This window comes from Sciurus vulgaris (genome assembly GCF_902686455.1).
Source record: "Sciurus vulgaris genome assembly, chromosome: 3".
NCBI classification, from domain to species: Eukaryota; Metazoa; Chordata; class Mammalia; order Rodentia; family Sciuridae; genus Sciurus; species Sciurus vulgaris.
Window position 1 is genome coordinate 159,342,093 of NC_136463.1, and position 112,892 is coordinate 159,454,984.

Below are 112,892 nucleotides of genomic sequence, written 5' to 3' on the forward strand. Positions count from 1 at the left end.
GCAAACTGCCATGGAGCATTTGTCTGGAGCACCAAATACCAAAGGTTCCAGGGTGAGGTGTGGCAGAATGCAGGGGGTCCATTTTGCTAGTGGGGATTGTGGTTGAGGTAATATGGTTCTGGAACCAGAGATGGGGCAGCATCTTCATGACTTCTCAGCCTCTGGACCATCAGCAGATAGCAGCTCTTTGGACAGCCAGTTCTGTGATGGTGTTCAGGAAGTCATTCCTGGAAGTCAGGTTAAATTGCACGTTTCTTCAGCTTTTCTAATCATGGAAGTTGAATGAGGCTTCTGTGAATGGCCTGTCCTCCAAATATATTGTACTAACCTCCAGCGTATTACCAGCAACTAAATGCTAATGAAGGTAACACAGATTTATGCTTGCATAGGTTATAGAATGAAAAAGATCAGAAACCTTTAACATTTTCTGCATTTTGCTTTAAAGAATTTTGTTCAGGATCAGAGAAACACAGGATATTACTAAGACCCACCAGGAATAACATGTACACTGTGGTTGGGTTTATATGTGACCTCACCCTCAGCAGGTTCTCCAGGGGCAGATAAAGCTCCCTGGCAGGTGAGAGGAGAAACCAACCCACCTGCCTTGGTTTTCTGCTTGTTCTTCTTGCACTCAATTTTCACCTTACATCCCCATATTTGCACTGTATCTCTTGCCAGTTCCCTCTCAGCAATCTCTGCACACGAGGAAGCACATCATCATGAAGAGGGAAAAGGGGTGGCATCAGAATTTTACCAGTGGTCTTAGGAAATCCACGCCTTGACCTCACTCAGAAAATGCGGAATAGGAGAAAGATATGGATTAAATTAGACAAAGAAACTGAAATGCGTGGATGTTACTTAAAATCACAGAATATTTCCCTATTTTACTAAAGACCAATCTTGAAGAATACCTAGTCTTAAAGAAAATCAATTATATGAAACTGAGGGGCAATGCCTTCTTCATCAGCTTGAGGTCATATAAGGTTACATCCCCTGCTGTTGCTCTTCCTGCTGTTGTGAACTCTTGTTGAGGCAGGGGGTCCCCTGTGGTCTAGTCCACAGGCTGTACCTCTGATGTGTGTACTCTTTACCCAACTGTCCCAGCATACAGCTGTACACAACTCACTGTGTTGCAGAGAGGAAGATACTGCTCCCTCCATTTGTTCCTAAAAGTGCCCCATAGATTGCAACCAATTTTCAAAATTTCCCCCCAGGCCAGGGTAGTTAAGGCAGAACAGGTTGTCCAGTCACAGCCTCCTTTTCACTCAGTATTTCTTGAGCATTGCTGAATAAACATGTAGCTTGAAAGAAAAACAGGCAACCAAGGCAGTGCTGGTCACATTGGAGAGTGTGGATGCAAAATTACTTGTGAATTTACTTGCTCATTTTTAAAATAAGCTGCACGCTCTCTTGTAAGCCACAGTATCTCATGGACATGGTACTGTTTGTTCTAGCCACACAAATCAACAAGATCCTTCTCAAACTTAAAATTACCTGTGATTTTTCATATTGGTTTTTTTAAAAATTGTAGTAAAATACACATAATGAAATTTACCATCTTAACTATCTTTAAGTGTCCAGTTAGTTCAGTGACATTAAGTACATTTACAGTATTGTGCAATAATCATCACCATCTGTAGAATCTTAAATTACAAGATGAAAACTCTGTACCCATTAAACACTAGCTCCCTGTTTCTTCCTACCCTTGGCCCTGACAACCATCATTTACTCTATCTCTATTTTTTTTTTTTTTTTTTTTTTTTTTTTTTGTGGTGCTGGGATGGAACCCAGGACCTTGTTCATACCAGGCAAGTACCCTGCCCCAGCCCTCTCTAAATGTGATGACTCTTAAGTACCTCATAAAAGTGGAATCATACAGTATTTGTCCTTTTCTGCCTGACTTATTTCACTTCACTTAATGTTTTCTTCCAGTTCATTCCTGTTGTAGGATACATCAATTTTTTTTTCTTTTTAAGGCCAAAAATTATCTTCTTATGTGTATATACCACATTTTGTTTATACATTCATCTGTTGATGGGTACTTGAGTTTCTTCTATATTTTGCTTCAGTGTGTTTGTGGGTTTCTGGAAGCTTGTTATTCTCCTTAGTGTCAAATTGTTTTAGTGTTGGTTTCTCATTTCTGGAATATTTTCTTATCCCAAAGATCATCTGATCATCCGTCTACCTATATTTATCTATTATCTCCTTTCCTAAGGGTCTTTATTGGTTCAGTTTTTGATAAAGTATGATATATATTTCTATAGTTCATTTTATGTATCCTCAATATCCTTTCACAGTGAATTTAATTTTTGGAAACATCAAAACACTGTGTGAGGCAAATTTGATGAGTGATTAGTTTAGTAACAATGGTAACTATTAAGTGCCTACTATATGCCACATATATGTCCTCATCACAACCCTGTTTGGTGATCATTAATGAATAGTAATCATTTTATAGACAGGTAAAGCTGATAATCCAGGACTTTTAAGTGATTTTTCTAGAAGTGAATAATTAGGAAAAAAGGCAGAGCTGGATCTGCAGTCCTTCTGACCCCAGTCTGTATCATTCTGCCTGTACTTCTCAAGCATTCCTGGTGATTTTAATCACTTGCCTATTGGACAAAAATACAAATTCCTGACCTGTTCTAGACATGTGGGACATGTCTGGAAATCCAGAGGAGTGGCCTGGAAGTTTACACAACTCAACATCGTGTATCTCCACCATGTTTTTCTTTAGCTCGTAACCTGCTTGTAAGGTAGTGAGATTATGCTGTGGCAGCTCACAGACAGCTCTGAAGGCACTTCCCACAGCAGAGACTTGGCTATGCTATGAGCATTAGTTATTGGAATGAAAGAATAGACTTCAAAGTGACTTCTTTGAAGGACAATATGTTTTTGAATATTCTGCTTCAGAGTCATTAAAATGAACAACCCCACTGCTATGTAGGCTCTACACAGTAGGGGACAGAGACAGCATTTTGCATTGAAAAGAGTAAGCTCGCCCTGGTTTGGGATCTTGGGAAAGTCTCCACCTCTCAGAGCCTTCATTTCTACATCTGTAAAACAGGGATGCTAATTCCCAGTTTAAAGTACTATTATGTATCTTAGAAATAAACACAACCACATCAATGTTTATAGCAGCTCAATTCTCAATAGCTAAACTATGGAACCAACATAGATGCCCTTCAACAGATGAATGGATAAAGAAAATGTGATATATATATCACATATATATATATATATGGTGGAATATTAGCTCTAAAGAAGAATGAAAAGAAGAATGAAATTCTGGCATTTCTTGGTAAATGGATGGAGTTAGAAAATATCATGCTAAGTGAAATAAGCCAGACCCAAAAAACCAAAGTCCTAATGTTTTCTCTGATATGTGGATGCTAATTCACAGTAAGGGGAGTGGGATAGGGAAGAATAGAGTTACTTTATATTAGGTAGAGGGGAGTGAAAGGAGGGAAAGGGGTATGGGGCATGGAATGATAGTCAAGTGAAACAGACATTATTACCTCATGTGCATGTATGACTGCATGATGATGTGATCCTACAATTTGTATAATCAGAAAAATGAGAGATTACACTTCATTTATGTATGATATATCAAAATGTATAAATTCATTCTACTGTCATGTACAACTAATTAGAACAAAAAATAAAAAAAAAATTTAAAAAGAAATAAATACATATATCTTTCCATGTTAACAATTGGTAGTTCTTACAACCATAAAGAAAACTCCTCATGGTGCATTGTATATGTGAATCACAACCCTCGAGGGTGATCACTGTGTGATAAGCTACTTTACCTGAATTTCCAGCTGAAATGGGCTGGAGCCAAATCTTGCAAAATACGTGCAGAGTATTGCTTTTTCATGTGCAGAGGAAGTTGCAATATTTAAAAAGCAGTTTAAAATGGAAATAGCAAGAAATGAATGCTAACGTCCCCTAGGTGGTGCTGAATCATCATGAAACTACAAGTGGGACACTTGGTATTTTCAGGGGTGACTTCCTTCTGGTTTGAATTTCAAATAAGAGCAAGACAGCTCCCTGGGATAGCTGGGGAAAATGACCAGAGAAAGAGTCTTTTTGGTAGGACTGAGTGCACAATATTCTTGCCTGAGAGGCCCCATCGGGTCTTGGGTTTGCTTTAGCAGGAAACAGGAAGCAGGGTCAGGCCAACTTTTATTCATTTGCTGAGAGCTGTTGGAGCTGTGACCGATTTTGACAGATCAAAAACCATTTATAACACCTTTGTGGGTGATAGTTTATCCTGGGTTGTTAGTGCTAGCCCCTCCAGAGACTCATTGTGGGGATGGAGGTATACAAACACTCCCGCAAAATACAAAAATGGCCGATAACGAATTTTAACAAGAACAGCCCATTGTTGTATTGTACCGAACACTGTGCATTTCTCAGCTCTAGCCATCCTTTCCAACCTCAATTGCTGGGCAACCTATTTTTCCTTCGGCATCAGAAGCGATAGCATCTGGGAAGTGAATCTGATGAATTCTGTCTGGCAACCAACATCTTTCTGACTGCCAGATCCTGGGGGAGGAAACTGAGATGCTCCAGAGTTGGTTCAGGGCCAGCTGTACCTGTCCTTGAGGTCTCAGTTATGGGAGAAGGAGGCTGGCCAAATACAGAACTTCTGAGACTCCACTTCCTGAGTTCATTTCCATTTTGGCAAAATGTGACTGGTTTCCAAGGGAAAGAATTCACATGTATTAAAATGTCTCTGTTGCTGAAGTTGCTTTGTGTCCTCCACTAAAGCCTTCTGCCATCAATCCCCATCTCCTAACACATTTTCAAACATGGTGTTTTTGGGGGGTAACCATAGCAACTAAGCTTATTCAAAATGACTGAACCTAGGCAGTAAAGGGGGGAAATAACCCCACTGTATTTTTTATTAGACCCACAGTACACTACTGAGTGCAACCATTGTGTCCGCTATCTTCTGCTATCTATGTAGTAGGCACTGAAGTACTTTAAGACATTTGATTCTTACCACCACCCCATGAAGTAGTCATCCTCATCTTCTTTAAGAGTTAAGGAAATCGTAGCACAGAGATTTTGATGACTGGTCCATGGTTGTACAGCTAGATAGAAATGCTGGATCAGGAAATCCAAGTTATTTCTTCTATATGGACTAGGAGAACTAGAGAGAATCTTCCTATGTCCTATTTGCCTGTATTAAAATTGAGGTCTAGAAACTGGCAACTGTTCAAGACAACAGGAGAGCTGCAGATCCTCCACTCCATCCCACGAACATCTTCCTACTGTAGGTAGGTTCAGAGCTCCCAGAATTATCCTTACTGCTCGTAGAAGGTCTTGTGACTATTATGTACATTTATAGATGAGGAAATTAAGACACTAAGGTTAAATGACATTTCCCAAGGTCACCATTATTTTAAAGAATAAGACATACATCCATCTCTAATTTCCTGCTTACTTCTTAGATGTGATGCTTTTAAGAATACATCATCCATTCATCCCTCCCTCCCTCCATCTGTCCATCCATCCACCCCTCCAATTATTCCTTCATTTCATAAGTAGAAATGTATAAAGTATTGTATATTGTATGTGGTTGACAAGATTTTCAAGATCAACTCTTATTCACCAGAGAGGAGTTTTATCATATAGATAATGAGATCATCTTTGGCTTGAATATTGTGGAAACACTGTTTATGGGTATAAACTTTTATATGTGAGAATTATGTATTCTAATGAATCTGAAACATCCATACTTTATGTAGCATAGATATGAAGTCATAAGTTTATCTCTGTAAATTGCCTAAGATGATGACAGAGAAGGGTGTTATGTTTAAATTTTTTTTTAGCTCAGTCAAAAGCTGAAATAGTCTCAAGAGAAAAATGATCTGTAAAACCCGGCAGAGCCATCTGCCATGAGAGAAGCCCACTTTATGGAGAAGGATGGGGGACAGGATCCAGTTGTGGAGGGCAAATCTGGTGGTTTGGATTTGCTCACTTACTCTAGTAGAGTCTAAAGTCATGAAATAACACTCAGAAGTGTGGACACAGAATTTGTTTTGAAACCTGGATGTGATCCTTTGAACATTGCTGGGGTGGGGTGGGAGAAGGTGGCTGGACATAGGAACTTGACTCTTGCCTGGTAAAGCCCAAAGGCAGAAAACTGCCTGGAGCCCTGTCAGATGGCAGAGGAAAAGCAGAGGTGACTATGAGAGGCCTTCAGCTTCCCAAGCTTTACTGGGGAACGGGGATGGCATGGAAGCTTGTTTCCTGTGGATTGTGTGGAAGCCGCAGAGACTAGCAGGTTTGAATCATCCTGAAAGGCATCTGCCCTAGAGGACTCCATGCCAGAGCTTGCAAAAAAAGTTGTAAAGGCTTTTCACAGCCAGCCTGAGAATGAGTCTCCAGAGTTAGGTCAGGCAGCACAATGGCGTGAGAGGGCTGCAGTCATGGAGCATGCAGTCAAGGGGGTGGGGTGGAGGGTGTCTCTTAAGAACCCACAAAAATCTCTTACACATAGACAAGCAGCATCTTACCCACAAAGGGCATCCCCACAGAATACAACGTCACCAGTTAACAGCCCTCACCCTTTTCTGTCCTCTCCATCCTGACCCTGGAGGAGCCGGAGGCAGCACAGTGACTGCAGCAGGAGTGGAAGAAAGAACAAGGTGGACAAACGGTAAAAGGAGAGATTCCACAGCCTCCTCCCTGGAGCTGCTCCTCCTAAAGCTGTGGGAAGGAGAGGAACCTTAAACTGAGTGAGAGACGGCACTTTTGAGACTAGATCAGTAGATGGGATTTTTAGATAACCTGAAAATGAGGTTCTTGTGATACCTAAACGTGATCAGGCATGCTCTGGCATGCACTGGGGTCATCCTTGCTGGGTGGGAAAGCTGGAGCTTTTTCCAGCCTAGCTATTGAGCTGCCCCATTTAATAAGCTGGTTTCCCCTAGTGAGAGACTTCCAAGTACATGATACATTTTCAAACAGATCTGTAGATTTCCACTCCTCTCCCACTTCAGTAGCTAGGCTCATTCTAGAGCTCACACTTTACCTGCTTTTCCTTTTAATACCTGGTAGGAAAAATAAGCCCCATTCCCTTCTGCTTGGTTTCACACACTCTCTTGAAGATTATTACCAAAGAGAAGGACCACTTTTTCCATGAACTGCAAGCAAGAGCCACAGAATCTGGGTGACTTTGCTGGGCCTTCAGGATGAGGTTGGAATCTGAAGGGAATGAACATTACAATTAGAAAAAATTATCTCAGACAATAAAACATCCTGTAATACCATTCGTAATAGCATATAACATTACACAGTGTAGGGCCCAAATGAGATGTATTCATCTGCAATTATTTATGCTCACCAGGGAAAGAATTTTCCCTTTGTTTATTGTTTTAATCATGATTAACCAGCAGTGTAATGATAGGGTTATAATGATAACAACATGAAGAATGAGATGTTTGAGGTGCAAGTTGCAGGCACAATGCTCACTCTGACTCTGGAAGTTTCTGGTAGAAGAGAGGCAGGGAATCTATTTTTTAATGGTGCATGCACGTGTGCATGCCTGCGTGTGTGTGCGCATGCATGCACATGCTCACATGCATTTGTGTCTCCTGGGGAAAAGGGCTGGGATAGGGAAAAAGTTTATTGTGAATAAGGGCAAGAGAGGAGTGGTCCAGGGCTCCTATTCCTTTCACAACCTGCCTTGCATTCAAGGTCAGGAGTACTTCTCCTTCCTTCTGTCCTTCCACAGAATGAGAATTAATTATTACCAGAGCTGCAGTGATCTTTTCTGCTTGTGAAAACCCACATGCAATTGTTCTGAAGAGGCAGTATTTCTCTCTCAAAAATTCCAGAGAATTCTAGCTTCCCCAGGGCTGACCTTGAATTATCAGCAACACATTTTCCCACCTTCTCAACTCTAGAGCAAGGTTTGATTCCATAGCTTATGACTTCCCCAAATTTTCTGGGCCTTATACAACAAATAGAAAATACATCCCTTCACTCAATGACACAAAGTTTTTTTGTATATCCTCATTTTTGGCAAATGTTCATCTTTTGTATCTAGCTTTAGGTTAAATACTTTAGACTACCTCAGCTAGCCTTGGTGAATGAAGTCAATAAAACTGAGTGACACTATTTGATTAAATGTAGGCATGTTAGTCAGCTTTCCATCACTATGACAAAATACCTGAGACAAACAACATAAAAGGAAGAAAGGTTTGTTTTCACTCATGGTTTCTGAAGTTTCCATTCACAGTCCCTTGACCCTGTTGCAGCACAAATCAATCAAATCAGAGCAGGAGTGTGTGGTGGAGGAGTCCTGTATACCTCATGGTAGCCAGTAAGCAAAGAGAAAAACAGAAAGGGGCTGGGGCTCCAATAACCCCTTCAAGGCTTGTCCCTAGTGACCTAGTTTCCTTTCACTGGGCCCCACCTCTTAAAAGGTACACCACCTCTCCAAAATGCCACAGGCTGGCAACCCAGCCTTTAACACATGGTCCTTCAGGGGATTCTTCCAAACATAGCAGTATAGGCATAAAGATATAATTTTCTCTTAAGACTCAAAAACTAACTCTAAGGCAGTTCCAAGAGAAAAATGCACGAAATATTTTGAACAACGACAGCATCATGGGAATGAGCGTTTGGTGAGTCTCCCAGGCAGGCTATTTGAAGTCCCAACCCACATACATAACATAAAATATAATAACAGTCACTCTCTTTTAAGCATTTTTCTCAAAGGTTAATTAAATAAAACAATCCAATTTTGAAGTGATTACTATCTTGCCCAGTTTACAACAGAAGAAACCCAAACTTGGAGTTACCAAAACCACATGACTTTGAGCAAATTACTTAAACCTTTAGATTTGATTCTATAGCTACATATTATGTATTACAAGACTTTGTAATAAACAGGAAGCAAGTTATTTTCAAACAAATATCTTGCTAATTTTTCTCTCATCTTTATACCAAAACATGAAGGTGTTTGTACATGTACATGGGTAACTTTTTCACTTTAAGAAGGAATTTCAACATGGATAAGAAAGCCTCTTTTTTTTCTTCTTCTGTTTTTACTTTGAACTTAAGAAGGCAAGGAAGAGAGAGGAAAAGTCACTGGATTGAGGACCAGAAGACCTGGGTTCCAATCACTGCCTCTGTCATTTAAATTATTTGGGTCTTGGTTTGCTTGGCTGTATAAAAATGAAGGTGGGAGATAGACCTTCTCTGAGACACGAGGCTCCCTCTTCTTTACAAATGCTTTGCATAAGCCCACATTTCCAATTCCAACCCCATTGCCCCAAACCATGATTTAAGTTCATAGAAGAATAGACTGTCATCCCAGGACTAAGAATACACAGTGCTTCGTAAATCAAACTCAACATTAAATTGCACTGCAAACAGAAAGTTTCACACAGTTAGAATGTTGCTGTATGGAATTTAATGAGCTCCATATGCTTGACCTCTGGAAAGAAATGATTTTGGGAACTGTAACTGAGGAAGAGTCTAAGGGCATCAGCATCTGGTATGAGTTACTTGGAGGGAAGGGAATCGACCACATTTTTGTATTGTTGCCAAGCTTGGAAAGGTAGAAATACTCTGCAATCTGTGCACTCACCTTCTGAGATAATGCTGACAGTTTTCCAAATTTTTCCTCACTCATCAGGAAGTTGTGGAGTATAGTGGAGCCTAACTTCCTTCCTGCAGCTCTCCTGGGGTTCTCATGCCCAGGAGGCATTAGGCCTTACATCTGCTCTGGAGGGTGCAGGCTCTTTTGGGAGACATGTAAGTGACTTTTGACTGACATTTGTACTTGTTTCGGTGGTCTCTGATACCCCTAAAGGGTCCTGCCTACAACCCAGATTTGACAATGTCATTCTTTCCCCTTAGGTAAAAAATTAAGGACTTCTCACTACTTATGCATGTTCTGTCATGTAGGACCCGAACCCCCTTTCTGAGATTCCTGGCTCCCCATCCTTGGCATCCCGTGCTCCAGCTATTCAGAAACTTTCACTGACATTCGGATCTCATGCTGAAGTCTTTCCACGTACTTTCTCCTCTGTGCAATCCCTACCAGCTCTTCTCTCCAGGGATGTTTCTGTATCAATGCAGATTGGGCAACACTTCCTTGAGATGTCTCTCTTCACTTTTTCCTGTCCCATTTGTGGTTAGTTGCTGCCACCTCTGCGTTCCCCAACCCTTAGACACAGCCAGGGCTGCAATGTAGGGCTGCACTAGGGAGCTCTTCATGGGTGAAAGTGTGTCTGACGCTTCCTTTCACTTATCAGACAAGAGGACAGTGACCTTTCAGTGAAGAGAAGGAAGGAATGGGTAGAAGGTCCTCAGAGGCCAAGAGGCCTGTCCTTTCAAGGTTCTCCATCCTATTCCTCATGTATCCACTACCTTGGATACCATGACTTATGTTCATTGGAGGTTCACAACATACTTATATCCTTTCTGAAGGCTAGTGTTTAAGAGCAGGAAACAACTAACTTGTTCCTCTGACCACAGGATGTTGCGATAGAATAGGGCAGAAAGGAAGAAACCAGTAGGCTTTCTTGTTTTCACAAAATACTGCTGCTCCTTGTGCCTGCTGAGCATACGATGGACACTTACCTTAGAAAAGTGCTTTGAATGCACTCATTTTCTGTGTTGCTGTTTTGTAAACAAACAGGTCTCCCAAGTGGAGACACAATAGTTTAGGTCTTCTTTTATGAAACAGGATTTAATACTTATCTTTTTGTTTTGAAGGCTTTATTTCTATTTATTTCACAAAATCCCAAACACCCAATTGATAAATCAGCACATTTCTTCTTGATACTAGATTCTGAAAACAAAGGGTGTTCATGTTTTGGAGATTCTTACTATTGATCATTTGAAATAAAAAATTCAGAACAATTGATAGTAATATTTTAATAGGACATGGCATTCTTCAAACATATTGTCATGTGATTCTTATAACAGACTTGTGAAATGGACTGGGCAAAACTTAAAATCTGTGTTTCACAGATGAGGAGGCAGATGCCCATGAGTGACTTAAAGTCACAGAACTAGAAAATGGTAATGGCAAGATCTGAATCAATTATGATTCTGTGGGTAACTCTTGTTCTCAGTTCCAAGTAGTTATAGATGAAGAGGTGTACACACACGTTCTAACGCTGGTGACTTTAGCAAGTGTCTAAACTCTCAAGACAAACAGTCGTTGTTAGATTGTTAGATGCTGTCTACCTCTCTGGTTACCCAAGGAGCTTGCTCTGGGTCATTTTCATGCTTGCTGTAGACTGTGAGAGAAGACAGAATTGAGAGTGGAAAACAAAGAAAACTGACCATTCACTTGATTATAGTTTTGATGCTGGATGCAACTGAAATTACTTGGAGAGACAGATTGTGAAATTATGAGTTTTTTTTTTTTTTTAAAACAGGACTATCCCTTTTCTCCAGTCTCAGATTCAAGAATCAATGATGGGGAAGAATCCAGTGATGTCATCCACTGACTACCTGCATCCTCTTCAGAAAAGGTGAGGGTGGTCCAGCATGTTAAGAACTCAGTTAAAACAATGGATGATTTAAAATTCAGTAAATCAGGTGTTCCCTGTTTAGCCTGTTCTTGTTAGAATAATGGAATTTGAGGGTTTAAAACATAGCTTATTACAAAGTGATGCATGAGTTCCCAAAAATCTTGTTTAACATATTGCTGGAATAATGCATATGAGATGGTTAAAAATGGAAGTAGGAAAAAAAAATCCCCGACACCCTTGGAGGAATTTGCAATTCATAAAGTTACTGCCAATTTTGCATTATAGTTGCCATGGTAACCATGCTAGGCTTCTGCTCAAATGTTTCTCAGAAGGGGAAGAAATAGTATATAATAAGCTCTTCAAGTGTAATTTTTTTTATTGTAGTTGAATTAGTGTGTAATTCTTCTGTGAGCATTTTAGCAATCCATGAATGTGCACTCCAGTTTCGATTCTGATTTCTTATCTCTGTATATTTAAGCAATGTTGCCTATTATCAGTACTTGGTAATTAATTGTAAAAATAATAACAAAAGATTATCAACAGTAATTAATTGTAAAAGCAAAAACAAAAAGCATTTTAAATCCGACTAGTAAATTTTCCATATGAAAACACTGACTTGCTTATTGATTCAAAGCACTTTCAGCCAAGCTTTTAGGCTGCATTTACGAGTCACCCCTTGCCCCTTCCATGTTTTTCCTCAAAAGAGCCACATACATTGAATAAATGAAGTATCAAACAGAGCCAGTTGGACCAATTAGACCAAAATAGTACTTTCATTTGGCCATTTAGATAGGGAGCTATTTAAAAATGGTACTGACTTTTTTTCTTTTTTCTTTATTTGGCTTCTAGGAGTCAGCCTAACAGCTGAGGTAGAGCAGTATATATCTGAACAGAACGTGGAGCAAAGGTTGTTTAGTGTTTGATAGCACGTGTGCTCATTTTTTAGTAGAAAAAAGAAATAGACTTTGGAATCAAACAGACTGGGATTTACCAGCTCCATATTTTACTGAGGCCTTGGACAAGTCTCTGGTATTAGGCTGTTTTCAATTGTTATAACAAAATAGCAGAAGCTGGGCACTTTATAAAGAGAAGAGTTTTATTTAGCTCACAGTTTGGAAGGGTGAAAATCTAAACAGCATGACACCAGCTCTGGAGAGTGTAGCCCTGGCGGCATCCCATCAATACAGGTGGCATTGTGGGGGAAGTGCTTGTGAGCGGAGATCTCACATGGTGAGACAGGAAGCCAGAGAGCAGGGAGGCAGCATGCTCGCTCTAACTAACCAGAATCCCACCAGAGAACTACGTTAATCCCCTCCAAGGTCAGAGATCCCAGCGACCTAATCACCTTCCCCACCTCTTATAGGTTCCACACCACCTCCCAACATTGCCACACTGAAGATCAACCTTAGAACACATTCAAACCATATCCAAACAACAGCATCACTTTACATCCGGGGCCAAGTGTCTTCGTTTGTAGAAACAGTCATGGCTTTGAGCCATGCTTGTAAGAATTAGAACTGCATATGAAACACTTGGGCCAAAGTTTAGCATTGTACGTTAGTTTCCTATTGTTGATGTAACAAAATACCACAAACTAAGTATCTCAAAACATGCATATTTATTACCTCTAAGTGTCAGAAGTCCAAAATGGGCAAAAGTGGGCTAAAGTTAAGGTGTGGGTAAGGCTCTCTTCTTTTCCAGGATCTCTAAGAGAATCTGTTTGTTGTTGTTGTTGTTGTTTTCTTTTCTAGCTACTGGAGTCTGACTGCATTCCTTGATTTCCTCCACCTTCAACACCAGCAGTAGCCAGTTAAGTCTTTTCTACATTGCGTCTCTTTGACACTGACTTTTCTACCTCTTTTACTGTTAAAGCTGCTTGTGATTAGACTATACCCTCTGTAATAATTCAGGATAATTTTCCATTGTAGGATCAGTTAATCAACAACCTTAATTCTACCTGCAAACTCATGTGTCTTTTGCTTCTCCATATAAATTTAGAATAAGGTTATTGACATCTCCAAAATAAATTGCTGTGAGTTTTTTTTTTTTTTTTTTTTTGGTGGGGGGGGCATGCCATATCTATAGATCAAAAGTTGGAAAAAATTGACATCTTGACAATATTGTCTTCCAATACCTGAATATAGAATATCTCATCATTTTTTAGTTCTGCTTTGATATACTTATCAATAATTTGTAATTTTCACATAAAGATGTACAAATTTTGTTAGATTAATGCCTCAGTATGTCATTTTTTGGGTGCTAATATAGATAGCAACATATTTTTAATTTCAAATGTCATTTGTTCATTATTGGTATATAGCTATTGCCTCTTCTACATTTTTTGTGCCCTGCAACCTGCTATAATTACATATTAGCTCCAATAATTTTGTTGTTGTTGTTGATTCAAATTTTCTGCATAGATGGTGTCATCTGCAAAGACAGCTTTATTTCTTCCTTTCCCTCAGTATACCTGTTAATTTCTTTTTCTTGCCTTAGCACATCGTCTAGGACTAGCATATGAGGCTGAAAAGCCTTATTCCTTATCATGGTAGAAAAGATTTCTAACAACCTAATTTCATTTGCAACCTTTGTACTCCTTTGCAATGCCAGCTACCATATTCATGGTTTCTGAGGATTAGGATATCTTTGGTATCAGGCAGAAGGCCATTTTTCTGCCACCACACAGAGTGAGCACAAATAAATAGTAACTGTAATTTTCTATGGTTATTATTATTATTTATAGTATTAGTAATAGTGTACTTGCCCCACCTAAAGGGGAAATCAAGTAGGAGTTGATAGAACCATTGAGAGCTATCAAAATCCTGAGCTGTCTTATGCCTCTGTTGGTCAGATTCAAGTTCTTGGCTGCCTCTCTGTGGTCTGACAGTCATCCTTCAGCAGATTTAGGCAACTCTACTGTTGGAACCCATATCTGGAAAGCCACCACTAAGCAGTTTCATTTCCCAAGTGCTCTGTTTAATATGTTTTTAATTATGAGAAGCTTTATTTCATTACTATTAATTTTTAAAAACTGTTTTCTCAAAGTGCACTAATTTCTAAAGCCTAAGAATTCCATTTCCAGAGGAAGATGGAGGATCAAATGAGTGAAGCCGGAGGTGACAATGGAGTTGATGACGTTATCTTCACACTATCAGGTAATGCCTTTGCCTGTTGGCTCTATAAGAAAATAAGGCAGTGGGAGGGACTTGCCTGCTTTCTGCCTCTACTGCAAACAGAAAGAAAGAGCGCAATCTTACGCATGGGTCTCGATTAGTAAGAAGGAAAACATTCTGACCAGTGTTCCATCCTGGAACACTGTGTCTAAGGGAGACCCTGGGAGCTACTCTCCTGAGGTCTCATCTGCTTGGGATGGTTTAGGTGTGGCTCTGGATAATGTCAGGCAGATGGTCGAAAGGCCACCCAATGCCTTCCTTGCCCTGTGAGTCAGTGAGTTTCCTTTCTCTTTCTCCATCTTTCTCCCTTACTTTATCCTGCTGGGTTGTGCACCATTGCTTCTGTGATTTTCTCCAGGCAGAGGAGCCACTGACAGCATCTGTTTTCCACTGCATTGCATGCCCTGGAATTTAGATGTGCCCTGGTTTCCCTCAGTTTGTTGAACACTGGGGGAGAAGCTTCCTAATGTCACTCCTGCACTTCCTTATTATTCGGCGAGGCGGCTTTATCTTTACTTCTCTTCGTTAACATCTCTGTGTGTTCACTCTAGTTACCTTTTTCCTTCCTTCTGAGTCTGCTTTGATTTCTGTTCTTATAATTTGGACTGACTTCTACTATTTCCATTTTTCTGGACTAGTTATTTCCCCTTCTCTGATTTAGTCAATATATTTTATCAAAAGAATTTAGTGGTGATTCTTTTATAAGAACAAGCAGCACTCTTCCAAGTTAATTTTTTTCCTTCTTGATTTGTATGAGAATTTGCTTGAATGGCTAGTCTATGCATTAGCAAAGATTAGTCAGTAGACCTGAAGAACTGGGAAAAAAAAAAAAATAGAATCTTTGACTTTTCAATATGCATATTCAATAAATGCAATAGCAGTTTCATGAATAAGTTGATATTTAAATATATATATATATATATATATATATATATATATATATCTTTTAGTTCTATATTAAAGACTAATGTCAGGGACTTTGATTTGTCTAACATCTAACCCTATTTCTTTTTCAGTTTTTTAGGTAATTCAGGTTTTCCCCCAGTCTTTTTTACACATACAACTTGTATTTTCTATATACGACTTGAATTTATTGAAATTCCACTTTGTAGTCTTAATACACTTGAGTATCTCCATAATCTCAGTTCCCAGACATAAGCTGTTAGAGTCTAGAGAAATGGTCTGTGTCAGTCATCATTTTGGTTGACTGTAAGACAAAGAGGTTTCAGTGTGGTGGAGTTGCTGGCTCTGGTACCAGACTGAACTAGATTCTAGTCCTGGTTCCTCCATTTAGTAACTATGTGGGCAAGTTTCTTTTTCACAGTGACCATAATTATCATCAAAATCAGCACTCTTTTGAGAGTGAAAGGTGACGTCATGAATTATTATGCCAGGATTATGAATCAGATTGGTCTTTTTTTTTATTGTAAACAAATGGGATACATGTTGTTTCTCTGTTTGTACATGGCATAAAGGCATACCATTTGTGTAATCATAAATTTACATAGAGTAATGTTGTTTGATTCATTCTGTTATTTTTCCCTTCCCCCCACCCCTCCCACCTCTCTTTTCCCTCTATACAGTCCTTCCTTCCTCCATTCTTGCCCCCCTCCCTAACCCTAATTCTAACCCTAACACTAACCCTTCCCTCCCCCTATTATGTGTCATCCTCCACTTATTAGCGATATCATTCGTCCTTTGGCTTTTTGAGATTGGCTTATCTCACTTAGCATGATATTCTCCAATTTCATCCATTTGCCTGCAAATGCCATAATTTTATCATTCTTTATGGCTGAGTAATATTCCATTGTGTATATATACCACAGTTTCTTTATCTATTCATCAACTGAAGGGCATCTAGGTTGGTTCCACAATCTGGCTATAGTGAACTGAGCAGCTATGAACATTGATGTGGCTGTATCTCTGTAGTATGCTGATTTTAAGTCCTTTGGGTATAGGCCAAGAAGTAGGATAGCTGGGTCAAATGGTGGTTCCATTCCAAGTTTTCTAAGGAATCTCCACACTGCTTTCCAGAGTGGCTGCACTAATTTGCAGCCCCACCAGCAATGTATGAGTGTACCTTTCTCCCCACATCCTCGCCAACACCTGTTGTTGCTTGTATTCTTGATAATTGCCATTCTAATTGGGGTGAGATGGAATCTTAGGGTGGTTTTGATTTGCATTTTTCTTATTACTAGAGATGTTGAACATTTTTCCATATGTTTGTTGATTGCTTGTAGATCTTCTTCTGTGAAGTGTCCATTTCCTTAGCCCATTTGTCGATTGGATTATTTGTATTCTTGGTGGAGAGTTTTTTGAGTTCTTTATAGATTCTGGAAATTAGTGCTCTATCTGAAGTATGATTGGCAAAGATTTTCTCCCACTCTGTAGGCTCTTTCTTTGCATTGCTGATAGTTTCCTTTGCTGAGAGAAAGCTTTTTAGTTTGAATCTATCCCAGTGGTTGATTCTTGCTTTTATTTCTTGTGCTATGGGAGTCCTGTTAAGGAAGTCTGGTCCTAAGCAGACATGTTGAAGATCTGGACCTACTTTTTCTTCTATAATCTGCAGGGTCTCTGGTCTGATTCCAAGGTCCTTAATCCATTTTGAGTTTAGTTTCGTGCATGATGAGAGATATGGGTTTAGTTTCATTCTGTTGCATATGGATTTCCAATTCTCCCAGCACCATTTGTTGAAGAGGCTATCTTTTCTCCATTGCATATTTTTGGCCCCTTTGTCTAGTATGAGAAAATTGTATTTATTTGGGTTTGTGTCCGTGTCCTCTATTCTGTACCACTGATCTACCTTTCTATTTTGGTACCTATACCACAGATTGGTCTTAGTCAAGTCAGGATCCATTGTTACCATACAATTATCAGAATAAACTATTTCCTCTGTAAAATGTGTAGGAAAAATATAAAGATTTGAAAAATACCCACCCATCTTACAACATGTAGTGTGGATTAAGTGAGATAATGAATAAAGAATACTTAGCACAGAGCCTGGCATATTCTATGAGTCAATGAATGTAAGACCATTTTTACACTGTTGGTGGGATTGTAGATTAGTACACCACTATGGAAATCAATATGAAGTTTGCTCAAAAGACTAGGAATAGAACCACCATCCCATTCCTTGGTATTTATCTTGAAGAATTAAAGTCACCATATGACAACAATATATGCATACTCATGTTTCTAGGAGTACAATTCATAATAGCCAAACTATGAAGCCAGCCCAGATGTCCACTGAAAGATGAATGGATAAAGAAAATGTTCTGCATATATACACAATTGAGTTTTATTAGGCCACAAGGAAGAATGAACTTATGTCATTTGCAGGAAAATGAATGGAACTTGAGAATATTATGTTAAGTGAAATAAGCCAAACTCAGAAAGTCAAAGGTAATATGTTTTCTCTCATATATGGAAACTAGAGAGGAAAAAGAAAAAATGAAGGTGGTGGGGGAGGGGGTCTCAAGAAAATCTAGGGGAGATCAGCAGAGTAGAGTAAAGGGAATGGGGACTGATACTGACCTAATTATATTGTTATTTTGTGTGCATGTGCAAATATGTAACGGCAAATCCCACCACTATTTTCAACTATGATGTGCCAATAAAAAATATGGGAAAAAAGAGTCAATGAATGTTAGTCCTCATTATGAATACATATCCAACATTTCATGTCCCTCAGAGCAATCTGGAATGTTTCATGGCATCAATAATTAATATCTGCCACTTGATTATCATACAGAGCTTGTCAAAAGATTTTGGATTTATTTCTTGGAACATGGATGCTGTTTTCCACCATTTCCTTGCAGTACAATATAGAAATCTCACTATTGCAACCCCTTGACCTTTTTATTAAAGCTATTTCACTAGAATGCTACCCATTCCTGGGTGTAGAGAAAAGAAATGCAGAGAAGGCTTCAATAGTTTTGAGTTTCAGTTTATCATTTTCTGTTGTAATTTAATCACCAGTGGAGAATTTTCTCCTCCACTGAAGTTTTCTGAGTAAAGTTTTGTCTAAAAACTCCAGAAAATTTTGCATGTTTTTGTCAGAGGTTAGTTATGGATCAGGAGAATTTTAATGTTGCAGCTCTTGCAATAAAGAGCTTGCATTTGAGATCCAAGATACATCTCTGATGCCCTCACTGTATTTAGTGAAGAAATAAGAATTGGAGATATTAGAATGTCCTTAATATGACTGTGATTCAAAGCTCAGTCATAGCGGAAGGTTTGTGATAACGAAAGAAGGGTGGACACCGTGGAAAGTACGTACTTCATGTTCATCAAAGAAGGTTTCTGAAGGACTCATCCTCTGAGCTACCTGATGGACTCAAGAAACTTGTGCTTGTTTCTATTCTATAAGATATTGCATTAGGTTTTGAAGAATCTGTGGACAAATATTTTCTTGCTGGCATCACCATGATAATCACTGAATTATTAATGACTTATCTCTGCTAGGAGCTCCATAAACTAGCTTCCTTAATTCCTCCAGTCTTCTGTTCATCCATTGATCTGTGCATGTGTTCAACAAATATTTATCAAGCCTACTATTATGTGTTAGGGGAAAAAGATTTAAGCAAGTAACACAGTCTTTATCCTGTGGTAAATTTGTAATAATAGCACCATTTCTCCATCTCTCCAAGTTCTTTGCTACATAGCTTTGTAGGGCTCTTCAAAGCCTCAGTCAGGACACTTGCTTAGGCCAGCCAGTTGTTGGTAAGCCTGACATAGGCAAAGGCTTGATGGCACCAGTTTTCATTCTTACCCCCTTCATCATAAGAATATCTGTGCTAATCTGTTGCATGATTAGAGACACTTGGACCAAAGATGAGTAGGTACAGTTATTTGAGCCAAAAACATGTTATATTGGCTGAAAACCAGCTCACCTGCCTACACAAAACATTTCCCATACATGTGAGTTTGTCTGAGATAATGATATATGATATGATAATGATAATGATATATATAATGATAATGAATAATGATATCATATTTTAGCACTTCTTTAAAGTGTTTCCATCGAAAGGAATCTCTCTCTAGATTAAAAAGAAGAAACTGTGTTCAATTCTCTATATTAGTAATGTCCGCATTGTACTCTTTTTTTCTTTTTTCTTGGTTTGTTTGTCTGTTTGCCCATTTGAAGTGTCCTCCAGGATAATATGAACCACCAAGTCAAGACCTTCAGTTGCCTGATCAACCACCCCGAGCCAAGAGTAAGGATCACTTATTGTTGAACGCCATTGGAGTGCTGTGGTCCGTTAGTAGTCAGCATTATTGTGGGAACAGTTAATGGCACAGCTTCCAAGACTTTTGTCCTCATATCTTTTCTTCTTGACAACCACACTCCCAGTTTTCTGAAGACATGTCGCATATCTGCCAGTTTGATGTTTCAACATATGCCACAATTATTTCTTTGGAAGAATGCGATGGCTGTTTTGAGATATTTGTCTCTGATGGGTTCTGAAAAGATTTAGTTTGAAATTGAAATAGTCTTATGAGTGCCTGGAGAAGAGGATTCTTTTACTTATTTGGCATTTATTTGGTGCTTGGGTGCTGGCTCTTTTGCAGTGCTGGGCAGGAGGGAATGGGAGCAAAGACTATTTATGGAGACCTCATATTATCCTGGAGGACACTTTAAATGGGCAAACAGACAAACAAACCAAGAAAAAAAGAGTACAATGCGGACATTACTAATATAGAGAATTGAACACAGTTTCTTCTTTTTAATCTAGAGAGAGATTCCTTTCGATGGAAACACTTTAAAGAAATGCTAAAATATGATATCATTATTCATTCAATAAATGCATATTAGACATCTACTATAGACAAAACTGTGAACTATATGCTTGGAGCCTATAAAAATAAATTTAACGGATTTATCATCTGGAAGACACCAGTATACAACAGTAATATTGAGCAGAAGAAATGAAGGGCTACAGCAGATATTCAAAGTATAATTTAAGCTAGGAGCAAAGAATAATCAATTCTTATTAGGAAAATCTTGGAATGACTGGAGAATGCAATGGGTGTTAAGTTGGATTTTGATTTAGGAGAGAGAGAGAAAGTTGAGGGGTGATGCAGAGGAAGAAAATCTAGAATTAACAAGAGCCCGAGGCCCATGTTCTCCCTTGGCGCTGGAACTCATTGGTGTGCCTCTGATCAGTTCACTGGAGTAACTAAAATGTTCTCACCTCAGAAATGATTAGAATGATTTTTAAAGATCTATACAGACCCTTCTAGCATTAAGATCCTGAGTTGCCTAATTAAATTACCCATCATGTGCTTAAGCTCAATATGGTGGCCAATCATCTCCTTTAAGCATAGGTCATCCTGGGTTCAGTCACTGAGTAACACAGTAGACATTCTATTCTTGGAGTGACAGAATAATTAGTTCATGTTGAGGGTGGGGTGGGTGGGCGTTGCAGAGAATTTCTAATGTAGAGAGAGCATTAGGCAGACCTGGGTTTGAATGTTGTTGCTGTCACCAGGGATGTGATTTTGTATATGTCACTGAATTTCACTCTGCCTCAGTTTTATCATCTACAAAATGGGGGAATAATTCTATGTCATAAGTTATAGAGCAAAAGAGGAGGTACACTCAGTGTTGCTCATTAATAGCTCAGTGTGGCTAATACATGAGGGAATGAGTAAGATCTTTGGATGAGAGCATCCCTCATTGTGCACAAGAGATGCATTCCCAAAAGATGTAACTGAATTTTTAGTACCTCATTCATTGTTAGGTGTGCTGTGTTTAAAGTCCCTCCTCATTGCTAAACAAGTTACTGTTTCCCAGATTACATGAAATTTGCATTTATGAGAGTGATTATTTTATAAAAAAATGGATTATAAAGCTAGGTTGAGTGTGGAATAAATTGCTAGTTGCCTGCCCAGTATTCACTATCCCCTTACTGAAGAGTAAGATGTTATGCAAGGTACCAGTGCACGCAAGTAAATGTGTGACAGTATTTTTTACATTTAAGAGTGACAAATGTACTCTTAAACTGAAGACACACGTGAGGCGTCAGGAAGAGTCTCCTTTTATCCCCTTTACTCTTTAACTTTTACTTTTTTGTAATGAAGATCTAGAGACCCAGAGACATTTTGTGGCTTTGTGAATTGAAGTCATATGCTAAAGATGATGGACCTGTTTTCCTGATGACTGTACACAGCACTATCAACACTGGACTGCTTATCTACAGACTTTTTTCTGTGAGAGAGCAATAAACTTCTATTTTGTGTAAGCCTCTGTTAGTTCTGGTCTCTGATAGGAGCACCTTATTGCAGTTCCTAACTAAGCCCCTAGCATATCAGTGACATCATCAAGTTCAATGGCGGGAGGTGAATGAATCAGAATTGGACATCAGAGAAATAATCATGCCTGAGCACAACCTCCCCCAGCCCCTGCTAATCAATTGTGCAAAATCCCACAGATTATTAACTAGTTAATATTGACAATGGTGTTGTTTGTTAGTAAAGTTTATCGAACATTCACTTAGATGGTGGGGAACCTACCAGAAGGTTATCATGTCTAACCTGGAAGGACTAAGAAGTCTTCACTGGAAAGCCACACATATTCTGAAAATAAAGGAAAGATTCAGATGGAAGACAGTGGGGAGGAGAGGGAAAAGGGCATTACAGGAATTGTGTTTGCCAAGGCACAGAGGCAAAGTGAACCTAATCTAGTTGGGGAGCTGCAAGTTCTGGAATAAATGGAGAATAGTGTCAGAGGTAAGCATAGGGAATGAATGGAGTAGCAAATGAAGTCAGAAAACAAGGCAAGGAAGTGGATCATGCAGGTTTTTTAAAAGCCACTTTTAGGCATTTCGCATGCTTCCATTTTCGAAAGACCATTGGATGAGCAAGGAGAAAGAAGGATGGGGTATGTGCAAATTGGTTGTTTCAAGGAAGCAAGTACAAGATGGCGATCACAAGATGGGTTTGGTATTGGAAATACAGAGAGTATACAGACTCAGGAGATAATACAAGTTAGAACTGGTAGGATTTATGATTTATTGACTAAGTATCAAGCAAGATGCCCAGGTATCTGTCTTGGGCTGCAAGGCAGAAGAAGGAGGAGGTATTAATAACTGGATCTGCATTCATGCAAATTTGAAACTCCCATAGATGACTTATACTGCTTCTTGTAAGATTTTGGGGGGGCACGGTAATGGGGATTGAACCCGGTTTCTTGTGCATGGTAGGCAAGTGCTCCATCAATGAGTTACATCCCCAGCCCATTCTTAAAAGATTCTTAAATGTCTGTTTCCTATTTAAAACTTAGCTTGATAGCAATTGACTTAGTGAAAATTAAATTTTATTGATAAGAACAGTGAGCCATCTGGCTGTTCTCTGACTGGTAGGTATCTATTTCTCTGGGTATAATAAAGATGTAACCTCTGCCACAGGAAGCTATTACCTGATATTATTTATTTCCTGATAAAAAGGAGCAAATCATGGCTGGACATCTGTGGAAAATGAGTTTCTAATAAAGCCAAGGTAGTTAATGTCTAAATGGGAGTTTCTCCTGTGATGACAAATGTCTACTCTGTTGAAATAGTTTCCATAAAACTCAGTAAGTAAGAGGGTAGAGAGACTGTGTAATTGTCAATGAGGCAATAAAGGGATGCTTGTTACTGTGTTTATAATCAGCAACAAACCTTATTTCTTATGAAAAATGAAAATGTTTTAATGAACCAGGTCAGCAATTTAGGAACTTCTGTTTCAGAAAAAAAATATATTTTCATATGTATATAGTATAGTAGGTAACAGGGAAAAATGAGAAAAATATCACTGAGAGAAATAACAGGCAGCTACCATGTGGGAGTCCAGTGCTAATAGCTCCAAGAACCAATTCTAGTACAATGCTGACCATTTCGTATGCACAAAACACTATTTTAAAAAATCATTGTAAGTTTTTCTTATAAAATTCTTCATTGGTTGATTACTACGTGTATTGGGGACTGCTAAAATGTGGCACTAAGAGGTGAAGTGTACCTTAATTTTTTAATTTTTTATTGGTTCTTTTTAGTTATACAAAACATTGGGATTTATTTGAACAAAATGATTAGCAGGGAATATAATTTGTTCTAATCAAGTCCAAGATCTTTCTTTCTCCTCTTCCCTCCCCGTTTCCTTCCCTCTGTTCAACTGATCTTTCTGCTACTTACTTATATATATTTTAAAAATTTGTCTTGTGAGGTTCACTGTGGTATATTCATATATGTACATTGGAAAGTTAGGTCAGATTCATTCCATGGTTTTTCTTTATTTCATCCCTCCTTCCTTCCTATCATTCCCCTTTGTCTACTCCTGTGATCTTTCTTCTATTTTTTATCCCCCTCCCACTTATTTTGAATTAACTTCCACATATAAGTGAGATTTGACCTTTGACTTTTTGGGACTGGATTATTTCACTTAGCATGATAGTCTCTAGTTTTATGCATTTACCGGCAAATACTATAAAGTCATTCTCTTTATGGCTGAGTAATACTCCATTGTGTATATATACCACATTTTCTTCATACATTCATCTGTTGAAGAACATCTCAGTTGGCTCCATAGCTTAGCTATTGTGAATTGAGCTGCTATAAACATTAATGAGACTATGTCACTGTAGTATTCTGGTTTTGAATCTTTTGCATATATACCGAGGAGTGGGATAGCTCGGTCATATGGTGGTTCCATATCTAGTTTTCAGAGTAATTTCCATACTGCTTTCTAGGGTGGTTACACCCATTTGCAGTCCCACCAACAATTTATGAGTGTACCTTTTCTCCCACATCCTCAGAAACATTTATTCTTACTTGTATTCTTGATAATTGCCATTCTGAATAGAGTGAGATGAAAATCTTGATGTAGTTTTAATTTGCATTTCTCTAATTGCTAGGGATGTTGAACATTTTTTCATGTATTTATAGACCATTTGTATTTCTTGTTTTGAGAAGTGTATGTTTAGTTCCTTTGCCCATTTATTGAGTGGGTTTTTTTTTTTTTTGGGCATTAAGTTTTTTGAGTTTGTCGTATATTCTGGATATTAATGTCCTTTCTGAGGAGCAGGTAGCAAAGATTTTCTCCCATTCTGTAGGCTCTTTCCTCACAATCTTGATTATTTCCTTTGCTATGAAAAAACTTAACTTGATGGATGCTATCTCATTTATTAATTTTTGATTTTACTTCTTGTTAAGGAAGTCAGTTCCTGAGCTAACATGTTTGAGTGTTGGGCCTACATTTTTTTCCTAGCAGTTTCAGAGTTTGTGGTCTAATTCCTAGGTCTTGAATCCACATTGAATGAGTTTTTTGCAGGGTGAGAGATAGGGTTAGATTTCATTCTGCTACATATGGATTTCCAGTTTTCCCAGCACCATTTGTTAAAAAGGCTATCTTTTTGGTGCCTTTGTCTAGTATGAGATAACTGTATTTATGTGGGTTTGTCTCTGTGTCTTCTATTCCATTTGTCTTCATGTCTGTTTTGGTACCAATATCATGTTAATTATTTTTGAATTTTATTTTTATTTATTTTTAAAATTATTATTTTTTTACAGACTGCATTTTGATTCATTGTACACAAATGGGGTACATCTTTTTATTTCTATGGTTGTGCACGATGTAGATTTAAACCATTCATGTAATCATACATGTACATAGGGCAATGATTGTTACTCTAGTTCTGTAGTATAATTTAAGGTCTGGTACTGTATTGCCTCAAGCTTCACTTTTCTTGACGAAGAAAATGTGGTGTATATACATGATGAAATACTACTCAACTTTAAAGATAATTGAAATTATGGCATTTGCTGATAAATGGATGGAATTGGAGAATATCATGCTAAGCGAAATAAGTCAAACCCAAAAATCCAAAGGCCAAATATTTTCTCTCTGATATGTGGAGGTTAATTCACAATAAGGGGGGGCAGGTGGCTAGGGAAGAATAGAGTTACTTTATATTGGGTAGAGGGGTGTGAAGGAAAGGGAAAGAGTATGGGGGTAGGAAGGATAGTAGAGTGAAACAGACATTATTACCTCATGTACATATATGACTGCATGACCAATGTGATCCTACAACATGTACAATCAGAAAAATGAGAAATTATACTCCATTTATGTATGATTTATAAAAATGTTATAAATGCATTCTTTCATGTACAACTAATTAGAACAAATAAAAAAATTAAAAAAGAAAGATTGCTTTGGCTATTCTGGGTCTCTTATTTTTCCAACTGAATTTCATAACTGCTTTCTTTTGTTCCATGAAGAACATAATTGGAATTTTGATGGGAATTGCATTGAATCCATATAGCACTTTTGGAAGTAAGACCATTTTGACAATATTAAATCTACCTATTCAAGAACATGGGCAATCTTTCCATCTTCTAAGGTCTTCTTCAATTTTCATTAGTGTTCTGTAGTTTTCATTGTGGAGATCCTTCACCTCTTTTGTTGATTCCCAAAACTTGAATTTTTAGGGGGACTATTGTGAATTGGATAATTTTTCTAATTTCTTTTTTTAGCAATTCATTATTGGAGTATAGAAATGCTATTGATTTATGAGTATTGATCATGTATCCTGCTACTTTGCTGAATTCATTTATGAGTTCTAGAAGTCTTCTGGGGAGTTTTTCAGGTAACCTAAATATAGGATTGTGTCATTACCCAACAGAAATAATCTGAGTTCCTCTTTTCCTATTCATATCTCTTTAATTTCCTTCTCTTGTCTGATTGCTCTGACTAGAGTGTCAAGGACTATGTTGAATAGGAGTGGTAAAAGTGGGCATCCTGTCTTGTTCCTGTTTTTAGAGGAAATGCTTTCAGGTTTTCTCCATTCAGAATAATGTTGGCCTTGGATTTGTCATGTATATTCTTTGCAATGTTGAGGTAAGTTCCTTCTATCCCTTGTTTTTCTAGTGTTTTAAACATGGATTGGTGCTGTATTTTGTCAAATGCTTTTTCTGCATCTATTGAGATAATCATGTGGTTCTTGTCTTTTAAATCTATTCATATGGTGAAATGTATTTACTGATTTCCATATGTTGAATCAAACTTGCATCCCTGGAATGAAACTCACTTGATCATGGTGCACTGTTTTTAATGTGTTTTTGTATGCCCATTGACAATATTTTATTAAGACTTTTTGCATCTACATTCATCAAGGATGTTGGTCTGAAGTTTTCTTTCTTTCATGTGTCTTTGTCTGGGTCTGGTATCAGGTTGATACTGGCTTTGTAGAATGATTTTGGCAGTGTTCCTTTCTTTTCTTTCTTTCTTTTTTTTTTTTTTTTTTTTTTGACACAGCCACATCAATGTTTATAGCAGCTCAATTCACAACAGCTAAACCTGGAACCAACCCAGGTGCCCTTCAACAGATGAATGAAGAAACTGGTACATATACAGAATGGAATATTACTCAGCCTTAAAGAAGAATGAAACGATGACATTCGCAGGTAAAGGGATGGAACCGGAGAATATCATGCTAAGTGAAATAAGCCAATCCCACAAAACCAAAGGCCTAGTGTTTTCTCTGTAAGTGGATGCTGATCTATAGTGGGGGATGGGTAGGGACAAAAGAAGAAAATCTGGATTATGTGGAGGTGATGGGAGGGGTGAGAGGGGTGGGAGGGGGAAGGATGGTGGATTGAGATGAACATTATCACCCTAGATACATGTACGATCACACTCCTGATGTGACTCAGCACCATGCACAGCCAAAGGAAAGCTCCATTTGTGTATGATGTATGAAAATGCATTCTGTCATGTCTAACAAATTAGAACAAATTTTTGAAAATAAAAACAAAAACCCAAAGTACCTCCCCTCATCATTTTATTATCAAGTCCTGAGAGTTGCTTCAATTTCACTACTTGAAATTGATATGTTGAAGTTTTCTGTGTCCTTTTGGTTCTATTTGGGTAGGTCATGTGTCTCTAGGAATTTGTCCATGCCTTCAAGATGTTCTAGCTTATTGGAGTATACATTTTCAAAATAATTTCTGATGATCCTCTCAATTTCAGTAGTGTCTGTGGTGATATTTCTTCTTTCATCTAGAATTTTGTTAGTTTTTTTCCCTCTTTTGGTTAGTTTGGCTAAAGGTTTTTTGACTTTGTTTATCCTTTCTGAAAAACAGCTATTTGTTTTGTTGAACTTCTGTTATTTTTTTGAATCTCAATTTCATTGATTTCAGCTCTGATTTCAATTATTTTCTGTATTCTACTGTATTTGGTGTTGGTTTGTTCTTTCTCTAGGGTCTTGAGCTATAATGTTAGAGTATTTGGTATCTTTCTATTTCTTTAATGTATGAGCTCAATAATATAAACTTTCCTCTTAGAACTGCATTCATATTGTCCCAGAGATTTTGATATTTTATATCATTATTCTCATTTATTTCTATGATTTTTAAAATTTCTTCCCTGATTTCTTTTGTCATCCATTCATCTTTCAAAGTGTATTATTTGTTTCCACATGGTTTCTGTTTTTTATTTTATCTTTGACTTCTAATTTCACTTCATTATGATCCATAGAATACAAAGTATTATCTGTGTTTTTTTTGTGTGTGTGTTTTCAAAGATTTAATTTGTCATCTAAAAGATGGTTGATTTTATAAAATGTATCATGTGCTGCTTAGAAGAAAGTAAATTCAGTCATTGATGGATGAAATATTTAGGTCCGTGTTATTAATTGTATTTTTAATTAATTAATTTTAATTAGTTAATTAATTAAATTAATTATATTATTTTTTGAATCTTTAATTATTTAATTTATGTTTGGATGACCTATCCAGTGGTGAGATAGGAGTGTTAAAGTTACCCAGTATTATTGTATGGTGATCTATTTGATTCTTAATATTGAGAAGGGTTTATTTGATGTATATAGATGCTCCATTGTTTGGGGCATAAATATAGAAGATCATTATATCTTGCTAATATATGATTCCCTTAAGCAGTATGAAGTGATCTTCTTTGTCTCTTCTGATTAATTTTGGCTTGAAGTCCACTTTATCTGACATGAAAATAGCTACCCCTGCTTGTTTTAGGAGTCCCATGTGAATGTTTTGTTTTCTCCCATCCTTTCACCTTCAGACTGTGGATGTCTTTGCCTTTAAGGTGAGTCTCTTGCAGACAGCATATTGTTGGGTCCTTTTGAAAAATACAATTTGACAACCTATGTCCTTTGATTGAAGAGTTTATATCATTTGCATTCAATGTTATTATTGAGAGATGATTTTTATTTCCTGCCATTTTGATCTATTTCTAATGATTAAATCAGACTTGATTCTCCTTTAATTGACTGTTCTTCTAGTGTAATTCCTTCCTATGCTGGTTTTCATTTTTATTTTCCACTTCTTATTCATGAAATATTTTATCGAGGATGTTTTGTAATGCAGACCTTCTAGTTATGAATTCTTTTAGCTTCTGCTTATCATTGAAGGCTTTTATTTCCTCTTCAATTCTGAAGCTTAATTTTGCTGGGTATAGTATTCTTGGTTGGCATCCATTTTCTTTCAGAGCTTGGTACATATTATTCCAAATCCTCCTTGCTTTTAGGTCTGGATTGAGAAACTAGTTGAAGTATGGATTGATTTACCTCTAAATATGACCTGTCTTTTTTCTCTTGCAGCTTTAAAAATGTCCTTATTCTTTTAGTCAGATACTTTCATTATAATGTGTCTTGGAGTGGATCTATTGTGATGTTGTGTATTTGGATTCCTATATGCCTCTTGTATTTGAATTTCCATTTTATTCTTAAAAATTTTCTTTGGAAAATTTTCTGGTATTATTTCATTGAAGAGTTTTTTATCCCTTTAGTTTGTATTTCAGAGTCTCATCTGTCCCAGTGAATTTTAATTTTGGCCTTTTAATGTTATCCCAGATTTCTTGAATATTCTGCTCATGGTTTCTTACCATCTTTTCTTTATGTTCACTTTTATTTTCAAGATTATATACTTTGTCTTTGAGGCCTTAAAATCAGGCTTCAAAGTGGTCTAATTTATTGGTGATGCTTTCCATCAAATTTTTAATTTGGTTTCTTGAAACTTTCATTTCCAGAATTTCTGTTTAGTTCTTTTTCAGAATCTCTATCTCTTTATTGAAGTGATTTTTCACTTCTTCTATTTTCTCTCTGATTTCACTCCTTATGTCTTCTTTTAGCTTATAGAATATTTTAACTATGAACTTTCTAAATTCCTTCTCTGACATTTCCTTCACTGTGGTGCCAATGAAATCAGTTGTTGAAGCATTATGGGCTGTTTGGGATGATTCCTTCCCTTGCTTTTTCAAATTGTATGTCTATCCATCTCTTGGTATAGTTCTCACTTCTTTTAAGTGAAGGGCTACTTCATGAGCTTCTTTTTCTTAAGAGCCCTGGGTTGTGTGACTATCCAGAAAATAATATTTTAATACAATGTGTGAACTCTGCTGATCCTAATATCAGTACCACTTTAAGAGATGCCACTGAGCCTTCTTTACTATGGTCACTTCAGAACCAAGCCTTATCCTATTCAACCTTATAAGAAACAACACCTTGTTGCTATTGTTTTACACATTTCTTCAAACTTAGATATATACTTGTAATACAGTTCTGATATAGGTAAAAACATTAGTTGTTAAATTTAACCAACTTACTCTAAACTTCAGTGAGGTTTAAAAGTGGGGAGGAAAAAAAGACTAGGCAAAAAGAAGAGGGAAAAAGAGAGACAGAAAGAGATGGGTAGATAGATAAATAGTTAGATGATATAGAAGAATGATTTACACCAAGGTAGAAAGGAGAAATAGATGAATGGTGGGCATATGAGGTAGTAGCCAGTAATGCAAGAGGATGAGTGGGGGGTAAGAGGAACAAATATAAACTAGAGCTATTGTGGCGGGCGAAACCCGGGGCCCAGGGTTACGCCACGTGCATCTAAAGATGGCGACTGGCAGAGAGCAAACGGCATCCTGATTATGCCTGGAGAGAGGCAGGAAGTGTTTGCAATTGGCTGTATGATAATCAGTTCAGCTGCCTAGCGTGTGGACAGATATACTTTACATGTATGCTTGAGCGAGTGATCGCTTGACCTTTAACAGGATTGGATGGACATATCTGGTTACAAATGCTTATGCATGAGACTGCTTATATATTGAGGGTATTATCTGAATAAATGGGGAAGCTGCTTCATGAACTTCTGAAGAGTACGTGTCTTTTGTCCCGCTGGTCGGGCCGTAAGAGCAAGAAGCGGCGCGAGCCGCTTGGAGCAACCCGGGCTAGAAGCGGCGGTTATCTGTACCTATGAAAGATTGATTCCAATAATTCTTTAAACCATTAGATAAAATATATTCAAATGGGTACAACATTGGCTATTGGGTTAATAATTATGGTTCAAGTTAAGGAGTTATTTATATGGTCAAAATTTACATTAGAGTAATTTATAGTAAACCATGTAAAGGTGAAAATTCTTTTTGAATCTTGGTTCAGATTTCATTTGGGTTTGGACATTTAGCAGATGTCCATCAGTCTTTGGTCATGGGTCTCTCCCTACTTGCAGTGGGCACAGGAGCCAATTCCCTAGTTGCTCTGAGCCTCCTACTAGCAACTTCTGGTTGTCAGCTCAGGGGCATGGTTGACTGCTCAGAGGGTGCAGTGTTGTAGCTTGGCTGTTTCTATTGTGTGAGGGACTTCAGGATGCTAGCTCAGGACTATCCCTGTGATTGCTGTGTGTCATGTGTACCTGCTCCCCTCTACAGTATCCTTTTTACAGTGGTGAAGATCCCGGTGACTGAGTGGGAGTGCAGGAACTCTGGTTGTGGGTTTTCTGTGAGTGTTCTGTGGTACCGAAGTATTTGTCCAGCTGATGCCACTCTCTGGGGTACTATAGTGAAGGGACTCAGGTGGTTCACCTGGACTCTAGTTTCCACTGTCTCAGGTTGCTAATCGTGGGTGTTGATTCCCTCTGTTTGCTAAATCTGATGCAAGGTCTCACAAGTATCCAAACAATGTCCTTGCACTCACCAGTTATGATCAGTGGTCACACTGTGTGGGCTGTGTGGGCTCTGCCACACTGATGCCATAACTGATGTCCCTCTGCCTGTCTTTTTGGGTGCCTTATGCTTAAGTTTTCTGGGGTGTTCAGGGAACTTATCCTAGCAGGCTTCTGTCTGTGGCTGCCTCTGTCTGGGAACCAGGTCTCTAGGTCACTGTATATTCAGTGAGCCTCCTTCTGGTATAGCCCTGGAATTCTGAGGACACTCCCTAGGCTTCCCATTTTCCCTCCCTCCCCCGTCCCCAGAGTCAGTGGTTGGGCACTGGTGAATTCACTTTCCTCTGTTTGGGAGCAAAGCTGCTTCTTTGCTGTCTCTGTATGAGTTAAGTGAGAGGATGCTGCACAGAGCTTTCTGCCCTTGTCTAGGTTTCAAAGACTGAGCAGGGTTAGCCCCACCTCCCATCATAGATGCCCACTCGCCCGATCAGTTCCCCTTGCCCCCAGTGAGTGGGAGGAGATGATGTTTCAGTGATTTTTGCCTCTTAGTGGCTCTTCTAGAAGTTCTTTGGCCAGAGGCTTAAGAGGTCCCACTGTAGGGAACTTCCCTCTGGTTTAATTTGCAGCTGTCTGGACACGGGAAGATGCCATGCTGATTTAAGGGGGTGACTGGTTGGCTGAGGGGTCCACAAGTTGGCTGCAGACCCCTGGCTCAGTTTTCCTTGCACAATTTTGTTTTAAGCTGTTTGCTCTGTTTTAAGGACCTTACTGTTACTGTCATGTTCTAAATTTGCCTCTTTCCAACTGTTTGTAAGTGGGTGAGCTGAGATTTTCTGCTCCCATGTCTTCTCTCTTTGCTGCCCCTCCCCCTTCTCATCCTCAGGTTTGAGTTTGGAGTTAGGGGACTCCTAGTTCATTTTCTACTCTGGTAACCTATCTTCCAGTCTCACCAGGTCCCAGACTTTGTAATATTGAGTCTTAGAACAATACTTTTGTTACCCACCTCTTAATTCTGCTTTTCCTTTGCTGCCTCTTTCCTGTGTCATGAGGAGGTCAGGACTCGCTGTCTAGCTCACTTCTTCCCTCTTCAACAAGCATCCTAATTCTGAAGTGTGCCTTTACTTTAACTGCCTGATTCCTTTTTCTCCTGTGAACACCTTGGTGAGATATAAGTAACTGCTACTATGACATTGAATGTAACAGAAACCCACAAGAACAGTATGCTATGAATGAGTATGTCATACCATATTACCATCTCTGTTTCAAGTGCTTTCTGTAGACTCAGGTTGGGGAGAGAATGTACACAGGAAAGCAAGGAGCTGTGGTCATTTCCAGGGTGCTGTGTTAGTGGTCACTGAACTCCAGTGGGAATGTGGTTATTTTCCACTGGCTGTGGGAGACACCAACAGGAGTTCCTCTTTCTGGGACCAGTTACCTGGAAGCAATTATCTATTGGCCAAAGTCAGACTCAGCTGTTATAATAAAGAGACCCAGACATTCAATGACTCAAATAAGCTGGACATTTTCTCCTCTTTCACATGTCAGTCAAGAGGCAGGGTGGAGAGATGGTTCTGCTCCAGTGGTCATTTTGGGCTCCAGTTTACTTCCAACTTCCTGTTTTGCCTTTCCTTAAACTGTTGTCCACAGCTGCATAGGCAAAGTCAGATTGTAAGTGTCACATCCTCTTTCTAACCTGAGGGCAAAAGGAATTGGGGGTAATTGTCTTCCTTTCAAAAGACAGAACCAAGAATTCGCTCATCCCACATCTTCCGCAAGTGAGCCTAGAGTCTCTAGTTGGATTGCTGAGTCCCCTGCTGAGACAGTTTCCTGAAAAGATGATGAGGAAGATGATGATGATGGGAGGTATTTAGCAGTGTCTGCCACATAGTTCTTTGGATCTGTTTTAGCAACTGCTCTCTTTCTTTGGGGTGGGTTTCCTTTCACCATGTTTGGGGAGGAATCCCAGTGTCTTACTGATGATGCCCAGATGGCGACTCTTCATTACTGAGAGAGTCATTGGAAAATACATATTTTAAATATCATGATTAAACTGATACAATTAGAATATTTCACACATTTCAGTTATTCATACATGAACATACTTCTGTCCATTTTAACAAATTCAACATTGTGATAATTACAATGTTCACCATACTCACCTCCCACCCTAATTCATATTTGAAGGAGATCTCAGTGCATGTTGATCATTTCAGAACCATGTACTTGGACAAGGCAATTAGGATCTACTATCGAGAAGCAGAATAATGGCAACACTTGAAATTCAGTGGGATACCTTGCATCTTTAACACTGAAAGAAAATGCCTAGAATGCATTTGTATTTAAAAACAGAAAACTTTGTTTCTGGTAAGTCAAATGTACTTTGGAGAATTAGGGTATTGTTTTCTTCTGTAATGTTAAAATGATCTTTTTCTAGGACTACCAGAATATTCTATGATGGATCAGGGCTGGTGAATTGAAAGTTAGGATTACCTCTCTCAGAGCCCAAAGAACCATTTGGGGTCACTCAGAACTTTCTTCACACTTTTAGGACAGCACTAACAATCTTTCATTTCAGCCATGCATTCTGTAGAATGGCTACCTCTTTTTCTCTACAGCAGACCTGACCTCCACAAGGGGAGGATGGGTGTCTTCTCCGCCTTTGTCTCCAGGGCCTGGTGCACGTGGCACAAAGTAGAGACTGTTTAAAAGAGGAAGAAGGTAATAGGGCAAGAACCCTAGGTGGGAGTCAGTAAACCTCCTTCAGTGCATTTGAATGAAGGGGGAGAAAAGGTGGACATGGCTACAGAAAGTCCAGGGAGCTCCTGTCTGAGGTTCCAATCTACTCTGTGAGGTATTACGAGTTATCTTCAGTTAATAGAGTGGGATGGAGAGGTCAAGAGTTTCAGAGAGTAGAATACTTTGAAATACTGTGAAAAATAAGAGAGTTGATGGGAAAATACAGAGGGTGGCTTGGTTACATTTAGGATCTCTTTCATGGTACTTTCTGACCCATCTTCTCTTCAATACCCTCTTTTTTCTATGGTGTCCATCCATTCACTTCTTAAAGATGGTGGGGTACCTCCATCTTGTTTTTCTTTTTGTGTATCAGGAATTGAACCCAGGAGCACTCAACCACTGAGCCACATACCTAGCTCTTTTTTTATTTTAAAATTTGAGACAGGATCTTGCTAAATTGCTTAAGACCTTGCTAAGTGCCTGAGGCTGGTTTGAACTTGCAATTCTCCTGCCTCAGCTTCCCATACTGCTGGGATTACAGGTGAGCACCACTGTGCCTGGCTGGATACTTCCATCTTAAACACATAAAACTCTTCCATAAGCCCAAATCTCTTCCAGATAGTTACCTCCCCACTCTTCCCCTTCAAAGTGAAACTCCTAAGACCAGCTGCAGCTCTCACTTCTCAAACTTCTTCCCTCCCTTTCACACCTCTACTTCCTTCCAGCACCTTCATTGAAATCATTCTCAAGTTCTAGCCATGTCCTTGTTGCAAAGGCAATGCAGACTTGAAGTCCATATCTCACTTGGTTTTAGAGCAGTTTTGATGACCCCTCCTCTGTGAAAATATTTTCTCTCTTGGCTTCCCAAAAATTTCTGTGTCTCCTATACTTCTCTCATTAGCTCCCATACCCATGTCTCCAGATACTTTCTAGACCTCTGCATCTGTATGTCTTAAACTTATCACATGCAGTACTCAACTCATTACCACTCCCTTGGCATCTTTCTCTTCCCCAAATATTCCCTAGTTTAGTTAATGGTATCACCACCCTTTTAATAGGCAAGCCAGACACCAGGATATCATCCCTACCTGTTAACTAACTCTCCATCACCATATTACTGCTTGAAATTCCCTCTCAGAATCCTGCTGCACATTACCTCTTCCCTAGGCTAACCATCAAGGTCTCTTGCCTGCATTACTTCAACAGACTCTGAACTGGTCTTGCTTATTTCTAGTCCTTCTCCCCTCCCAATCCGAATTTCCACAATGTGACCAGACTGTTCTTTCTGAATGTAAATTTTGTCCTTTTCTCCGCTGCTTAAAATTTTAATAAGACACTCTCCTTTTTTTTCTCCATGAAGTTCAAACTTTTGTTTGGATTATCTCTCCTGCCTTATCTTTAACCATCAAGCCCTACCCCCAACGCTCTAGGTCACCTCCACGCTGGCCTTCTTTTAGCTTCTTAAACATACCATATTATCCTGTATCTCAACAGGATACTTTTTCTGTTGAAATCCTCTTTCTTTCCTTCTTTGCCTGACTGATGTTCATTCACTCATTCATTTAACAAATATTTTATTAACTTACTGTAGTATCAGCAAGACATTATTTAGGTACTAAGGATATAGTGGTGATTACAATTTTTTAAAAAATGTCCCTAATTCACTTATACCAGGTGCTGTTGTAATAAAGGTTCTGTGTCATTTGTCAAGGAGGGCATCCAACTAGGGCTTATTTGTAGATTTAAGGAAAAATTTTCACTACACCCTGCCTTAGGGAGAGATACGAAATGGCTCACCAAATCAAAGGAAAAACTGAGTGACGAGTCTTGGAGAAACAGCACCCAAGGGAGTGATAGGATCAAGCTCTTATTAGCCGCTGGATATGAATCCAGGTCAGGAACCTTGGATTGAAAGCTTGTGGTCAAATGTTGTTATGACTCAGCTCCAACTAGCTTCCTCAAATGGAGATACGATGGAGAATGTGCCCCCTGAGTAATATTCAAGTTACTTTAGTCAAGGGTACAAACGAAAATTTGGTATTTCAGCTATGCAAGATGGATAATAAGTCCTAGAGATATATTGTACAGTATTTGGTGTATGCTTAACAATACTGTATTGTACTTTAAAAAATTTGCTGAGGATATATTTTATAAGTGTTCTTATTACAAAAGAAGAAAAGATTCAAATTCCTGGCAGAGAGATTCAGACTGAACTACCTGTTGTCTGGTATCTACACAGATAATTTGGATATTGTGTCTGGAAGCCAGAGGTACTATAACTGTTAAAAGTGGCCCAGATAGGAGACGATGATAATTTAGATCATGCTAGTAATAGAGATGGAGGAAAGTAGATGGAATCAAGAAATGCTGATGGACAGACACCGGCAGGATTTATCAAATGAAGTGGTTGTCAAGATGGAGGGAAAATGAGAGAATTGTAGTTGATGCCTAGATTTGGGGTCAAGTGACTAATGGAAGATGATGCCATTTGCTGAGAGCAAAAGACTGGGAAAGGAGGTAGATTCAGGTAGTGGAGCTTGAGGGTAAAGTGGAAATCACGAGTCCACTTTGGTAAGTTTGAGATGCTCAGTCATTCACTGATATGAATCTGAATTTGAGTGGAGCAGTCAGATCTAAAGGTAAATACAGCAGTCCTCAGTTACTTTTTCCTCCAGGCAGATATCTCTAAAGGACCAGAGGGCACTGGAAGACAGGCAGCTAGGCTGAGTGGCAAGCTTAGTTCAGGAGCAAGCCCAGGAATGTAGCAGAGCCATTATAAATCCTCTAGGAGACACAAAAATGTTAGCAACCCTAGTCAAGATGGATAGACAAAACACCATTAAATTAATAGAGGCAAAGAGCACATACTCTTGAGAGGAAGACAAATGTATTTTAGTTTGATTTTGTTTTCTCATTTTTCCTTAGGGGGCCAAGGGACCCAGGAGTTCCACAAGTGGAAATACTATTAATCATGATCATTTATCTTCCAAAAAGGAAAAACTGAAGTTCTATATCTACAAGATGTGTTTCCAAATTTCAGATACATTTGGAAACCGTAGCGTTATTCTTCCAATTACCAGAAGAAGAGAAAAAGCTTGTAACTGGGGACATAACGTCAGACTCTTTTGGCACTTTCATTTAGGACACTTATCCAGCCTGATGAAAACATTATTAGGTTTCCAGAGAAACTTGGTTCCAGAGAAAGCTTTTCACTTACCCTCTCATGACATTGAATCTTAATATAAAACACACAGGGCTACCTGGTAGAAAAAGGATAGAATTAAAGGAGAATCTGAGGAGCTACGATTATAATAAACATCACTCCACGGACAAGGTGAGAGGATCTCTAAGGATATGCCTTAGCCCTCTTCCCAACCCTCCCTTCCCTCACTGACTTTCTGTGTGCAGACCATGAGTTCTCTGGGACTGAAGAACCAACACCAGGCAGGGAGACCAGAAGTGCCTACAGACAAACAATGGAACTAGAACCTTCACCTGCGTCAACAGAGCTCTCAGATCAACCCTGGCCAAGTTCACCTGCCTACTCCTCACCTTTTCACCTTAGTATGTACCTTACAAATTTAACTGTCTAGTGTTTAAAAACATGATGTTCAGTATTGAGTTCTCATTCTAAGAACTCTCCAAGAGCAGCTCTTTATAGTCTGTATTCTGAATAATTCCAGTCCTACATATCCACTTCTGCCTCCACAAACACAATCCCTTCTCTTTCCTTTCCTTTCCCTTCTTCCTTTTCCATCATTTAATCGATTCTCGACTTGTTCACCATAATAACAAAAATATGGACTTGAGGTTGCCTACGGAAATATGTGATATATAAAATATAACAAGAAATAGATGAGAAAATTGAGGTGAAAGGGAAATTGGATTGCAAAAATGAGAGACAGCCAGGGGTGAGGTTAACATTTGGCAGAAGAAGTGATCAAGTTCCATTTGCAAGCCAGAAGTTGGCCACAAATCCTGTTTTGAGCTTCTCAAGAAAAAAGGAAATGGAATTAGTTGCCAATAGCCCAAAATATACTAGTTGCTTAGGAGAATGAGTTCTTTACATTTTATTTACCTGATACCAAGCTTTTGACCTTTTATTGCTTCTCCATTCTATAATAAGCCGAAATGGGAAGATGGAGCAAGATATAAATCATAGTCTGATTTGAGTCTTAGTTTTTGATGTAGGAGAGTTTCTACATCAAATTGCCCACCAGAATCATTGCAGGGGCTTTAAAAAGTTCACATCCCTGAGATTCATCCAGGAATTGGTGGTTTTGTAGGTATGGAGTGAATGTGAGGAACAGGCTTTTCTTCTCTTCCCTAGAAATTTCTGTCATAGCAAGTCAACAGCATATATTTAGAAACTGCTGACGTAAAATGTGGTGAGAGGGGGAGTGTTGCAGATTCCCCATGAAACAGAGATTTGCATGCAGAAAGTTTACTGGGGGTGCATCTCTTGAAAATGAAGGAGAAAGGATATGGCAGAGGAAGTCAGGCTGTGAAATAATTACAAAAAAGACCTTGGTTGTTTCCAAGGAATTCTTTGGATCTAGAATAGGTCTGCATATTTTTGTCTGAATTAAGGTAAGGGAAAGGGACCTTTATATTTCTTGAATGACCAATCACTCAATATTGGCTACTCCCAGGTGGAAAGCATGATCTTGGGTGAAGTGGCTGTCTTTGGTGGAGGACAATCTCTAGAGAGGGACTCAGTCATGAGCTGTCAGTTGCTAAAGCTCTTAGCAGCTGGGAAATGAGTGCTGCAGTACTGAGAAATAGGATCAGGATGGCACAGTCCAGCATCCACCTCTAATGCATTCAGATCTTCTTGCTTCCTATATGTCCTGGGAGTTGCTCATATGAGATTCTAGTGGCCTGTTTTCCTGGGAAGAACTTTAAAGTGGAAGTTTAATGGGATGAGCTACACCCTTGCTACTGTCTATCATCTCTAGAGATGCCTCATTCTTTAAAGCCTTTCTATAGCTTTCTAAGGATCAGCTCTTCCTGGCAGTTACTCTTTGCTGCTCATTGCAATAATTATACCCACTTTGCTTCTGATAGCTAAGTGCCACCCCTTCCTACCTTTCTTATTTGGGGATCCAGTGATCCACATTGCTACCAAATGAACTCAATTCTCTAATAACGTCTCCCACTATCAGGCATGATCTGCAGAGGTAGGTCCACACTAAGCTGCCCAGTGCTGCTGCTGGCCATGTACACTAGCACATTTCTTGTTGCTTTGTTTAACAGAAGCCTTTCCATGCCCTCTTGTGGATCAGAGTCATCAAGTGGGATTTTCAACGTTATCTGATTTACCTACGATTGCCTCCTTTTCTAATGCTTTTGATATTTCCTTTCAGCATATGTTAAGTAGAAATACTTTACTTAATGTGGACCACTGCTTTCTCTAACCTACCAAGAGAGCTCTTAGTAACATACACTGTCACTGACTAACCAACTTCTTGCTGAGCATTACATTCTACGTTACTCTCACTTCTATAAATTCTCCATATCCACCTTTATGTTCCATACAGCTCCTTCATACTGAGAATTCAGTCCTATATCTACTTGCCTGGCCTCTGTCAGTACCTGTTGTCTAGATCCTATAGATCCTTTGTCTTTCTTTCCTTTCATTCTTGTACATGCCTAGAACTTCCCAGACTAAATCTTATTATCACTGGGTGTGGTGGCACATGCCTGTAATCCCAGCAGCTCGGAAGACAGAGGCAGGAGGATCATGAGTTCAAAGCCAGCCTCAGCAACTTAGTAAGGCCCTAAGCAATTCAGTGAGACCTTGTCTCTAAATAAATACCAAAAAAAGGCTGGAGATGTGACTCAATGGTTAAACATCTCTGGGTTCAATCCCCAGTACCAAAAAAAAAAAAAAAATAAATAAAATATATATATATTATAATATTATATATAAATATAATATATATATATATTTTTTAACTTAAACCTAGTTATTGTTTTAGTAGACAGAAGGGGAGGTCAGGGAAAATTCTGAGTGGAGTCCATATTGTCTTTCAAGGACAGAGTCCCTCTGCCCTGCTCAAGGGGACATTAGCTTGTACCAAGGAAGAGTGGGTCACTCCTGCATAAGACTCGGGAACCTGAGACTCAAATTTGTTGAATGCATCAACTAATCAACTAGACATTCCTACTTTGTGCCTCAAGGTCCCATTCCTTCCTAATCAGGGACTTAATCTTAGCACAGTGGACTTGCCAGGATGTTGAATCATCAAGAGCTTTGCTACTCTTACTCTTATAAATCTTGACCTTTATTCTCAATTTTGTTTGTCTCATAGTGGCAGGAAATGAAACTCCCATGATACCCTGGAAAGCAGTCTTCATTTTTCAGACTTGATGTTTAGTTGGTGATCAAGTACCATTATTATCAATATTTTTCTCTATTCTCAAATATCTTACACTTCAGACCTGCTAATTCACTAGTATACTGTCCTTGTTTATGATCAGTGAAAAGATTTCCTCATTCTGGGATTTATCTTCCATCAGTATAAGGCCCATTGTTGTTCACTGGATCCAGTTCCAAAATCTTCTCTCTCTCTCTCTCTTTTCTGAAGCATTTTTTTTTTAACCATTCCTAATGTACCAACTGTCACAGACCAAGTTCCCTAGGAGGTAGTATCTCTGAATCAACTCTTGCAGGAAAGAGAAAGAAGCAAGAGTGCATAGAAAAAGAAATTGGTTTGTGAGACATTCACAATCAAGTACTCAGCCCTTGGCATTGTTTGTTCTGGAGCTGTGGTCACTCTGTATCTTCATCTCAAATTGGGGCAGAGGGCCCAGTCTTTACAGTTCTGACCAGTTATTGGATATGGACTGCTCTCAGGAAGGTGATGCGAAGTTAGGTTGGATGGTTCTTTTCAGCAGAGAACAATCTCTGCAGCAGGAATCAATTATGAGCTGTCAGGCACCAATATTCCCTGGAGCTGGGGGAGGGAGTGACTCAGTACTGAAGGGTGGAGGCATTCGAAGGACCTGATGCAGTGTCCACTTCAGAAAGAGAAGCAAGTGGGGCTTTAAACTTTAAGCCACTTACATGAAACATAAAGCCTGAAATGTCTGCAGTTATATGGACAAATAGAATATCATAGAATTGTCTGAGCTTAAAACTTAGAATACTAATATAAATGTGGAGAGAAGAAGAAATCATCATATGACACTCCAGTTATATAAATGCAAAATTCCTCCTGATGGTGGTCACCTCTTTAAAATTCTTCTCTTTTCTCAGTCTGAGAGAGCCTGAGGTTATTAATTTCAATCTCCCCAGGTCTCTATTCTGCAAGCACAATGATTTATCTTTTTAGAGAATGCAAGTATCAACAGATGTGCTACCTGTCTTCCAGGTAGGTGAATTGTAAGGCTATACCCAGCTTGATCAATTGTAAATTGCTCCACTGATTTAATGAGAGCTGATTTGAGCATGCAGGATGGAAAGAAGAAAGGAAAACAATACCACATTAACTACAGTTGTCCATTGTTATCTGTGGGGGATTCGTTCCAGGACCTCCTGTGGATACACAATCCAAGAACACTCAAATCCCTTGTACAAAGTGGTATATTTGCATATAATCTATGTATATTCTCCCATATACTTTGAATTGTCTCTAGATTACTCATAACACCAAATACAATGTGAGCACCATGTAAGTAGTTGTTATACCCTTTGTTTAGGAATAATGACAAGAAAAAAAGTCTGTCATGTTCAGTACAGATGCAATTAAAAAAAAAATTTCAGTTCAAGATTGGTTGAATCTGTGGATGTGAAACCCACAGATTTGGAAGGCTGACTGCATAACATATAGTTCATAAGATGTATCTTCACTTCAGAAATGTTAAAATGTGTGCAATTATCTGCCTCAAATAAGGGGACAATGCAGTATGAGATAGTGGATACTCTAATGTTTGGATACTATTAGAGTAGCGGACACTGTAATAGAAATACATTTTTTAAATATACATTTTTAAATTTTTAAAATACATTTAAAAATTTTTTTTGAAGCCAGGGATGGAGGGAACACATCAGAAATAACAAGAGAATCTTCATGGGAGATGTACAATTTGAATAGGGCCTTGAAAGGGAAAAAAAGTGACAAACTTAATATATGTTGATGATTCTATTGTTATTGACCTTTAAAACATCTATTCAGACTGGTCTAATCCAGTAGATAAAAATCACACTTTACTGTTTCATTCTTTATTTTAGCTGAGTCTCATAGTACATTAAGTGTGTAGGAATCTAATTATTGATCCACTTACATTATGTTGTTATTTAACTATTTAAGCAATATCTGCATATATTATGTTATGATGTCAGGGGACCTTACCTCAGAGGAAGCCTATTAAAATATCAGTAAAGCAAATGGTGTTTGCATTTGCTTTGCTACTTGTTTCCATTTGCCTCTTGAATGTTGTCTCCTAGTAATGGCAAAATAATACACTTGTAGTTAGTATGGCATAGTTACCTCAATTTTACAGCAAAGCAATGGAGATAAAGTAATTCCTACTTACCAACACATTGCATCTGTGAGTCGTAGACCCAGATAAGGAAGAAATAAAGTTATATGATGAAATCACAATATTTTGGCAAACCCCAAAGCATTTTTGAATTAAAGTGCTTTTTTTCCCTTCTGCTTATAGATTTAACATGAGTTCATTGTAAAAAAAAAAAAGTTAGAAAACTCAGACAAGTGAAAATTGGGCTGAATAAGTCACCCATAGTTTTTGGTAAGGTAGGAACAGCAATATGATAATTTGAAAGTGAGAATAATGCCACCATGAAGTGATTTTTGAATCTTATGGAAAGCCAAGTTTCAAATTCCAACCCCCATTTCCCCTCCCCCCACCCCACACACGCGCGCTCGCGGGCGCGTGCACACACACACACACACAAACACACACAGACAATGCATTTTATAGCTTAAATCTAGAAAATAATAAGATTACCTCCCTTTCTCCTCTCCCTCCTCGAAGTCTTGCTTTAAAAAAAATTTTTTTTAACCCTCGTGAATATGAAAATCTACTTTTGCAAAGAGTGGAACAAGGAGCCAGAAAGGCTGCTATGCTAGCATATGTGAGTCAGCTTTGAACATAACAAAAATTCAGGATGATTTCAAAGCTGGTGTTACTGCGATATCCTGAGAACTATTGCTCTTCCTGAAAAGAAATGCCAGATATTGGCTGTGATGCTTTGGAATTGTTTTAGAGTGGTGCTCTCAGGTGTCATATTTATGATGATGTATAATGTAAAATAAGATTTGTTGATTTAGAAAAACCACATCACATATAAAAACATCCATTTGTAACCATTTGGCCAGGCTATCTTTAAAGGGATTTGATCACATCTACTAAATCTCTCTAACGTGAAATCTCCCTTGTGTTACTGGTGGGTCTGCTCTGTAAATCTTACTGGAAAGAGTTAAGATACAGATGATCAGTGAGCAGAAGTGGAACTCTGAGCATCTATCTATGCAGTGAATATTGATGGTGTGACACAGAACAAGAGCCGTGTCTCAAAAGTGAACTGCATTCTAAAGGCAGATGGTCAACTGAATATATGTCATTCAACATAACTTGGTCTAAACTAATTACCTAATGCAAGAAACAGATGTCTAGAGAGCCTCGTAAACAGCAGTGATATATGGGTGACTTTACAGTGTAACCAAAATGATGGCAGCTATTAACATGCCATTGATGTCCAAAAATAGAAAGTATGTTCAATAGTATTTTATAATTTTTTTTTCCCCTTAGGAACTCAAAGCACCTTATTAGCAGTAACATGACCCATGCATATTATTAACCATAAAATAAGGCTATTTGTAAGATTGGTTACTCTTCATAGGCCATCAGATGCCTTTATTTAAATTATTACTCCTGTGGATTAAATTGTATCCTTGTGACCTGGGAACATAAATGAACCTCTGAAGGGTTCCAATGCCCAGGCAGGAGCTGTTCTTACCAACACCACAGTGTTTGCGTTGCCCTTAAAAGGAAGTTTTCTTAGTGAGAAAACTAAGATCTGGTGGAAGAAGAAGAAAGTCAGGCTTCTTAACTCCCAGTTTCATTTGGGAAATCCATCTTTGATAATTTGTGTTATCTAGGAATGTAATTTCTGTGCATTAGTTCTAATTTGGGAGCTCCAACTTGATCAAAAGAAGTTTATACATTTTAATAAATCAGATCTTCTATGGCTTTCTGTGTCCTTGATTATTAAAAATTATTTTTAACCTAAAGAAAAATATAGAGAACTATATAACAAACACAGTTACCAACTACTGAGGTTCAAAAAATGCTAATATTTTTGCTTCAGATCTTTGGTGTGTATGTGTGTGTGTGTGTGTGTGTGTGTGTGTGTGTGTGTGTGTTGTGGGAAGAGCAAATGCTGCAGGTAAAGCTGGGAAGGACTTCTCCAAGCCCATTTCTTTCCCTCCTCGAGGCAAAGTCCTCCCTGAAGTTGATGAATACCCTCCCTTTCCATGATTTTATATCTGACTTTGTGCATGTGTGTGCATAAGCAATATACACAAGGGTACATAAATTGCATCATTACTATCCATGTTCCATGACTTGCATTTATATCCAACATTATGTTTTCCAGCTCCTATCCACATTGATACAAGTGGATCTGTATTGTCATTTTAACTCTGGTTTAGAATTCCATTGTTTGAGATATATCACAGTGCAGTTTTCTTGAACATTTTAATTGTTCGTAATTTTTCTGTGCTACCAATAATGTCCCAGTAAATATCTTTGTATCTGGAAGCAGAATTGCCTCTTCATATAATCATCTTTTTGGTGTCCCTCCCACCATTTTTAAAAACTCATCCATTGAAGAAGTTATTTACATTTCCAAATACAATTCACTGTTATTGTTGATAATGCAAATATCTTTAAGTCTATTTGTTTTTAAACTGTGTTCTTTTGTTTTCCTTGAATTCATCAATCATTTTCTTTGTAATTGGTGCTGTTAATCTTGTTAAAGAAATATTTTCTTATTAGATTTAGTGAAGATAGTAACCTCTAACTTTTGCTAAAAAACTTTAGCTTTCTTTTTTTTTTTTAATGTTTAAATCTTACTCCATTGGAATGTTTGAGCACAATGTGAAGTAGTGATCTGATTTAATACTTTTTTCTAGGTGAAAATTAATTCACCCACTACCAGGTTTGAAAGATTTCATTTTTCTAAATGATCCATAATTTCACCTCTTTGATATCTCAAGTTCTCATCAAAGATAAATGTTGTCGGTGCTCACCTATGTCTGGTCTACCTGGATGCTACTAAGACTTCATTATCCAGCTCTTCTCCAGTTTGGCAGTATTGGCCTGTGAACAGAAATGATGTGTGTTGATTCTTGGATGAGGCTCTGAAAGACCCTTGCTCAGTCTTTCTGCTTCCATCTTCTCTTGTGTTGGAAGCTTGAGGAATGTGCGTTGGGATGCACAGCACAAGACAGAGCTGCTCCGCATGTCATATCAGGACTAACAATGAAATCCTGTGTGAGCAAGCAGCAAACTAAATGCTAATGCACCAAGATGTCAGGACGGACGTGTGCACCCATAGTTTGACTTGACCAGTCCTCCAAGGTTTGTACTCTGGGCTCTGTGTTCTCCCATTGGTTTATTTGTCTACTCAAACACCATCACCATTCCCACAAGATTTTGCCTTGGTGTGAGTCTTGTTTCTAATAGGGCAAGACCCCATGCCCCTTCTTTTTCTCATCTTTTTTGATGTTTTATCTTCCCAAATTAATTTGGGGATCATTATCAAGGTTAATGAAATTGCTGCTGAGCCTATGATTACAATTTTATTAACTTTGTGCTTTAGTTGGCAAGAAATGACATCTTCATTATCTGAGTGTCCTACCCAAGAGCTTGATAAATCTTCTCCATTTATTAGGTTTAACCATATTAAAATGCCATTTTTTTGTAGATCAAAAAAAAAATCTGTAGAGCCTGCCTGAGGTATCATCTAGAGACAGGAAAAGATCAAGTTCGTTTAGGGAGCTTGAAGAAACAGTAGAGAAAATATAAAATATCCTTGCCCTGTCAAGTCTAATTTAGTCAATGGACTAGTTATATGAGTTTGACCATAAAAGGTGTCAAATGTTTTAGTTATTAAAATATAAGTGATTTTTCCTACATTAAAAAGGAATAGGTACTGTATATATATATATATTTAGGGCAGAAGTTCTCCATTGTGGGTGACTTTTGTCTTCCAGGGAACACTTGGCAACGTCTGCAGACCATTTTGGACATCATAACCAGGAGGGTGGTGCTTCTGACTTCTAGTCAGTAAAGGCTGGGAGTTCTGCTAACCTTACAGTTGCACACTGCAGCCAACCCAAAGAATTACCTGAGGTTTAGAAACCTGGATGTAAAATGACAAAGAATAACAAACAAACACTATGTCTTACTATCTGACTTAAGAAATTGAATTAAAAACACACTGCAACACAGAAACCACCACTATAGTATTGAATTTTGAGTTTATCTTTCCTTTGTTTTTCTTTGTATTTTACTTCATAGACTTGCATTCCTAACAATATATTGGTGAGGTTTGCATATTTTAAACTTTAAAAAATGCACTATTATTTCATTTTGTTTTTTCATAATTATGTTTTTAGGATCCATCCACATTAGAGTATGAAGTTGTAGTTCATTTGGTTCATTCAATTGTATGGTATCCTATTGGGTCATCATAACAATTTATTTGGTGTCATGTTGATCATTTAGGTAGTTTCCAGTTTTCTTCTATTATAAAAAGATTTCCATGTACCTACTTGCATATGTCTTTGGTATATGTATGATAGCTCTCCTCTATAATATTTATGTAGAACTGAACTTCTGGGTCACAGGGTACATGCAATTTTTTATATTAATTTTTTTATTTGTTCTAATTAGTTGTACATGACATTAGAATGCATTTATACATTTTGATAAATCATACATAAATGGAGTATAATCTCTCATTTTTCTGATTGTACGTATTGTAGGATCACATCAGTCATGCAGTCATGTATGTACATGAGGTGATAATGTCTGTTTCACTCTACTATCCTTCCTACCCCCATACTCCTTCCTCTCCCTTCACTCCCCTCTACCTAAGTAACTATTCTTCCCTAGCACCGTCCCCCTGCCTTATTTTGAATTAGCATCTGCATATCAGAGAAAATATTTGGCCTTAGTTTTTTGGGTTTGGGTTATTTTGCTTAGTATGATATTCTCCAACTCCATCCATTTGCCAGCAAATGCCAGAATTTCATTTAATTTATTGAAAAATGTGGATGAGTCATTATATATTCTCGTGCAACCGTTAGAGGCATGCAGGTGTTCCTGATGCTCTGCATCCTAACTAATATATGGGAGTCTATGACTTCACAGTTTCTGTCAACCTGGGAGGTGTAAATGGTCTTATTGTGGTCTCAATTTTCAGTCCCTCAATGTCTAATGTGGTGGTAACATTTTATTCATTTATTGGCTGTTTGTGTTTCTTTTTCATTGAAATGCTTGTTTATATATCTTGCCCATTAAATTGCTTTTTTTTATTTTTAAGAACTTTCCAGTATTCTACATACTAATTTCTTTATTATATGAGTGGTAAAAATCAACTACCAATTTTCAGCTGGTGATTATTTAATTAATTATTTATCCTTTAAGTTCAAAAGTTTTAAATTTTATTATAGTTTAAAATATCAATATTTTTCTTAATTTTTAAAATTTATATTGAAGAAAATTATTTCCCAAGGTAAGTCTATAAAGAAACTTGCATTTGAAACTTTAATCTGAGTGAAATAGAGTTTTGGTTGTATTGTAAAAGATCTACTTCCATATTTTCAATATAACTATAATTGTCCAAGGACCATTTATTCAAAAATCTATTCTTTCTCATTGATATGCCAAGTTCCCTGTGCCATATTTTAATTTTCCATATATTGTATGGGTCAGTTTCCAAGTTCCATTTTGTTTTGTTGATTTAAGTGTTCATCTCACACCAACATCATGCTGTATTTGTAACTAGAGCTCGCTATCTGCCAGCACAAGAGATTTAATTGTTTTCTTTTTTCTTTTTTTTAAAGAGGAAGTTTTTGTTTCTTTTCTTGGAAACCTTAGTCTTCAATACAAATTCTATAATCAGTTTACCAAGTACCATGAAAAATCTCTCTTAAGATTTTGATGTGAATCATATTGACTCTACATATAGATTTAGAGAACATTGATATTTTTATGATATTTAGATTTCTCACCCAGGAATGTGGTTCATCTATTTATTGTTTTCTTATATTTCCTAGTGCACTAAAATTGCTTTCTTCCAGTGTGACTCTTTGCAGGGGGAGAGGGCCTTATTCAACAACAGTTCTACCTGCCTTGACTGGTAGTATTCTCAAGTTCTGATAGACCAAAAATCAGATCAATGTTTTAAATGGATTTCTTTCTTTTTTTTTTTTTTTTTACAAAATGCATTTTGATTCATAATCCAGTGATCAAAGCTGATAACAGGATTCTATTTAACAAATGTGCTAATTGTTTGTTTCTTTTGCTGCAAATATTAGTTCTGCTTTTAGTCACAATACACAGAAGATTAGAAATCAATTTACTGTACTCTGTACAATGAGCTATATTTATACAATACAATGGCATTGTTACATTACTCATACATACAGCTACACACACACAAGATTAAATAAACCAAATCTGCAAAGAAGTTTCTGTTTACTGGAATTAAAGTGGATTAAGATAATGTGTGTCCCTAACTTCAGACATTCTTGTTTGTACTGACCTCTAATCTTGCTTCTATAACAAATCTGAACATCGTTTTTCCCTTTGGAATCTTTTAGCATCAGAATCAAAATATTCACACAAACCCTACTTCCCCCACTCCCAGACTTTAAAATTACATTAATACTTTCTTGCCCAATACCCCAGATATTCAAAAACTGTAATCTTTTCTCTTCAGATATTTATTACAAAAATTTCAAACAGTAAAGAATTTTGCAGGAAGAGTAAATTAGAAGCCCCATACCCACCACCTAGTTTCTAGAGTTGTTAACATTTCCCCTGATTAACTTCATCTATCCTCTACCAACTATCTCTTTTGTTGAACCTTTCAATGTAAATTGCATCATTATCACTTTTCCTCCTTAAATAGTGTAGCAGACATCTCCATAGCACAATGTTATTATGTCATCCAAGAAAGTAAGGACAGTATCCTAAAGCCACCTGAGATAAGGTCTATGTTAAAATTTTCTCAGAGGCGTTTCCTGCTTCTACCCTTTCTTCTGTACATTTTAGATAGCATTTTCAATAAAGAAAGGTTTTAGCCTTCAATTTAGGATAAACTTTATTTGCCTCTAAATAGTCAAGTTAAATTAAAGCCCCAATTTTTTCAAAGTTTTAATAATAACATTATTAATAAAAGAAAATAATTATTTGAACCAAAGGAAAAACAATATGTAAATCCAAGAGATTTTTATGTAACCAGAAAGAAAGTAATACAAATTTAATTTGATTAAAATCTTAATGGACAACATAGAAGCTAGTCACTTTATAGGATTCTTAAGCTGCACTAGGCAGTGAAAATAGTACCCTTACAGGTGATCTAAACAAACAAACAAAAAAAAACTGACATTAAACTTTTCTTCTACATTATTAGATGCCATGTATTATTGTCCACGTTTAAAACCAAAAGAAAAGAATTTCAAAGTTCACAAACCCAAACAGTATTTCAAATCTATTGAAGGTATTATTGACTAAACTTTTAAAAAAATTATTCTTTTTAGATATATATGCATTTGAGTGTATTTTGACATGGTATAAATACGTGGAGTATAACTTATTCTAATTAGGATTCCATTCTTAATTCTTGCTGTACATGATGTGGAGTTACACTGGTCATGCATTCACATGTGAACATAGGAAAGTGATGTCTGATTCATTCCACTGTCTTTCCTGTTCCCATCCCTCCCCACTTCCCTTCATTTCCCTTTGTCTAATCCAATAAAAGTCTAATTTGATCCCCCCAACCCCCTTATTGTGTGTTAGCATCCACATATCAGAAAGAACATTTGACCTTTGGTTTTTTGGGACTGAAAACCCAAATTCTTAACCTGGAATTCTTACTGGTCAGAGAATATATTTTGGGAGTTTGGTGAGCCTGTTACTGTTATGTACATATATGTACATTTTCTTGGGAGGAGGTCCATGCTATGCTCAAACTCTTAAGGGTGTTGGGATTTCTCAAAAGATTAAGAACTATTCTTCTAAATGTTCCTGGTTACCCAACATCACACATGGAATTCTTTGTGATAATTTTGACATAAGAACTATACCACATCAGAGATACGTTCTATTTCAGAATGTATATTGCTGATTAAAGGCCAAAGAAAAGTGATAAAATTCGGGAAAGTGAAGGAAAATAAATGCAACCACTAATTAGAATTCAGCTTACGGTGCAATTGTGAAGGATAATAATTTTTTAGCTTAAATAATATCCAAATATCTTGATCCTATGTACCATTAAGGGAAAATAGTAACTAAGATGGGTTCTTTGTTAGTCTGTAAAATTAAAACATACCCTAAAAATTAAAGCATCATCATGTGCTGATGGGCACTAATGACTGCTGCTGGCGGGTTAACTTAGTTCAAGCATTTCATAGATGATTAAAGTTAATGAGTGAAGTGTAAGCAGGACTCTACTTAATGAATGTGCTAATTGTTTTTCTTGCTGCAAATATTAGTGCTGCTTTTAACCACAATATACAGAAGATTAGGAGCCAATTCATTATACTTTATTTAATGAGTTATATTTATACGATATAATGGCATTGTTAAATTCACACAGTACCCTTCTTAGTATTCACAGCACTTTACTAGAGCATACTATTTTGAGCTCAGAGCAGTCAGTCCAGGAAAGTAGAAATAGTGTGCCTCTTTTAGTACTGTGGTTTGAGCCCAGATTCTGAACCCAGGCTGCCTGGGTTTGAGTCTTGGCTCTGGCACCAGCTGTGAGGCCTCAGAAAAGTTACTGACCTCTCTGAGCCTCAGTTGTCTCACTCACAAAGTTGGGTGAGTGGTATATCTCCGTCATGGGGCGTTGCAGGATACGGTGAGTTAATACTTAGGGAGGGTTTGAGGGCATGCTGGGTACACTGCAAGCCTCATAGTGTCTAATCAACATTCCCAGTCCCGCCCTGACCCGCGGCCTATTCTCCATTGCTGTGCTCAGAGTCCTCTTCGAAAACGAAGAATCTCTTCACTGGAGAGTCTGATGGCGGCTCACAGTACTCTGGGTGTTGCCAGGGAATGAAATTCGCACTGTTCACCACTTCCTGTATAATCTGGCTCCTGCCTAATCCTGGACTTTCATCTTTCTGTAAACACAACGGTCTCCTTTCTGTTTCTTAAATAAACTCAACTCTTTTCTACTTCGAAGCCTTTGTCTTGATGTTGCTTTCCTCAAATCCTCAGGCACCGCTGATTCCCAAGTCAGCTCAAGGCAGATTCAGGAAGCAGGCCACATTCTCTGACTGTCCCATTTGGTGACACTGCTGTGTTAAATGGATAAAAGAATGCATTTTTGTGAGCTGCAAGGGCTCATGGCACACTCTAACCATCGGTCTTCATTTTATTCTTTTTCTTTATAGCACATATCACACAAACCATGCACAATAGGCAAATAGGCTATTTATTTATCTGAATAAATTTGTAGTGGTGCTTAAGTTTCTTAAAACTCAGAATCTCCCCAGCTTATCCTGTAATTCTTTCCATATGCTCCTTAAGACAGTGTTCTCCAAGTTCAGTGTGTGCTGGGCCTACCTCCAGAGTTTCTGATTCACTGAGTCAGGGAAAAGCTCTTGGGGACGCTGACATTGAAGTTGGGCCTCGAAGGATGGGAAAGAGTCCAGGTTCATGGGAGGTGAAGGAAGAGAGCTCCAGGGATGAGGAACAGCATGTGCAAATACTCTGAGCTGAGGGAAGAGCTATATGGAGGAGAGGCTGGTATGACTGAAGTGTGGTGGGTGAGTAGGAAAGCATTTCAGGTTGACACTGAAGAGAAGGGAGGGGTCTGATGAGGTGGCACCTGTTGGCCCTGGGAAGGAGGGTAGATTATCTTCTGAGAGCAGTGGAAAAGCTTTGGGGGGCTTTGCCTGGGAGGAAGATGACCTGATTCGTGTTGTTTTAGATCCCTTAGGTAAAGAAAGCCTCGGAAGAGGCAAAAATGTTGTGATAAGATTCATTCTACCCTCTTATTTGAGGTGTTCTCTGCTCCCTGTTATCTTCCTGTTGCCTTTTTTGGACTCTAGAGCTGCTGTAGACTTACTCTGAAGTATTCTATTTAAAGGGTTGTTATTGAAATGAGCTGATGAGTACAGTTCTTTCTGTGTCCTCTGGGGGTGGGCTCCCAACCCCCACAGGTACCAAAATCCACGTAGGCTCAAGTCCATTTTGTAAATTGGTGTATTCTTTGCACACACTCTCCTGCATACTTCAAATCATCTCTAGGTTATTTATAATACCTAATACAATGCAAATGCCATGTAAATAGTCATCGTATGGTTTAAGGAATGATAACAAGAATGAAGTCTGTATATGTTCACTACAGATTTAATATTTTTAAAAGAATTTTCAGTCTGTGGTTGGTTGAATCTGTGGATGTGGAACCCATGGATCCAAAAGGGCTGAATGTATCGTGTCTCCCTCCATTCCCAACTTGGAAAAGTTTCAAGCTCACAGCCCTTCTTAGAGAGCCGTGCCAATCATTCTTTGCATAGAGAAATTTCTATCTCTCCTGTACTGTTGCCTGGCCCAGTCAATTGGGCCAGGAGAGACCAGGGTGGGCCCGAATGCTGGCTGGCTAGCACTTTGTGAAACAGCCTAGTATAGGACTTAACACAGGGTCTGCTGTCTCACGCCATGGACCATTACCACGTGGCAACTCTGGGAAGACCCCCTCCACCTGCCATCTCCTCTAGCTTGAGTGAGCCCCTCATTTATCACACTGGGTCTTACTTCCTCTTTCATGTTATGATGGGTACCCTCGGACTACTCTGTTTATTGACTATTCTGGCCCAGGCTGTCAGCCCCCAGAAGGCAGGGACTGTGTCTTTATCTTTTTCCAATACTTGGCACTGTGCCAGGCACACAGATTGTGTGGCCCACAACAAATGTTCACTGAATTAATGAATGAATCTGCAAAGTCTCATGCTGCTGTCTCCAACAGAAGTGTGACTTGGGGTTGCCTCAGGAAGATAGATTTGACACTCTCACTATTTTTACTACAGGAAATGCAAAAGATTCTTCTTCACACGTGATTTCTAAATAATGTTATGCCTGGGTGTTATGGTTCATGAAATTCGAGGATTTCCAACACATCTCTCTGTCCCCTAGGTTCTACTTGGAAAGATCTAGTGTGTTGTGCAAACCCTTCTTCCTGCCGGGGGATCAAACACCTTTACAACTCCAGGAGGAGAATGTCTTTGTGGTCTCCCTGGAATCTAGCTTTGATTAATTTTTAATCATTCACTTGGAGTCCACCCACTTTCCACATCTGACACCTTCTCACCTAGCGGAAACTAAGCTAGCCTGTTACTTGTATGTTTTCTCAGGACCGCTAGCTCACTTCATAACACAGCACAATTTACTTCCATATTCATTTCTTTACAGTCTCAAAGTTGGGTCTGTGCTCCATAGAAGCAGGGAGGGTGCCTGTTCTCCTCCACATGGTGCAGGCTGGAATTGCATGGTACCCCATAAGCATTTTATGAGATGTGTTTGGAATGAATTACCCTTTGAATAAGTGTCTTACTACTAACTGGCAAGCTTGACTGTGAAGAATAATTGCATAATTTCATTCTCAATGAAACACACTGGGAGGTATGCATTTCTGTTACTATTTTACTTGTAAGAAAAGAACCCAAAGAGAGATTGATTTGACCAAAGTAACAATCTATGACAGGACAAAAGGCTGGGTCCCAGGCTCTCTGACAGGAAGTCAGTTGTTCAGTTCTGCAATCATCTTTAGAGAAGGTTTCGGGAATCCTGAATTACGGAGGGCCATTCCATAGTTCACCCCAGTGGAAATTCTATTGTCCCTGCTCAATGCACACTAGGAAAGAGAAACAAAATCAACAGGGTTGTGAGGAAATGATGGTAGAAATGATCCAAAAGGCCCATTGAACATGTGATTTATGTTTTCCTTCAAAGCGCTATAGTAATCTAATTTATTGTAAAACACCAAGACATAAATCTATAATTCACAACAACAAAAAAATGAATTCTCTGTAGTATCCCTTGCATGCTACAGCATCTTCAAGAAGGTTTTATTAGAAGAGTTGATAAATGTTGACACCAAGGTCTTATCAGTCCAACAAGAGTGTAAAGAATTTCAAATGCAGAATTCAAATTGGTAGAGACTTTATTATTGGATAGGAACCAATCAAAATGAGGCTCTGAGTTCATTATGCTAAAGACCTGTCAGAATAAACACTAGAAAATAATTTATTTTCAAGACGTAATGTTTTATATATATATATATATATATATATATATATATATATTAGTAGAAAGCACTATGACTCAGAAATCGTAGTTACAATATTTAAACATTTTGGCCAAAACTGCTATAAGAACACATGGAGATGGTACAAGCTTCTGTGAATTATGATGAGCAAATGGCATTGATTCATGTCTCTGTGAATTAAATGCTTGGGGGTTATCTATGGACTTTCCCCTTTTATGTAACAGTGTCTGATAATCTTTATAAATTATTTCTTGTCTATTTTATCATAAATTCAGGAGTTTTGATACAGTGCTCTTCAAAAGATTTTAACTATGACAGACATCATTGCCCTATGTATATGTATGATTACACGAATGGTATGAATCTACATCGTGTACAACCATAGAAACGAAATTATGTACCCCATTTGTGTACAATGAATCAAAATGCAGTCTGTAAAAAATTAAAAGCTAAATAAAAATAATTAAAAAAGATTTTAACTATGTATAGTGAAAAATATATTGGAATCCTGTAAATGTATACATACGTAGATGTAATTGAAAAAGTATCTTAAAACAATACGTTTTCTGTGTACTACATATTCTAAGATTTTTCTATTCTATTTTTACTATTTAATTGGTTAATGAAACAAATTCTAATTGTTACCCACTATATTGACTTCTTGTCCCACTCATGAGGTGAGTCCCTAAGCTTAAAAACACTCCTTTAGTGAGTGTTTTGAGCATCTATAGCTTTGTAACAAACAACTGCTGCTTTATGGCTTTAAACACCAGGCACTTTTATTTTATCTCATGACTTTATGGGTCAGGGACTTGGGCAGGTATGCATTTCTGTTACTATTTTACTTGTAAGAAAAGAACCCAAAGAGAGATTGATTTGACCAAAGTAATTCTTTGGGTAATTCTTATGTTACATCTGGCATTCATGAATTTACTCGGTGGCATTTGGCTGGAGAATGACTGATCTAAAGGGTTCAAGATGGCTTCACTCATGAGTCTAGTGTATTGTTAGGAATGGCCAGAAGGCTGGACTGGGTTGGGACTGTTGACTGAAAGCCTGAACATGCCTGCTCCTATCTTACGGTGGTTGAACTCACATGGTGTTCCAAGGTCTCACAAAGCAAGTTCTGTGACATTTTATGACTTACTTTCAGGAGTACCACTGAGTCATATCCACAGCATTCCATCAGCCAAAGCAGCCACAGAACTTCCCAAATTTAAGGAAAGGAGATGTAGGCCCTACCTCTCAATGGAAAAAATGACAAAGAATTTGCAGTTTTTAAAAATTTTATTATTTTTTTATAGCATTGATTCATATGTCTACAGATTAAAAGCTTGGTATACATCTATGGACCATCCTCTTTAGTCTAAATTCATAAACAATAATTTCTTGCCTTTCTTGTACTAAATTCTGATGTTTGAGTAGTGTTTCTCAAATGATTTCACCATCACCCACAGTGAGGAAAACATTTCACATTGTAATGCAGTGCACACATGCACTCCACACTCAAAGCCTAACCGAAAATGCTTCATGGAACAATACTTACACTGTGTATCTCACATTCTAATAATTCTCTTTTATTCTACTTTCTTTGTAAATAATGCTGTTTATAACCAATAAACAGATTTCATACACATTAATGAATTTGACCGTAAGTTTAAAAAACACTGTTTTAGTAGCTTGATTCCTTTTCTTCAATTTAGGCCCAAATTTGCCCTTCCTAGATCCTTAGGTACTAGAGAGCAAGGAAACAATTTTATTAGTCTTTGTTTCTGATATCATTATAGACATTTAGTAAATGATCTTTGAAGAATTGAAAGAAAAAAATAAACGAATTAAGTCTCATCTTGCTCCCCGTGTTCACAGTTTTACATTGATCTTCTGATCTCTTTGACCTCAGTGTCGGGGTTCAGTAAAACTTGTGCAGAAGTCATACATCATGACATACAACAAGGTTCTTGGTGGCTGAAGACTTGTTATTCAAGTGGATTTATTTATTTTTTTCCTTATATCTTTCCTCCCTTCCAGTATTGACCTGGGAAGATAGAAGCCCAGACAGGCAAGTGCAAGGTCATGACTGAGGTGTTTGGCATTCCCTCCAAAGCGCAGAGGGGAGTTGTGACTTCTGCCCATGGTCAGAAAGGGAGGCCACGCAAGGAGAGAGGCACTTGGGCCTGATGGTGGAGGAGGCTGTTTTGTGATGATGGGACAGCATGAACCAAGACTCAGAGGTGAGATGCATCTGCAGGGGTTCTGAGTGTTCAGAGTGGGCAAGAAAGGAGACAAGAAGAAGAATGGGGAGATAAGAAGGGGAAGGGAAGCTGAAGCCAGGTCAATAAGAGCCTTGGGACATATTTAGAATTTATCCTGAAAGCATTTCATCATATAAAATCATGCATAAGAAATTGCAGGCAAAGGTTAGCACATACAGGTATGAACCAAACTACTCTCCCACAGACCCTCTCAAAGTAAGTGTGTTCTATTGCTGGATTCATCAGACTAAATTAATAGTACAGACAGACGTCCTTCACAGTTAATGTGAAGAGATGGCTGTTGTAGTCTGTGTTCTATAGCTGTAAGGTAAGCTGCTATACTGCCTCCCTAAACATATGGGGTTGTGGTTTAGGAATTCAAGGTGGGAATCAGGACAGCTGGATTGCTTTTAACTACTCTTAGATTTGTAATCTGTAATCCAATGTGGCACTTCCCTGGGCCTTGGTTTTCTCAAGTGTAAAAGAAGAAGTGAGTTTAGATCAAGATTTATGTCAGTGGTTGGCAAATTTTTTTTTCTCTAAAGAGCCAGATCATAAACACTGAGAGTTTGAGAATCATGTGGTGTTTTAGTCAGTTTTTTGACTGACACAACTAAAGGATCTGACCAGAACAATTTTAGGGGAGGAAAAGTTTATTTGAGGGCTCACGGTTTCAGAGGTCTTAGTCCATAGAAGGCTGGCTCCATTCCTTGGGGCTCTAGGTGAGGCTGAACATCATGGCAGGAGAGAGTGGCAGAGGAAAGCAGAGAGAGATTCCACTCTCCAAATACAAATATGTACCCCAAAACCACACCCCCAATGCCCCACCTCCTCCAGTTACCACTCAGTTAATCCCATCTGGGGATTAATTCACTAATTGGGTTAAGACTCTTATGAACAAATCATTTCTCCTCTGAACTTTCTTGCATTCTCTCACACATGAGCTTTTGAGGGACACCTCACATCAAAACCATAACATGTGGTCTCTGTCACAGCTGCTCAACTCTGCCATTGTAGCTTGAAAGCCACCACAGACAATATAAAAGTACATGGGTATGGCTGTATTTCAATAAAACTTTATCTAGAGGTGCAGAAATTTAAGTTAAGAAATTACATATGAACATAGTTTTCATGTATCACGAAGTGCCTCTCTTCTGGTGATTTTTTTATAAGCTATTAAAAAAGTGTGCGATTCATCCTCATTTTTCAGATCATAAAAAGCCAGGTGGTGAGCTGGATTTTGCCTCATGGGCCGTCATTAACTGATCCCTGATCTTTCTGCTTGAAAGTAAAAGGTTTCCATATACCTTCTATCCTTATAGGAAAAATGTAATGCTTTTTTAAAAATTCCACAGTGGTATATTTTCCAATGTTTTTATATTTAATAAGTCACTTTTTAAAATAACCAAACTGTGTTGATTAAACTTGCTTTGGTAAAAATAAATAAATAAATAAATAAATAAACAAACAAACAAACTTGCTTTGGTGACAAGGGTACTTACTTTTTGATTATAGAGATTTATTGAAGAATACTCTACAACACAAAATAAAATAACTTTCCTTATAATCCCACCATGATCACAGAGTAGTTTAAGGGAAATTACTTCACCAATCCTTATGTGGTCACTCAGAGGGATAAGAAACTATTTTGAAAATATAATACCAATATATTTAAAACACTGTTTTAAAAATGTAGAGAATCAAACAGATATTTGGATACACATGTTCATATGGCATTATTCACAAGAGCCAAAAGGTAGAAATAACCTAAAGGTCCACTGATGGATGACTGGATTAACAAAATGTGACACATACTTACATGGAATATTATTCATTGAAGTCTTTGAAGGGATGAAATTTTGATACATGTACAAAAGGCATGAACCAGATACAAAAGAATAAATATTGAATAAATTCACTTACAGTACAGACTTATGCAGTCAACTTCATAGAGATAAAAAGCAGAATAGTGACAAGGGATTGGGAGAGGGATGAATGGAGAATTGTTGAATAGGTACAAAGTTTCAGCTTGGAAAGATGAAAAATTTTTGGAGATGGATGGAGGTGAGGGTTGTATAGCAATGTGAATGCACTTAATGCCACTAAACTGCACTTGCAAATGGTTGGAATGATAAGTCTCCCATTATGTGTAGTTTGGCATAATGATGAAACTATGAGGAAGAGCATGATGAGGTAGTTAACCTCACATTACTCCAGACAACAGCAAGAGTCAAGACTAGGCCGCAGGACAAGGGCCTGCGTTGTAGTATAGAACTCTTTGAACACAAAATGACTGTGGCAACTTTGTCTGTATTTTGAGCACTCAGTGCTAAGAATTTGATGAAATTATTTCAGAGAATCCTCTCAACCAACATGTACCATGAGGGGTAACAGGTTCTGAGAGAGTCATTTGTTAAGGAACCCACAGGCAGGGTCAAGAAGCAAATCTTCAACTGTGCTTCCAAAGCCTTAGTGCTGAACCACCACAGGACACCACCTTCCTGAATTTCTGAAGTCACCTGTTTTAGAGTGTTGAAATCTTTAGCCATTGAATGAAAGGTTTTCAGCATAATTCATACAGTCATTGCTACCTGTGAAGGCGAAATGACTCATTAACTGCGTTCCCCGAGTGTGGACCAGCCGCCCAGGGTCTGGTGCTCTTGGCTCATGGTAAGGCTGGTGAGCAGAGGCCGCGTGCTGGCTAAAAATGCTGTGGGCCAGGTGGATTTGTGTCTTCATCCTTAGTGGCATGACTAATATCGCCTTTTAGCCCTCAGATTCCCAACTCGAACCTTTACACGACACCACTAAATAATAAATATGTGCGTGTCGTATCTCCCCCACTTGACTGTAAGGTGGGCAGGAGCTGAGCCTCTTTAATATTCATACCCTCCATAAGATCACCCTGCGCTGGGCTTTGCATCCAGCAGGCACTCAGCAAATATTTGCTGAATGAATGCATACATGAATGTTAAATCGTCTCCTCCAGATTTTCCTTTGTTTCCGATTTTCCCCTCCATCTGATACATGAAGTGCCTTCCGTGTCCCTTCCACAGATATTACAGATGCCCTCAACTATTTTTTTGTGTTCTTCTGGCCTGTTTTTTTTTTTTTTTTTCTCATCGCTACTGAAACAGACTGGAGGCCAAAAATAGAAACCTCCTTGACGATTTTGCAGAGGACTCACGTTCCCCCTTCCTAAGGTGGCAGTGCCGACTGTTAGAAAGGAATGGGGATTTCATGACCTGCCACATGCTCGACTTCGCCTGATCTTTAAAAGGAATCAAAAATTTCCCCACATGGTGGTTGACACAACCTGCAATCACCCTCTGAAGTTGGGGTTTGGGACACATAAAGAAATGTCATCAGAAGAATGTCACAGCTTGTCTTAAGGATGCTTGAAGATGCTTGAAAAGGAGAAAGAATTTCTTCTCCATTTCCCCCCTGGCTCCCTCCTTTTCTCCTTCCTATCTTCCTGATCTCTTTCTTTTATTTTCTCCCTGGATATCTCTGGTTTGTGACAGGGTCAATGACTCATATGTGTTTCAAGCCAATGCATGTTATGAAGACACAGACAAGAATGTGTATAAACACACACTCTGCCATAATGCTGATTCCTTCGGATTAAATGAGGGGGAAAAACACAGCAGCAGACACTGCCTCCATCTAGAATTATCTATAATCCATATACATTGGCACATGTTTTCCAATACATGCAATGGGGAATTAGATGGGAGACCTGGCCTGACACATGTATGTTTATGTTAGACAGGAGACCTGACTGTTCTTGGGGATACTACAATATGGTAAGAAGATGGGACAGACACAAAGTCAATACTACATGTGACCATCTAAGTGGTAAATGGGTTAAAATCTAACAGCCCCCACCCCCGCACTTTTTTGTACCAGGGATTGAACCCAGGGGTGCTTAACCACTGAGCCACATCCCCAGCCCTTTTTAAAAAATATTTTATTTTGAGACAGGGTCTCACTGAATCGCTTAGTGCCTCACTAATTTGCTGAGGCTGGCCTCAGTCTTCTGAGCTGCTGGGATTACAGATGTGTCCCACCACACCTGGCTAAATAGGCCCTCTTTATTCATCTTAATAATAACTGATTTCATTTATGGAGCCCAGGCACCAAGCTAAGGATTTTACGTACTCATCTCTTTTGAGTAATTTATCTCTTACAACCCACAACCTCAGTACACAGGCCTTGGGAGGCAGCACAGTGCAATGGTTAGTGCTAGGCTCTGGAATCAGACCACGGGGTCTTGGTCCCAGGTGTCCTGGTCTTACTCTACTGCAGAGAAAGAGTACCCCTTCTCAGGTATTTAGTCAGTGTACTAGCCTCTGCTACCAGCCATGTGGTACTTTGAACATGGAGGTCCCTTTCTTTGCTTCTCTTTCTCCTCTATAAAACAAAGACCATCACAGAATTTACCTTACAGAATTGATATTAAATGAGATAATATAAGTATAGTGCTTAAAACAGTGCCTGACAAAGAGTTAATGGCCTATGACTATTAGGTTTTATGACCCTGAAGCAGATAGAGGTTAAATAACTTGCCAGCATTCAATCAGTAAATTTCTATCAGAACAGGGATTCAAAGTCAATCTTGACCGAATCTTAACCACTTTACCATAATGGTAGTTCAGAGAACAGTAAATTTTACTGTTGTAGATGAGCATAAAAAGGGGAAAGGTTTACAGAGGACATGAGAAAGTTTGAAGGTTGGAGTACTATTTATTGAAAAAAGAATGGAGATTATAGGCTGCCGGTAGAAAGACCTCCTGGCCTTGACCTTTACTCATTTACTACCTCTTGGTTTCTTTCTTTCCTGCCAGCCAGACTCATCTTCCCCTCCAGGGGAAGAAAACACAGCAACTAAAATGCCCATCACTAAGGATGCCAAAAAATGTTCCTTGTCCTTTCTTCAATCTCCTATCATGCTTCTCTGGGTCTTGGTGTCTTTTGTTCAATTTTAGGCTTTACTTGATAATTTGAATGTGATTTTAAGAAAAAAATCTATTTAACAATTATGCAAATATTTTATTTTAAACAATATGATATAGTTTGGATCTGGAATGTCCTTCCAAGGCTTATGTGTTGAAGACTTGGTCCCCGATGCAGCAATATTCGAAGGTGAAAATTGGGGAAGTGATTGGATGATAAGGGCTTTAACCTCAATAAAGGATTAATAATTTAATGATTTTTTTGGCAGGTGCTGGAAATTGTGGGAGGTCAGGTCTAGTTGGAGGAAGTGGGTTACTGGGGTCATGCCCTGCAAGGGTTTTTCTTGTCCCCATTCCTTCCTCTCTTTCTGCTTTCAAGCTGCTAGAGCTGAGTAGCTTTCTTCCCCATACCCTGCCATGATGTTCTGCCTCATGTTGGACCCAAAGCAATGATGCTGGCTGACGATAGTCAGAAACATCTGAAACTGTGAGCCAAAATAAATCTTTCTTTGTTTCAGTTCTTAATGTCAGGTATTCTGTTTACAGAGATGAAAATTGACTAACACACAATGTTTGTAAATATGGCAGAAAAGGTGTATCGGCTCTGTTCCCCTTGGAAAAACCAGAATCTTCTCAAAGTTAAGGAAATAGAGACCTGCCTATGTATATGTTTCTATTTTATATATGTATTTCTACATCTCTATCCTGTCTCTGTCTCTGTTCCTACCTGTCTTTGAATGCAACAGAAGTTTGAGAAGCAATCTTATTTGGAGAAATGTGTATTCAGCTCTTTTGACCATTTTTAATCTGATTATTTATATATATTTTTTGAGTTCTGCATAGATTCTTAAAATTAACAAGGGATTAACTAACTCCTTTACAGTTTCCTTCCCAACAGAAAGGGAGATTGGAAAAGCAGGAATTGAATCTTTGTAGTAGTTCATGTAGTGTCTAATTATACTTTTTATTTTCTAAACTTAGGCTTGACTACAATAATAGTTTCTCCCTCCTTTTCCCTTTCTACACCCGAGTTGCAGAGTCTCTTAACAGCTGTGTGGAGAAGATGACAGGTAGTGTGGAGGAGGAGACTCCAAGAAGGTGAAGGGAGGCAAGCAGGCATTAGCCAGATGGCAGGAACATGGAGAGGGAGAAAACACCTGGGAGAGACTAAGGGTACCACTTGGTGCCCTGGAGCAGGGAGGAGGGAGGTGGACCACCTGATGCCTTAAATAGACCAAGGAGTCTGTTCTGTTCCGTTTGTCTGTCAGTCTGTTTTATATCAACACCATGCAGTTTGGGTTATTGTTGCTTTGTAATATATCTTGAAGTGGTGTAATGTCTCCAGCTTTGTTCTTTTTGCTTAAGTTTATTTTAGCTATTTGGGATCCATGCATTTATAACCCACTTATTTTGCAAAGGTACTAAGAACACAAGATGGGGAAAGGGCAGGTTCTTCAATAAGTGGTTCTGGGAAAGCTGAATATCCACATGCAAAAGAATGAAACCTAACCTTGATCTCTCAATATACACAAGAATCAACTCAAAATGGATTAAACACTTAAATGTAAAGCCTGAAACTATGAAACTACCAGAAGAAAATATAAGAGAAAAGCTACATAACATTGATCCAGGCAAGGATTTTTTAGATTAGACCTCAGTGGCATATGTAACAAAAGCAAAAATAAACACAAAGTTGATCCTATAGAAGTGGAAAGTAGTGGTTACCACAGGGAGAGATAATAGGGAGGAGGGACAGATGAGGACAAATTGATCAATGGGCACAATGTCACCAATAAATAGGAGGAATAGATTCTGATACTCTTTGGCACAAGGGTTGACTAGAGCCAACAAATAAGGCACAGTATATTTCAAATAGCTACAAGAGAAGATTTTTAATGTTTTTGCACCAAAGAAATGACAAACATTAAGCAGATAAACATAATAAACACACTAAATGTGTTTAACAGGTAAAAATTGGTCATAGATATGCCAATTACCCTACTTAGATCACTACACCATGTATATACCTATTGATACATCATATTGCACCCCATAAATATATATAATTGTTATGTATCAATAGAAAAATAAAAACAAAATGTAGACTGGGGATGCCATGCACCAGAGCACATAGTTCTCTGGCTCTGCATGGAGAATCTTGCACCAGAAACAGAACACTGATGAAGCCCTTTTGGGGTTCCAAGACTGACATCTTTTTGCTGCTTGCACTCTCCACCCTCTACCCTGCCATAACCAGCTGTCAGATGGATCCCACTCAAAAAGAAGACAGGGACGTGAAGACAGTCCTTAATGGACCCATTTTTGTGTCACCCCTCTTGCTAACAGGGGTCACAGGGTCTAAGTGAAATGGATAGGAAGTTATATGTACGATTTATTAGTCCCCTTTCGCCAACACAATCTTAAATCTTTGGAACCCTGTCCTACCTTATGAAGTGCCTTGAAGTACGTTGGGAATCTTCCAAGGCTATATTTAGTTTTAAACCTACCTCATGCCTTCATTCAGTTTTCTTCACCTCCTGTCGGAACCACTGCAACACTGTGTTGGTCTCCACGTCTTCCAATCTGCCTTCTAACTGATGCTGATGTTATCGTTCTAAATAACAAATCTGCTGCTGTCATTTTGTGCTTGTCATTGTCAGCTGCATTTTTTTTTTTTTGAGATTCAGTTTCTCCCCCCCCCCCCCCCCAGTTCTGTGGAAGTGGTGTGGGCAGCACACTCAGCCTACATCACCACAGTTTTCAACCCCCATGACCTTGACCGGTGCCCTTCTTTTCAACGGCATCCACAGGATCCTTTAAATTTATTGTCTGAGCATCCTCAAGCCCTATTCTCCTCCCTCCTCTTCCTCACTGCTTCCAGAAAACTTTACACTCCAACCACTCATTGCTACCATTTTAGCTTTTTCATTGCTGTGAACAAAGGCTCTGACAAGAACAATATTAAAGGGGAAAGTTCATTTTGAAGCTCATGGTTTCGGAGGTCTCAGACCATAGATGGCCAACTCCATTCTTCAGGGCTCACAGTGAGGCTGAACACCATGGCAGAAGAGTGTGGTAGAAGGAAGTGGCTCAAGATATCACACCAGGAAGCAGAGAGACTCCACCTGTCAGATACAAACTATATACCCCAAAGGCACGTCCTTAATGACCCACCTCCTCCAGTCACACCATACCTGCCTTCAGTTACTACTCAGCTAATCCCTATCAGAGGGTTAATGATTGGGTTAAGGCTCTCACAACCCATTCATTTCATCTCTAATTCTTCTTGTATTGTTTCACCCATGAGATTTTGGGGGATTTCTAATCTAAATCATAAGTTACCCTGCCTTTGCATATTCTTCCTCCTTTCCCTGGAATCCATTCACCAGGGATTTTTCACCATCTGTGGAGAAGGACTCAGAAGCCACCTCCTCTTAGAATCATCCATTACATCTCTGCAGAGAGCTGCTCGCTCTCTGTTTATAACTCTTCTTGTCCATCTCTGTTATACCATTTACTATATTTTTTTTGAGATTTTTTTCTTTTGCAACTATGACATTCCTCACTCTGCCATCAAAGAGATCTTGTCTTACTGTGTTTGTTCTCTCATGCCTGTCTGATCTTCCAGCACAGTGCTTATCATATAGTAGGTTATAAATGACCTTCATTAGTTAAATGGGGGGGAGGGGAAACTAGAGTGCAGAGCCCAGGTCAGAATTAAAGAGTACCTTGAATGCGTTCATACTCTAGCAAATTTGGTGAGAATTCTTTCATTAACCGTGGAACAAACACGTGGTTTAAGCTACATCACTGTAGCAAAATGACTTTTTCTTTTGGCCACATTTTTGGTAAAGATGTTCAAAGTCAAGTGAAAGGAAAGCAAATGATTTCTTAGCATTCCTGGGAAATGAACCTCCTTCTCTCTCAAGGCCTGACTGACTCAGTACCCTTCCCCTGGGGCCTTGCTGGCTTCTCGGCCCTGTTTTCCTCTTCCCATTTAACTCTTTTGATGGTGGTCATCTCCACTGCTTCACCCATTCCTGACCTCCCTACCCTGGACTCAACCAATGTTTGAGTTGATACATGGTGATCTATGGAGAGAACACTGGATCCCACGGCTGTTTGTACTTTTTCTGCTCAGTCAAGTAAGAGAGGACATGAATTTCCAAGGATTCTTTTCCCCCCAAAGCCTTAGCAAATAAGAAAAAAGTTATTGAGGAGAAGGAAGTCTTGTTGAAACATATGCTGTTTGTTATTTTGACTCATATGGCTCTCCTTGAAAAGTGTTTCAGGAAGGGAAAGATTACTACTCCAGATAAATAAATAATATAAATAAATAAATACAAGGAAAATTACTTAGCAGTGTCTGCATTTTAAGGTTGTGGCCAAATTTAGTTAAGGGCAAAAAAAAAAAAAAGTCTTTGTTAGCAGAATGCAATAATAGGCATCATTAGGAAGGCAAAAGAAACCAGCAGGTAAGATAAGGTTGGCAGTCTGTGACAGGGATGCTCGTGTTTTCTCTGGTAGTCAGGGCCTTTGGGAGCCTGAAGAAAAAGGAGAGTTGGAAAATGGGAATCTTGATAGGAATCATGTACTCAGCAATATGGCGGCAGGCAAGAAGGTGGTAATAAGAAGTTTACCCTGGGGAGATGACAGAGGGATTGTAAGTATAGGACTCTCTTGTCTCTTCTCAATTGTTTATTATTCTAGGAGTTGATAGTTTCTCTTCATGATTTCCATTCAGAAAAGTCTGTCATGCACAATGGCTTTTCAGTGAGATGAGAGAGTTTTGTTTTGTTTTTACTTTTACTGGAGAAATGAGGAGGAAGTTGGCTGTACCTAGCCTGGGTTAGGAAGAGCAGCCACAGGTGTTGGGGGGTGAGCAGGGCTTGAGAAATCAGAAGAAGCAAGAAGTCTTGACAAGAGCTAAGTGGGATAATGAAAGATCCAGGGAGGCCTGTGGGTCCTTGAGGGCCAAGCTGGGCATCTTCCAGTTCATGGACTGAGGACTCAATATTTTATTTGGAAAGGAAAGAAGAAGTGATCCCGGAGAGCTGAGGGACTTGAGGGTTTGGGGCTGCAAGGTGACTGTATAGCAAAAATTGTGTACTCTCTCATAAGGATGCTTCCCCCCAACATGACGAGGGCAATTTTCAGACCTCTGTGAGACCTGCACATCTTGACTTTAGAGATCTTACATCACATTCATCACATTAAATACCATATAGGATTTCATTGTGAAAATGTGTAAGCATCTTTATGATTTTGCCTTTGGTATTATTATATATTCTTGATGGTATTATTAATTTTCATTTTAAAATGTGGAAATTTTTTTGGAATCCATAAAATTTTTATTTTATTTTGTATTTTTGCAGAGCTTGTGAGATTTCAGCTCTGTGTTCAATATAGATAAAGGATAAAATGTTTATACAACAAAGTGAGCCCTTCTTTGCAGAGGTAAAGCCACTTCCCAAAGAGGCCTTACCAGGTTCTCTTGACAAACACAGATTTTCTTACCCACAAATGCATAATTTAGACTGTAATTTTTCAAATGGAATTTCAGCAGACTAATTAAAGTACCATAGAAATAATTTTTAGCATGGGTCTTTATCTATAAGCCTTTTGGTTATCAATTACAGCCTTGTTTCTAATAAAAAAAAAAGAGACAAAAATACACTCAGTAATTAGTAAATTAAAACCTTCAAAGTAAACCTCAATGCCTGATAAGAGCTTTAATTTTTTAAAGTGTTCTCATGTCAAGAGGCTATTTAAAGTACAGGTTTTATAGATACTTTCCTTTTGAGTAGAATTCTCTTAGCTAATCAGATGCTGAGCAGAGTTGCCTTTAATTTTATCTGGCCAAGCTTCCCTCCATCTGTTTTCCCATAATGCTCCCATTCTCTCCTGCAGATGTTTGGCCCAGCATCTCAACTTGACGTCTATTTCTTCTTGTTCTCCTTCACCTCACATGAACCTTCTAAGTCATAATTCTTTGGAAATAGGCACACGGAGCTTTATTTCAAATTACCATCCTACACTTAAGTGGCTCCAACTCAGAGGTCAGTCCAAGTTAAAAAAAAAAAAAAAATTCTTTCTCATTGTAGAATTTCTTGGCTGTGTCTATTACAAAAAAAAAAAAAAAAAAAAAAAAGTGGAAACCAGAAATGCAGGACAGTTAAACAACATCCTCATGTTCACATAAGCCAGAGACTCAGGAATTGGAATTAAATATAAGAATTTTCCTTTCAATTCTTTTAGGGATTTGATTGACTGAAAAGTAGAGCTATTCTGTCAGTCACTCCACAGCTTCAACTTTGATCAATGCCTCTATTCAATAGGGGGTCAAATACCTGAAGGGAAATAAAAGAATTCTATGGAACATACGGTAGGAAAGGATCATTTGTGTGTGTGTGCTGAAAAGACAAATCACTTGCCTTGCCTGCTCTCTTGCTGCGTCAGTGATCTTTGCTGCTCAGTGGATCATAGACAATCTTATGCTCTAGCTAATCTGCTGCTTTGCAGAGCAAACTAAATGGAAACAAAGGTTTAAGTACCTGGAAACTAAATCATGACTTAAAAGAAAGTCTAGTGGCATGAAAAAATTTCTTTGATAAAAGTGTGGAGCATTTTAGGAAAATTCTTTTCTGAGGCCACCTATTGATATTCTATTTTATATCTGGATAGAGAACTGCCTTATATCAAAACTTAGCTAGAACTAAAGCTTTTTGACCAGGAAGGAGAAAGTGTATATATATATATATATATATATATACACCATAATATACACCATAAACCTCATTAAGAACTTAGGTTCCAAAGTGCAAAGGATTCTACAAAATAGAAAAGTTCTCCTTCCTGTTATTTGAAAAATAGTTTATACTGTCTAATGTCTCCTGTCCAATCTCTATTCTTCCATCCTTACTTCCAACATCTGGGTAAAGTCCTTATTGGTTCATGCTGCACAAGGGCAGGGGCCTGCAGGTTTTCATTGATCCAATCCATCACTCCTACTAGAAATCCTTCCAAGGAGAACCTTGCATTTGTTTAGAGGAAATACCTCAAGTTATTGGGGGAGATGATGAAGTGCCAAGGATCCACCCACAGGGATAGGTGGAACTGCCCCACAAGAGACAAATAATTCAAGTTTCTTGCCTGTGCCAGAAGGGAAGGGAATAGATAAATAAAAAGCAAGGATAGAGGAATAGACCCAGGTGATGGCAGAGAATATCTCATCCTTTGATATAATCTTTCTCCATGACTTCCACTTATTTTTAGAAAATCTTCCAAAGTTATAATGGGTTGAGAGCTAGCATATTTTTGGGGGACACCTTCATGAAGTTGAGTGTTGTATCAATGAAGATGTGCAGGGTGCAGGAGCATGGGAATGTTGGGAAATGAGAGAAAATAAATGAAGAAAGCATGGAGAACATGGGGAAGGGCTTTCAGTAGCCCCCGGTTGTGGCATTAGTCTGTCAACACAGCTCAGGGGCATGGGTTCCCTGAGCTCTGGGTTAGATCACGAATGATTTGCATTACATGTGGGTTGACTTTGAACCTACCATTTGAGCTCCATGTGCTCTTGCCTTAATTGACTGCATTCTAGCCTCCTTTCTGAGACCTCCTTACAAATGAGCTGAACTGTACTCATCGCTTTTCCCTGAACATGAATATTAAATTCCACTGCCACCAGTTACTGCCTGAGTGATCTCTGATAAATTGCTTAGTATCTGTGGATTTTATTCTGTTCATCTGTAAATTGGGAATGATCATATAGGATTATTTCAAGAATTAGGTGTAGTAACATGTAAAATAAAAATTCTATGACCTGTTTTTCACACTGTAAATCCTCATGGTTCTCACTCCAACCTCCTCTTTTCACTTTGCTTCTTAAAAATTTTTGCTTCTGATCTTCATTTTGTCTTGCCCCTGCCAAGTTCAAAGTTGGCCTACTTTGAACTCCTATCATCCTTTATTGCATATTGCCTAGCACTCTAGCTATTAACAATGCTTTCATCTCTTCTACCAGATTGTAGACATCCCAAGAACATTCATTTTTATATCCTTTACAGTGCCTACCTGAAAGTTTGCAATGTTGCACAAATATGCTGAATAAATTCTCCATTATCGTGTACCAAAATGCTCCACATTATTTTCAATTATGAATATCTGAATTTAAACTTTTTCCAAATAATGTAGAGTTTCTTTACTAAATGTTTCTCACTCACTTTTCAAGGACCGTATTTTAAATATAAAGTCCTGTTTCCTTGAAGATCCTAACTGCCTAGGTCATAATGAGTACAATGTTTTGACTTACACTGAGTAAATAATATAAACTGAGTAGAACATAGTTTGAGCTTCACACTAATGAAGGAAGGAAAGTCAAATCATTTGGATATGAACTACCAAATATTGGACAATCTATTAATGAAAAAAAATGGGATATTCCTTTTCACCATCCCTAAATTTTGTGGGGGGAGGAGCACCCGCTTTTTGTTGTTTATGTTTTCAGATGAGTAAACATTGCTGCATATGAGCCTTTTGCAAAACTTAATTGAGAGGTGGTTATTTGTTTTTGCCTCCTTCTTCTTCGACATCTCCTCAGCATATCCACAATCACAGCGATGTGCCCCTCTGCTGGTAATTCATATCACATAGTCAGAAGCACCGATCATGGCTGTTAGACCTGCCAGATGTTCCTAGTCCCTTGCTGCAATTAAATTCCAACATAGCTCAATTTGAAAGATCAGGAAACCACAGTTCTAATTAAGAATATTCATGAGTTTGCACCTTGGAAAGCCAGCAATCACATGATGTGCCAGAGTGGACACAATCCTTTGAGAAGAAAAAAATAATGCAATTTCAAATAAGTTACCAGGTATATACTATGGGGCGTTCTGAAGTGAAACAGGGGGTATGAAATTGAATGAACTATGTGAACTTTCAGTCAAACCTGTCTTAATAAAAATGTAAATGGCTATACCATGAACTCCTAATACTGGCAGCACATTACCATCTGAAAAGCTTGAAAAACAAAATCAGCTAGACCTGGGTGCCCCGCTTCCACCCTCAGGGCTAGTCTAGATCAAGACAAAGAACCAGTATTATAGCTGGCATCCTCATCTCGCGAATAAGAAGTCACCTCTAGATGGTTGCTATGGTAACCGTGAATGTGTTCTTAGACATTAAAAAATGAGAATTCAAAGCATCTTCAACTGGACTAAAAGCAGGTACCACATGAAGCATGTTCAAAGGACATTCAGTCAACTAAGTGAGGCAATGCCCATGCTTCCAGAGGCTATTAGAGGTTCCTGATGACATCTTCAGAAGACATAAAGAAGAAGGCCTTCATTATGACACTTGCCTGAAATGGAGGGAGTCAACATTTGGGAACCCCTTTCTCTAGGGTCCGTTGTGATTGCCAGAGTTAGAACCCTTGAAAAGAGGTAGAACACAGTTGCAAGGTAAAGGCCAGGATTCTGGTTCTGTCATTGACTAGGACATGTGGGCAAATTAGCAGACCTTCTGTGTAACAGTCTCCTTGTCTAATAAAAGAAAGTTTTTAAGCAATGACTTCAGACATATAGGAGTTGGAAAACATTTGGAGACAAGTTTCTCCCTATCATGGGTTTCTTTTGTTTGGGGACTTCTCAAAGCCATGTCCCCTGTATCACATAGCCAATTCTTGATTTTCCTCCGGAAATCAATCCTTCCTCCCTCACTCTCGGTCTTTGCTCTGACTGCACCCCTAGCTCCAGAGGAGGACAGCTTACCTAGGTCTGGTCAATTGGAACTTTATACTCACTGTCATATTATAATGTTGTGGAGTCAATCAAATCCAATGAACCTCAATTCTAGGACTTTATTTATTTATTTATTTTAGTTATGGTGAAGTACGCTCCTCTTCCTTCTTGGTCCTCCTCTTTCTTTGCTATGCTTGAAATTTTTAGGATGTAAATCTGCAGGAGATGCAAGGAGCAATCTTGTCATCACAGAAGGAGAACATGCTGGAGGATGAAGCAGACATAAAAAACAACAGAGCTAATGGAAGCAGAACATGAGGAGGCAGCTAGGCCTGAGGTCAGTATTTCATTTTCAGTTATAGAACTCAATAAGTCCCTTTTTAAATTAAGCCAGTTCAAACTTGATTTCTTCCTTTGGCATCTAAAAGAATTCTAATTAATACAAATCCCTTATTTTATAGGTTCAGGACACGATGTCAAGGATGATGACTTGTCCAGACCCAGTAGAGTCAGAGGGAGGACAAGAACCTTGCTCCTTGCTTCTTGCTTCTTGATTCGAAGACCTTTGAGATTCACCTAAACCTTGACATATTGACATCTTTGAAATTTCCATTTAGCTGGCTCTTCTTCCCTTCATTCCAATAATATCAGTCTTCCATCATTCCTGATCTATTTTCTTGTGGCCTTTTATTATCTCTGAATTCACTTATTTTGTAACTTGTATACCTACTAACCAAGTTAATGAGAAATGAATGTAACAATAATTCACTGCTAAATTACTATTTTGATACAGTGTAGTTCAAGTAAACAATGATACATCTGATTTTTTTATTTTCAATAAATATATTTTTCAAATCTATTTTCCAGTAAATTTTTTTTTCAATGTATGGTAGCTTGGTAACCTCAATTTCTGATGGGAGGCAGAAAGGATGGAGATCTTAAAAAGGAAGAATGTGAAATTAGTAGATCTTAATGTTCAGCTAAAAATTGGGCTATGTACTTTCTCAATCTGTAGCTAGTGAATTGAGATTCAAATCACTAAATGTTTTGCTAAATCCTTTAATAATTGTAAGAGTTTCATTCTCCATAAGTGTTGTATTCCTACAACTCATGGTCTGCCTCTGTATTTTAACACTTAATTGAATATCTGCCTCCACCATTGGACCTTGAGTCCCTATATGCCAGAGACCTTGTTTTAATCATCCCTGAGTCTCATGAACGTGCACTCATGTTGCACCCTGAATGTGTCTAAAGTGGAGGTTAGAACACATCTAGTCCCAATTTCTTACTGAAAACATTAGACCAAGATGCTTCCTTTGACTATACCCTTGGCCTGGTATCAAGTTCATGTATTTGCTATTTAGTATGTATCAGAAGATTTTATAACATGTTTAAGCTACAGGTTTGGAACATTTCCACATGGGCCATATTTAATCAAGCAGAATCTCATGGGATTTTAGACCCTGAAGTGTCATATCTAATTGTTATATTTTCATGTTCATGTCTTCAATAATCATCTAGAAGTGATATTATGGACTGGCACTCAGAGGCAGTGTGAACTGTGAAAATCCACATTCTGAAATCTTCTCGAATCTTTTTTGCTATCCTTCCCATTTGTCTCACATCATCTGGGGTATAGAAAGTGTGAAACTTTTTAGTTTTATATACCTTGAAGAATTGAAACCAACCAGAGAGACAAGAATAAGGAACATTATAGAGTTTCATGCTTTTGTGTTTACATGGAAATTTGTAAAGTTCTATACAATTCAGAATAGAGCTCAAGGAAGGCTTTTCAGTGTAGAGAAAGAAAAGTATTAAATTTATCAGCACATAGCTCTTAACTGTTTTAAAGAGGGAAAATATAGAAGAAATGAAAGTAACATTAATTTTTTTTCAATTTTTAAAAATTAGAAAATAAGAGAACATATCAAAACAGTTTTTAGTGGAGAGTTCAATTTTATTTTTCCATTTAAAAGTAGTATATTATTTTTAAATCTGCATATTCATTTACAAGGAGAGAGCAGTCAGCCCTACATGTGATGTCTCATTCATTCCTCACAATATCCATAATAAAGTAGATATTGTTATGCACATTTTATAAATTAAAGGCTAGCTTTACGGAGGCTAATTGCTCAAGTTCATGTAAATGGTGTGCAGCTGAAATGGACGGAAAGTTCAGTATGCCTGTTTTGTAGTTTCTGCCCTAATCACTCTGCTACTATGGCTCCTCAAAACATAGGCTCCACATATTATTTGTGTCTCTAGGTATTATGTACTAGCTGCTGTGCTATATGCTTTAAATCCATTATCTCTGCTAATGCTCACAGTCCTGTGAATGGGATCTGCACTTTACAAATCAGGAGACAAACCTAAGCAATCTCGAGGTCGTAGAACTCATAGGCGCAGAGCGATGCTCTTAGACACCATTCATTCCTCAGCTCACATTGATCAAACACAGCTTCTGCACTGGGCCTCCCAGAAGCCAGAGCTGGGCCTCGATGAGAAGCTAAGACATACTTTCTTTCAGTACTTTGAATGTTAGTAAAGTATTTCAATATTAGTAAAATATTTTTTGAATGATGGTATTGGCTCATACAAAAAATAAAAAGAACAGACATTGTCAAAAATATTAGTTTCTCTGAAATTAGACTTTAGTCTCCCCAAAGGACCATTATACACTCCAGAGCCTTCCTAGAAAGCTCTCAGAAATTACTGAACTGAGTTTAATCCATTTGCTTTCAAATCCAGGAAGAGCATATGCTTCCATCCTGGGGCTGTTAAAAATCATTGGCTTCCCTTTCTGTCTTCTTTTGCCTTATAGCCACCAGGTCTTTCTTTTGAAGAAGAGTTTCACTTGACCTGCTGCTTCCCACCTGTTCAGCTGCCCACGCGAACCCTCCCTCCGTCTCATTAACTCCACCGCCAGGCACCTCCCATGAGGGCGTTATCCCATGTGCTCTCATTTCCACACCTCCCAGTTCTTCCTTAAGTCCCTGTAATCTCCCACTGTCTTAACCCCAAGCACTAAGTTTAAATGTCACCAGTGATCTTCCAACCTCAAGTCAAATTATCCTTTCCTGGTTACTTCCACCGACTTCCAATTACAGGATCAAGTGCAGACTCCTAGATTGAACTTTCTGTCTTCTCCATAATCTGATTTGAACAAAAGTTCTATCCTTCCTGAGACTATCTATATAAGCAATAATGCATCATAAAACCATGTGAAAATATTTTACATGCTTTTGTGTCATGCAGAAATGGCAGTTTTCTTAGTAGGCAGATGAAGTATGGCTAAGAGTACCAGTTAAGTGAAGCCCCCAAGTACAGAGAAACATCAATCAAATAATCCAGGGTTTTCCTTTTAGAAAATCTAGAAAGAAGATATTATAATTTTAGCATACATGGATGATCTATACCTTAGCATTGTGTGTGTGTGTGTGTGTGTGTGTGTGTGTGTGTATGTGTGTCCACTTTTAATCACACAAGAAATGGAATAGAAAGTTAACCATGATCTTTTCAGTACTTCGTATTTGAATCCCTCAGGTGCCACTAATTAAATATATAGGACTTTGGGATCATTTTCTAATACATTAAGGTTCAGATACCTCATGTATAAAATGGAAGTGATGATGGTACTGCTCTGTGGTATTATTTGGAGAATTAAAAAAAATGTTTGTAAAATGCTTAGCACAGAGGTGTTCAGGATATGCCAGTCCTAGAGTGGCAACCTTGGCAGTGGCTCATATCATATCAGATGTATTAGATTCCTAGGCTACAGTAACAAAATACCATGACCCTTGCGGCTTAAAACAGCAGCCAACTATTCTCTCACAACTGGAGGCCAGAATGCTGAAGTCAAGGTGCCAGCAGGGCTGCACACTCTGGAGGTTCTGGGCCAGAAGAAACCCCTTGACTCTTCCAGCTTCCAGCGTCTGCTAAAATTTCTTGGCATGGATTGGCTTATGGCCACATCGCTTTAGCTTCTGCCTCTGCCTCTGTGTTTACGCTGTCTTCTGTGTCTGTGTGGGTCCGTTACCTTCTTGCTCACAAGGATGCTTGGGTGGGCATTTGGACTCCATCCAGATAATCTGGTACAATTTCTTCATTTCTAGATTCTTAATTTGATCACATCTGCAAAGACCCTTTTTTCTAAATAAGGTCACATTCACTGGTTCCAGGAAGTGAGACTAAGGCAAGGACATGTCTTTGGACATCATTATCAGCCTACCACAACAGATTAGAAGCTTCTTGAAAGGAATGGCCCATTTCCTTCATCTTTGTACTTACCACAATGTTTAGAACTATGAATAGAAAATGATGGGTTCATGGGTGTTCATTCAGTTACTAATAAGTAAATAAATGATTCGTACATTACCAAGTAGGTCCACACTTGGACCAATGATGACAGTGCATGCCTATGGTCCACTCTTAAAAACCCAAACAGAGGAGGCACCCAGCTAACGTCCATTGAGTGACAAACCTAATATGAAATATTTTATAATTAGTTAGTAGTTCTGTGTATCAATACATTGTTGGGAAAAAAATCCATTTAAAATTATATTGCATTTTAAGCCATCATCCACAAGCTTCAGTCCTGTCCTGAGTGGTTTCAAGTAGAAAGCAGCATGACCCGTCAAATGATCCCATTGTGTACCCCCCTTCTTCTCAACTCTGTAAAGGTCAGAGCACAAGTGTACCAGGCTCTTTAAAATCGGCTTCTCTTCCAGTCTCTTGTCTACTCTGAAACTTTCTGAGACACTTGAGCCTCTTGGTTTTTGACCCATTAAGTGCTCCCATTCATTATGCTCCATTGTGCTGCCCCCCTCTGCATTAAATATACCCCCATCATCTCCTTACCTTTCCTCCTCCTTGCTCAAGGAGGTGGGGAGGCACAGTCACCCTATTATGACTTAGGTGGAGAGGTCATTTTGGGACCCTTGGAATTGACAGTCGCTGGTTTACTTGAATCTGCCAGCTTTTACTTCCTGCCCTTTAATAGTGTTCACCAGTTCCCAAAATATATTATCTCTCTCCTGGTGATATATATGCTATCTAGACATCAGATGTTTGGCAAACAGCCCACCTAGGTCCTGTCAAAATAAGATGAATAATTCTTCAGCGAGTGTGAGATTAAAAAGACAGAGTCTGTTTGCGTGTACAAATCCATTTTCTTCCGTAGAATTGTAGAAATCCCAAAATGTGCAGCAAAGTAGGCCCTGCACTTTTCATGGCAAAGGAGAAAATCCAAAATAAAGGTCTGCTACTGAATGGATTGCTCAAAGGGGAGCCATGGCACATTACATTCAATAAACCACTCAAGTTTCTGATGGAATATATTATGGGAACACTATAGGCTACAGTTAAAAAGATTAGTCCAGGAAGAAACAATATACTACTGTGTTGGCTTTCTTGCTGGCAGCCTGAGCTTCAGGCCTGAGACGATGCTACCTGATAGTTGCCATGGCAACCATGCAAGTGTGCAGCTGGGGCATTTCCAAACACAAAAAATAGAACATCATACATGAGACTCCGTTTAAAGAGAAAGGAGTTAGACAGCACTTGGAGAACGGTGCATGGGAGTCTGCCAGGACAGATTCTGCAGCGTAAGGCTTCTGAGTCTTCTGATATTTGTAAAGCCATACTAGACCTATTTGTGGGTGGCCAACACGGGTGGTGAGTAATTTCCAAAGCAATAATGGGTAAGACTGCATCTGCAATGTGTGGAGGACTCCATTCTGCTGAGATTTTGACCTGCTCTTTCCCCCAGCTGGAGCTCTCTGACATTTTGCGGACTCCACCAGGTCCTAGTACTCACACTGGACCACACATCTACTCGTCTAATGTGCTCTTCCCCGGCTCTGCCTCTGTGCCTGGCACACTCATTCTTTGCTGTTCGTAGGTTTTTAAAGATGGAGGGGATGTTTTCATGGTCCTTCTAGGCTACCTGAACACTGGCTGACCAAATGATGCTTATCTCTGTCTGCAACTTCCTCACCCTAGGACCATGACTTCCTCCCCATCATCTCCTGCATTTTACCTCCTGCTCTTCTCGTTTGCAGTTTGATTGCTTGTTGTCAATGGGCTTTTACCTTCCTGTTCACAAACTACCCCCATGAGCCAGATCTAACCTTTTGTTTGGCATCTAACCAATGTTTAAAAAATGGAACCGACACCCAATCAGGAGATTTCACATAGCATTCTGAATCTCAGCAAGTACAGCCCCATGTTTTTGCCTAGGCTAGAGCTGAGGGTTAACCATCCCCTGTAGATCAAGATCATGCTTCCCCGGCTGGCACCTGACTGCAGGACCACCATTCCTTACCTGCCTGTCTCCAGTAGCTTCTGGAAGGCCCGAGGGGACTCCTGTCCTTGAGCATAGGGACAGCTCTGTGCTCTTCCTCCCTTCTGTCTCTAATGTATTTGCTACCCCTAGAGCTTCCTTTGCCCTGTAGGTACACAATATATATTTCAAATGGAAACTCGAGTCATCCATTTGACAAACGTCTTACCGTTTGCTCAGGCTCTCTTCTTCTAATCCTTCATCTATGACCCTGAAGTGTCTGTACCTTTGGTGACATATCCAGAAAACCCTTATGGTGGGAAGAAGAGTTCTGATAGCGAGAGCTCTACCAGCAACATGGCCCCAGTCTGGATGTTGTTTCTCTATATAAAATGAAGGGAAGTCAAGGCCAAGTTGGGACCCATGCCACAGGTCTGTTCCAGGGAACATCTATGTCCTCCACCCTCCACTTGCTGGTTCATTCATTCATTCTGTCCATTAGTCATTCCACCAGGGCCTGTGGAGTATGTTTCACAGACACTCTAGAGGAAGTAACAGCAAGGAAAGCAGCCCAACCCCTGCCCTCCAGTCAGTTTTAATGTTGTTTTTTTCTTGACCCAAAGAAACTGCCGAATGGACTTTATGACCAATTCCAGAGAGAGCAAATTAAGCCGGAGACAAGCTTAAAAAAGAAAAAGAGAAGAAAAGGAAAAAAAATAAAAAGAGAAGAAATTTAAAAGGCCAAAACATAGATACAAACATTTCAACACAGAGAAACAAAAGAAAAACATCAACAACAACGAAACAATAAAGATGTATCTTTTGCACTACTCAATTTGGCAAAGATTGTAAAATAGAAAATCACAAGGACATCCGTGAAGATCAAGCAAGATAGTGAGCACTCTGATTTCTTTTCATGGGCGAGTGATAGAACACAGTCCATAAATGTGAAAAATTCATATATATTTTTGATTCAGTAATATAATAAAATAATATAATATTAATAATATTATGATATTATTATTAATATAATAATATAATATAAAATATATAATTTAAAATAATATAATATAAAATAATAATATAAATATAAAATATAATATAAAATAATATAATTTCTAAAACTGATTTTTGGGAAGTAAGAATGTGCACAAAAATTTAGTTATGAAGATTTTAGTAGAAAGGTCATTAATAATAATCATGTAATATATAAATATATAATAACAACTGAAGAAGTCAACTTGTGTTGAGCATGTCTTCCCTGAGCACCATGATACAAAATGAACCTGAAAAAAAGTTGTGATTGCCATTTGTGGAAATGGCTTGGAGAGGTTAATGACACCCGTGTTGACAAAGTGCCAGGGAAGTTCAGTCACAAGGGAGCCCATTTAGTTATCACACCATGATTCTGTTGCTTCTAAACGGTAAAAGTCAAACAATGTCTTAGAGTCTCTTATTAAGGATCTGGGTTAGTAAATTATGGAGCATCCATGTCATGGAATGCTAGTTGGCCATAAACAATGTAGACGAAGCAGTATGCTCTTGGAAAGATATTTGAAATAAAAGACTAAGCTGACTATCAAGCAGTGTTTACAGTGCACAGCCCTGTGTGTGTAAGAGAGTAGGTTTAAAAGCACACGTAAGCATAGATGTGTTAGAGGTGTGGACACCAAGGCTTAATTGGTGACAATATCTGGTTGGTAAGATGATTGTTTCATTCTTACCACCTTCCATTTGTTCCTTTTCTTATCTTTTGTTTTATACTTAAAAGAATCAGACTGTATACTTTATGTAATAACCTTTATAATGGATTTTTTTAAAATGTCCTGGCATTATTGACTTGGTATTAGCATTTCAAGTCATTACATGACTCTCTCTCTTTCCCTGGGTGTTATAAAAATCACCCTGGATTGAGAGCAGGCAGACATGGGTTTCAGGCCCAGCTCATTTATTTACATGTCCAGAATGTGGCTGGAGGCAAGTCACTTCAGCTTTCCTGGCCTGAGCATGAGGAATGGAGGTTGCAGCCCCTTCCACCTGGGCTCTCCTGTGCATTTGTTTTCTCCTTTGGAGACAGCCTATAACGTTTCCAGTCTACAAAAGCAGGATTTGAGGATGCAAAATCATTTTGGCCTATAAAAAAGCATGGATAAACACCCGACGAACCCACTAAAAGAAATAATAGCATGACATTTATAAACCACAGTGTTTATGAATTCCCTCCCTGGAGGCTCTGAGTGTGAGTCTATTGTAGCTATTTACGTGCCTGTGTTTGGGTGAAGATTTGCTCTTGTGATTATTGTGGATTCAGTGTCTCCTATTATGTTGCTGGCATAAAATGTATTAAGACCAGTTTCTCTGAACAGAAAATAAAAGAAAAATAAAAAAGTGGAACCCAGAAAAATAAAAGTGGAACTTCTTTTCTGCCCCATCTTTCTCTCCAGCCGTATCTGTGAACAAAAATCTTTCCTGAAGGTAGATGAACTGGGCTGGAATTGCATTTCAGAGTTACAGCTTCAACCCAAAAGGGCATCTTGGAGGGGCAGAACCCATCGTAATGAAGAGTCCTTTTCCCCTGGGAATACAATGTTCAAATAATGTTTGATGTCTCCTATTTCTTGCAAAATAAATTGTAAGTTACTGAGCATAGGCTTCCACATTTGGGGATTTTCATCTCTGAGTAAGTAACAGAATTCCCAGAGGTGCTGCCCTGGATGGGTATCATGACCTCCTCCACAGTCCAAACCAGGAAAGCTCACCATCCCAGCCCCCACCCACCCACTTAAGATCTTCAATGGCACATCTCATGGTACAAAGGAACACTTTCTAGACACGTCCATGGGCCAGTCTGGTTCCCTTGCTTCCCCAGAAGTCCCTCCTTGCTCATGACTGCACACAGGTTCTGCACATCAGGGCAGGTATGTCTGGTGTTGTGCAGAGGCACTCTGTACCAGATCATAAGCACCTTTAAAAATAAATACATTTATTGGAATATTCTTTATAATTGACTTTTCATTTTGTTATTTATTTTTAATGTTGTATTAGTGTGTTGTAGTTAGACATAATGTTGAGGCTCATTCTGACATACCCATACATCATGGAGGATAATTTGCTCCACTCCAGTCCCCAGTGCTTCCTCTTTCCCTTTTGTCCTCTCCCTCTATTCTCCTTCCTCTACTTTACTGATCTTCCTTCTATTTATTTATTGTTTTTAATAGATATACATAAAAGTGACATTCACTAAGGAATGTTCATATACATACCATAATTTGGTCAATTTCATTTCCTAGTTCCTCCCTCCCCCACAACTCTTACCTTTATTCCACTGAACTCCTCTCTATTTTGGTGGGATCTGTCCCCTCACCTTTGTTCCCTCAATTTTTTCTAGCTTCCAACTATTATGAAAGAAAACATTTGACCTTTCACAAGAGCCTTTTTAAATTTCCAAGCACACTTTTTAAATTGCCAGTGATGTCACTTTAATAGCTTAAAATCATCCATGCTGGGAATATTAGCAAGTGCTACATTCTGTCTCCCCACACAGTACTGGATAATAAATATCTCATAGCATATCTTTGTTTATAAGGTTAAAGACTAAAATCTAACTTCCCATATTTGGACCCCAGTTGACTACTTGCTAGCTATGTGACTGTGTCCAAGTGATTAAATCTCTCTAAGCTTCGGCATCTTCATTATCAAATGAAGTTAACTAAAGACCCAGGATTACAGGGTAGATGTAAAAACAAGAATCAAACACCCATGTAATTGTAGTTGGTAGGGTGCCGACACACTGTATTATCCAATAAATGTTGATTGCTACTATTATCATCATTATTATTACTTTTTGGTGGGATAGTTAAAAATGACAGTCACTGCTAACTGAATACACTTCAGTCAGTTTTGATTGATGTATATTTAATTTTGTAAAATGAAATTAATTTTATATATTTGAAGCATACAGCATTTTGTTATGGGATACATGTAGATAGTAAAAAGTTACTACAGTGAAAAAAACTAAGACATCCATCATCTTACATAGATACCGATATTTTGCGTGTGCTTTTTTGTGGCAAGAGCAGCTAAAATCTACTCAGCATGAATCCTAAATAGAGTACAATTTTCCCAACTGGAGTCTTCATGTTGTATATTTGGTCTCTGGACATGTTCATATTCCATATCTGCTACTGCATACACACTGATCTACATCTATAACCACCTCAACAACCACTGTTTTGCTTTCTGTATATTTAATTTTTTTTGTAGATTCTACATAAAAGTGAAATCATGCAATATTTTTCTTTTGATGCCAGTCTTATGTCACTTAGCATCATGACATTCAGGCTTATCCACATCATCACAAAGAGCAAAATCTCCCTTGTTTTTAGGGCTGAATAATATCTCAGTGTGTATATGTATACAGACACATATATGTATGTATGTATATATATATGTATATATATGAACATATATAGATGTATACAAACATAAACTATTTCTTTATCCATCATCTGTCAGTGGACACTTAGGTTGTCTCTCTTGGCTTTTAAAAATGGTGCTTCAGTGAATATTGAAGTGCAGATGTCATTACATGGTGCTGATTTCATTTCTGTTGGGTATAAGCCTTGAAGTGGGTCATAAAATAGTTCAATTTTTAATTTCTTTAGAAACCACTATACTGTTTTCCATAAGGACAGTACCAATCTACAGTCCCACCAAGAGTGTATAAGAGTTCTCTCTTCTCCACATCCAAAATATAAACATCATAAATAGTTATCTTTTGAGTTTTTGAAAATAGTTACCCAACAGATATAGGCTTGTATCTCATGGTAGCTTTGATTTGCATTTTCACGATGTTTAGTGATGTTCAACACTTTTCCATACAACTGTTGACAATTGTTTTATGTCTTCCTTGGAGAAACGTTTATTTAGGTATTTTGCTCATTCTTTAATTAGGTTATTTGTTTTTCTACTTTTGAGTTGTGTGAGTTCTTTATAAATTTTGTACATTAATTCCTTATCAGATATATAATTTGCAAATATTTTTCCAAAATTATAGGAGGATGTTTCATTCTATTAATTGCTTTCTTTGCTGTGCAGAAGCCTATTACTTTGATACAGTCTCATTTATTTCTTTTTGCTCTTGTACCCTGAGTTTTGGTGTGACAATTATGGTTTGGATCTGGAATGTTCCCCAAAGGCTCATGTGTTGAAGGTTTGGTTTCTAATGCAGCAATGTATAGCAGTGAGGCTCATAGGAAGTAAGTGGATCCTGAAGGCTCTCACCTCATCAGTACATTAATCCACTGAGGGGTTCATGGCTGAATGGACTATTGGGAGGTGATAGAAACTGTAGAAGGTAGAACCTGCTTGGAGGCAGTGGGTCCTCGGAGGCATGCCCTTGGGGGTCTATGTTTTGTCCACAGCCCATCCTGCTCAGCTACCAGGCTGCCATGAACTGAGAAGCTTTGCCCCACCTTGCCCTTCTGCCATGATTTCCTAACTTACTACAGGACCATAGCAATGGAGCCAGCTGACCTTGGACTGAAAGCTCTAAACCTGAGAACTAAAATAAATCTTTCCACCTTTAAATTGTTTTTCTTATGTGTTTGTCACAGGGACAAAGGAAAAACAAAAACAAAAACAGAGAACACTTAAAAAATTATCTCTAGGGTCAGTGTTGTGTGTTTCTGGGAAATGTTATCCTAAATTTAGGAGTTTTAGAGTTTCAGGTCTTACATTTTGCCCTTTTATCTACTTTGAGTTAATTTGTGTTGGATAATATAAGGTTCCATTTACTTCTTTTGCATGTGGAAATGCAGTTTTCCTAGCAGAATTTATTGAAGAGACTATTTTTTCCCCATGGTGTCTTCTTGGTGCACTTATAAAAAATTAATTGTACTTGTTTGGATTTATTTCTGAGCTATTTTGTTCTGCTGCTCTGTGTGTCTGTTTCTATACAAGTGTTGTAAGGTAATATTCATGATAGCTTTGTAATATAATTTAAATTGAGGAAGTGTGTTCCTTGAATTCCTTTTTTCTTTTTAAGAATTATTTTGATGATTTGAGTCTCATGCTTCCATATGAATTTGGGGATTGAAGAATGCCATTGAACTTTTGATAGGGATTACATTCAATCTGCATATTACTTTGGGTAGTATGGGTATTTTAACAATATTAATTATTTTAATTCATGAGTACAAGATATTTTTCCACTTGTTTTGTCTTCTTTGATTTCCTTCATCAACGTCTTTTAGTTGTCAGTATACAGACTTTTCATGTCCTTGATTAAAATTATTCCTAAATTTAAAAAAAATTAAATTTGTTTTAATTAGTTATACATACAGTAGAATGTTTTTGATGTTATTAGAAATAGTATTGCTTTTTTAAGTTCTTTTTTCCCTCTAGTTTGAATGTTATTTGTGTATAAAACAGCAACTGATTTTGTCTATTGATTTTGTATCCTATAACTTTGCTAAATTCGTTGCTTAATTCTTGCAGTTTAAAAAAATTGTTTAGTGAAATCTTTGTTGGGGGGATTTATGTGTTGGCTCATACCATATGCAAATACAGATAATTTTATTTCTTCTTTTCTGATTTGGATGTCTTTTATTTCTTTTTATAGTATTCTTGATCTTGCTAGTGCTTCTGGCACTTGTGGTGAATAGAAGTGGTAAGAATGGGCATCCTTGCTTTGTATGGGATCTTAGTGGAAAAACTTTCAGTTTTCCCCATTGAATGTATTGTTAGTGGTGGGTTTTTCATAAATGTCAAGGAACCTTCCTTCTATACCTAAACTGTTGAGGGTTTTAATCAAGAAAGGACATTGGACATTGTTGAACTTTTTCCCTTGTCATTTGAGATGATTGTGAAAAAGTAAATTTAGAATTAAATAAACAGCCTGAAGTATGGATTCTGGGTTTGCCCCTTAACAGTTGTGTGAATTTGAATGAACTACTTAAATTCTGATTATAAGTTTTTATAACTTTAAAGTGAAGATAGTGATATCCCATTCCATAATGAGATAAAGTACTCAAAATTAGCTTGCAAAGTTCATGGCATTTAGAAGTTAAATTTTAGCTTCTTTATATTCCTTCCAACAGGTAGTCCAAAATATTTTGATCATTCCTCTCTTTCCCCTCTTCCTGACTGGCTAGCAGAAAAGGATCTATCCAAATGTTATCATTTACAGATGCAGATATGTAAATCTTGACTAAATGATCTCTTACTTAGTGATAGTTCAAAGTTAATACCCTCTAATGAGTGTTGCTTTTATCAGCTGGGATTTGATTTGATTTTAATTTCAGCTCCCAACTACAGTTTTTAGGGTTGCTCTCAGCAAATTCCACCACCTGGTTATCTGTGAACGACACCTCTTTTATCCAAGTAAGATAAGTAGCCAGCTTAAGAACAGAGAGTTGTCTAAAGTCACAGAAACTTTTAAATTTATATCAACTATTAATTCTCTGTAGCCATGTCAGATATATCGGTGGATTCACCAGATAAGGGAGGAGAGGGGAAGTGCTGACTTTGCATTCTCCAGCAATGAGCTTGGCAGAGGCAAAGCACATGCTGAAGGTGAGAAGGGCACAGGGGGAGGTGTGTCTGGAAGTGGCCGATTGAGCCTTCCTTGGAATGGGAGGAGACTCTTGAGTATAGAAATGACTTGGCTCCTTTCCCATAAGTCAACTTGATAGCGCTAATGCTACACACACCTTGAAATTATTATTTGTTCTGTGTTTCAAATGGGAAATTGAAGTTTGACAAAGTCATTTGGACTAAGCCTGAATCTCATGCAAAGCAATTGGTTCAGAGCTATTAGCACAGCAGATTTCTCGGTCCATTAAGACTTTGATATAGTAGGTGGCATCTCCTTGTGATTCTTTCCATTCCGAGCTCCAGACAAACTGCCCTTTCTGGGTCTCTTGTCTGTTTCTCTGATTACTTTTTAAGTGTCTCTCAGGAAAGTTCTTCCTCAATTTGGTGCTCACTGTTCCGGGCCTTTTGCTTCCAGCCCTCTCTCCTTGCTCCCTGACTGTTATTTTTTTATACACTATCTTTGACAAACCACATCATATGGAGACCTCCTAAATTTCCTGTTCTCCCCTCTTCACTCTTTTCTTGGCTGTCTATTTAGATTCCTCCTTTATATTCTTGCAGCAATATTTCATGTATTCACTCTTTCCCTCTCAGCGATTGCCAAAATATGCAGCTGCTTCCTTCTCAATATTGTGAAGATCTGCCCTCTTTATCTATCAAAGTTAAAAAAAGACTTTCCAACCTCCACATTCCAGCTAACTCTACAGGAATGGATGGAGTCCCCAGACACCTACTGTTTGGTCTCCGGGTCTTTTGCATCTTCACTTGCACAGCCCTAACTTCTCTTGGTGTGGGCAGCCTCAGTGCAAGCAGAAGGCCATCCTTTCCACAGTCCCCATTCCACTCCCATGCCGTGTCTTGTCCTGGTAGCAGCAGTAGGTACCTTTAAAAGTAGCACACAGCCAGACCACAGCCATGCCCTTCACAGCCGAGTCGCCAAAAGTCTTGCTTGGAGGGTGGAAGCCATGAGAAAAACACGCTCTGCTATTGGGGGAAATCCTAGTTCTTGGCTCGCAGCAGTTAATGTCTCAAGTGTGGAAACTTACAGAGAGGAGCATTCTGCTCTGACCACCTAGGAATGTAAACAATTGCTCCAAGTTGACCTAGTGTTACCAAGGGAACCTGTGTAGGAGCCTAGTGGTCTGATCCCCTGTGGCACATTGTGATTGGGCTAGAAACTTTTAAAATGTATAGCTGTTCCTGCAATAAACAAGTTTGTAGGCTGCTCGCCACAAGCCTGCTTCTACCCAACTCCCGAGGTCTGGGGTCTTGACTCCACAGCCCTTACCTGAGACTGAGCTAGCCTGGTACCCCTACACTCTGCCTCATTACTTATTCTTCCTGTTCAACAACAGTCTGGCCTGTTGGAGGCCAAGATTTCCCTTTTTCCGATCCTTTCCCACAATGGGAGGAATGGAATTTATCTGCTTGGTGTGATGGTGAGGACCAGTTGTCCAGTGGTCTGCAGAAGGGTGGAATCAGTGTGTGAAAGGTTACATGTGCCCGTGGCCTCACTCTATTACAAGACCCTCTGCACTCAGAGGGGATGAGGCAACCCAGGGTCCTGGAATTAGTGGGCTGAGTATAGGATTGAGGTCCTTGAGTGAGTGGGGTTTTCCAGGGGGGAAGTGTGAGGACGCCTATATTGGCCTCAAGTTAAAGCTATGTTCTTCAATATAATTTTACTCACACTAATCAGTATTTATTTTTTGTAGTCCATGTATTTATTAAGTAGTTAGGGGCACAGAGAAGAGAGGGAGAATGAGTGCCATCTCAAACTCCAAATAAAATCATTTTTCTTATTTCTTTTTATGATTATTTAAATGAAATATATACATGTAGATAAAATAAGCATCTATATTCCCATATCTCACTCCCCCTCTTAGGTCGTCTTATAGCAATCCTAAGAAATAAAAGCACTAAACGCTATCTCTTGCCCACTGTAATTCAAGTAGTGTTTCTTTTTTTTTTTTCTTTTTTTTTTTTTTTTGCAGTGCTAGGGATTGAACCCAGAGCTTTGTGCTTGCAAGGAAAGCACTCTACCGACTGGGCTATCTCCCCAGCTGCGTTTCCATGAGAGGAATGGGGCCTAGGAGTTAGCCACTGTTCTAGTCAGCATTTTTGCTGCTGTGACTAAAGGACCTGACCAGAACAACCGTAGGAGAGAAAAAGTTTTTTGGGGGGTCACTGTTTCAGTGGTCTCAATCCATAGATAGCAGACTCCATTCCTCTGGGCTCAAGAAGGAGAAAACTCTTGTGTATAGAAGACTCTTGAGGCTGAACATCATGGCGTAAGAGTGTGGCAGAGGAAAGCAGCTCACATGATCATCAGAAAGCAAAGAGAGAGGGCTCCATTTGCCAGATACAAAATACATACCCCCAAAGCCAAGCACCCAATTCCCACCTCTTCCAGACGCACCCTACCACTTCAGTTACAGCTCAGTTAATCCCTATTAGGGGATAATTCATTGATTGGGTTAAAACTCTCACAACCCAATCATTTACCCTCTGAACCCTCTCACATTGTCTTACATGTGAGCTTTTGGGGGACACCTCATATCCAAGCCATAATAGACACATTCTATTGAATGTAGATGAGGAAACAGATATAAGGAAGCAAGACAGTTTTCCAGGGGTAAGACCTCATTACCAGAGAGTAGAGAAGCTTCCATGAAACCTCTCCCTCCTGCTTTGTGTAATGCTGTACTAATGCAGCAGACTCAGTCAACATTATTAGAGTTGTTCCTCAGTCTGCTCAGGGGATTGGTTCCCTCACCCCACCAATACCAACATCCTCGGATACTCAAGTTCCTAGTATAAAATGGTGTAGTATTTACATATAACCTGAGCACATCCTCCCATATATTTTAAACCATCTTTAGAATATTTATAATACCTAATACAATGCAAATGTCATATAAGTACTCATTATGCTGTGTTAGTTAAAGAATAATGACAAGAAAAAAAGTCTGTGTATGTTCAGTATAGATGTAATTGTTTTCAAGTACCTGAGATTGAGTCTGTGAATGTGGAAACTGGAGATAGGGAGGACCAACTGCCAGTCAGTATCCCTTGAAAAGTCTTCGCTGAGTTTGGGTAAGAAGTAAATTCTACAACTCAAGCGAGAAATTTAGAGGACACATGGTATGACTCTTGAAGAAAACAGGACTCTTTCATCATAGTCCAAAGATAGACAGATGATAGATAGATAGGTAGATGAGAAATAGATAGGAAATCTTTTAACTTGCCTGGATTTCTTTAAATTAAGTTAGTTTATTCCTAGTCTAATTATTTTTATTTGCTGGCATACCATTCATCCACTACTGCCTGCCTCTGATTCCTCCTTAGTTTGTGTCTATCTGGCTTACTTAAATACATCTTTATATTGCATTAGCTAATCTTGTGCCACAGGTAAGTCTTTTTTTTCCACATTTTTATTTGTTCTAATTAGTTGTACATGATAGTAGAATGTATTTATCATTTTGATAGATCATACATAAATGAAGTATAATTTCTCATTTTTCTTATTGTACACATTGTAAGGTCATACTGGTCATGCAGTCACATATGTACATGACGTAATAATGTCTGTTTCATTCTACTATTCTTCCTACCCCCATAACCCTTCCCCTCCCTTCACTTCCCTCTACCTAATATAAAGACTCATCCCTTATTGTGAAATAATTGGTCTTTGGTTTTTTGGGTTTGGCTTATTTCACTTAGCATGATATTCTCCAACTCCATCCATTTACCAGCAAATGCCATACTTTCATTCTTCTTTAAAGCTGAGTAGTATTCCATTATATATATATATATATATATATATATATATATATATATCACATTTTATTTATCCATTCATCTGTTGAAGGGCACCTAGGTTGGTTCCATAGTTCAGCTATTGTGAGTTAAGCTGCTATAAACATTGATGTGGCTGTGTCACTGTAGTATGCCGATTTTAAGTCCTTTGGGTACAGGCCAAGGAGTGGGATAGCTGGGTCAAAGGGTGGTTCCATTCCAAGTTTTCTGAGAAATCTCCATAATAGTTACACCATTTTGCATTCCTACCAGTAATGTATGAGTGTACCTCTTCCCCACATCCTCACTAATATTTATTTTTGCTTGTATTCTTGATAATTGCCATTCTGATTAGAGTGAGTTGAAATCTTAGAGTAGTTTTGATTTGCATTTCTCTAATTCCTAGAGATATTATCTTTTTTTTCTCAACTTCATTTTTCTCAAATTTAAAACCAAACCATCAAATGAAATATCTAAAATTACCTTTAGTTCAAACCATGAGAGGAGGAGGGCAAAACATTGGGGAGGGTATACCTTAGAGATTCAGATGTTTTGGCTAATGAATGTGGTCAACTCTTCCCCATTACTGATTTGTAATGGAAAAATATTTAATCACTACCCAGGGTTTAATTTCTGCTGGCCCACTCATATACAAACACATCTAATAAGTTGAAGAACTTGTTAGAAAATGTCATCAGGGACCTTCAAGGGAACTCACTATCAGTAAAGGAAATGTGAGATACGATGGAGGCCCTACAAGGAAGGAGAGGTAAGTTTTTTCCATTAATAATTTGGTGACTTGTATGAGAGTTCATTTCTCCAGTCCCTCTTAGCATAAATTGTATGCCCTGGAAGAAAATAACCATGAGAGAATGGACAAAGATTATCACTATGCCACAATACTTTGGGACTTGCACAACTTAGAACAGAACCTCCTTGTTTTCACTTTAAAAGAAAATTATGTTTTCCTTTTCATTTCTAAAAATCAATAGTGTAGATTCCTGGCCTTAAAGAGAGGTAGTTACTATGCCAACTTTGCAAGCATTCAGATTCTGCCAAGCTCTCTTTCCACCAGTATTGTGGTGCAGTGGTGAGAATCCCAGCTCAGGAACATGGCAGGACAGCTGTGGTAGCCTTGGGAGTAGAGTTTTAATTTTAAGTGGGACCATGGTGAAACTGTTGGTGCCTGAGTCTAAATCTTAATCAGCCACTGTAGTGACAAATATCAGCACTAATCGATTAAGGCATGTATACGCCCTGTGGACCTTCTAGAAGTTTCTTGAAGATAACTCTCTTGGACTGACTTCCCTGTGGCCAAGCAATTCTATGAGAATTATTGTTGATTAGAGAATCTTCCATAGATCCATCTCTTGCCATTCCATTTCAGCTCTATATGATACATGGTCTTTTGCAAATTACATTTCCCAGGCTTCTGTGTCAACTATTTTCTGGGTCCAAGCTAGCAGAACTCACAGTTCTCTGGAAATACAGATTAACTTCCATTAGAAAAGTGAATGATGTTTTAGATGCTTGAGTGGACTGAAGAGTAGTGTGGGTTAGAAAGCAAAAGATTATAGGCTTCCATCCAGCATGAGAAAATACCTTTCGATTTCTTCTGTGAAACTGAAAATATTCTACTAAGAGAGTTTTTGTCAAGTGGTTCCATTATGGACCATCAAGTTCTAAGCATCTCTCTGTACATATGGTAATTTCACTCAGACAGGTTGAGGTATGATGACCCATTCTTACCCCACAATCTCATATGAATTATCTGCATCACTGAAATGGAAATCCAAGGCATAGATGTGTACTCATTATTCTACTGAATCTGACACAGTGAGTGACACATAGTAGGCATTCAATAAATGTTTAAGGGAGGTACCAAAAGGTGCTAAGATTTTGGGGATGATGGGGGTGACAGCTAATCACACATAGATTTTGAACTTGTCAGTTATTCTTTACATCCTGTGTATGTAGACCAGAACTTCCAGGTAATTTCCATACCATTTGCTAAGGGACCACGTTTTCAAAAACAAAGCTAGAAATTTGAAAAATACACAAAAAATGGAGCATGGGTCTGAGTCCCTGAGCAGGGCAGAAGAAAGAAACAGGCTTTTGTAACCCTGTGCCTCTTACCAACTACCTTTCTCTCCACTCTTTAGATCCCAGGCTTTTCATCCTTCCCTAGCCACAATCTACTTTTTGGAATGCATTCATACTGCTCTGTTAAGTGGCAGAAAAGATTAAATGACTGTCACTTGTCTAAGATTGTTTACTGTTTTAGCAACAAAACTCTTGTTTTGTTGTGAGCCAGAGGAATGGAACTCTAATTATGTACTGCCAGGTTCAAGAAGCCAGAAGGGAAATAGGAGGCCACACTTGTAGGTGATCACAGATCCCAGCCACTTAGGAAGCCCAGCACAGAGAAAGTGCATGGCACAGGGTGAGTCCACAAGCATATTTTCTGTATCAGCAAAGACCTTCATACATCACTTAGTGAAAAGAAAGTTCATGAGTTGTATCACAGACACTTTGTGTCATAATGGTCCCCCTGGAGTTGTTCATGAGAGACTCATTAGAGCAACAGAAGAACATAATCCATCTGTAGATAACTTGCTCACTCTCCATGAAAAAAATTAAAAATAAAATATTGTTAAAATAAACGTTACTCTGGCTGAAAATTTGCATACTTGGTAAAGGATTCACTCCATTAGACAGTCAGAAATAAGCATAGAGAACTTACTTTGTGAGAGTCGTCAACTATCAGTTGCTTGGAATTAAAAATAGGAAAAAATATGAATTTCTGTGCCTAATTCCTTGCATTCCCCTAGAATGAAGTTTCTGTCATTTCAAAGTGAAGATATGTGTAGTTTCTGGCTTTGGGGAAGTTTCTCTTGAAGCTATTGGTGCTATTCCAAAAAAGTGGGTTGTCTGTACCATTGTGGACAAAGCCCTATTGTGGAGAGCTAGAGATGTCATAATCTTTGTAGAGAACAGAAAGGCAGATGTGCCTTTCTTGAGCATTCATTGCTTCAGGGAGGACACTGTTTCTTGTTCCAAATAGTTACCCTGATATGCCACCAAGCAATGCTGATAGATGGGTAAGGTTCTCACCCTGGCTCCAATGGTTCATCAAGGTTAGATATGCTCGACTTTGCTGCTTTTTTAGTGGCTTTGTGTTTACTTCACTCTATTCCCATCTTTTATGCATGCTTCCATGTGACACTTATTGATATCACTGTTGCTGAGTTTGGGCATGCTGCCAGAGAAGCTCAGATTTGCTCTTACTTTTGCATCCAATAAATTCATCTGTTAAGCATTGGGAGAAGAATTCTGGAAACTCCATCACTAGTTGGCAACTATCACATTTCTTAAGAGAAGAAAAATCTTCAATCTAGTTGAAACCATATTTCTTGTGCTGGAATGGATTTAAGACAAAAAAAATATTGTACATTTGGGCATGGACCTTGATTTTCAACATACATCTTTCATGTGTTAGGAACTGATGATGCACATTTTTTCTCCTAAGGATCTTCCTTTTCTTAAGGCATTAAACTGCCTGCTCAGTTGAGAAAGGATCTACCACCTTGAATGAATGTGCTAATTAGCAATGGTGAAATTTATGTACACTACATCGAGAAGGAAGGGGAGATTAAATCCTATTCCATTTGTGTATTTTGTGTTTACAAAAAAGGGAAAAAATTAAGTTAAAGAGACTTGTTTTGACCAGTTGACATTTTAGAAATTAAGGGTATGCATGTATTGTCCAGAGGAGGTAAGCAAAACTCTTTTGTCATGGCTCTCCGGCAGATATTGCATGTCAGTAGTTCTTAACCCTTGCCACCTATGAGCACCTGAGAAAGCTCTCATGGTTATACTTTGTATTTTCCCATGCCTCTTAACATTCATCTATCCAATTACAGCATAGTTCACCTTGTAGATTACTATTACCAAACAATTCTTAAATCTCAGCAAGTCCAATTATTTGAAACATTTCCACTCTCTAGCTCAGGGGTTCTCCAACTGTGGTCTCCACACCAGTAGCATCAGCATCCTGGAAACTTGTTAAAAATGCCCATACTTAAATGCAGTTCCAGACCTACTGAATAGCAAATTCTAGGGAGATTCCCAGGGATGTGTGTTAACAGGCATTTCAAGTGATTCTGAAATATGCCCTAACTGGAAAGGACTTACCTCCTACTTTGAAAATGAGGATGAAAAGACTGTTCTTTGGTCTTGTCAAAGGTGGCAAATAAATAACCACAAAATAAGAATTAAACCCATCCTAATCAATCAGGGATAGTTCCTTGCTCTTGTGGGTCAGTCAAGAATAGTGTCACTCCAGGAAATGCTTCTAAAAGTCAACCAGTCCCTAAACTTCATAGCTGAAAGTCAGCCTGCCTCAGAGTCTGCTAATCCCCGAACTCTACACTTGAAAAATCTCTTTATGATATTAAGTCTTGCTTTATTCAGAGAGACTGAGATTCATAAGAGTAGCTATTCATTGCTTAGGAAGCAATACACTGAGCTTCTTTGTTACATATATGTGATGGTAGTTTCGCCCTTCAACAAAATTATCATTGTAGAGACTGAAAAAGTCAAAATTTATATCAAGAGAGGTTTTTACCAGCACTTTTGAAACTCTCATAGTGTTGACTTTTAAGAAACATGATATGTCTTATCTAAGATAAGAATCAACCATAATTTAGAGAGAATATTTATTTTATAATAAAAGGAAAAATGTATGGAATGAAATATAATTGTCCATTACTATACACACAGTTATAAAGTAAACAGTGAATTATCACTTCATAAAAAGTTGTCACATAATAATAGCAAAAGAACAGGGAGAGAAGAAATGAAGGCATAGGGTTGGTATTGATGCTACATCATAATTTTCTGTAACAGAAAGAATAAAAAAGAGATGGGAGGCAGAGTTGGAAGTAGGTAACAATAAATGATGTCACAGTGGGCGTCAATTAAATTTTAATGCAACTCAAGAAATATTTGCTAAGCACATACTTTGTACTGTTATATGCTAGAAATAAAGAGATTGAACTGTGTTGGAAGAGATAGGATGTAAGTAATTTCATCACAATCCAAAGACGGAATCGATTAAACTCTGTCAGTGGCAATGGTAGTGAAAAAAGGCTGCCAAGAGAAGGTCACAGAAGCTCAGACGTCTAAGGTGGAGTAGGTGTTTCTTGGACTGAAAAGAGAAAATTCTTCATAGCATGCCTGGGCAAAGGCAAAGATGTCTGAAAGTGGGGATGGAATTGGGGAAGTAGTGATTTGGAGAAATGGCTGGTAAAAAGGCTGGAAACATAACTTGGGACCAGAATTCAAAGGGTCTTGAATGCCATGAAGAGGATCTTGGATTGATTCTGAAGGCATCATTTTCATCCAAAGGAGGTAATGTTTTAATGCCTTGGCATAACGCTGAGCTGCAAAGGACTAACCTTTACTGTTTAATGGTCCTTATATTTTATGTCTTATGGACTGAACTGTGTCCCCCAAAACTCATATATTGAAACCTTCACCCCCAATATTACTGAATTTAGAGTAAGGAAGTAACTAAGGTCAAAGAAGGTCATTATGGTGGGACCCTAACCGCATAGGATTAGTGTCTTTGTAAGGAGAGACACTATCTCTCTCTCTCTCTCTCTTGCTCTGCCACGTGAGAACTCAGTGAGAAGGCTGCTATCCACAAGCCAGAGAGACAGCCCTCACCAGAAGCTGAACCCTGCCAGAGCCTTGATCTTGGACTTCTCCACCTTCAGAATTATGAGAAAATAAAGTCCTGATGTTCATGGTACTCAGTCCAGGGTATTTGTTATGTTGGCACTGACAGTTGAAGGAAGGGTGCTACTGGAATTTTGGTTGGAACAATCCTTCATTGTATAGGACTACCCCAAATACCGCAGGATGTGTAGTATCTCTGGTCTCCCATTCTGAAAAACTAGTGGTGTTTCTGTCACTATGACAATGGAAAAATGCTCCTTTACTTTCCAAATGCCCCCAAAGAGGGGAGCAATATTGACTGCCCCAGTAGAAAACACAAAATAAACCCCTTAAAAAGACTACTGTAATTGACATAGGATTCATCATATTTATTCCTGATGTCTTAGTGACCAATAGGAGGACTTTTACCTATTATGAATAAGTATGTGGTATAACAACAACAAAAATAGCCTCAATATTCTTCTAAAAAATCTACATGGTTGGGATGAGGTCATTGAGTTTCAGAAGCAAAAGTGACCTCTAATCTTACTGTCTCCATGGGGAAAAAAAGAACTGAAACCAAAAAGAAGCTCTTGGCATCCTAAGATAAATAAAAGCAAACGAAAGGAAAAACAATAAAGAAGCACTGTTTGGCGATAGTCTTTAAAATAAACAAAACTTTGAACACTTTATATTAGGTTGCTAACTATTTAAAAAAAAGTAATCCCTGAATTTGACAATACTGAATTTGGCAAATATGTGATAAGCTTGGAGATATAATTGTGTGAGAAAATTTTTGTTTATCTCATTCTGAAGGGACTGAACTTAACCTTGGTAATCTCATGGAGTTTTTTCCTTCAATACCTGCAGTGTCCTTTATTTGGAAAGTCCAGTTTTTTTTCTGAACTCTTTCTAAAATCCTGCAAGCAGAGGCACTTGAGAAAATTTTCAAGCTCAAAAGAAATTTCATTGTACCCCTTTGCAATCAAATAGAAGCAATTGTTTTCTGATTTATATCACCTTAGGTTTATTTTTCTCAGACTTCATGGAATGAAGGGCCATTATTCCTTTGACTGACTTTTCTTATTCAGCATGTTTTCGAGATCTATTCATATTGAAGAGTGTATTTGTAGTTCATTTCTTCTTGTTGCTGAGTAGTATTCCAATGACTGAATATAACACAATGTATTTATCTGTTCTTCTGTTGAGGGATCTGTTGGTTGTTTCCAGTTTGGGACTAATACAAATAAAACTGCTAGAAATATTATTATAAGTCTTTTTGTAGATACATGTTTTCATTTCTTATCTATGTGTGAAATTATTGAGTCACAGAGTAGATATGTTTTTAACTTATCAGAAAATGTTTTCCAAAATTTTTATGGAATTTTGCACCCCACTGAAAATGTATGAGTTCCAGGTGCTTCATATTCTTGCCTTATATGATCAATCTTTCTAAATTTTACCCATTCCAAGTGGTTGTGAAACAGTATCTCATTGTGGCTTTCATTTGTGTTTCCTTTACAACTAATGGTGTTAAACATCTTTTCATGTGATTATTGACTTTTCATAAATTCTTTTTCTTTCTTTTTTTCTTTTCTTTTTAAATTTGTTCTAGTTAGCTGTTCATGACAGTAGAATGCATCTTGACACATTGTACACAAATGGAGCATAACTTCTCATTCCTTCGGCTGTACATGGTGCAGTCACATTGGTCATGTAATCATACATATATCTAGGGTAATAATGTCTGTCTCATTCTAACCATCCTTCTTATCCCCACCACCCCACCCCTTCCCCTCACTTCCCTCTGCACAATTCAAAGTTCCTTCATTCTTCTCTATAAATTTTTTAAAAAATCTTTTGTCTAGTTTTAGCTGGGTCATTTGTCTTTATATTGTTTATTTATAAACATGTTTTTATATTTATGTTTTTGTTTTTTTTTTTTCACATATATACAGCTTGTAAGTACTCTCCCTTGTTCCAGTCTGTGGGCTGTCTTTGTTTTCTTGATGGTGTCTTTCGATGATGAAGCATGTCTAATGTTAGTGAAATCCAGATGATCACTCCTTTCTTTTAATGATAATGGTGTGTGTTCTAAGAAATCGTTGCTTAACCTAAAGTTCTGAAGATATTCCTCCATGAATTCTTCTAGAAGTTGTGTTGGTTAGTTTCCTCATTTAGATCTGTAATTCACCTCCAATATTTCTTTCAATGCAGAGTAAGGTAGAGGTCAAATTTGTCATAGCTTCAGTTCTTCAGGAAACAAATTTCAAGCAGGAAGTTTTTTGGGGGAGTGATCAGAGGAAAAATATTTGTGAAAGGCAAAGAAAGCAAAACTGGACAGAGAGGGAAGTTGAACTAAGCTGCAACAGGGCCTTGGCTAATCCTTTGAGAAGCATGATATTTGAGATGGTCCTTTTGGTACTAGGACATACGGTTATTGCTCAAGGAAAGAGGCCAGGCTATATACTTGTTGTCACAAATATTCAAGGTGGGAGCAAAATAAGTTTTATTCAAAGCTAGCTTCCAAGGTAGATAGGTAACATGCTACTATTGTCCCAAACAATGTGAGAGAGCTAGACTTTTTTACTTCTGCATAGGCCAGTTACTAGATTCAGGCTGCTACTAGGGACAGGTTGTAACATTGGTTGGCCAGAACAGTTCCTGGACAGGAAGAGGCTCAGCTGTGAGCCATCAACAGCCACCAACACTCCCATGACTGAAAAAATGAGTCACAGCAAAAGTGAGGGTGAAGTGGGGTGGGGTTGAGGGAGGGTAGGGGTGGTGCATCACAGAACTCATGACAGGGTTCCTTTGGGGTTTCTGTTTTCCATACGGATATACAGTTTTCCTACCGCCATTTGCTAAAACGACTTTTTCTCCACTGAATTGCTGTAGTGTCTTGGTTAAAAATCCATTGCATGAGTCAATGTTTCTAACTATATTCTTTTTCATTAATCTATTTGCCTATCCTTATGGAAATATCAAGATATTTTGATGACTGTATTTTTATAGGAATTACTTATATTGAGTATAAATCCTCCAGATTATTGAATTTGTTCATTTTAAAAATTGTTTTGGCTCTTCTCAAATATTAGCATTTCCAGAAAACTTTTAGGGCCAGCTTGAATTTCTCTGAAAGCCATTGCTGAAGATTTTTGGAAATATATCAAGTCTGAGATGAATTTGAGGAGAATGGACATAGTAACAATATTGACTCTTTCAGTTAATGAACACAACATACATATTCCAACTTATTTGTATGTTCTTTAATATTTCTCAGAAGCCTCTTAATTTTGTTTATAGTTCTCATATAGCTCACATGTCTTTTTAAAAATTTCTAGTTATTCGATCTTTAGATACTATTAAAATTATTTTAAAAATTGATTTCATTTTCCAATTGTTTATTTCTAGTATAAGGGAACCCAGGGGATTTTTAAATTGATCATGTATCATACTGTGTTGCTAAATTCACTTGTTAGCACTAGTAGCTTATGATAAATTTTGATGCATGTTTTAAATGCACAATCATACATGTAATCATGTAATCTACAAAGAATCTACAAAGAATCAGTTTTATATTTTCCTCTCCAATATTTATGCTTTATATTTCTTTTTCTTATCAACCTAGACTAGATTTAATATAATTTTTAATAGAAATCATAAAAGCATACATTCTTGTCTTATTCTATATCACTCAGGAAAGGTATCTATGGTTTTATGGTATATAATATTACCTGTAGGTTTTATGTATCTGACCTTTATCACATTGACAAAGTACCATTTTAGTCCTCCTTTGCTGAGATTTTTAAAAAATGTTTTTAATAGTTGTTGATGAACCTTAATTTATTTATTTATATGCAGTGCTGAGGATTGAACCCAGTGCCTCACACATGCTAGACAAATGCTCTATCACTGAGCCACAGCCCCAGCCCCTATTGAGAATTTTTATAATGAATAGGCAATAAATTTTGTTAAATTCTTTCTTTCCAGTTATTAATATAATTATATTTTAAATCCTTTACTCTTTTACTGTCAATCATTGAATTTTCAAGTAATAACTTTATAGTCCTAAAATAAAATCCACATGATCATGCTTTTTATGTATTGACAGATTCAGTTTGCTAGTATTTTGTTCAATTTATTTAAATCTATGTATATGTAGGATATTGGTCAATAATTTTAAAGAATATTTTTGTCAAGCATTGTTACTAGGGTTATGCTAGCATGATAAAAATGGGAAATGTTTATTCCCCTTCTATTTTGTGAAAGTTTTATTTTTAAAAATTTTGATGTACTATTGAAATCTGGAATTTTCTTTGTGGGAATGTTTTGATTGCAAATTGAATTTATTTACTGGATATAGAGTTATTTAATTGTCTGTGTCTTTGTGTAACTTCTTGTAAGTTGTATTTTTCAAGGAATAGGAATTTGTCCAACAGACCTAATTCATATTGGGAGACAATTCGCATGGTCTGTCACATTTCTGTACGTCCTGTGAGCAGAACATTGGCAGCTTTTGTACCAGACTATCTTTTCAAGCTGTTTGTATGTTGAATGCTCTTGGAAGACAGATAGTTTCTCTGACTGAAGAAGGAGGCAGGTTTGTTTGCTGTCCAGTATAATAAATATGATGTCTCCCACTGGGGCAAAGGTCAAGGAGGTTTATTTGCAGCTCCTTATTGAAGACTGGGTTTTCTTGGCCTTGGGATTTCTCAGCTCTGACACAAACCAGCTGTGAGCATGACATCCACCTAGACTGCTCATGTCATCCCATGAGACTTGAAGTTTTCAGTGGAGCTGACTGGAATGTAAGTCTCATGCTATGTCATGAGTAATAAAGTACTTAGTCTCTAACCCAGAAGTCTCATGTCTTCTGCCAGCATACCTGACACTAGCAGGCTAACTCTTAAGCTTACAAAAAGAGGGAAGTCTTCACAGGTCTTGACAGTCCAAAACACTTCCTGACAGTTGGCAGAAGTTGTGTATATCTCTTATCACCTTTTGAATGTCTATAGATCTGTGGTGGAACTGCTCTTTCATTCTCTCTCTCTCTCTCTCTCTCTCTCTCTCTCTCCCTCCCTCCCTCCCTCCCTCCCTCCCTCCCTCCCTCCCTTTTGATCAGTCTTGCTATTTATCAATTTATTTTTTTAATAAAAGTTTTCAGCTCTGTTTTTATCTCTTTTCTGTTTCATTCATTTTTGTTCCAATATATGTTATTTCCTTTCTTGTATTTGCTTTGTATTTAATTTTCTTTTTTGTTCTAGCTTCTTAAGAGGCAACTAAGATTATTGATTTGATTATGCCATTCTTATCTTCTCATGTGGGCATTAAAGTAACAAATTGCCCCCTAATATTGCTTCAATGTATCTCACAAATTTTGATAGGTTGTATTTTCATTACCGTTCAGTTCAGAATATTTTCTAATTTCCCTTCTGATTTCTTTGACCATTGGTTATTTAGATGTGTGTAACTAACTTGCTAAGTATTTGAAGATTTCCTAAATATTATATTGTGATCAAGTTCTAATTTAACATCGTAGGCAAGAACATGCTAGTACTCTACCTTGGTGAATATTTGTGCATTTGTAAACAATGTATCTTTTTTGATGTGGGTATTGGGTATTTTCTAAAATGTCAATTAGTAATAGGGCTAATACCACTTTTCATGCTTTCTATGTCATTAACCATTTTGTCTGTTTTATCAGTTACTGACAGAGGCATGCTAACATTTCCAAATTTATGGATTTTCTATTTCCTCTCTTAATTGTCTTAGCTCTGGGTCCATTTATTTTGAAACTCTTATCACATGAATACCCATTAGGAATATTATTATATCTTCTTGATGACCTAACTCTTCTGTCATTAAGTAATGTCCCTCAGCTATCCCACTTCTGGGTGTATATCTGTCGAAAAGCAACAAAGTTGGCTTATCAAAACATACCTGCCCGCCCATGTTTATTAGATTACTTTTCACAATAGGCAAGATCTGGAATCCACTACATACACATCAGTGGAGGCACATAAACTGGTGTGTGTCACACATATACACAGTGGAATGTTATTTATCCATAAAAAAAAAAGAGTAAAATTCCATCATTTCAGCAAAATGAGTGGAACTGAAAAATGCTAAGTAAATACACCAGATACAGAAAGACAAGTACCTTATGTTCTCTCTCACGTGAAAACTAAAAGATCTATCTGAATGTTGAAAAGCATTAGTACTGACTAGGAAGGGTGGGGGGAAGAAAACAGAGGAAGCTTGGGTGTCAGTGTTGTGCAGCACATTTGGGAGGACTACAGTTACAATAAGCTACCAGATATTTCATGCAGGACTAGAGAAAGGAGCACCACAGCTCCAAAGGATAAGGAGATGGAAAGGCCAGGCACCCTGATCCGCTCAGCACACATTCAATATGTGGATGAAATCATGGACTGTTCCCATAAATACGTACCAATAAGGCTACTTCACTGTCAAAAATATAACTTATGTATTACCGTAATCATTTTTTCCATGCTACTAAAAAGTACTCTACAAACAAACAAACAATAACAACAACAAAAAAAATAAGTAATGTCACTCTTTAACTCTGGTTATGTTCTTGATCTTGAAATCTACTTTGTCTGATATCACTGTAGCCACACAACCCTTCTGGTGTTTATCTTTGAACATGTTTTTACTTTTCAACTATCCGTCTTTATATTTAAAGCAAGTTTCTTCCAAACAGCATGGAGTTGTATCTTAGATTTTTGATCTAGACTGGTAAACTTTTATCTTTTAATGAGAACACTTAGTTAATTTAAAACTAATAGAATTAAATAGAAAGGTTGAGTCTAAATCTACTATGCTACTGTTTAATTCTCATTCTTTTTTTTTTTCTTTTTCTCCACATCCTCTCCAACATTTATTATTGTTTATATTCTTTTTTTATTTTTAAAAACTGTATGTTGATTCATTGTACACAAATGGGGTACAACTTTTCATCTCTCTGGTTGTATGTGATGTAGGTTCACACCATTCATGTAATCATCCATGTACATGGGATAATACTGTCTGTCTCAGTCCACTATCTTTCCTTCCCCCACTCCCTCCCACCTCATTTCCCTCTACACAATCCAAAGTTCCTCCATTCTTCTCTTTCCCTTCCTGCCCTGTTCTTTAATCTAGTGTTTATTTCTCTGTTCCTTCTTTGATAACTTCTACTGCATGGTTCAATGTAATATTTTACTTAAAATTATTTCTTCTATTGACCTTTTAGTTGTACTTTTTTGAGTATTTGCTCTAGATAGTAAAACATGTATCTTTAACTTAACATAGTCTATCCTTGGATAATATTTAATTATATGGCACAAAGAAAAGGGTCTTCAATGATACAAGGAAGCTGATCCCTCCTCCTACTCTTTGGTTCTTTTGGTTATAAATTTTATTTCTACATATTCTATAAGCCCCAAAATATATCGCTATTATTTCTTGCTTTAGAAAATTGAAATTTTGTATCTATATAAACATATTTACCATTTTGACTGCTCCTTGTTCATCCCCACAGATCCTCAGAGGTGACTTCTCCCTGTTCGGCTGCCCTGTTACTAACCTTCCAAGCGCTGACCCCACGAACTTACTGGAGAATTGTGGGAAAGAGTTTCCAAATTGGAGCAGATTTGTTCTATGACTGGGGATCCTGGAGTTTCAAATCCACTGTGCTGGTGTACCTGTGGACATAAAAGTTCATTTAGATTTTGCCTGGCTTTTCCTTCCCCTTGCCTACATGGGGTTTTTCCTCCCCACCCCCACTCTGCCAGTAATGTTTGTACTTAACAGTCTCTTTTCTCCCTGGGAGGGCTTGTCACTCTGAAACAATTCATCCTGGTTTCTTTGTGCCTTCAGTTCTCTTACAGATTTAAAAAGCAAACAAACAACACATTCACATCCACAACTATGATTTAGTGACTTCTCTGAAGTGTCCTTGTTGCTAGGATGAAAATACCAGGTTCTTGTGACATTTTACATCCTTAGAAGAAGTGGAATTCTCACTAAGTCTCCCTAGATTTATTTGTAGACCTCAGTTCCTCAATGGAAGCTAATATAAGCCCCATGACATTTATGATCATTTTCAGTTTAATAATAAGGTCTTCTAGTTGGTGGTCCAAATGTTTAACCTGATATAAGACTAAAAACTTCCCTGTTGTCAGTCCCAGACTACCTGTGGGCTCAACTCCAGAGTGGGAGAGGAGGACATCAGCTACCTGTCCCTCCTGTCTTTCTTCCAATCTGTTCCCAGACCCCCACAGGATGGGAACTGGGAAAGAGAAGAGGTGAGGAAGCTGGAAATGCCTCTCTTGACTTGATTTGGTGTTAACTGTGGGAGTTTGGTTTTGTTTTAAACTCACCTCTTCTTTGAGATGAGTTTCACAGATCTTAGAGACCTGGGTCCCTCATTTTCCCATTACTAGGGAACCAATGACGTTCTCTCCTTGAAGGTAGAGCCATCTCTTTTATGATCTTTTATCATTCCCTCAGTCCTTGTCCATTTGCTGGTGACTTCAGCTTTGGGTTTGCTGAGATTGTTTCTTCCCGGTGTTCCTCTTAAATGAAACCTAAGATATTTCACACTGTCCTTGCTTGGGATTCTTCTTCAGTTCCAAGGACATACTTTCATGACCTCAGCTGCCATGAACTCTCAAGAGTTCTGGCTCCCCTGTAGCCACCTCTATTTGCCTTCTGAGTAGCTTGCCTGACATTCATACTTTCAAGGTGGACTTAATGGTTTCCAAAATTTCAGGGCCTACATATGAAACTCTGGAAATCTCTGGAAATCTCTTCCATTGTTAGGATATAAAGGGTAAGGTTGCGCAGTGCTCACCCACAAGGCAATGAGATTCACTGCACGCTCCCAAACACATCTTAATCCCCAAACCCCAGCTTCTTTGTATCCTTGATGAGCAGCTGAAGTCACAAAGTTTGTTGTTCCTGTACTTTAGAATTATATGATCTTCCACCCCCCAGATCTTACCATCTCAGGGGAAACTTGCATTTAAACAACAACAAAATCAAAGCAAAAAGAAAAAGAAAAGAAAAGAAAATGAACAATGACAACAACAAAAACACCCAGTTCCATTTGCCATCACAAAAATATTGAGAACAATCTAAAGTACAGCAATATGAAGCTGGTTAAATAAATTATGGCACAACTAAGCAATAGAATATTCCTCAGCTCCCCCTCCAAAAGGGAGCCTCCAAGAGTGCAGACTATATTTGTTATGAAATGATCCCTAAGACATAATATTAAGGGGAAAAAGCAAGAGTGTATACTCTCAAGATGATATTGCTGTTTAAAAAAATGTGGGAATTCATGTTTTTGCTTGTGTTTAATAAAATATCCCTGATAGGATACACAGGAAGCTGGTTGCTTCTGGAGGGGGATATTCAATAGCCAGGGATAACATTTTGTAACACATTTTTTAAAACCAATTGAATATACAACTACATTTCAAAAGAAGATACTATTAAATTGGAAAAAAATGAGCAGTGGAATAAAGGTTGCAACTGATTCTTTCAAGGATTTTGTGAAGGAAAGAAGAGAGAAGAAGCCAGTGCTGGATGCAAGGCAGGGCAAGAATGTTTCATTTTTTTCCATCAGGATGGCTAGTCCATGGTTTGTATAGTACTGTTACATTGAGTTGTGACATCTTTTCCACACTCAGGTGTTTGTTGACTCCCATTTATAGGAGGCTGAGGATCTTTCTGGAAAACCTTGCATTATATTCACAATAGGGTACATATATATAAATGTGTACCAGGTGGGGTTTAGTTGGAGGTGGGCAAGTAGAGACTAGATTATTAAGGCAGGATGAACTACAAGGCAGAGAACTCCAGGAAGTTGTGTTCCAGCTCCATCATTCACATAGAAAATAATGAGCACAGTGCCCCCTGGAGTTGTGCAAGGCATCAGTCCTGTTGAGGCCATGCTTGCTGTCGGGCTTCTTCAGGAAGATGAAGGCAGAGGGGTAGGAGTCATTACCTTCTTCCGTCTATCTCAGTTGTCCAGGCACCACGGGGGTGGAGATTGGTGAGACTAGCACCTTTAGATGGAGAAGACCAGTGGCCAGAGCCATCAGTCGGACTCTGCATAGAACCTAGTTCAACTGAGGTGAGGTCAGAAATTAGAAATAGTGCTCACTCAGCTGGGATTGTTAGAGGCAGCAACACTGTTGCTCCCTAGTGGTGGTTGATGGAATCTCAACATGTGGGATGGGAGGACTGGGAGGGGGCTGGGAGAGGTGGGTCTCTAGTGAGGCAGCAGTGAACTCAGTTTTTCAATAAATACTTGGCCTCCTTTTCTTCAGAAATACCAGATATACCTAGAGGCAGGAGAAGGGCAGTTTAGGTTAGAATAATCAGCAAGGTGCTGGAGAACATTTGTAAACTGATGTTTGTTTGTTTTCTGGTCTGCTACAATTTGAATTTAACCTAGAAGCTGATAAAGCCTGAGAACATTTAGCTCGCTTTAATTATTTGTAATTTGCTTTTTGTGTAAGAGAGGCTTATATATGTTTATTAGCTGGGGTTGAGTAGTTAAGAGGAAGAGCTTGAATATAAAAAGAAAGTGAGGGAAGAAATAAGTCAATTTGTCAAGGTCCTGGTCCCAATTGAACTGCGGATAAACGATGGGGAGATGGGATGAAGACAAGGGTACCTTCTGTTCTGAGTCAGGAGAGAAGGAGCTGAGATGAAGGCGGGTTGTGGAGTAGGCTGCCTCTCTATAGTCAGAGACTGTACCAGCTGCTGAGTGTGAATAAAGTGAGAACAGGGTGGGCTCTTAAGAGGAGCTATGAAAGTTTGGCCACTCATCTAGGGAAAGTGAGTTGGAGCTGACCAGACATAATGAAAGGCTGTTGAGCTGTCCCCAGGGCCACCGATAGCAGAACCATGAATTTGAAGTGGCAATGCCTTCCCTGACCATCTGAGCCTGGACATCCACGGTATTCTGTGCTGCCACACTAACAATGCTCATCACACTGTGTGTAACTGTTTAACTCCATGCACCCCCACCTCATTAGACTTTATGCTCTGAGAGGAGATCATTGCTCTCATTTACGGTTTCATTCCTCTGAGTCTAGCACAAAGTTTATTGCATAGTAGATGCTCAATAAATAATGGTTGGTTGTACATCAGCAATGTGGTAATTGAAAGATTTCTCCCATGACTCCCAGAAGCCAGGGTGTAGAACAATAGAGGTAGAAAATGTTAGTGATCCACAGCAATCAGTGGATTTGCAGGGCAGGTGTATCAGGGGGTAAAGATGTTAGGGTGCTGGCCAGAGCCTTGTTGATACCATGCTCCACGAGAGCTGGGGTGGATAAGTTTGAGAAGTGGCCCATGTCCAGAGAAGAAGGTCTGGGTGGAGTGAGGCCGTGGGAGTGGAATGTTAGCAGAGAGTACAGGGTTGAAGCAGGGTTGGGAGGTGACCTTGGCAGGTTCGAATGTCTCTTAGTCTCTTAAATTCTACTTCTCAGTGAATTCCGCTAGATCCAGGGGGACCCTCCCATCATTAAGCATAGGGAGGGGACAAGCATTTAGACAATAAGTAGATTCTACTTGAAAAATAGTTTTGTGAGAGAAAGAAACAGACCTTAGAAATTAGCTCTTAGGGTATAAACCGAGGACTGAGATAGCTGGGTCAAATGGTGGGTCCATTCCAAGTTTTCTAAGGAATCTCCATACTGCTTTCCAGAGTGGCTGCACCAGTTTGCAACTCCACCAACTTTACATTGTGTACAACTAGAGAAATGAAAAGTCTTGCCCCATTTGTGTACAATGAATCAATAAAATAAAATAAATAGAAAAAAATATTGGCTCTTAGGTACTTTGGATTAGAGGAGAGGGGAGTGAAAGGAGGGGAGGGGGTATGGGGGTAGGAAGGGTAGTAGAGTGAGTTGGACATTATTGCCCTATGTGCATATATGATTACATGACCAGTGTAATTCTACATCATGTACAACCAGAAGAATGAGAGGTTATATTCCATCTATGTAGGATGTGTCAAAGTGCATTCTGCTGTCACCTGTAACTAATTAGAACAAATTTTTTAAAAATAGTAGATCAAACCCTAAGAACTTAGGTGCAAATTGCAAAGTACAAGCAGTTAACACAACTAACATTCAAGGAAATAATTTTGCCCTGTTTCTTTAAATAAAAAAAAATAAAAATGTTTGAAAAATATCTATGGATAGAGCGTCAAAGAAAAGGACTTTCATCCCCATAAAAAGCAGGGAATAAATAAAATGTATTTATGAATTCAAGTAACAGCAAATATTCATGTTCATCTACTCAGCCATTGGTTTAAATTAGTGAAAAGTAAGAAGGGTGAACAAAACTTCCCAAGTCTCTTAAAACAGAAGAATTGAACCAAGAAATACCCGTGTAACACCTACTCTCGTAGTTGTGCACTAACAATGCCACACTTTCTCAAGGCTGAGGTAATAGGATTTCTCTGAGTATATCTGGCTACACAATTCGGCTTGATGTAGATGTTTGGACTTGAACATTTCTTATAGCTCAGCATTTAAAACATTGACTGTCATTATTGTGATGGGCTGACAGATCTGACTCCATGAGAATGTTATAGGGCAGACTCTAAGGGAAATGACTAAACAGACTCCATTTTGCTCTGAGACTCCACGTTATGTAGGAAATGAGCTTCTCCCATGGGAACACCTTGCCTCTGTGCCCATCATCAGTTACTTGGTGTGACATGTTTAATAATATAAAATGGCAACTCCTATGTTGTATAGAATTGCTCTCTTTTGATTCCTGTTGCTCCTAAACAATGTACCATGTGAACAGTGATTGTGTGGATGTTAGTAACCATTTTTTAGTTTGTACCTAGGTAAGGGTCATTTTGACCCACTTCCCCCTCGGTCGATGATCTCCTGATGTTAATGTGTAATTTCGAATCATAGCAACAGACACTTAATGATTGATGTGATTTTTGGTGTAAGAACCCCTACAACCCTGTGGTCAGGGCTGTTCTCCCAATAGCCATTTTTGGGGGCATTGTGTGAGACAGTCAGTCGGCTGGCTTAATAAAGACTCTCAAATTTGTACTTCTCAGTGGTGATCGGTCTGTTCTTAAGTTGTGCCCCAAAACAATTATCATGAACGCTTTCATTTATAGGTAATTTTAGTTTTACAGAAGACTTCAAAGATAGTACAACAAGAGCTCATATATACCCTTCACTCAGTCTTTCCCCTTGGTAACATGCCAAGGTAACTTTATCAAACCTAATAAATCATCATGGGTATGTCAATATTAATTAAACTACATATTTCATGATAAAATATTATTTCAAAAGAGCTTTTCTTTGATGTAGTCTTCTTTCATTGAAAACAAATAGATTGATCAGAATGCAAACGTAAGGAAAGTTTCTGTAATAATTTGTACTTGTTAAAAATTTCAAACTTTGTATTCAACATGTGAAACCTTGTTCACTTGTCTAATTAAATAAACACTTACATTAATTTTTTAAAAAATAAATTGGCTCTTAAACCACAACGCTGAAGTTAAATTTTTACAGAAAAATTTTCCTTAAAGCCAGGGAAATGAGATTTGCATAATCGTGTGGTTTAAACTTTGTAATTCTCATAACTTTCAGTCACTATCATTTATCCTGGTTTTGATAATAGGAACAATACCTGGACCCCCCACATGGGATTCCTGTTCAGAGACTGGTATCTACCTGAAAATATCTCTGAATCTTCAGTTTCATATTTTGGTAAGAATTAAAACCTGTTTCCACTGACATCCTCAATCAACTAAATTATGTGCCTATTCTACTGGCTTTGCTTTGGTTATAAGTATTTGGGAATGCCATTAGCTGAATTAATCTTATTCAAATCTGTACCTGAGATTCTTTTTAGTATTCACTTAACTATTCTATCTATTCCAACAAGTATCTATTAATAGACCTCAAAAATACTAGTGCTGTCAATAAAAATTGTGAAAGGTCTTGAAATAGGCCACAAAGATTATGGGGCATCTACTGTGATAACAGACAATGTCTAAAACACTACTAGTGGTTATCTCTTTCAATATCTTCCAATCTATTTTGCAACTCTGCACATTGAAGGAAAAGAAAAATAATCCAAATAGTAGTTTTCCATAGAAATGCAAATGAATAATGTTCAGTGGGGTGAAATGGACTGAGTTTTAAACTATTTGTAAATTTATCTTAACATTTCTTGCTGCCTGTATATGTGGTTCTTTGATTCTCCTTTGAAGTGGTAATAACATTTTATTGGGTCTCTCCTTAACTGATGAATTAAATAAAACCTTTGACCCTTGTTAATTTCATGTGATTGTCTCGATTTTACATTTTTTAAAAAGATCCTTTTACAGAGTCTAGTAAGTAGCTGGAGGCCTGGGACGTGTGACAATGGGACACTCAGGAAACCACTGCAAACGTGAATCAGGGCAGGAAGTAGATTTTATAATAGTTTTCAGTTTGCCACTGGATTTGAGAAGGAAAGAAGATCAGGGTTAGAATAACCAAAAAACTTTCAGAAAGGAGCTAGGACTTCAGAGCTGGGACTTCAGAGCCCCTGGAGGAGGGGAACTACAGCTGGAAAAGGGGAGGGCACAGCCTGAGATAAATGATGATGGAGATCGGCATGGTCTCTTCAGAGATCCACTCTTCCACAAGGTCTGGATACGAAAAATAATAAACAAGTTTAAATTCTACTTGGCATCCACCACACACAACATAACAGGCGCCAGAGGTTCTACCCCTGACTGCCCATTAGAGCCCTCTATGGGAATGCAAAGATGCTGATTCCTGGGCCCCATCTCCAGGAATTCCAATGAGATTGGTCTGAGGAGGAAGGAGCCCAGTGCAGGCTCCCCAGATGATTCTAAAATGAAACTGAGTTAGTGAACTACTGGGCTATGCAATTTGCACGCCGGTTTTGGTTTAAGAAACCCACCCAGTAACACTGTGAGAGAGATATTTTCACTCTTGGACATAAAGGCTGGTTAAGACTAAATGATTTGTTTAGAGATGCTTCTGCGACTTGCTGGTGAAAGAACACAAAGGACAGAAAGTGGGGTTAGGCTGGGTGTTTTGTGGAGAAAATTTTGCCATTGCTATTATTGGATAAATATGAAAATAGAATTCACCCATGCAGCAAATATTTTCCAGATGCCTACCATTCCAGGCTCTGCTCTAGGGACTGAGAATGAAAACAATGTTCAAAGCGAAGTCTCCACTCAGGATGGGAGACAGAGGGGGATCTTCTGCCCTCTCAAGAAAGAGGGCTCCAGGCTGAGAGAACAGTGGAAGGAGCAGCCAAGCACTCACTCGGGGGTGAAGGAAATGCTAGAGGGAGGGTCCAGGACCCATAGTAAGCAAATGGATACAAAGTAAGGAAATGCAATGGCCTGGGATCTGCAAAGGGAGGGTCTAAGAATGGACAGTGCCTGGTTCTGCTGATGCTCCTGGTTTCTGACCCATGTTTCCATTCTAGATTTTAGGTATGAGCATCTTGTTCTGTTATGACTGCTTATCTTCAACAGGGTAATTTATAAAGAGAAATGTATTGCCCACAGTTCCAGAGGCTGGGAAGCCCAAGATCAAGAGACCCGCAGGTTCTCTCTGGTGAGGGCTGATTCTGTTTCACAGATGGCACCCTCTTGCTGGGTCCTAGGTGACAAAAGAGGCATCATACCCCCTTTTGTCTCTTTATGGGCACCACTCACATTCAGAGGGTTCTGTCCTCATGACCCCCAATCATCCCTCCCAGATGCCTCACCTCCCAGCATAACTGCACTGAAGATTAGGTTTCAAATATGAATTTGGGGCGTGGGGTTGGGGGACACGTTCAGACTATTGCATATAGCACCGCCAGTGAAGATCTTTCTGTGACTCCATTTTCTGTAGTTGGGGTGAATAATCCATCCTACTACATAATGTTTGTTTGAACATCAAAGTAGTGTCTTGGACATAGTAATTATTCTGTCACCTTTATTTAGAACTCCATCACTTATTTTAAATGTTAAAAAGACTTCCCAGTGGAGTCAAAGAGTAAGTATCCTTCAGGGGAGTTAAGAAAATGTGTAGAAGCAAGCAGAGCCAGGAAAAATTGAGGGTAAAGGAGGTCCCCCCTCCACTGACAGTATTTCCAGGAATAGAAATAACAGTAGAAATCTTGAAAAATCTGGTTGGGCCCAGTGTATGAATTTGGAGTTGAACCATTAGAATGTATTTGGGTTTATTAAACTCCATAATAATTTTAGTAGCAGTTATTTTTCCATGTATAAGATTAATTCTCAATTTATGAAATAATGTAGGAGTCTAATTTCTATCCTTTTATAGAAATTGTTTTAGAGATATAGGGTAAATTTACAGGAACAGGAATATATGAATTACATTAGATTAGGGATATTTTTATAGAAAAAGTCAATTATGCTGTAAAGTGTTATTACTTTATAAACAGAGTTAGAGTGAGGTAGATTATATATAGCTGATTTTAGTAGCTAAGACATAGCTCATTTCAAACACATGCTGCATTTCAGAAATATATTTTCATATATATATATATTTATATATGTAAAGCTGGGAAACTCCATCTCTCCCTGCTTTTTGGGAAAATACTCTGATGAACTTTACAATAATACCTTTCATGGTGAAAGAGAAAACAGGTTTACATTTTCAGTTAGGAGAGTTTGGTTGTTCTCTTTTGTACTGCATGGTCTCATATTGGAGGAACACTGTAGAACTAGAATCTAGTTACAGATCATTGCTATTAATGTCAATGAATATTATACCATACATCTTGATGGTTTTAGTTTTCAGAGGGCTTTCCCATATATTATTTAAGATGCTCCACAGCCTTGAATGGGAGGCAAGACAGGTCACACACACACACCCCTACATATTTATATATTTATATATATATAAATAAATATATATATATATAGAGAGAGAGAGAGAGAGAAAGAGAGAGAGAGAGAGAGAGAGAGAGAGAGAGAGAGAGAGAGAGAGATTTAAAAAACAATACAAAACAAAATAGCACAGGTAATGTTTGCCCAAAATCACATAGATGATAAATGTAACTAGGATGAGAACCCCAGATTTCTGACTTCTAATTGATTGCTCTGCATTTGTCTCAGTATCATTGCACTGAGGTTCTGACAATGAATGTCATAATGTGTAATGATCTGTAATGACCTTTCTGAATATATTCGATAGAAATGAGAAGGCGTGGGGCAATGAACCTGGGACAAAATCCAGAGAAGGGAAGGAGGCTTGATCTCATTGGGATGCCTTCCCTTTAAGTATCTGAATGATGGATGGAAGCCAAGCCCTAGAATGATAACCAGCTTCATCAAGCTTTCCTGGGTGATGATCTCCAGTGATGAATCAGAGGTGTTCTCTCTGAAAACTAGTTGGTGGCTGATGCTGAATGAAATAGTGTTCAACTGAGAAAGAGATGAAAGTGTATCCAGTGGCTATTTCCCAAGCTGACTGCCCTTCCTGCTCCCTGGATCTATCTCCACATCCAGTCAGTTTGCTGGGGGGTTTGTGGGAAAGCCAAGCTTCCCTCTGGCATCGCCTCAGTCTCCTGATCCTCCTGCCTCCACTC

The 112,892-nt window shown here is 38.3% G+C and overlaps 1 long non-coding RNA gene across 1 annotated transcript; it reads left to right on the forward strand.

Annotated features, from left to right (window-relative positions):
• The first annotated feature begins 11,423 nt into the window (after window positions 1-11,423).
• Window positions 11,424-72,624, forward strand: LOC306658149. The gene is made up of 5 exons (XR_013762978.1): window positions 11,424-11,513; window positions 12,363-12,420; window positions 13,265-14,668; window positions 72,068-72,197; window positions 72,322-72,624. It is a non-coding gene; the product is annotated as an uncharacterized lncRNA (long non-coding RNA).
• Window positions 72,625-112,892: the final 40,268 nt, after the last annotated feature.